The sequence below is a fragment of the Artemia sp. Qi Xiang Cuo genome, chromosome 9 (genome assembly GCF_049724085.1).
Source record: "Artemia sp. Qi Xiang Cuo chromosome 9, ASM4972408v1, whole genome shotgun sequence".
NCBI classification, from domain to species: Eukaryota; Metazoa; Arthropoda; class Branchiopoda; order Anostraca; family Artemiidae; genus Artemia; species Artemia sp. Qi Xiang Cuo.
This window is the reverse complement of record NC_142802.1, coordinates 24,504,390-24,648,568: the sequence shown is the minus strand read 5'-3', so window position 1 is coordinate 24,648,568 and position 144,179 is coordinate 24,504,390. Positions and strand designations below refer to the sequence as shown.

General features: G+C 35.8%; 2 protein-coding genes and 1 long non-coding RNA gene across 6 annotated transcripts; 1 reads left to right on the top strand and 2 right to left on the bottom strand.

Annotated features, from left to right (window-relative positions):
• Positions 1–29,245: 29,245 nt before the first annotated feature.
• LOC148948479 (uncharacterized) lies at positions 29,246–104,492 on the top strand. 3 transcript variants are annotated; one of them, XM_089093946.1, is made up of 2 exons: positions 29,246–29,557; positions 103,799–104,492. In XM_089093946.1, exon 2 carries the CDS (start codon positions 103,985–103,987, stop codon positions 104,372–104,374), a length of 390 nt encoding a protein of 129 aa, XP_088950072.1. In that variant the 5' UTR covers positions 29,246–29,557; positions 103,799–103,984; the 3' UTR covers positions 104,375–104,492. The 3 variants fall into 2 exon arrangements, with proteins under 3 accessions (XP_088950072.1, XP_088950074.1, XP_088950073.1); XM_089093947.1 differs by lacking the exon at positions 29,246–29,557 and adding an exon at positions 68,589–68,660.
• On the bottom strand, positions 63,802–112,905 carry LOC148948478 (uncharacterized). 2 transcript variants are annotated; one of them, XM_089093944.1, is made up of 11 exons: positions 112,878–112,905; positions 101,240–101,336; positions 99,586–99,698; positions 96,414–96,548; positions 92,993–93,121; positions 87,037–87,168; positions 85,102–85,289; positions 80,068–80,264; positions 76,467–76,742; positions 71,804–72,003; positions 63,802–64,057 (listed from the first exon to the last, which is right to left on the bottom strand). In XM_089093944.1, the coding sequence occupies exons 2-11, from the start codon at positions 101,317–101,319 to the stop codon at positions 63,966–63,968; spliced, it is 1,542 nt and encodes a 513-aa protein (XP_088950070.1). In that variant the 5' UTR covers positions 101,320–101,336; positions 112,878–112,905; the 3' UTR covers positions 63,802–63,965. The 2 variants fall into 2 exon arrangements, with proteins under 2 accessions (XP_088950070.1, XP_088950071.1); XM_089093945.1 differs by lacking the exon at positions 87,037–87,168.
• Positions 112,906–132,181: 19,276 nt separating this feature from the next.
• Positions 132,182–138,397, bottom strand: LOC148948477 (uncharacterized). Its single transcript, XR_016142191.1, has 3 exons — positions 138,270–138,397; positions 133,900–134,120; positions 132,182–132,288 (listed from the first exon to the last, which is right to left on the bottom strand). It is a non-coding gene; the product is annotated as an uncharacterized LOC148948477 (long non-coding RNA).
• Positions 138,398–144,179: the final 5,782 nt, after the last annotated feature.

Here is a 144,179-nt window from a genome sequence, read left to right as displayed (position 1 = left end):
ATATTTTAATGAACAAGGTTAAAAGCTGAAGTTGTGTGAGGTAAGCAGTGATTTATTATGATAGTAATATAGGGTGAAATGTGAGCTAAAACAACTAGGCCTAGTAATGTGCAGTAATTTACCATTATATAGAGGGTGAGGGGAGAAGAGTGGAGGTAGGTACTTTGAAGTACCTTCCCAGGACATACCTTAGCATGTAGATCCATCCCTGAAAGTTTCATTTTCCTAACCCAACCCCTTTCCAAGATAGCCAGAAGTAAGTAAAGTAGAATTTTACCATCATTTTTATTGGAAATGAATTTAACCCCCACCCCTATATACAGTTTCAGAGTAGGCTATATATTTGCACATTAGGGGGGGGTAAAGTTTAAACGTACCTCCCATTTACATCAGAAATAAAATTTGGACCCTCTAGAGAGAGAAGGAGTGGAGGTAGGTAATTCAAAATACCTTCCCAGTACATAGGCAGGCCTACTTTAGCCTGTAGACCCATTCCTAAGTTTCATTTTCCTAACCTAATTTCTTTCCAAGATAGTCAAACGTAGCAAAAGTGAAATTTCACCTTTTTTAAAATAATTATGAAATTTGGTTCATTCTGAGGTATCAGATTTTATCAAAGCTGAATCTGGCAAATTCTATGAAAAATCCAGACATTGGATAGCTCATCCGAAATAGGCCTACCAAACTCACAAAACAAAACTTTGATAAAACAAATTTATCCTCAATAATATAAATGCGTCTTATAAGTTCAAAATTACTTAGGAGTTTTGACTGTTTATCACAGACAAATTCAAATAAATTTCAAAAGTATTTTTTTTTGCCCAGAAAGAGGTTTTCGCCATTATCATCATAAAAATGTAATAACTATTTTAGAAATGCAACGATAGACAGAACCTGACACAGATGATGTGCATTCAAAGGTTCGAAAAAGCTCCTAAAACTACACTTTCTCTGGAAAATATCTAAAATATTCTCATCACCTTTTTGAATCAACCAAAGTTTAAGAATTACTATAGAACTAAATCTTGAAAAAAAATCCTTCACTGCAAACAAATACCGTCACCCTTTTTGCTCATTTTGAGTACAACTCGGCTATTTAATATTTATTGTAATTTTGTTCGTTTTGAGTTTTATTTATTTATTGATGGGGATTTATTGTATTTTTACGCTTGGATGGTTATTTGACTTTATTTCTGCTAAATTTTTGCTTAGTGGAGGTCTTTACTTTTCTTAGAAGAAATAGTTTTGTGGAAAAAGCTTTTTAAATTAATTTACGTTCGTTTTTTAAGGACATAGTCTTTTTGATGGAAAAAATGATATTTTATGTCTTTTCGAGTTTTTTTTTCTATAAGAATCCATAGTTTGGCTTTTTATTTGTTTTTTGGAGAAACTTTTTGAACAATTTTTAATTCTGACGCGAAATTTTATTTAGTTTTAAAGAATAATGCACCAATTGCATTGTTGGGGGGGGGGTGCCATATCCAATATCCCTAAGGAAAAACATTTTTCATGCAAAACAAAAAAAATATATATCTTTTGGATTTTTTCTATAAGAAACCGTAGTTTGGCTTGTTATTTGTATGTTGGAAAGGCTTTTTCAACAATTTTTAATTCTGATACAAGTTTTATTGTTTGATTTAAGTTTATACCTTCTCAAGTTGAAGTGAAAAATAAAAACTTAATATCATTGCCAAAGAATTCTATCTATGCTCTTTGACAACCTAGATATACTGACACCTTTTTTATTTATTTAAATTGTAAGAACAAAAGCAGTAATAGAAGTAGCCCCAAAAGTTTCAAAATAATGCATCTACTCGTTCTCGATATAAAGCTGAGGTTTCTTATGGGCAACCATACACACAGGGCCTAGTCATTTAGTTTTAATGCAACATTTAGTTTTAAAGCATAATGCACCGATTCTATAATTGTGGGGAGGGGGTTGACATATTCAATATTCCTAGAGACATAGCTGCTGGACTGTTCTACAACGCTGAAAAAAAAACAGCTGTCTCAAAATTTTGATTGGATGTGTTTTGAAAATGAATGGGCTTGGGAGGAGGGCTACGTGCCCTACAGCCTCTTTTTACTCTTAAAAAGGGCACTAGAATATTTAATCTTGAATCAAATTAGTTTTAATGATATTTGTATATAGAGCGACGCTGCCCATTATGTTGCTTTTATGCCCTTTTGAAAACATGCATGCATACATTTTCAGTTAATTGAAACTCCCCCTAAACGTTCTCTGAAAGTGTCACCTTAATACCCTTAGTGTCATTAGTTAAAGTAACTCATATGGCAATATTAATAGTATATGTATTGCCTTTTGATGATTAGAACATCATTCTCGTCAAAATCTTGAAAGTTTTAACTTAATACAATAAGCTGTTGCTATGATATTCCGGATATATCCTTTTGATGACCTGTATATTTAAATGCTTTAGTGATTTTCATCTTAACAGTTTTAGCCTTACAAGTAGTTAGAATAGGCATAGTAGTTGAAGTAGCAGTAGTAGTAGTAGTAGTAGTAGTAAATGTAGCAGTGGTAGTATCATTCACATACTGTTTTTTTTTGTCAATTGATCTTCCCCTTTAAGCATTTTCTGAAAGTTCCAACTTAATACTCAAATCCATTCTTGTGAAAGGCTCGTTTGACAATGTGAATGCGCATAGTGTCTTTTAATTTGGTTCAAATTTCTCCTCAATATTTTACATGTAGTACTGTGGTTGTAGTAGTAGTAATGGTAATATTAGTAGTAGCGTACACATATTACCTTTGAGTTCAACTGATCATCTCCCTTATTACCAATTATATTCTACTACTACTACAACAACACACTGCAGCACCAAGCCGCCTTAGGCCAACACAGCTACGCACGCTCCTCCTCCATCCCAATCTATTCAAACCCTCTCTTTTAAATCCTCCCCAGAAGTTCTCTTTTCCCCTAAATCTTTTCTTGCATCCTCCCACCGAATTTAGGGGCGACTTGTTGTTCACTTGGTCCTAGACTGTTGGCCGACAAGGACAATCTTTGGCAAGCTGCTACTAACACGAAACCAGCTACTAACCTCATTTCCTACCTCAAGGTAGGAAACAAAGACCTTTGCTAAACCTCTTCAATCAAAAGGATCAAACGCTTGCTCATAATTTATAAAAATGAGGACTAAGGAAGTTTAATGACTCAGGTACTTCTCAATTATTAATCTAAAAGTGAAAATTTAGTCGATACATCCTCTACCTTTCAATAACCACTCAGTTCTTCTCTTGAAACTTTATCTAAAGCATCCCTAAGTCAAAAAAGTATGACTATACTAAGTAATTTGCTTCCTACAGAAACCAGGCTAATAATAAAACTGTAACTAGATGATAAAAACAGGACTTGGATAATACTGTATTGCAAGTTTTGAGTTCTTTCACAAGATTAAGTAAAAAAAACTTTTTCCACAAAATAAGTTTTTCAAAGAAAGTAAAGAACTCCATTAAAGAAAAAATTAGCAAAAATAAAATCAAATAATCTACCAAGCGTGAAACTAACACACATCAGCATCGATAAATAAATGAAACCCAAAACGGACAGAAATTACATTAAATAACCGAGTCAAACTCAAAACGAGCAGAAATTAACATAAGTTGGGCTCAAAATCCCTATGCCGTCCCAAGGCCAGAACATAATTTGCACTTTACAGAAAAAAATATAAATGTTTTTACTTTTATAAATTCAATAAATCAAGCAATATTAACATTTTGATTACTAAATATCAGTATATGTATATCAAACTGACAATGCACATCCATTTGTATTTTTCAGTAAAGTGCAAATTTTTAATGGAGTTCTTTAATTTTCTTTGAAAAAATTATTTTGTGGGAAATGTTTTTTAATTAATTTCTGTTCGTTCTATATTGACATAGTCTTTTCAGGGAAAAAGAAAATAACACTTTAAATATTTTCGTTCTTTCTAAAGAATATATAGTTTGGCCTGCTATTTGTATGCTGGAGAAAAATTTTCAGCAATTTTTAACAACATGCGCCCTTTTAAAAATGTTGACACAAATAGTAGTGTTTAATTTAGTTTCATACCTCCTCTAGTTGACCTGAAATTGAAAACTTGATACCATTTGCAAAAAAATCTGTTTAATTTCTTTGATAGCTTGAATGCACTTACGCTATTTTCATTTGGTTAAATTTTATGAGCAGAAGTAGCCCCGAAATTTTTAACATAATACCCTCAGTAGTTCTTGGGATACTGCTGAGATGCCTTATTGGGAATTAGCATTAACACAGTGGATTTTGATTTAATCTTAAGGAAACATTTAGTTTTCAAACATAATAGACAAATGGGAGGGTGGGCGTGGAAGGGGGATTAGTTGCCCTCCAATCACTTTCAACTATTAAAAAAGGCATCAGCCCTTTCTATTTTCAATCGAGATTGAGCCCTTTTCGAAGTTCCCACGACAACTCCTTCGATACGAAGTGCCCTGGTCTAAACAACAACAAAATAATACATTATACCCACATTGATCTTTACTATAAAAATGTCAAGCCTTCCAATCACTTTCGACTATTTAAAAGGGCACTAGGCCTTTCGATTTCCAATCGAATGAACCCTTTTTGAAACGACAACGTTTTCTATAAATACCTCATATGCCCCCGGGGCATAAATTACAACCCTTACCCTAAGGGCTGTTAGGGTGGTTGTCATCCTCTTACACCCAATTTCCAGAACTTTCAAGTACGTTAAACAAAATAGCCATCTCAAAATTTTGATTGTATGTGTTTGGGGAAATAGTGGGTGTGAGAGGGGCGTTAGTCACTCTCCAATCACTTTCAACTATTAAAAATGGCACTAGCCCTCTCAATTTCCAATTGAATAAGCCTCTTTTGAAGTTTTACGACAACTCTATCTATAAAAACTTTATATGCCCCCGGGGCATAACTTACAACCTTTGCCCTGGGGGCTCTGGGGTTTTGTCATCCTTAAATGCATAATTTCCAGAACTGTCAATTACGTTGAACAAAATGGCTATCTCTAATCTTTGACTGAATATTTTTGGGGAAATGGTGGGCGTGAGATGGTGGGGGTTAATTACTCTCCACTCACTTTCGACTGTTAAAAAAGGGCAATTTCAATTTCCAATCAAATGAGCCCTTTTTGAAATTTCTACAACAGCTTTCTATATAAGCCTTGTATGCCCCCGGGGCATAACTTACAAACCTTGCACTGAGGGCTCTGAGGAGGTTATCATCCTGAAAGACCTAATGTCCAGAATTTTCGACTACGTTGAAAAAATGGACATCTCAAAATTTTTATTGGATGTGTTTGGGAAAATGGTGGGCGCGAAAGGGGCGTTAGTCGCTCTCCAATCACTTTTAACTATAAAAAAAGGCACTAGCCCTTTCAAATTCCAACTGAATGAGCCCTTTTGAAGTTTCTACGACAATGATTTAAAAAAAACCTAATATGCCCCCAGGGTATGGGCGTACGGAGGGGGGGGGCAGGGGGGCAGCTGCCCCTCGCCCCTAGACCTTCAAATTTACATTATATGTGGCTGAAAAAGCAGATGGTTTGGAAGAAGCAGTTGATAAAACTCCATCACACTATCGACTGCCCCCCCTAGACAATATGCTGCCTATGCCCATGCCCCAGGGCATAACTTACAACCCTTGCCAGGAGGGCTGTGGTGAGGAGGGATTGTCATCCTTAAAGACCTAATTTTCAAAACTTTCAACTACGTTGAATAAAATGGCTATCTAAAAATTTTGATTGGATGTGTTTAGGGAAAAGGTGGGCGTGAGAGGGGGGTTAGTTGCCTTCCAATCACTTTCGACTATTAAAAGGGTACTAGCCCTTTGAATTTCCAATATAATGAGACCTTTTTCAAGTTTATACGACAAAAGATTTCAATAAAAACTTTACATGCCCCCAGGGCTCAACTTATAACCCTTGCCCTGAAGACTGTGGGGAGGGTGTCCTGCTCAAACGTATAGCTTCCTCAACTTTGAACTGCGTGGAACAAAATGGCTATCTCAAAATTTTTATTGGATGTGTTAGGGGAAATAGTAGGCGTGGAAGGGGTGTTAGTTGCCTTCCAATTACTTTCGACTATTAAAAAGGGCACTATCCATTTCAATTTCCAATTGAATGAGCCAATTTAGAATCTTCTACGACGATGCTTTCTATAAGAACCTCATATACCCCCAGGGTATAACTTAAAATCCTGGCCCGGAGGGCTGTGGGGGGGGGGGTTGTAAACCTCAAAGACTAAAGTGCCAGAAATTAAAACTACGTTAAACAAAATGGTTATCTAAAAAATTTTGATTGGATGTGTGTGGGGAAAAGGTGGACGTGAGAGGGGGGTTAGTTGCCCTCCAATCGTTTTCAACTACTAAAAAGGACACTAGCCCTTTGGATTTCCAATCAAATGAGCCTCTTTTGAAGTTTATACGACAACGCTTTCTACAAAAACCTTGTATGCCCCCAGGGTATAACTTACAACCCTTTTCCTGAGGGTTGTGGGGGAGTGTCCTTCTCAAAAACATAATGTCTATGTGGAAATCAACTATGCTAAACAAAATGACTATCTCGAAAATTTGATTGGATGTGTTTCGGGAAATGGTGGGCATGGAAGGGGTGTTAGTCACTTTCCACTGAAAAACATATTATCTAAGTGAAAATCAACCACGCTGAACAAAATGGCTATCTCAAAATTTTGATTGGATGTGTTTGGAGGAATGATGGGCGTGGGGGGGGGGCTAGTTGCTCTCCAATCACTTTCGTCTATTAAAAAGGGCACTAGCCACACCAATTTCCAATCGAATGAGCCCTTTTCGAAGTTTCTACGACAATTCCTTCGATACGAAGTGCCCTGGTATAAGACCACGAAAAAAATACATTGTGCCAACATCGTTCTTTACTTAGGCAGCGGATTGCGCTACCTATGATACAAGGTTTCGAGGGGTTAAGAATTTCAGACTTAATGTATACACAGAGGGAAAGAAATCAGATTAAGAGTCTGAGAAAACTTTTGAACTTTTGAACTCTGAGAGTCTGAGAAAAATTTGAACATAATATTCGGCTGTTAGACGGTGATCATTTTTGTCAATGAGGGGTTTGCAAATGTTTCCAGTTGATATACCTCTTATTGGTTCCTGATATGCATTTTAGGCTAACACAAGTAATTTGTATATATTTTTTGGTTCCCCATATACTTGAGGGTAAGAAAACTTTTCACTATATAGTTACCAAGCAATTATAGATAAAAATGCATCACAATGGCATGGCCCCGCAATTATTATAGGAAAGAGTAGCTACATCAATATGATTCTAAAAATTTAGGGATGGATACAAATGTAGTACTAATTAGGCTCTATAAGATTATTATTTGAAAAAAACTACGTTTTCTAAAGAGTTAAAGAGGCTGAGTTACAAGGTCGAACCTTAAAACGTACAGGCATTAGGAGGCACAGTTGGGGGGCTGCCGCCCCCCAACCCCGCTTTCGCAGCCTTTAAATATAAAAAAAAATTTCTTTTAACTCAAAGTAAGGAGCGACATTAAAACTTAAAACGAACAGAAATTATTCCGTATATGAAAGGGGCTGTACCCTCCTCAACGCCTCGCTCTTTACGCTAAAGTTTGACTTTCTCACAACTCTTTTTTTAATCAATAAAAACTTTAGCGTAAAGAGCGAGGCGTTGAGGAGGGCACAGCCCCTTTCATATACGGAATAATTTCTGTTCGTTTTAAGATTTAATGTCGCTCCTTACTTTCAGTTTAAATTTTTTTTTTTAATTTAAAGGCTGCGAAAGCGGGGTGTTTGGGGGCGGCAGCCCCTAACTGTGCCTCCTATTCCCTGTACGTTTTAAGGTTCGACCTTGTAACTCAGCCTCTTTAACTCTTTAGAAAACGTAGTTTTTTTTCTAATAATTTTTGCACTTTTTTGTAAATTTTATTACTTTTTATTGCTTGACTAACTGTTCGCTGAGCGTGTCTGTATTTAATGTGGGGGAGCTGCTTCCCCCCAAAACCTCCTGCTATTGAACCTTCTTGTGTAAAGGCTTTTAATTCCTGCATACTCAAATCACGTCCTACAGGGTGCCTCCTAATCCCTATACGTTTTAAGGTTCGAACTTGTGACTCAGCCTCTTTAACAGCCCCCCAACTGTGCCTCCTAATCCCTGTACGTTTTAAGGGTCGACCTTGTAACTCAGCCTCTTTAACTCTTTAGAAAACGTAATTTTTTTCAAATAATTTAAAAAAGAAACTGAGTTTCTTTTTTAAAGTTTAAATTCAGTATATAAAAAATTTGCTCTGACAGTGAATCGAACTCGAGTTTTCCGCCTGACAGTCTGGAGTATCAACCGCTGGACTAAAGAGACACAATTGTAATTGTTTTTTAGTAAATGGAATCTATTTTCGACGCAAGCAAATTCCCACAAAATTTGATATTTGGTTTTTGGAAATTTCGAGGATAAGCTCCCAGATCCCAGGAAAGCTTATCCTCTAAATTTCAGCCTGATCAGATAGCGTTAAAGGGGGGTTGTGGTGGAAAAAATTAACATGGGCTATTATAGGAAATCGAGGTTTTTCGTACAGGTAAATTCGGGGGATAATTTTTTTGGTCTGAAAATACAAAAGGCCCTAACAGGTCAAATTCTGCTTCGAATGAGTCCTTACTCACCCGGATCAGTTGCCAACTGTGGCCTGTAGGCGTGGATAAGAAAAAAAAAGAAATGATGAAATTTAAGTGGCTATATTTGGTTTTTTTAAAACAGGGAAGGAGTGATCATATTGAGCTAAAATTTTTAAGATAAGCTCCCGGGCCCTAGAAAAGCTTAACCTCTAAATTTCAGCCCAATCGGACAAAGTTAAAGTGGGGCTGTGGTGGGAGGGTCGAAACTTCCGGCCCACTTTACCCCATGAAGATAAAGTCGGAGGAGGATGAAATTTTGCAAGTTTCTTTGTTTGAGCTTGGGCTACAAAATGCAATGACCGCCGTCTCTCTGCGACCTCTAGGATCTGAAATCACTTAACATTGTGGTGGGTCGCCTCTTTACAGAGGCACAAGTGTGCCTCCTTGATATTTTATGCTTTAATTATCAAAGATGCCAACGATTAAAAAGAGTAAGGTTCTTGTGGCAGCTAAGTCAATATATTTTTCTTTTCAATTCCTTTTTATGCCATGGACATCTTCAGCGACGAGGGGTAGGCATCTTTTGCTAGTGGGTGTACCTATCATTGGTTTCCGATGCGTTTGGCGATGCGAAAAGTCCGGTTCCATGTCTGCTATCAAGAGGGAGGTGCAAGTACGAATAGGCTGTTAGAGGAAGGTCATTCTCAAGGATGAAGGGCTAGAAACTTCTGTAAATTAGCTTACCTTTTATTTGATTAAAAAAATTGGGAAAACACAATTCAGAAATAAGTAGGGTAGTCCTAATTTAGAATTGGTAGTTAGACCATGGTTGCTTTCGGGGAAGAGGGGCTATGTACTTCCATTGAGTGGTATGGCTTTGTTTTATTTTTAAAAGGGTCTATCTATTATTGTACAGTCATCGAAAGCGACGGATAGCTCTATAGTGCCAACTAGGTTTGATAGCATTATATTACAAATTTGAGTTATTTCATGAGATACAAATTTTAAAAGTGCTTTGATTGGTGAAACTTCACTTTTATTGCACACATTTGAGAAAAAATTTGGATTAAAAGTCTGAGGAAGTTTAGAGAGTTGAAAATAACATTTGGCTGTTAGACCGTTGTCGTCCTTGTTGATCTTGTAACTTTTCCTAGTTAGTGTATCTACTATTAATTTATGATTTTTGGCCAAGATAATTTTTCTACATATCCTTTCTTTTCAATATTATTTCAGGGTAAGAAAATTTGTTTCCATGCGATTATAAATATGAAATATCAAATTTGATAAAGAAATGTGTTCGAACCTTAATAAAAATGTAAGAAAAGATAAGAAAATTTGTTTGCATGTGATTACAAATAAAAATGCGTCAGAATGACAGGGCGTTTTAATTATTACAGCAAAGAGTACATGCAGCAAGATGATCCTGAAATATTAGGGATAGATGCACGGTACTAATCAGACTCCATAAGATATATAACCTAAGTTTTGACCACTAACGCTTAATAAAGATACGGTTCAACTGGCAACAACTTCAAACTGTATTTTATTTAAAATCCCTTCTTATACTGTAGTCATCTTTGGCAATGAAGGGTTGGCATCTTTTGCAGGTGGGTGGATCTATTATTGCCTTCTGATAAATTTGAGGATTCGAAAAATTTTGGTTCCATATCCGCTAAGGAGAGGGACGTATAAGCAAGAATATATTGTTAGAGAACGGCCATCTTCAAGAATGAGGTGCTAGAATCTTGTTTAGATCAGCTTATCTTTTTTGGTGTTCCATTTGGATTTGGTCTCATTTGGGGAAGCTTGAGAGGGCATTACTGTACCCTCTCCAGTGAAACTGGAGAGTTGTATGAGCTGATACCCTGAATACCCTATTTAGGGGTAATCGATAGCGAAGAAACAAACCGAAGCAAGGGGTTAGATACTTGAGCCGATTTGTCAACATCTAATATGTTTGTGATATGTTTAAGGATACATTTAAGATCCTACCCGCTGTAAAGTTAGTTTATATTTTGAAATCCCTTCCTGATATTCCTGACCAAAGCGTTGCTCCTGCAACGTTGTCTTAGGTGCTTTAAATATTGAGCTTTTGCATTAAACTTTAGCATTTCATTCTGCAGAAATGAGAAGTTTTTCAAGGACATAGCTGAAATTTCGTTAAAACATTTTAAGTTGGGTATATGATTTTCCTATTTACAAGCTGGAGATTAAATATCGCTAAGGTTTCGATTCAGTCGACTATTTTCTTCTTCTTCTTATGTAAGTATACAAACCAAGCAGGGGTGTCATTTTGGGGTGGCAAGGGGGGGGGGGGGCAGTTGCCCCCCCAATAATGTGGATGAAAAAAATATTATACATACCAGTAGAGTAGTAGGTACCATTTTGCTTGCTGCCCAAGGAATTACTATGCTATTTGCTTGCAGCAAGTTCCTTAGTACCTCGCCATGCTATTTGCATGAAGCTCTACACCTTTTCAAAGAGATTGAGTATCCTCTCACACCTATGTTCCTTGGTACCTTTCACAGCAAAGTGATCAAACACGTTTTGAAACTATAATTGAGATTGTATAATGCAACCAGACTGGTTTTTGAGGCAACACCCATTTTTTAGAGCCAATCAGAGAGGGCTGAGGTTACTCCATCTACGATAACTTGATTAGTAATTGGATTCGAATAAAAGGAGTGATTTTCATTGCAATTCATATTAGTAAGAGAATTGAATTCAGAGAGAATAGTTTATTTGAGACGATATTAGTAGAGAAAATGAGTTGAGCATTTACACTATTGGAGGTTGGCGGTGGAGTCGGTAGCAGCAGCAGCAAAGATATACGAGTACCAAAAGTGAATGTGGAAATAACAGGAGGATGTAGACTAAGCCTTGAATGGGATGATATGTATGCTAGATATGTGATATCATTGAGCAAATTTAAAATGAAGGAGCAATTATGTTTTGCTGCGAAACTGAATATTGTGCATATAAATAGACTGCAGGCAGCATTAGATGCACTAGTGAGATATATTGATGAAAACAAATTGAATCAATGATTATTATTGTTGTACTTATGTTCAATATAACTGTTTCTAAATCAAAGATATTTTTCTTTCTATAGTAAGCTAGCGTGTATTTTTTTAGAGTAGAAAAAAATTCTGGTGAGTCTGAAGTTGGTTGTGTGAGTGTTAGGACTCTAAAAAATGGATAGATTTGAGAAAGAGCGAATAAAGGGGAATCTTGTGTTTATGGAAAAACGTTTGATTCTAGATATTGATTTTCTAGAGCTGTCTATTCAAAGGAAGATATTTTCTCAGGGAATGCTTGTCGATATAATGAAAACTGATTCTTCGTCATTAGACAATTGCATGAAGTTTTCCGTCGTGGACCAACGGCATTTACACAATTTATTGACATATTAATCACGACAAAGCAAAATGATATTGTGGATATGCTTTTAAACACTAGCTTAGAAATTTAGGACTTTTTTCTCATGAGAAAGATGGAGTTCAAGGATGATTTGCTCATCTGTCTCTTTCTCTCTATCCCACTCAATTTGTTGATAGTAGGTCAGTTTCATTGTGGTAGAGTGTCAACACATGAAAAAATGTTCCATATATGTCCGCTATGCATGTACACACTGGGCAGCTGGTCATCATGTGAGAACTGTACAATGATTGATGAGTATGATGAAAAGTGCAGATTATGGAACCCGTTTTAATTGCATAGAGGATATGCTGTACAAATTAAAGGTTGTAATTCCTGTCATGAAGAGGTGTGTGACTCTCATCCTAGTGGGCACCTATGCTCCAATTGCCACTATGATAAATGTAATCAGTGGGAGACTATATATCCTGGTATGATTGGAAAGAATCCTAAGCGTGATTTTAGTTTATTGCTAAGAGATTGGTATCGTCGTGGCTTTAGATTGTTCTGGGAGGAGGAATCAGGTCAGCGATTCAACTGTTGGAACAACAAAAGAATTTGGTTTCTACGTCATCGTTGTGAAAACAATGGCTACTATGATTATAAGCCCACTGATTTTTATTTCGCTGTGACAGAATATGATTTACCACTTGAGGACACTGTTTATGACATTGTTTCAAATAAGAAAATTGAAACATGTGAATTCTACAAAATGAATGAGAATAGTATAATTGATTATACAAAGAAATATGACAAGAGTGAAATTACACTGTACTGTAGAAAATGTGACCCTGACATTGCAGCACATCAGGATCAGTATACTGTGAATTCAAATAATCTACCTGCATTAGTTGTTAACGACAAGTACCTATACGTAGTAGAAGATGAAATCTAAAGAGTAGAAAAGTCGTTTTTATCATGTATATACATTTTTCATTTATTAATAATCAATTTCATATACATTTTTAGAACATTTTATTCGTAGGGCACTAAAATTGATATTAAACACGTTTGTAAGTATATTTTCCACTACAAAGTCGTTCAATCGAGGTAAGCCAACGTAAATGTTGAGAAACTGCTTGTAGGTATAGCCACGACATCTGAATATGAAAAACAGTAATGCATGAAAGCCACATGTCTTAGTCCTTAAATCCTGTACTCTCCTTTGATTTTGAATAATAGTTTTCCCACTGCTTTCAATAAAGTTGCTGATGTATGGAGTGTAGAATTTATACAATAAGCCGAGAGGATAAAAAATTCAATATTCTTCACTGTTTGAAAGATGCATAGCCAATGGCTTGTCTTCAAAATTGATGGACTGCTATTAACAATGATTAGGTTATTGTTAATACTTTGAATTATTTCAATGAAATCCAATAGTGTGCAATAGACTTGTGCTGGGATATAAATTGATCAATATTAAATACGCTGATTATTTGTCTTGTGTTCATGGTGCTAGGTCTAGTAGAACACTGCCGTCGGGTGTGATTTCCCAATAGGTTTCAAATTGACTCAATGATATTAGCGTGATACTCTCAGTCAAAGCATCGGGAAATGTGCACTGTAAACGTACATTCCCTGTTCGTACTAAGCTCATATCTTGGGTCCCCGACAAGTCCAAAACAATTACACCATGATTTTTTGAAATTATTGAATCAGTTATTCCATTTTCAAATAGTTGGGAGTCCTGATCTAGGGATTGCATGGTCAACTCATACAGAGTTCTATAGGATTTTTTTGTCAAATGATAGAGTGTACAGTGGAATACAATTCACTTTACACACAAGGCTAGATAGACCAAAAAAATTAAAATCATGGGGGGATACAGTCCAGGACCCAACGGCACTGCCACTTTTTACAAAGGTCAAAGCGAGTTTTGATGGGATTTGCACATTGATAAATGATGAATCGGTGTAACTACGAGAGCCGGTGGCAATGTGACGTTGATTGGTGATCGTATTGGGGACAAGAAGTTTAATGTTGTTGCCATTGGCTCTTAGCTTTTCCACTGCCAATGCAACAGAGCTCATAACCTGTTGTTTTCGGACATGAAGAATTGCCGATGTGACAATGACATTTGCATCAGGTGGTGCTGGAAGTGTTTTTCTCAAAATGAAATTTGACGGGGCTAGTTGCAACTTTATGTCAATGTTGACATTTGGGAGTAACCATTGGGATATATTGAATATCTCATGATTAAATTTTCCAACTAGATGATACTCCTGGGTCACTGCAGTAGTCAACTCACCGTCAGTACCAACACCTGATCGATATTCCCTTCCCAATCCCTTCCCATTTTGCTGAGATTTTAATTGCTTACCAACGGCTCTTGCTGAAGATCTAATATTTTCCTTAACACTCTCCTTGAAATTTTTCCCAAACCCCCAGTCCTGTTGTGTTGAGGCAGCAAAATTTGATGCAGTAGGTACAAAATATTTTCTGGCAAGGGGTAGTGCAGAACGAAATAGCCTAGCAAACCAGCTACCAAGACCATAGCCAGACATTGTAGTACGCCCCTTGTAGTAGTCCAATCCATTGCCTATTTGACGTGGACTCAGAGCACCAAAATAGCAATTGATATCGGGACAGACAAATGGAATTCTTCTATTGTTCATTTTAGGTGCTGTCACCGACGATGGGTCAAAAATTACATATAATCACGGCTAAATCTTTCGTTATTGCTAAAGGATGACCCAATTCACTTCTTAGTGTTAACTGACAGAGTTCCAAATATGAAGTTTTTACAGAAACATACTGAAGATGCTTTATATTATAGTGATGAACAAGTTCTTGGGTTGTTTTTTCGTTCAAGAACACGTAGGAGGGGGACATTTGAATTACCAACTCCTGACGTTTCCACAAAAGATGCATAGAGAAATATGCAAGAAGTCCGAGGCGAAACCAGGTGGATAATCAGCAAAAATAACTTGATCCATCCCGTAAACAGTGCCAGCGTTTTTCCCATTGATCATATTCTGTTTAAAGCCAAGAAGGTCTCTCAGATTATCATTGAGAATAATCATTTCAGTGTCAACAGGTGATGTCATGTAAATCCTATCCTGTTCCATTGAATAATTAAAATGGAATGTACCATTCCTACGATATAAAATTTTTCTATTCATTGTACGACACTAATCTGTCATAACATCATATTCTATATATTTCAATTTAATATGTGGATGTTCACTAGATTTAAGTGCTTCAACCCATTCATACTCGACAAACAGTGACCAATCGAATGGTATTACTTTTATATCATACACACGATCCTTTCTCAGTATTTCATAGATATTTTTGAGAATACAGTCGACAAGCGCCACTTCACACTGTCCTTAATCAAATTTAATGGCGGGACAGAGTTTCGTCCAAAAACCACTTGTTTTATTCGAACCGTTGTAGAGAGGATCGGAAACGTTGGACATGAGTGTTGCAGAAAAATCATTAGGCATTGGCAATACTATCAGCCGCGATCAAAGAATCGAAATGAGAGCTGTATCCTAGGTATCGAATACGCAACTATTTCTTACCCCTGTGAGTAAGATTCATTACTATCATTTCAATTTGATAGATTTGACTATTATTTTTATCTTTTTGTAGTTCATTGTCATAAGAGCGGCCGAAAATTTTTTATATTTCTTATCTCGCAGGCGATAAGTTATGGGTTTGGTGTCTAGGATTTTTACCACTTTAAAAAGTTTTGTGGACCACAAGTAATTACCTTTTTCAAAAACATTAGTCGTTTTATTAATTCGAACAATACCACCAACATTAAATTTTTTCTTGACAGTCGTTTCATTAGAATATTGTTTAAGAAAAGTATCAATTGTATCATGATCAGAATGATGAACTTCCGTTGGGGTTGAGTTGGACAATAATCGATGAGGTTGTTGAATATAAATCAACTTGACTTTATCTAAATCATGAATAAAAGCAGGTGTATTTTTCATTGTACCATATCTTGAAATTAAAAGTCGGATAGTTCTTATCAATCGTTCGGCCAATTCTGCCTTAATATGAATGGGATTATGATGGAGCATTTTATTATATTTCGCTAGTACGTTTGCAACATGGGGATTAACAAATCCACTACCACGATCCGTTTGAATTTTTTATACGAATCCTGTTCGAGAATACTTTCAACGGCCTGAGCAACTTCGACACCTCTCTTCGAGCGCAATGGAATGGCATATGCATAGCAACTAAAACACTGATTGCAAGTAGAATGTACTTGTACGGTGTATTGTGACGTCTTTGAATCTCATCTAGAGTTAAGAGATCTGCTTGCATTATATACAATGAGAAGAAGGCTTTTTTTTCGATAATGATTAGCACGAAGCCTATGATTTCTATGCAGAGTGTAGCTTGTTTCATTTTGTAGATCGTCTTGTACGTTTTTAGTGTGAACACCAGTGACTTTGAAAACAGTGATGGGGGAACTTAAACTTCCCACTTCACCAGTATTTTCATAAACATGTTTCAGAACTTCAACCATTTTGAACGTAAACGCGTAGTGTAACATCCACTACCCTTTTATTATTATTATTATTTATTGGAAAACCCGTCATACAAAAAAAGGAAAAGACGGAGCAATAAGCAAAAAAAAAAAAAAAGCAATACACATAAACTTAGGAGTTATACATTTGGTTTGTAGTGAAGAACGCTGGAGCTAAGATCTAAATCAGCACTTAAAACAAATTACACAAAACGAGAAAGAAAAACACAATTATACACTGCTCTGTAGGTACGCGACATGTTTTTTTTTTTTTTTTAGGCTCCTAAATACTGAACAAACATAAATAATGTGAACATCATTGCATCAAGCCGTAATTGGTAAAAAAAAACAATCAACAGTGAATTAAAAAAGATATACAGTAGATAATCATATTAACTAGTGTAAACATGACAAGACACGGTAAAAACAGTTAAACAAAACTTGCGCCCGCTGGTCTTGAACTCAGATTAGTCTCAACAAATGATTCATTTATTCTAATATACATAAATAACAGAAACTAGGAAATTATCCAATCACGGTTCAGTTTACAACTTTACCTTAAAGCAATATGCTTAAAAGAACCGATAATTAATAAACAATTAAATTATTAGTAATATACGCAATATATTATAAAAACAATTGACATCAAAATCAAGAATAACCAGCGTCATTTAAATTGGACTCATACGAAAAGAGACTAAATCATCAGTCAGTTTAAAACTGTAACAATTACACTAAGTGCGAAAATAAACACTTAAAAAAAACACACAACAAATACATCTTAACTAATGGGCCAATATTGACGACCAGGGATGATACTATCTCATTAAATGGGAATTATAAGCACGAATTTGCTTTTCCACAGCTATAATGGGATCAGCAATGCTGAATTTTCTAATCAGATAAGAATTGCGCGTCCAAGAGGGAAAACGTAAAAGATATTTTGCGAGCCGGAAGAAAACTGAACGAATTTTTGACTTGTCAGAATTTGTTAGTATTTTCTAAAACGGCGATATGTACAAAATAATGTGGTAGAGCGACAGAGTTAAAAAGTTTCGAGAGAAGATTGCGGTTGAACCGTAACTTATTAGTTACAAAAGAAGCATATGATAACCCATCTCTACGCTCAATGTGAGCAATTAATAGTTGTCGCGAGTGCATTACTGACGAACCAATGGGAAGACCGAGGTAGGTGATATGATCTACTGGCTTAATCCTACTATTTCCGAGAGGAGTATCCCTAGGCGACGCTTGCTTCCAATTGAAGAATAAAACTTCAGACTTTTCAGCATTGAACTGAAGTCCTAGTTTTGCATACTCAGATTGTAGCGTTGCGAAAATCTCGCTTATGCGCTGAACAGTGCGGCTCAAACTCAGAATGTCGTCTGCATAACATACGAGAGATAAATCCTGACCGGCAAAGATGAATGATGTGGGAAGAGCTGACTATGCAGCACGAACTCCATAATTGAAGAGTGAAGGGGAAGAAACAAAACCTTGAAGGGTACTTTTTTCAACATTGACAAAAATATTAGGGGTTGCTGCATAGACTTGAGAGCCGTCAACTTTAGCTAATAGGTGAAGTATTAGGCGAACTTTAAGACAATAATAGATGTCTTGAAGAGCTCTGATATATGAGGGGCTCACTCCACGTTCTGCTGCACGGAGTAGCATAGCGGCTTGAATGAGGGAGTCGAACGCTTTACGAACATCATGCCCAGCCAACACAAGAGTTTCACCTGATGCATCAGTATCGATCAATGCGTTCGCGACAACCGACAAAGCGTGAGCACAACCGAGACGTGGCTTGAATCCAAATTGGTTAGGTGGAACATAGCATTTTGCGTTCAGTTGGTCAATGAACAAAAGTTCAAAAAGCTTACAGAAGGTAGTAGCCACTGTTATAGGGCGGAGGGACGAGCACTGGGTTGCGAGTTTACCTTTCGTTGGAATTGGAGTGAGATCTCCGATTGAGAAAAAAGAAGGTACAACTCCTTGGGTAACAATCATTTGCATCAAAAGAGCAATATGGTTTACCAGCAGCTCGCTTCCATGCAGAATGTGAAAAGCGCTTATTTTATCGATGCCAGAAGATTTCTTACGCTTTAGGCGTTGGATTGCTCGCAGTACAGAATCAGCTGAAACAACAAAATTGTCGGTTGGACACCTAGACAGAAATTTATCAAGCTTATCTTCATATTCGGACTGTAGGGCGGCATCTGGTGGGAAAATTCAGCAGAGAAGTTTGAATTCCATTCGGAATCAGGAATAACTTGAGCAGATAGGTGGGCCCTAGGAGGATCTCTTGATACAATTCTCCAGAAGGAAGGTTGGGACAGAGAAGCTTGCTGGGATGTCTCTTCAAATATCTGGTTCATGTGGATACATGGTTCTCTTGCAAACTTTCTTTTGGTAGAAAGACGAATATCAGAAGCCCAGCAAGAGCGAGGACGGTCGCACTGGAGCCACAAATGGTACCAAAATTTGGATTTTCTCCAAGCTTCAACTAGGCTCGGATCACTGGACCAGTTCTTTGTGACACCCCGACGTATACGTTTGAGAGGTATACTGGCTTTTTTCTGCGCATCGCAGAGCATGGTAAATTTGTGCAAGATAGATATCTAGCAACACCCGTATTTCATTTGCATCAACTTGCGTATTTTCCATGAGCAGCTGGAACGGAACATGAATTTTATGTAGGACAGAATTAGTTACTGCAGCAAAAAGATCATCTTGGATATTTTCCCAATCCCTGTGAAATACGGCGTGGGGCTGATGTGGTTGCATAGTGGGAGTAGACTGAGCAGAGGTACAATAAATAGATGCAGATATTGGAAGGTGGTCTGATAGTTGGAAATCAGTAACGACGCAAACAGGTGACACTTGGAGATTTATAGAAGAAACTACATGGTCAAGGTTCGATACGTGACTTGAATGGTGTGTGTAAGTGTAATCAAGATCTTTCGGCAATATCCTAAGCCAATCGTCAAAAATACCAGACAAAATAGAAGTACGCAATAACGAGGCGTCAGTTAAATTACAGTTAAAATCTCCTATAATAATACAACACTTACATAACAAGCGAATCTTTGAATGGCAAGACCCAAGTTTCTCACACGCAGAAGTAAATAAGAATTCCGATCGGTCATTGCGATAATCTGTTGGGAGATAGACGTTTACAATAACATACTCTTTAACACGGACAGCAAGGAAAGAATCACATGAATCAAAAATACTCGACCGGCACGAGGTCCTAACAAGCATCGCAATATCACCCGAGGAACGGCCACTAGAAGCAGATCGTTTAGCAGGCACCGAGTAGCTAGCAAAATTATTGTCAATTTTCAAAAGGCCTAAACTATGACTCGTCAAAAAATATTCTTGCAAGCACAATACGTCACAGTTCGAAAATAAACATTTTATCAAAGGAATTTTGAGTAAAAGTCCACCATGAATATTCCACGAAAGTACAGCTTGCGTAGTAGTAGACACATCCATGTCATACCATGGGCTTTGCTAGTTGACTGTTGTTATTAGGACACTTTACACTTTAACATGCATTGCCAGTAACTTTACATTCTAGACAGAACATTTTTTCCGAATGCGGAGAGGCACTGCTTGAGGTGTGATGGCATGATCCGCAGCGAAAGCAGAGGGCCAGATTGGAGCATTGCGAGGCCAGATGCCCAGTCTTTTGACACGAGAAACAACGCTTTGGGAGATATACAAATGCTTGTGCAGAAAGCTTTTCGTAGCCAACTTTCACAGACACTTTCAAGAACTGATCCAGGTTTTGTTTCGACTCAAAGTAGACCTTGAACACTCGGGACTTTCCGCACTGTGAAACTTTCACACAATTTGGTACAAGAAATTTTACTTGATTCTCATCGTATTCGATCGGTACACCTTTCAGGATCCTTATAAACAGTGGGGATTTCATACTTACCGAGATACCTGAGGTACTGTTTTTAGCATTCTCGGCAATTTTATTCGCTGCACGCTTTGACTTAACAGCAAGTTTCCATTCCGAAGCCAATTTTGTAAGTTCACTTATTTCACCTGAGGCCTCAGGGCAAAATTTATCGACGAAGTCCTTACGAGCATTAGGTGAGGTCAGGTTTGCAGGACAGTTTTTTAGTATAACGGCAAACGTAAGATCTGGGGCGGGGTTAATTGTTACGTTGGTATCAATTCTAACTGGCCAAACAGGGCCTGAATGCGTCGCATTCTCTAAAAAGCGAATAAACTTTAAAGTTGATTGGACAAACAAAATATATGTTTCCCCTCCCCCCTTCCTCCTATTTTTCCAGCATATAAGTAAACTAATTTTAAATTGCAAATATTGCAACTAGAAGTCATATTTTCTAGTTATTCAATCAATCAGTGCAAATTTTTAATTATCGGTCTATTTTCAGATAATGGCTCCCAGCTTTCATGTGTGAGCCGAAATGAAGAAGAATCTGACCAATTTGGCCCCTTGGGATCTGATTGGTTCTCGATTTACCTTTTTATTTAATCATGAGTATATTTATTTCCCAAATGGGAGTATAGCGAATAAACTTTAAAGTTGATTGGACAAACAAAACATATGCCCCCAGTCCCCTTTTTTTCCAGTATATAAGTAAACTAATTTTAAATTGCAAATATTGCAACTAGAAGTCATATTTTTCTAGTTATTCAATCAATCAGTGAAAATTTTTAATTATTGGTCTATTTTCAGATAATGGCTCACAGCTGTCACGTGTTAGCCGAAATGAAGAAGAATCTGATCAATTTGGCCCCTTGGGATCTGATTGGATCTCGATTTACCTTTTTATTTAATCATGAGTATATTTATTTCCCAAATGGGAGTATAGCGAATAAACTTTAAAGTTGATTGGACAAACAAAACATAAGCCCCCAGTCCCCTTTTTTCCAGTATATAAGTAAACTAATTTTAAATTGCAAATATTGCAACTAGAAGTCATATTTTTATAGTTATTCAATCAATCAGTGCAAATTTTTAATTATTGGTCTATTTTCAGATAATGGCTCCCAGCTTTCACGTGTTAGCCGAAATGAAGAAGAATCTGATCAATTTGGCCCCTTGGGATCTGATTGGATCTCGATTTACCTTTTTATTTAATCATGAGTATATTTATTTCCCAAATGGGAGTATAGCGAATAAACTTTAAAGTTGATTGGACAAACAAAACATATGCCCCCAGTCCCCTTTTTTTCCAGTATATAAGTAAACTAATTTTAAATTGCAAATATTGCAACTAGAAGTCATATTTTCTAGTTATTCAATCAATCAGTGCAAATTTTTAATTATTGGTCTATTTTCAGATAATGGCTCCCAGCTTTCACGTGTTAGCCGAAATGAAGAAGAATCTGATCAATTTGGCCCCTTGGGATCTGATTGGTTCTCGATTTACCTTTTTATTTAATCATGAGTATATTTATTTCCCAAATGGGAGTATAGCGAATAAACTTTAAAGTTGATTGGACAAACAAAACCTATGCCCCCAGTCCCCTTTTTTTCCAGCATATAAGTAAACTAATTTTAAATTGCAAATATTGCAACTAGAAGTCATATTTTCTAGTTATTCAATCAATCAGTGCAAATTTTTAATTATCGGTCTATTTTCAGATAATGACTCCCAGCTTTCATGTGTTAGCCGAAATGAAGAAGAATCTGACCAATTTGGCCCCTTGGGATCTGATTGGATCTCGATTTACCTTTTTATTTAATCATGAGTATATTTATTTCCCAAATGGGAGTATAGCGAATAAACTTTAAAGTTGATTGGACAAACAAAACATATGCCCCCAGTCCCCTTTTTTCCAGCATATAAGTAAACTAATTTTAAATTGCAAATATTGCAACTAGAAGTCATATTTTTCTAGTTATTCAATCAATCAGTGCAAATTTTTAATTATTGGTCTATTTTCAGATAATGGCTCCCAGCTTTCATGTGTTAGCCGAAATGAAGAAGAATCTGATCAATTTGGCCCCTTGGGATCTGATTGGATCTCGATTTACCTTTTTATTTAATCATGAGTATATTTATTTCCCAAATGGGAGTATAGCGAATAAACTTTAAAGTTGATTGGACAAACAAAACATATGCCCCCAGTCCCCTTTTTTTCCAGTATATAAGTAAACTAATTTTAAATTGCAAATATTGCAACTAGAAGTCATATTTTTCTAGTTATTCAATCAATCAGTGCAAATTTTTAATTATTGGTCTATTTTCAGATAATGGCTCCCAGCTTTCATGTGTTAGCCGAAATGAAGAAGAATCTGATCAATTTGGCCCCTTGGGATCTGATTGGATCTCGATTTACCTTTTTATTTAATCATGAGTATATTTATTTCCCAAATGGGAGTATAGCGAATAAACTTTAAAGTTGATTGGACAAACAAAACATATGCCCCCCGTCCCCTTTTTTTCCAGTATATAAGTAAACTAATTTTAAATTGCAAATATTGCAACTAGAAGTCATATTTTTCTAGTTATTCAATCAATCAGTGCAAATTTTTAATTATTGGTCTATTTTCAGATAATGGCTCCCAGCTTTCATGTGTTAGCCGAAATGAAGAATAATCTGATCAATTTGGCCCCTTGGGATCTGATTGGATCTCGATTTACCTTTTTATTTAATCATGAGTATATTTATTTCCCAAATGGGAGTATAGCGAATAAACTTTAAAGTTGATTGGACAAACAAAACATATGCCCCCAGTCCCCTTTTTTTCCAGCATATAAGTAAACTAATTTTAAATTGCAAATATTGCAACTAGAAGTCATATTTTCTAGTTATTCAATCAATCAGTGCAAATTTTTAATTATCGGTCTATTTTCAGATAATGACTCCCAGCTTTCATGTGTTAGCCGAAATGAAGAAGAATCTGACCAATTTGGCCCCTTGGGATCTGATTGGATCTCGATTTACCTTTTTATTTAATCATGAGTATATTTATTTCCCAAATGGGAGTATAGCGAATAAACTTTAAAGTTGATTGGACAAACAAAACATATGCCCCCCGTCCCCTTTTTTTCCAGTATATAAGTAAACTAATTTTAAATTGCAAATATTGCAACTAGAAGTCATATTTTTCTAGTTATTCAATCAATCAGTGCAAATTTTTAATTATTGGTCTATTTTCAGATAATGGCTCCCAGCTTTCATGTGTTAGCCGAAATGAAGAAGAATCTGATCAATTTGGCCCCTTGGGATCTGATTGGATCTCGATTTACCTTTTTATTTAATCATGAGTATATTTATTTCCCAAATGGGAGTATAGCGAATAAACTTTAAAGTTGATTGGACAAACAAAAAATATGCCCCCAGTCCCCTTTTTTTCCAGTATATAAGTAAACTAATTTTAAATTGCAAATATTTCAACTAGAAGTCATATTTTTCTAGTTATTCAATCAATCAGTGCAAATTTTTAATTATTGGTCTATTTTCAGATAATGGCTCCCAGCTTTCATGTGTCAGCTGAAATGAAGAAGAATCTGAATTGTTTGGCCCCTTGGGATCTGATTGGTTCTTGCAAATTTAACTTAGATGCCCCCTAGTCTCATAGGGAGTCTCATATCAAAGTTGCCAGGTGGTGCGCATTTGCGCCATTTGGGCGCTTTTTTGAGTTGATTGCGCATTGAATTTTTCCAATTGGCGCACTGCGCCGATTTTGCGCATGCCAAAAAAATTCGGCGCAAAGTGGGCGCATTTTGCCTTCACAATAATAGTGAAAAAACTCAAAAGTTTAAAGTCTAGTGTTTACTGACAACTTCTACTGACAGGTTCAGGAATCTGTCTATATAGACAGGTGGGAGAGTTTTCAGAAACCCGTAGGGATTCTCATATCGCATTCCAGGCTCCATGATTACCTAAATTTTAAATCATTAAAGCGTGCATTATCCTTAACGTGAAAAACCAAATTGGAAAGTGGTCAAATTTCTATAAAAAAAAAAATACAGAAAAGAGTGGGAAAAGCTGACCTTTGTTCGACATAGCTCAAGCAGCTCTTTTTGCTTACCCATCAGCAACCCTTTCGTCGAGAGACTGTTTTCTGTTGTGAATCTTGTCAAGTACCAAATTCGAAACAGGATGCAACTTAACTCTACTGTGACCATCCGACTTAGGCTAAATTGCCAGGGAAAGTGCTGCAGGGACTTTGATCCTACACCCGCTATGGTGAATAGATATACTATTGAAATGTGTACGGTCAAAAAAACATCCGATGACTCTGAAAATCAAACTCTTGAAACAAATTTGGGTAATATAGAAGGAGGGCGTGTTGTTTAACCTCGGAAATGATGTAGAATACTAATCGACGGTAGATATAATATTTGATTAAAAAATGTACGAAACTATTCTACTTCGTAGTTAATTAAAAGGGAAGCACAAATAAAATAACAATCAGCACTTTTGGAGGACCTTGCCAAGTATAATTGTGTTTATGTATGTCTTTGGAATCTGTTTCAGCACAAAATCTCAGAACATTGTCTTTAGCCTGCAATTTTATAGATAGTCGTATTGATAACGACCGGTCTAATTTCTTATCTTTGACTTGGTAGTTCTTGTCGTTCCAATTTATATTTTGAAATCCACGAAACATTTTGTTCTCATAACTAAGTTTGAGAATTTATATTTTTTTGAAGCTTAGAATTACAATGTCATAAAAACATTGTATAAAGAAGTAAACTTTGCTGTCACTTACATAAATGACATTTTGGAGAGATGTGACCATCAAGGATCATGCTTTTTTTTAGTTCTACATTAGAAAATCCTATCTATTAGTTATCTTTATCAAATGCGCCTTTAAATTCACGCTTTTGCAAAACTTATCTATATTGCAAGACCAGTATACTGAGTACCTATTTCTTTTTTTAGTTCTTTAATCACAATTTCTATTGTTGATTGGGAATAATTCAGCATATTGGCAAGAAATTAATGTAAAATACCACCTTAGATGTTGGCAAGTTTTTTTTTTTTTGTTTAGATATTCTTTAATTCTCTTTTTATTTAATTCTCTGACATACCAGAGAATTAAGGAAAATATCTTTCTTGTCAAGCCAAAGACTGAGAACAGAAAACTTCGTCCACAAAAGCGCATGTAATAAGTCAACAAATACTTCCCTGCTCCAGATTTCAGAATATGGTGCAGAAATCTGTCAATGAACACTGAATCCTACCAATTTTGAGTTCTAGTATTCTGAAAAGCAAAATTCACATTATCTGGTAACATTGTCTTTTTTTTTTTTTTTTTTTTTTTTTTTTTTTTTTGTGATACTCGTCCCTGAAAGATCTAATTTACCCTGAATTTCGAATTTCACCCAAAAAAATATAGCAAAAATACGCCTCACATATTTTATTCATATCTTGAAGCGGTAGTTTTCCCTCCACGCGTGGCAAAATCCGTGCCAAATATAGAAGGGCTTTCGAAGCGAATATCTATTAGAGAAAATATCTCTTCACCGGAAACAGTTAAGATACATACGAATCTAAACGCTTCTATAGAAGCAGAGTTGCCAGCTGTTGAGAAAAAAATCACTAGATTTTAGTGATTTTCTTAAATAATATAGTGATTTATGTGCTGATTTAGTGATTTCCTTGTTTAGGTAATAAAAAGAAACACTAGAAATAGTGATAAATCACTAGGGGTGGGAACCCTGTATAGAGGCAATGAATAATAAAATGATAGTGTGCGCATGATTTGGAAGGTAGGAAGCTGTAGAGGAAATGTGGTTATGGTCAAAAAGTAAAGGGGTTGCACCCTTTTTGTTGGAGGTGTAAACATTATGCATCTCTTCCATCTCGTGCTTCAGAATATTGATAAACTAAATATAAACAACCTGGACTTTAGTTTGAGACTTACAGAAAATTCTTAAACTTTTAAATCATTTGATTAGTTGGGTACCGTGGAGTAAACCCAGTGGCTGTTTCATGATGAATGAAAAAATCTGTTTGACATACACACTCTTCAAGCATTAGAATCTAGAGGTGGTGCAGGGAAGATGGGGGTCGGAGGGCCCGGGCTGGCACCCCTCAATCCATAAATTAAATTGTCCCGAATTTCTCAACTCTTCTTATTCCAATTATCAAAAAATATTTTGCATTACACCCCAGGGGGGAAAACCCAACATACGTACCTTGTCCCGATTTAAGGCCATCCAATCATTATCAGGCACAAAATTTTTAACAGGAAAGATATAATCCATCCCGTAGGCCGATGTGTTTAATTTTGTCAATGTTCAGAGCTTATTTGGTGTTTTATGGTGTGCCATAGCGAATTCGGTTGTCGTGTAACAGATTGACTCGAGCCTAGGGTTAGCCGACTTTGAAACATCGGCTACACCCCATGGCACATGCCAGGGAGGGAGGGCGAAAATTATGATATGTGTGGTAAAAAAAAAGGTCCGCTTCGAAAGCCCTTCTATATTTGGCACGGATTTTGCCACGCGTGGAGGGAAAACTACCGCTTCAAGATATGAATAAATAAGATATGAATAAAATGCTATATTAATATAGCAAATTAATAAAATTCATACTAGCTTGTAAATGTTTTTAACCCGAAATATTTGTTCAGACAGTTTATGTTGATTTTACTCAATTAAAGGCTTTTTTATCCTTTGTTTTTTTTTCGCTGCAATCGATTTGGAGTTACGGAACCCTTAAGTTGAACAAGGGTTGTTTAATTTCTGGATCAGTGTTTCAATTAACAGGCGCCGTGTCTTGTGCATGATACCACTAAACTTGGATAAACACAGTGCTTCCACTATGGCGGATTTTTACAACTTTATCGGATTTTTGGCCCTCTTGTCAAACAAAAAAAAATTGTGTCAGACGTCGGAATTTTGTCGGATTTTTAGTAAAAACTGGATATTTGTCGGATTTTTAATTGTTCCAGATATTCTTTTTTTTTACTGGAGAAGGATTTTCAAACTAGCGAAATAGGTGAACCGTTCTCTTAGTTTTAAAAAAGCAAAACAAAAAAGCCTATCACTAATTTAAGCAAGGCGAAACTTTTGGAAATTTGTGGTAATTTTGTTTCGCAATAAGGAGTTTGAAATACAAGTAGACCTCCTTGATACGATTGAGCGTTGTGATAGAAAAGCGGAAATCATTTTCAACCTTATTTGCGATGTTCTTTAAGATAAAAATATATCTGCAGAAAACTGGGTTGAATTCTGTGTGGACACGTGTAATAATATGTTTGGGCGTAATAACTCGGTTGTCAGCAGAATTAAAGACACGTCTCCATATGTGATATGTGTCAAGTACAGCAGTAAATTTATTCATTTAGTTTCTTCTTATGCTTGCAACCAATTGCCAAAGTAATCGGAAGATCTGTATCGCACAGCATATAATCCCTTCATCATGAGTGCCAAATGACGCTCTGAGTTCCAATTGCAACTGAAGTTTACAGACACCCAAGTCCTGAATGTGCTTGCCTTAGGTAAAACACGTTGGCTGTCTTTTCGGATGTGCGTTTAGCGACTATTGCACAATTGGGATGTGCTTAGTAGCTACTTTCAGGGAGTAGCAGCTGAGCATCCAACTTACACAAATGACAAGGCATCGCAAGCCCTAAAAAATCCAAGTTTTCAGATTCTACTTGAGTGCCAACTTTATGTGCTGGAGTTGTTTACAGGTTTTAATTTTCTTTTCGAATCTGAAAAACCTTCCAATGCACAAAATTAAAGGTGAAGATACTTCTAAGAAATCTGCCCATAAATTTCATGAAAACTAGCTACATTAGATCAACCTCGCCATTGAATCTCGACCCTCACAAAGCAACTGAATACCTTCCAGATGAAGATGTGTACTTGGGGATGTCACCTCATAAGTCTCTTCAACCTTGCAGTCAAATCCGAGTACAAATGCAGATGAACGTGAAGTGAAAGTCATCTATAAATTTGCTCGTAAGTTATATGTGGAGGAGGTGAAGCAAATCAAGCAGCAATTCTCGTTTGAGGATGAACTTTTAAGTTTGAGAACGAACTGTTTACGTTATGAGATCCGTGTGATATCCTTAACCCTACGAAAGCTTTAGACATAGGTACAATTGGTCTTCTGCAAAAGGTTCTACAGAGATATAGTGCACTGTCATGGGATGGAAGAAAGATAGTAGAGGGATGACAGAGTTTACTGCTTTTCGATCTTGCAAATGAGACAGATGTCTGTGATTTCTAGCATCACTTGACTTCTATGAAAACATCAAATGTTCCTAAGAGGTTCTTTAACATAATCAGCATTGTCCGATACCTCCTGGCCTTGCCATTTTCGAACGTTATTGTAGAGTGGTTCTTTTCAACTTTAAAAGATTTTAAAACGGTTTCATAGAAACTCGTTCATAAGTGTGACCCTTACCTCAATTATGCAGGGCAAGTTTGGCATGAAACCATTGAGGGAGGAGAAGCTGTAGGACAGACGGTGTTAAATCTTGTCCTGTGAAAAGAAAAAGATTCCAATGCGACAGAATATATTGTCAGATTTTTTGGTTGGAGTCGGAAATTTGTTGGATTTTAGACCAGTGTGGTGTCGGAAAAAATGTCGGATTTCTGTGGTCGGGTGTCGGAATTTTCAGACTTTTTAAACTGACCGATTGGAAATCTGGTAGGAACAAAGTGGAAGCACTGGATAAACATGCCATATCCGCTGTATGCCGTTGTTCAAAACCAATCGGAATTTATCAAGGATGGAGCAAGTTCTATTCAAGAGATTGAAAGACTTTTTGAGTTATGAGAAAAAAGCGCAATAAAAGAGGACTTAATTTAATTAACGTGCAAAAGGGCAGGGAAAAGTTAAAACAAATATACGTGAAACGTGGAAGACCAAGACTTCCAAAGTATTTTCTTGACTTGGAGGAAGTATCTATGCAAGAGGAAACCATTATAGAACCACCGAGACTAAAAACAATAACAGCTAGCCGCAATTTAACATCTGAAATATTTAAGACTGTTCGTTGGATAGTCAATGTGCCTTATTTTCTGAAGAGCTACGAAGATCTTGTAATCAAACATATGTAAGTACGAATTTTTAATTTTATAGAAAAATAATATGGTTTCCCAGCCTGATCCCAAAGATGCTTACGTTAACCCCCCCCCCCTCCAAAAAAAACAAAACAAAGAACTGTAGAGGTTCAGAATAATTTAACGGTACTTATTAAGAAAGCGGTAAGTACAAGAGAATTGTATAGCGAGAACAGATATGCATTTTATCGGGTAATGCCTGGATACTGTATAAACATAGGGTACGTATTTAATATATGCTATGCTTTACCACCCCCAACCCCTTATGTACAAACACATAGCCCAAATTTGTTCCTGAACTTTTATATTTTCATCCTATTTTGTATTATTCCATAAAAAGTAATGAAACTTCACTTCTCTTGTACTTTCCGCTTTCTAATCAAATACCAATTTAACACTTGTGCTGGAGTGCCATTTTAGGGATATTTTCTGTACTATATTTGAAACTACTGTTTTTTAGTATTTTTTCTGAGAAAAAAAAATTCTGTACTTGTACAATATAAATCTGACAGTGGCGGATCCAGGGGGAGGGGGTGTGTGCCCCCCCCCCTAGCGTAGTCTAAAGTAGTGTAATTTCCTTAATTAACTCAAATTTGCGTTAATTAAACTTGTTCATAACGCAAGTTTATCGGATCAACCTATTTTGCGCCCCCCCTAAAATATATTTTTTGGATCAACCTATTTTGCCCCCCCCCCCCTAAAAAATCCTGGATCCGCCCCTGAACCCTGACCTAATATTCTTCATCTAAGTAGAACTTGTTTCTCTGACGCTCAATCCAGATGAAATATATCAAATTATGATAAAAACATAGTACTTTAGAAACAAATTTGGGCTATATATTTGCTTATTAGGGAGGGGGGGGCGGGAAAAGCATACCAGATCTGCAAGCAAAATGTGTTAGGCACAATTATTTCAATATTATAATCTGAAAATTGTTTTCTAACCTAACACTGTCCAAATAATTTACCGACACCCCTCCACCCTTAGGTGCAAATATATTGCCAAAATTATATATTTCCCATATATTCTGTCACTTCTCTTTGTCTTGTCTCATGCTAAGCTGAAAGAAACGAGCGAAAAACAAAACGGTTCTACAATGTGTCAATGAGATGAGATATGAGATATGAGATATACATTTATTAAAAAAGAAAACAAACACTATTTGCCTTTCGCCTGCCAAGAAAGACAATAAGCTTGAAAGGGCAAGCGAGGTTATCACTCTAAGCTAATTAAAATAACATTCATACCTTGCTACTCAACACACAAGAAACTTATCGGATGACGGAATAAAGGGACAAAAGAGATAAAGAGGAAAAGACAAGAAGTAGATAGAAAAAAAGAAAGAAAAAAAGCAAAGTGAATCGGGGAAATACCTTAAAGAGAATGACAACCATGAGTGGTCTTAACACAAAATTCACTCACGAGATAAAAGAAACTTCTTTGCCCGTGACTTGAAAGCTGGAAGACTAGGCGCATTTTTCACACACTCGGGCAATATATTCCAAACATGGGGACCATAATGGCGAATCACAAAAGATACCCGAGTGGTGCTCCTAAACTCATGAGTTAAGTCATCAGCTTTTCTTGTATTATGATCATGAAGGTGTCTATTAAAAGTAAAAATATTTTCAGAAGCAGGAGTGAGCAGCTGATTCAAATATTTATACGAGAAAATCGTGACTTGGTAATCTCGAATTTGGGATACATCCATTAACTTATTCTTTTTAAAATGCTCATAAGCAGGAACCTCATCAGAATCATCAAATTCAGATAATAATTTTACAGCTCTATTCTGAAGTTTTTGTACTCTTTTGAAACATGTTACAAAATTACTTGCCCATATAGAGCATCCGTAGCTAATATATGGGTAAAATATTGAAAAATAAATCATTTTCAGGATCTTTTTTGGGACTAGATTTTTAATTCTTCGCATCACCCCAAGGCCTCTGCTTAATTTTTCAGCTATTGCACTTGAATAGTTTTTCCATGACAGTTTTTTATCAATTAAAAACCCCAAATACTTCGTTGTTGCTACTCTCTTTATCACATTTTCTTGAACCGTGATATTAGCATTTCCAGCACTAGACGAAAGTCTAAAAATATCATGAAAAAGGTTTTATAAAAGTTTAGGGTTAACATATTTTGATGAGAAAAATTTAGAAATTCAGAAACTGCATTATGAATTTTATTATATAAAACATCAAGTGAAGGCGCTGCCAGAAAGAGCAAAGTGTCATCTGCAAACAGGATGACACCAGCCTCTGAAAGGTAGTGTTTCACTCGATCAATGAAAATAATGAAAAGTAGAGGTCCCAAGATTGACCCTTGTGGGACCCCACATTCTACTTTCTTTTTTGAAGATAAAAATGACCCATTCTGAACTATCTGATACCGATTGTGTAGATACGATGAAAACCACTCCAGACTTGAACCCTTCACCCCAATCGAGTCAAGAGCTTGAATAAGCTCTGAGTGGTCCACCGTATCGAACGCTTTTTTCATATCCAAAAACACAGCTGCAGGTATGAGACCAGCTTCAAATGCATCACTAATCCAATCAACCAATTTCAGAACTACTATATCCGTAGATAGCCCTTCTCTGAACCCAAATTGATTTTCCATTATAATTTTATTCTTGTCAATATAATAACTTAACTGGGTATGTACCACTTTCTCATATAACTTAAAGAAAAATGGAAGAATAGATATAGGTCTTCGATTCGATGTGTCATCTTTTTCCCTCCTTTATGAAGAGAAACCACTCTTGCAATCTTTAGTGCTTCCGGGAAGACTCCAAGATCTAAAGAAAGGTTGATGAGGTGCGTCAACACAGGTAAGACACTCGTTTTTGCGGCCTTTATGAGTTTCAAGGAAAACTCGTCCATCCCGCTAGAGCTTGACTTCATCGTAGCCAAGAATCGTGCCACTTCCCGTTCCGAATATCTTGCAAACTCAAAGGAATTCTGACTTACAGGCTGTCTTTTAATGACAGATCCAAAACTCGCAGATGTGTGTAGTTTAGCCCGCGATTGATCGCAAAGTCTTTTTCCTTCATTTGCAAAATAACCACACAGAAATTCAAATATGTCTTGAGAATCAGTAAGACGACCTCCTGTTATCTCCATGACTCTCACCTCCTCCTTACTCTGAAATTTACCCAAAAGTTTATTTATTGTTTTACATGTATTTTTCATATTCCCTTGATTTTCATGAAATTCATTTTGTAAACAAAGTTTCTGAGCATTCCGTTTTACTGAATTTAAAATATTCCGAAATCTATTGAATTTTATAAAACTATCATCTGAATGATCCTTTAAATAATTCACATAAAGTTCGTTTTTCTGCTTTATTGAAACTAGAATAGCTTTTGATATCCATGGTTTCTTAGGAAAATTTCTATTAGGGTTTATTCTTCGCAAAGGACTTGTTTCATTCATTACATTCGTCACTATCTCACTGAATAGGTCATATGCAGTATTTGGACACTTTTCCTTTATTACACTCGAGAAATTTGTTTCATCCATTATATTTGCAAAACTCTTTAGGTTTTTATTATTCATTTCACGGTAAAACGAAGTCCTTTCATTTCGTTTATTTTCCTTTGACTGATTTAGCTTTATTTTACTTATTAAAAGAAGGTGATCCGAGCCGTCGGACACGACCACATCTGCTTGGGATCTTTCAAGCAATCCACCATTAACGAAAAAATTATCAATTAAAGATGCCGAGAGATGCGAAATCCGAGTTGGAATAGTCACAAGAGGAAAACTATCATGTGACACCATCATATTAACAAAATCTAAGCTATTCGCTCTTTTTAGTAAATCTATATTAAAATCTCCCATCATCAATTTGTTTTTATTTTCATTATTAATTTTACCTAACAATGGTTCAAATTAATCAAGAAAAAAACTAATATCACATGACGGATTTTTGTAAATTAATCCCAAAATCAAGTTCCTTTCCCCTTCATTTTTCATTTCAATGAAAAGTGTTTCGATCCTACCTTCAAGCCACAGGGAAAGGTCATCCCTAACCCAATATTGGGTACCTTCACTAATCAAAAGGCCTAGACCGCCCCGCTCCATGGTTGTCCGTTCTTTTCGCTCGCAAATATATCCTGGGAAAAAAAAATCCCATGGCAGTGACTTGCTAGAAACAAATGTCTCACAAAGGCCTACAATGCACGGTTTCTTATCTAACGAACTTAAAATCTCACATAAAGAAGAATATGCCGTTCTTAGACCTTGACAATTCCAGAAAACGATCGCTCTTTCTGCACTCGCAGGATTTGAATACTCATAAAGATTATTTGGATTCACATAATTACTAGGGCAACAATTCGACGAAAAATTATCTATGCATTCATCATCCCCCGCAAGTGTGTCACGAGCTTGGCTTCCAAGAATAAACCGGTTTTTTTCAAATTCATTCAAAGGGTCATAATATATATTCGCACTCATTGAAGAGGGTGATTACCTTTACGACAAAAAAACATACTGATAGGCAGAAAGAAGAAGAGAAAAGAAAGGAAAAAAAAAAACAAAAAAAAAACGAAAGGAACGGAAAATTTGCCTATAAAATAAAAAAGGGAAAACAAGCATACAAGTAATTCAACAACACAATTTACACAACACAAAATTATGTGGTCAGATTCGGCAGACGAACCACTTCAGCCATAGCTCGAATTTTACGGATCTCTCCCACTGAGTTTTTTCCAAAAAGTGTCCCGTTATTCGACCAAACATTTCTGTTTCCAAGCTTACTCTTAGCCAAGTCAAGAATCTGTTTCTTTTTTGATGTTAGGTACTCGGTGACAAAAATTCCCGACTGAGCAAGCTTTGACTTACATGCAAACACTTTTCTTGCAATTTCAGCAGATTTGAACGTAACCAACACAGGCAAAGGACGCTTTTTTGCGTTTACAATGGTGTCCGAATCAGTATAATTTGCTCAAAATTTAAATACAGAAACTATTGCGGTCGAAGAAAAATCAGAAATTTGTATTTTATCTGTAATCACATTCAATACACACTTAGAGATGGGAAGACCCCCACTGTGGTCAACACCTTGAAATACGAGCTGATTCAGTCGTTTTTACTGCTCTATATCATAAATACGGGTTTCAAGCTGTTCAACACTATTTTCCAGGGCTAGGTTTGCGTTTTGAAGAGCCCGCAGTTTGTTTTCAATCTCATCAAACTTAGCCGAATACTGAACGAGTATAGAGTCGTGAATCTGAGAAACGATAGAGTTAACCATATTCGCACTATTATCCGTACGAAACCAAAGGATCCATGTAATACTTCTTGCTTCCGTAAATAAAATACAATATCGACTATGTACCGCAGTTCCTATCATTTGACGCCAGGGATGATTGCAAGGACCCAAAAATCAAATGAAAAAGTGCAGTGCCAATTTTGAAACCAAGAGCTCAAGCTATAGAGCTTAAAATTTAGGAACAAGACTTTCTGCTACCCAGGAGGTTCTTGATCTGGTCGTTACCCATAATCTTATCCATTGTTCCTTTTACTTGCCTAATAAATTGAAGTTTATTTTTTTTATCAGTCCCTGCTCCCTTTAATCCAAGTTTGAACCTTTTCTAATCGCAGGTGGAACAAAATTATCCTGAATATGTGGGGAACTACCAACCTTTTAAAGTACTGCTTTTTACGCTAGGGTTTATTAAGACTTGGGATGTTTTGGCATTAAAATCATCCGTCCCTCCGTAACTACAAAATAAATAGAGAACCCCATTTTAGAGGTTCAAAGAAAATTTTAGTCCTTTTTTATAAGTCGAAATGTATAGAGAACCAAACAACAAGAAGTGGGGGTAATAATTTTTGGGGGGTGTCTCATGGGGGGAGGGGTATTTTTCGGGAGGGGGACGCCTATACTAATTTCTGTTTTTACTGCTGTGACAAATTTAATCTCATCTCATGAATACACCCCCCCCAAATGTCAAATTCTTAGCCAATATCTTGTTTCAGGTGCCAAGACATACAACTTATCGTAAATATGATGTTTGACAGAGAGTTCAGGGCTGGATTACGTTCACGTTTCATTTTCAAATGAGTAGTAATCTATCTAGTACTTTCAAACTTACATGAAAACTTACATTGAATTTCGCAAAAAAGTAGTCTAACCTGTTCATTGACTTACCAAGGACAGTTATCTATAAATATGAACGATACATGAGTTACTAGACGGGTTTCTAAGGCAACACCCATATTTTGGAACTAGGAGTGAGATTGTGTAATGCAATCAGACTGATTTCGTTGCACAGGTTCATTAATAGAATAGATAATGTTTTTGAAAAGGGTAATTACTTCTAAGTTCAATAACCAAATTGAACTTTCGATGGTTAAGAAAGCGTAACGGGTAATTAAAGTATGAGGAATGGGATGCTATAGTTAGAATGGTTTTTAGTTGAAAATTGTGACGTAAAAATAACTCTATTTGCGATTTTTTTGCGAAAAGGTATTTGCGTAAAGGTATTGCGTTGGTTAAGAATGCCTCACGGGTAATTAAAGAATGAGGAATGGGATGCTTGCATCAACAATACAAAGAATATGCTCATATACTTAATAGATTTGACGCCTACAAGAGACATTGGTAAAAGGTATTCAATAGCTTAATTGGTGTTAAATCATTTTGCATTAAAATAGGGTCTAACGAGGGTTTGTTAACTCAGGCAATTTGTTATAAATTTGGGGAAACATAAATATATGAAAATGGTTAATGATGATAGAATGACATTGCGAGTTGACCTAGCTCTACCTCTCCGGATTTTATATTCCTGGATACGGCCTTGCTATCTAATTTAGTTTTTAAGTATTGTAATGTTTTTAAATGCTGGCTATTTAATACTTACTTACTTACCTACTTACTCACTTACTTACTTACAATTTTTTCATAATGACATAATGACATATCCAACAACGGTTGTTGATAAAGAATTTATTCATTCTGATACCTAGATTTTGTCAATGGTATTCCCATGCACCTGAAAAATGGATGTTGATATAGAATTTAATCAATCTGATACTTAGATTTTGTCAATTTTATCCGATATTTTATCCTATGTATCCGAGAAAAGGATGCTGATATAGAATTTAGTCACTCTGATACTTAGTTTTTGTCAATTTTATCCGACATACCCGATATAGGATGTTTTTTAAGTATTTATTCATTCTGACATTTAGATTTCGTCATTTTTATTTGATGTATCTGAAAAAGGATTTTGATAAAAGAAAAAATTATTCACTCTGACACTTAGACTCTGTCAATTTTATATGATGTATCTGACAAAAGATGTTGATAAATAAAATTTATTCACTCTATCCCATGTGTCTGACAATAGATGTATGCGAATTCCTTTTCTTACATCTCCAATGAGTTAATAGACATTCTAAACGTTTGATATGCTAGCTTACTCTAAAAATAATGAACACATAACAAGGTAATGCATAATATATTTTTAATGAAATAATACCATGTAGAATATTAATACAAAAATATATTATGATACATTATTAATATCAATGATCAACTTTGGACATTTTGAATCTGTTCCATAAAATAGTTCACCATGTTCTCTCTTGATATTGTAGCTATTGTCTTCTCCTAACTCGTAATCGGTAGAATAATCATTGTTCCATCTTGAGTCATACACAATATTTACTGGTGTGTCACCGACAGGTTCAATATACGTTTCATCTTTGGGATTATTTGATTCATCGACTGTTTGATTAATGGTAGTAACGTTTGCTGGCACTTTGTTTTTCATAAATTCATCTTGATATTACATAGTGATATTTTCTGACAATGCCCTTTTTATTTTTCTGGCAATTTCATTGTCTATTATCACAGTATTTTTACACAGGTAACAGTTTCGGCACGTAGCCAAGATATGGTTCACGATATTAGTAGAAGAGTAGGCCTTTCTTTTATTGACCTTCCGTTGAATGCTAATACCTAAAAGATGACGATTGGATGTATCAGTAGGTAATGTGCTACCTGAAACAGTAGCAAGGAGTTGTCCTCTATCATCAACGATTATCTTAATGTTGGCATTCTCTTTGAGTGCAATCCTCTCCGGAGATCTCAATCTTACATATCCACCATTTGTACAACGGAATCTTTTCGGTATTCCAAAGAAATTTAATTCCTTACTGTCATGACAATGCATGCATACATTTCCAATAGTGCTATCACTTATACTTGTCTCATAGTTTAAATACTTCTCCTTGTCGGCATTCAATGTTACAATAACATTGTCATGTGATCACACTTTATTAAAATTTTCCATCTTCACTTTTTTTTAAAGATATGGCTTATGTGTTTATCGTTCCACTGCGTAAAAAATACTGATTTAATACATGCATTAAACTAGGTAGTGTCGATAACCGGCCATAGAGTACCAGTGGAAAAGCCGCATTGTGTCTCTGAGAAATTATAGAGTACAATTGTTAGAGCCGTAACCATATTTTGTCATTTTAAGATACGTACAAGAAAAAATAAATAAAAAAGTAAAGTTGAATGATTTCGAATTTTAAAAAAAATAGTATGTCTTTATGAAAAAAAATATTGAATTAGAATCATCAGTCCTCATCATTATGAGTATCCAAAACTGGACTTAAGTTTCACATTTGAACTAGAGAATTGTATTTTCCATAATTTTCTTACATGAAAGTTGAATGAAATTTCGGTATTGTGTATTCAAGAGGTGAAGAAACTTTTTTATAATTTAATTTCTGATCGCTGGGGACAACAGTCTCTCAAACCCCGTAAAGCTATTTAAAAAGGTACAAGAATTATTTATTTAACAAAAATCCTCGCTTTTTGAATGACCAGCAAGTAAAGAAAAAAAACACAAAGAATAAGACAACAGAGTCTCTCAAACCCCGTAAAACTATTTAAAAAGGTAGAAGAATTAGTTATTTAACAAAAATCCTCGCTTTTTGAATGACCACCAAGTAAAGAAAAAATCAAACGGAATAAGACAACAGAGTCTCCTCACTTTTTGAATGACCATCAAGTAAAGAAAAAAAAACACAGAATAAAACAACAGAGTCTCTAAAACCCCTTAAAGCTATTTTAAAAGGTACAAGAATTATTTATTTAACACAAATCATCGCTTTTTGAATGACCATCAAAGTAAAGAAAAAATCACACAGAATAAAACAACAGAGTCTCTCAAACCCCTTAAAGCTATTTTAAAAGGTACAAGAATTATTTATTTAGGAGAAATCCTCTGTTTTTGAATGACCACCAAGTAAAGAAAAAAAACACACATAATAAAACAACAGAGTCTCTCAAACCCCGTAAAGCTATTTTAAAAGGTAGAAGAATTATTTATTTAGTAGAAATCCTCGCTTTTTGAATGACCACCAAGTAAATGTAAAATCACACGGAATAAGACAACAGAGTCTCTCAAACCCCGTAAAGCTATTTTAAATGGTACGAGGATTATTTATTTAACAGAAATCCTCGCTTTTTGAATACCCACCAATTAAAGAAAAAATCACACAGAATAGGACAGCAGAGTCTCTCAAACCCCGTAAAGCTATTTTAAAAGCTACAAGAATTATTTATTTAACAGAAATCCTCGCTATTTGAATGACCATCAAGTAAAGAAAAAATCACACGGAATAAGACAACAGAGTCTCTCAAACCCCGTAAAGCTATTTTGAAAGGTACAAGATTTATTTATTTAACAGAAATCCTCGCTATTTGAATGATCACCAAGTAAAGAAAAAATCACACGGAATAAGACAACAGAGTCTCTCAAACCCCGTAAAGCTATTTTAAAAGGTAAGAGAATTATTTATTTAACATAAATCCTCGCTTTTGAATAACCATCAAGTAAAGAAAAAATCACACGGAATAAAACAGCAGAGTCTCTCACACCCCTTAAAGCTATTTTAAAAGCTACGAGAATTATTTATTTAACAGAAATCCTCGCTATTTGAATTATCACCAAGTAAAGAAAAAATCACACGGAATAAGACAACAGAGTCTCTCAAACCCCGTAAAGCTATTTTAAAAAGTACAAGAATTATTTATTTAACAGAAATCCTCGCTATTTGAATTATCACCAAGTAAAGAAAAAATCACACGAAATAAGACAACAGAGTCTCTCAAACCCCGTAAAGCTATTTTAAAAGGTACAAGAATTATTTATTTAACAAAAATCCTCGCTTTTTGAATGACAATCAAGTAAAGAAAAAATCACACGGAATAAGACAACAGAGTCTCTCAACCCCCGTAAAGCTATTTTGAAAGGTACAAGATTTATTTATTTAACAGAAATCCACGCTATTTGAATGAACACCAATTAAGAAAAAATCACACGTAATAAGACAACAGAGTCTCTCAAACCCCGTAAGTATATTTTTAAAGGTACAAGAATTATTTATTCAACAGAAATCCTCACTATTTGAATGAACACCAAGTAAAGAAAAAAACACACAGAATAAAACAACAGAGTCTCTCAAACCCCGTAAAGCTATTTTAAAAGGTACAAGAATTATTTATTTAACAGAAATCCTCGCTTTTTGAATGACCATCAAGTAAAGAAAAAATCACACGGAATAAGACAACAGAGTCTCTCAAACCCCGTAAATCTATTTTAAAAGGTACAAGAATTATTTATTTAACAGAAATCCTCGCTATTTGAATGATCACCAAATAAAGAAAAAATCACACGAAATAAGACAACAGAGTCCCTCAAACCCCGTAAGGCTATTTTAAAAGGTACAAGAATTATTTATTTAACAGAAATCCTCGCTTTTTGAATGATCACCAAGTAAAGAAAAAAAAACACACAGAATAAAACAACAGAGTCTCTCAAACCCCGTTAAGCTATTTTAAAAGGTACAAGAATTATTTATTTAACAGAAATCCTCGCTTTTTGAATGACCACCAAGTAAAGAAAAAATCAAACTGAATAATACAACAGAGTCTCTCAAACCCCGTAAAGCTATTTTAAAAAGGATAAGAATATTTTATTTAACAGAAATCCTCGCTTTTTGAATGACCACCAAGTAAAGAAAAAAAACACACAGAATAAAACAACAGAGTCTCTCAAAACCCGTAAAGCTATTTTAAAAGGTAGAAGAATTATTTATTTAACAGAAAGCCTCGCTTTTTGAATGACCACCAAGTAAAGAAAAAATCACACGGAATAAGACAAGAGAGTCTTTCAAACCCCGTAAAGCTATTTTAAAAGGTACAAGAATTAATTATTTAAAATAAAGCCTCGCTTTTTGAATGACAATCAAGTAAAGACAAAATCACACGGAATAAGACAACAGAGTCTCTCAAACCCCGTAAAGCTATTTTAAAAAGTACAAGAATTATTTATTTAACAGAAATCCTCGCTATTTGAATGATCACCAAGTAAAGAAAAAATCACACGAAATAAGCCAACAGAGTCTTTCAAACCCCGTAAAGCTATTTTAAAAGGAACAAATATTATTTATTTAACAAAAATCCTCTCTTTTTGAATGGCCATCAAGTATAGAAAAAATTAAACGGAATAAGACAACAGAGTCTCTCAAACCTCGTAAAGCAATTTTAAAAGGTATGAAATTTATTTATTTAACAGAAATCATCGCTTTTTGAATTAACACCAAGTAAAGAAAAAATCACACGGAATAAGACAACAGAGTCTCTCAAACCCTGTAAAGCTATTTTAAAAGGTACAAGAATTATTTATTTAACAGAAATCCTCGCTTTTTGAATTATCACCATTTAAAGAAAAAAAACGCACAGAATAAAACAACAGAGTCTCTCAAACCCCGTAAAGCTATTTCAAAAGGTACAAGAATTATTTATTTAACAGAAATCCTCGCTTTTTGAATTACCATCAAGTAAAGAAAAAATCACACGGAATAAGACAACAGAGTCTCTCAAACCCCGTAAATCTATTTTAAAAGGTTCAAGAATTATTTATTTAACAGAAATCCTCGCTATTTGAATGATCACCAAATAAAGAAAAAATCACACGGAATAAGACAACAGAGTCTCTCAAACCCCGTGAAGCTATTTTAAAAGGTACAAGAATTATTTATTTAACAGAAATCCTCGCTTTTTGAATGACCATCAATTAAATAAAAAATCACACAGAATAAAACAACAGAGTCTCTCAAACCCCTTAATGCTATTTTAAAATGTACAAGAATTATTTATTTAACAGAAATCCTCGCTTTTTGAATGACCACCAAGTAAAGAAAAAATCACACAGAATAAAACAACAGAGTCTCTCAAACCCCGTAAAGCTATTTTAAAAGGTACAAGAATTATTTATTTAGGAGAAATCCTCGCTTTTTGAATGACCACCAAGTAAAGAAAAAAAACACACAGAATAAAACAACAGAGTCTCTAAAACCCCGTAAAGCTATTTTAAAAGGTACAAGAATTATTTATTTAACAGAAAGCCTCGCTTTTTGAATGACCAACAAGTAAAGGAAAAATCACACGGAATAAGACAAAAGAGTCTCTCAAACCCCGTAAAGCTATTTTAAATGGTACATGAATTATTTATTTAACATAAATCCTCGCTTTTTGAATGACCATCAAGTAAAGAAAAAATCACACGGAATAAGACAACAGAGTCTCTCAAACCCCGTAAAGCTATATTAAAAGGTAAAAGAATTATTTATTTAACAGAAATCCTCGCTATTTGAATGACCATCAAGTAAAGAAAAAATCACACGGAATAAGACAACAGAGTCTCTCAAACCCCGTAAAGCTATTTTGAAAAGTACAAGAATTATTTATTTAACAGAAATCCACGCTATTTGAATGATCACCAAGTAAAGAAAAAATCACACGGAATAAGACAACAGAGTCTCTCAAACCCCATAAAGCTATTTTAAAAGGTACAAGAATTATTTATTTAACAAAAATCCTCACTATTTGAATGCTAATCAAGTAAAGAAAAAATCACACGGAATTAGACAGCAGAGTCTTTCACACCTCGTAAAGCTATTTTTAAAGGTACGAGAATTACTTATTTAACCTAAATCAACTCTTTTTGAATTATCATCAAGTAAAGAAAAAAACACACGGAATAGTCCAACAGAGTCTCTCAAACCCTGTAAAGATATTTTAAAAGGTACAAGAATTATTTATTTAACAGAAATCCTCTCTATTTGAATGATCACCAAGTAAAGAAAAAATCACACGGAATAAGACAACAGAGTCTTTCAAACCCCGTAAAGCTATTTTAAAAGGTACAAGCATTATTTATTTACTAAAAATCCTCGCTTTTTGAATAACCATCAAGTAAAGAAAAAATCACACGGAATAAGACAACAGAGTCTCTCAAACCCCGTAAAGCTATTTTAAAAGGTACAAGAATTATTTATTTAACATAAATCCTCGCTATTTGAATGATCAACAAGTAAAGAAAAAATCACACGGAATAAGACAACAGAGTCTCTCAAACCCTGTAAAGCTATTTTAAAAGGTACAAGAATTATTTATTTAACAGAAATCCTAGCTTTTTGAATGCCCATCAAGTAAAGAAAAAATCACACGGAATAAGACAACAGAGTCTCTCAAACCCCGTAAAGCTATTTTAAAAGGTACAAGAATTATTTATTTAACAGAAATCCACGCTATTTGAATGATCACCAAGTAAAGAAAAAATCACACTCAATAAAACAACAGAGTCTCTTAAACCCCGTAAATCTATTTTAAAAGGTACAAGAATTATTTATTTAACAAAAATCCTCGCTTTTTGAATGATCACCAAGTAGAGAAAAAATCACACGGAATAAGACAACAGAGTCTCTCAAACCCCTTAATGTTATTTTAAAAGGTACAAGAATTATTTATTTAACAGAAATCCTCGCTTTTTGAATGACCATCAAGTAAAGAAAAAATCACACGAAATGAAACAACAGAGTCTCTCAAACCCCGTGAAGCTATTTTAAAAGGTACAAGAATTATTTATTTAACAGAAATCCTCGCTTTTTGAATGATCACCAAGTAAAGAAAAATCAAACGGAATAAGACAACAGAGTCTCTCAAACCCCGTAAAGCTATTTTAAAAGGTACAATAATTATTTATTTAACATAAATCCTCGCTTTTTGAATGACCATCAAGTAAAGACAAAATCACACGGAATAATACAACAGAGTCTCTCAAACCTCGTAAAGCTATTTTAAAAGGTACAAGAATTATTTATTTAACTGAAATCCTCGCTTTTTGAATGATCACCAAGTAAAGAAAAAATCACACAGAATAATACAAGAGAGTCACTCAAACCCCGTACAGATATTTTAAAACGTACAAGAATTATTTATTTAACAGAATTCCTCTCTTTTTTTATTACCACCAATAAAATTAAAAATAAAACTGAATAAGACAACAGAGTCTCTCAAACCTCATAAAGCTATTTTAAAATGTACAAGAATAATTTATTTAACAGAAATCATCACTCTTTGAATGACCACCAAGTAAAGAAAAAAAACACACAGAATAAAACAACCCCTCCAAAAATATTTTATTCAGAGATTTCTTGTTAAAAAATTATCCAATCACTAATTAGAATCAATCACACTCCTATTATTCAAACATTAATTAATATCGTTCATAGAGTCCAATTTGCGAATTCCTTATCCCTTTTTCAAATGTCAATCAAACAATTCCGATTGTAAAAGCGTGTTTAATCACGTTGGCTGGAAAGGTATCCATAAGTACATGCTCTGAAAAGGTGCCAAGGAACATAATCTCCCCAAATAACACCATTATAAGTACTCTAAGACACCTCGCTCCCATCATCCCATCCCTCCAAAAATATTTTATTCAGAGATTTCATGTTAAAAAACTATCCAATCACTAATTAGAATCAATCACACTCCTATTATTCAAACATTAATTAATATCGTTCATAGAGTTCAATTTGCGAATTCCTTACCCCTTTTTTTTGCAAATGTCAATCAAACAATTCCGGTTGTAAAAGCGTGCTTAATCACGTTGCTTGGAAATGTATCCACGAGTACATGCTCTGAAAAGGTACCAAGGAAGTATAGGTGTGAGAGGATAATCACTCTCTTTGAACGTAATCTCCCCAATTGTTTCATAATATGCTTTTCTTGTAGGCGTGAATGTAGGTGTGAAAGTACTAGATGCATGGTCTTGTAGGCGTGAATGTACGGTTGAATGTACGGTTCAAAGTACTAGATGCATGGTCTTGTAGGTGTGAATGTAAGTGTGAAAGTACTAGATAGATTACTACACATATCCAATTCTCTGTACGCTTTTTTGCTATATCCTTTTGCTTAAGCCATGAAATCGCCACCTCTGAAGTTAGGACAGGACTTGGGTAGCCACATCTGGTATTTGTCCTTTTTGGCGGATTTGTTAAAGGAACACTTAAAAGTCGTTTTGTGGGTGTAAGTACTAATCTCTTTGGCTGATTTATAACTGGCACACTTAAAATAGGTTTAGTGGGGGTAAGTGTTAATCTCTTGTAAGGGGTACTCTGTCTAGCTACTCTGTTTTTAAGTCTATTCACATAGACATACAAAAAAATATCAGAAGAACACAAAGGTAATGTGTTTCCTGTAAGGGATTTATTGAAAATGTAAGAGGCTTCACATGAATCTAAGGGTCTTGCAATGAGGTTTTTATTTTTGGTGAGGTTGGAGGACTCTCTTGAAATACCTCATTCGTTTTTGAAGGAGAACTCCCTCTGTTAAACATCGCATTGGATAACGCAGAAGTTTCGTCAATATCAATCACTGATTCAGCTTGTGGGGCTAGCGGCCCTTTCAGCAAATTAGGCAGGTTATAATCGGTGAGCGTTCTCGACGACAGAGGTGTAGAAGTACAGAGGTTCACGGAGGTAGCCCGTACTTCTGACTGATACTCCTCTTCAATGGACCTCCACTATGCATACAGACCACGTATATCTGAACGACCGGTCCAAATTGGACCGTCATTGAAGACAAATTCCTCTAGTGTAAATGGGTCGAGATATTTTGCTAAATGTTCCTTTATTATTTGGATTCTGGTTTTATCAAGTGGTTGGCCTATGATAGAACGATTTATTTGACCCTGGATGCTATTTATTAGGTTTTCATCACACTCTGGTAGAATCACACTGTGTGTAGGCCAAACTACATCCTGATTAGGCCTAAGTTCAGTTAACCTACTAAAATCAATGTTTTGGGCATTCCACGGGAAAATTCCACTTTTCCTAAATGCATTTGTACATATCTCTGGAGTCATTGTCTTCCTAAAGATATATGGAAAATGTTGACAAAAGGTCGTCTTCTTGACCAGTTTCGGAGGACCACAATGGATGATTTCAATCCTATTGCCATTTTCATCCACGTGTCCTTTTGTCCAGAGGTCCGCGTGCTTCTTCCAATTGTCTTTTAGCGGCTTAAATACACCTACATCTAAAGGCTGCAAAATGTGAGAAGCATTAGATAAGATGCAAAATAGCCTAATATTAATTTTCCTAGCAAATTCTGATGTCTTCATGGATATGTGACTACTGTGGTTATCCATTTTCAAAACAACCTTTAAATTACCCGTTTGAACTAACCATGAATGAAATATCTCTTCCATCAATTTGAAAAACACATCATGTGTCATCCTGTGTCATCTTGACTTGCTATGGAAAGCTTTCACATCTCCTGGACTTGTTTCAAGGAAATTTTTGTTAGGCCTAGTACCCTTGTACACTACTAGAGGGGGGGGATACTCACCTTTAGCATTAATGCATGCCAACACGGTTAACCCATCCTTTTCATTAACAGACCTATTAAAAACATTTTTAGATCCTTTTTCTGCTAAAACCTTCAAAGGGTTTTCGTACCTGATCATCGTCTCGTCGCAATTAAACCATAAAGCAGCATTTTTAAAATCTTCATCAGTCATTCCTTCATCTGTCTGAAGTCGCTCTTTTTGAACAGTGAAGTAATTTAAAATTTTGTCTTCTGTCAATGCTGTCCTACCACAATTTGTAGGTTCCGCTTTACGTACTACCACGTCATGATGACGTTTAAAAAAATTTGTCATGAATTTATCACCTGGTATGCCATCACTTGAAAATTATCAGCTACGCCCTGCACCTTTGCTACCTGTGCCAATTGGCTTCGTTATTGTTCCTTAGTTACGGAAAACCCAACTTTCTGCATGTTCTTAATCCGAGTTACAGAAAGTGCCTTAATTTCTTCACCCAGAATTGGAGGAGGTCCTCGTTTTGGCTTTATCCCACCGTCCTCCAAGCCTTGCCCTTGACTTGTAATTTTTTTAATCCGATCATGCAGTGCACTTTTAGGAACACCATTGTCCATAGCTGCCTTCCTCATTGACTTACCCTCCAAATGATCCGTTATTGCTTGCTTGATATTCGTTTCACTATACCTTACCACTGACTTACCTCCACGTTTGTGTCCCTCCTTGTAGTTGGTCCTACAGACTGGTCCTGCTGTTCCACCATTGGCTATATCCCTTGGGTCCAAAATGTCTTCTCTTTCAATGGCTTCAATTACTTCGGTCGTAGGCCTATCGAAAGCATTATCGATAAAGAAAGAAAAGATTTTAAAATTCTAAATAATAATTTTCTTCCAAATCAGGCCCGGCCCTAGAGAGTCCAATAAGAGAGTCATTCATACTCCTGCCATTTACCCGTGCCCCAGCCATTTAAACATTTGCCTCTCAATTACTTGGACTATCTGTCTTGGCTTTTTTCTGTCTACAATTAAACAGCCCAGTCTTGATGCAACCTATTGCCCAAAATACTTGATAAATTCAAGTATTAAAATAATGTAAATAAAAAAATTAGGCTAGACACCCCATGCCCTTTGACTATCCGGAGCTGGACCGATCTTGCCCCCCCCCCTCAATAAAATGTTGGAGATTCACCCCTGGCCTAGCCGAATTTTAAAATACCCGAGACCCAAGGGCCGAGGCACTAGCCTAACTTACTTTGGGTGGGGGTAAAGCATAGCATAGGCCTATATTATTACATAACCGAACCTAATCTAACGTTGGTACCTTCCCCCCTAAACCCCAAAAAACAACAGTTTAAATATCGTATAGCCTAGGCCTATGCAATGAAAACCACGCCATAGCCTACATTCTATTACCCTATAGGCTAGCGGTGTCTTAAATTAACCCGTCAAAAATAGTTTTTTGATGACCTAGCCTAAGTTTTTCAAAGAAAAGTAAAGAACCCCATTAAACCAAAAATAAGCAGGAATAAAATCGAATAGGCATAGCCTAAACTACCAAGAACACATGAAACCAAATCGGGCAAATCCTATGCCCGATTTTCCCACCCTTTCCTTAATTTTTTATAGCCTAGGTTTTTTCACCTGTTTAAGTTCAGTTAACGCGTTTAAGTTAAGGTCTTATTTTTGTTAGTTCTGAGCGTGTTTGGTTTTGATTAGGCTGGGCCTATGTGAAGTTCGTAACATGCAATTCCAGAAATCAAGTGGCAGATATTATCTGAAGTTGACAATTGGAACCCTCCCCCCCCGAAATGTTTGTTTGACTCATAAAACGTAATAAAAATGGGTATAAACAAATTTTATATGAGTTTTTAAAGTTTTTCTTGTGTAACCCCACCCCCTCCCCCATCAAAAAAATCTTTGTAAAACTCCCTCCGAAAAAAAAATCCTGGGTACGGCCTTGTATGTTAGTAAATTTTATTTATGCTAGCCTAACCCAGGGGCGTCGTTTGGAGGTGGCAAGGGGGGCAGCTCCCCCCCCCCCAATAATGTGAAGAAAACAATTAGGCCTATTAGGCCTATACACCTAGCCTACTACAGGTACCTAGCCTACTACAGGCACCAATGGTAGGCTAGGCCTAGCCCAGACTAGCCTAGCCCCGGGGCGTCGTTTGGGGGTGGCAAGGGGGGGGGGGCAGGTGCCCCCCCTAATAATGTGAATAAAACAATTAGGCTATACACCCCATGCCCTTTGACTATCCGGATATGGACCCATCTGGCCCCCCCTCAATAAAATGCTGGAGATTCGCCCCCTGGCCTAGCCGACTGTTAAAATACCCGATAGCCAAGGGCCGAGGGCCTAGCCTAACTTACTTTGGGTGGGGGTAAAGCATAGCATAGGCCTATATTATTACATAACCGAACCTAATCTAACGTTGGTACCTTCCCCCCTAAACCCCAAATAACAACAGTTTAAATATCGTATAGCCTAGGCCTATGCACTGGAAACGACGCCATAGCCTACATTGTATTAACCTATAGGCTAGCGGTGTCTTAAATTAACCCATCAAAAACAGGTTTTTGATGACCTAGCCTAAGTTTTTCAAAGAAAAGTAAAGAACCCCATTAAACCAAAAATAAGCAGGAATAAAATCGAATAGCCTACTCTGCCAAGCACACATGAAACCAAAAAATAACAGAAATGAAACAGTTCGTGGTAACGAACTGTAAGTAAGGAGCGACCTGGCTCAATGGTAACCGAAACTCTAAAAAACGGAATTTTGATACCAATAGATACATAAAAAGAATCAGATTTTAATTTTGATTTCAAATATATAAGTTTCATCCAGCTTAATCTTACCCATCAAAAGTTACGTGCCTGAGAAAATTTGGCTGATTTTCGAAAAAAGGGGGAAAACCCCCTAAAAATTATACAATCTAAATGAAAATCACACCATCATATTCAGCGTATCAGAGAACCCTACTGTAGAGCTCCTATCTACAAAAATGTGGAATTTTGCATTTTTTGCCAGAAGAAAGATCACGGATGCGTGTTTATTTATTTTTTATTTTTTTTCCAGGGGTGATCGTAACGACCCAGTGGTCCTAGAATATCGTGGAAGGGCTCATTCAAACGGAAATTAAAAGTTATAGTGCCCTTTTTAAGTGACCGAAAAAATGGAGGGCAACTAGGCCCCCTCCCACGCTCATTTTTTTCCCAAAGTCACCCGATCAAAATTTTGCTCAGCATGGTCGAAAATATGATAACTATGTCTTTTAGGATGATTTAATCCCCCCCCCCCCCCAAGTCCCTGGGGGGAGGGCTGAAAGTTATGAACTTTACCCAATGTTAACATATAGTATTGGTTATTGGGAAGTATACAGCCGTTTTCAGGGGGGATTTTTTCTGGTAGTGGGGGTGGGGGGTGGGTGGGTCGGGGGTTATATGGGAGGATCTTTCCATGAAGGAAGTTTTCATGGGGGAAGGGACATTACTATGAAGGGGCGCCGGATTTCCCAGCATTATTTAAAAAAAGATCAGAAATTATATATAAGAAAAAAACAAGTTTTCAACTGAAAGTAAGGAGCAACATCAAAACTTAAAACGACAGAAAACATTACGTATATGATTGGGTTCATCCCCTAGTCAATACCTCGCTCTTTAAGCCAAAGATTATTTAGTACTTTCATAAGAGCTATTTATTCTAATTAACGGCATTTGTGATTAAGGGGTCATTTTTAAAAAATTGGAACAAAATTCGAACTTTAGCTTAAAGAGCAAGGTATTGACTAGGGGGCGAGTCCTCTAATAACCGTATTAAAAAAATATGAATATAGAAGTTCGTTACGTAAGTTAATTCTTAAGTTACGTATATTTATTGCTAATAAAAACGTTCGTAAATAAAATTAAACATGTTTCGAGAAAGCCATTTAACCAGATAAAAGTAAAATTAATATTCAAATTTTGTTTTAATTATTCATGTACGATGAGCCAAAATCAAAACCTGCATTAGGCTAATTCAAAAACGTTCAAAAATTAAATAAAAAAAAACAAGTTTTTTTTTAAATGAAAGTAAGGAACGATGTTAAAACTTAAAACAAAAAGAAATTCTTCCGTATCTGAAAAGGACTGCCCCCTCCTCAACCCCTCGCACTTTAAGCTAAAGTTTTTTATTTTTTTAAAAAAAAGAGCTTTTATAAAGAGTTTAACTTTATCCTTAATAGCGAAGCGTTTAGGAGGGGACGTTCCCTTTCATATACGGAATAGTTTCTGTTCGTTTTAAGTTTTAATGTCGCTCCTTACTTTCAGTTTAAAAAACTTGTTTTTTTTTTATTTAATTAGGCCTACATTTAAGAACAGAGTCACCCTCAAAATGAGCAGAAAATAACATGAGCAGGGGCGTCATTTGGGGGGCGTTTGCTACTGCGGGCACCTACCCTACTCCAGGCACCAATGGGAGGCTAGGCCTAGCCCAGCCTAGCCGAGCCCAGGGGCGTCGTTTGGGGGTGGAAAGGAGGGGGGGCAGTTGCCCCCCTAATAATGTGAAGAAAACAATTCTCCCAGGCGATACCCTACACCCCATGCCCTTTGACTATCCGGATATGGTCCCCTCTTGCCCCCCCACCAATAAAAATGCTGGAGATTCACCCTTGGCCTAGCCTAATGTTAAAAAACCCGATACCCTAGGGCCGAGGGCCTAGCCTAACTTACCGGGAAGATCCCTCTTCATTTGTTCTGCTGCTATGGTTGAGAGTCGCTATGTCTTCTGAGTCCATCAAAATTGCCTAGCCTAGGCTAATTGCAAAAGATTTGTTTGATATAACTATGCAAAAGATTATAATAAACGCAATATTTTATAGATATCGAAAATTTTTTAATTCAGATCAATATAGTTGTTTAATATGTGACTATTAATTTTGAATTGAGAGAGTTCCAAATTGCTATCCCAGACCTATCCAGAAAAAACTGCTGACTTACTTATAAAATCATATTTCAGTAAGGCAATTGTCTGGGCAAGTGAAAACAATTTTTATCATCATAGCGTGTGAAGTTCTTGAACGATAAATGACAGTTGGCCAAATTATAAAACCAACGGTTAAACAATCTATTTTACTCAGATAGAAACTGGAAACAATTTTTATAGCCTAATTTCATCATGAATGGACTAGGAATAAATTAAGGGGAAAAGGTGAGGTTCACCTATAATAGGCAAATAGGGGGGGGGGGGATTACTGATACTGATTACTGATACACCTGTATCAGTAATCTCTATTTTGTTTTATGTTACCAATTGTTAAAATTTAAGTTTTTTTCAAATAGTTCGTGGCAACGAACTGTAAGTAAGGAGCGACCCGGCTCAATAGTAACCGAAACTCTAAAAACCGGAATTTTGATACCCATAGATACATCAATAGAATCAGATTTTTATGCTGAATTCAAATATATAAGTTTCATTAAGTTTAGTCCTACCCATCAAAAGCTACGTGCCTGAGAAAATTTTCCTTATATTCGAAAAAAGGAGGAAACACCCCCAAAAAGTCATAGAACTTTAATGAAAATCACACCATCGGATTCAGCGTATCAGAAAAACCTGCTGTGGACGTTTCAAGCTCCTCTCTGCAAAAATGTGGAATCTTGTATTTTTTGTCCGAAGAAAAATCACAGAAGTGTGTTTAATTTTTTTTTTTGATTTCTCCTGTGGTAATCGTATCAATCCAGCAGTCCAAGAATATCATAAGAGGGCTCATTCGAACGGAAATTAAAAGTTCTAATGCCCTTTTTAAGGGACCACAAACATTGGAGGGCAAGTTTGCCCCCTGCCACGCTAATTTTTTTCCCAAATTAACCAAATCAAAACTTTGAGATAGCCATTTTGTTCAGCATATTCAAAAATCTAATAAATATGTATTTGAGGATGACTTAATCCCCCACAGTTCTCAAGGGAAGGGCTGGAAGTTATTAACTTTGCCCATTGTTCAAATATAGTTTTGTTTATTGGTAAGTATAAATAGTTTACTGGTGGTTTTCTTTTTGTTGGGGGGGGTGGGGGGTGGAGGGGGTGGCGGGGGAGGATCGGTCCATGGAGGATGTTTCCTTTGGGGAAGGGACATTTCTATGAAGTGAGCCCCAGATTTCCAAGCATTATTTAACAAACGATCAGAAATTAAATAAAAAAACTAGTTTTTTCAACTGAAAGTAAGGAGCAACGTCAAAACTCAAAACGCACAAAAATGATTACGTTTATGAGGGGGCTCCTCCCCTAGTTAACACCGCGCCCTGTTCACTAGAGTATTTTTTTTAGTAGTTTCAAAAGAGCTATCTATTCTTATTAACCGGCTATTTGTGATTCAGGGGTTTGTGATTCAAAGAAAACCCAAACTCGAGCGTAAAGAGCAAAGTATCAAATAGGTACCAACCTCACTAATAAACGTTGTAAATCATACGAAAATAGAAGTTCGTTACGTAAGTAAACTCTTTAGTTATGTCAGAACAAAATTTTGCGAAAGCTATTTAGCCGAAAAAGTAAAATTAATGCGGAAATTTTATTTTAATTATTCATGTACGGTGAGCCAAAATCTAAGCTGCATTAATTCAAAAACGTTCAGAAATTAAATAAAAAAAAATTTAACTGAGAGTAAGGAGCAACATTAAAACTTAAAACGAACAAAAATTATTCTGTATATGAAAGGGGCTGTCCCCTCCTCAATGCCTCGCTCTTTACGCTAAAGTTTGAATCTGTCACACAACTTTATTTTTTAAAACAATAAAAAACTCAGGTTAAATACATAACCTAACCTAGGTACCTTTCTCCCCCTTAAACACCAAAAAACAATCGTTTAAATATTGTAACTCCATGAGAAACCACAGCTTTGCAATGTTTTATCAATAGCGGTCTCTTGCAAATAGCCTATTTGACAGGTTTTTCGTTACTGGTTTCCTTGTACAATAGCAAATTTTTTTCCTTGGACAAGGCTGTACTCAGGGGGGGGGTTGAACACCCCCCCCCCCCCTCCCAAAAACGAAATGTTTGTCTGACTTGTAAAAATGTAACAAAAATGTAGGTAAACAAATTTTGGTGTTTATGTATCATGCGGGTATACTGTACAGGGCTTCCACTCTCGAAAATTAAAAATCGGGGACAAGTCTCAAGAATTTGGGGAGTTTTTGGGGACAAGTCTTCAAGATTCGGGGAGTTTTCGGGGAAAAACAAAATGAAATTTCATTGCGAAAATTTGGGAGCCAAAATTGGTTTTAGCTTTGTTCTAAGGCTCAAGTAGGGCTTGTATCTGCGTAGTAAATCAAGCCTTTTACAAAATAGGTTTTATATCCAGAGCTAGGTCCCAGGATTGGAGCCCGTAGCCGAAAACATTCATTGCTGAGATTGCGGCAAAAACTTCGAAATTGCTTTCAAAAAAAAGAAGAGAAATAGTGAATGTATGTGAACTATAAATACCAGTAGCAATTTTTAATAAGTCATTAATCTCATAGATTCATTATGATATTTAAAAACAAAAACAAATATAGTCTGCGGTTTCTATATAATTAAATTAAATAGAAGAAGTAAAACTATTGGGATGGGGTTATGTCGAAACTTAAAAAAAACAAGAACTAAACTAATCGTGTGAATTTAAATTGAAATTAAAAAGGGACTGTTGACAGAAATTGAGACATTGCTGGTTTTTCATGCTGCTTCTAAGGACTTAGGTGTTTACCCCCCCCCCCATAAAAAATCCTCCCACAGAAAAAAACGGAAATCCCCCCCACCCACACAAAAATTTACCCCGCAGAAAATGCTCCTCAGCCGAAAATACTCCCCTCGGAATGTACCCCCGCGGAAAATATCCCCTGCGAAAAATACCTTCGGAGAATACCCACCTCCAGGCGTGAAACACCCCCTCCGAAGATACATCTTTTTAATTGTGTGTTTCTACTATGCTTTTCTTTCTTTTGGGTACCTCATAATTACTATATAGTAATCGATCAACCCCCAACCCTCCCACCAACCCTGTGACCATCCACATTCCAAATATAACACTTATCGCAGTCTCATTTTTATATCAGCCCATCACCTGGACATGATAGCTGTATGCTACAAATCATAATGAAATTTACTAGGCTAATTCTTTTACTTTGCACTAACATTATTTGGCCTTCTTAACAAACTGTTTGTGATAAATAAGTCCAAAAATATTTAAATCTTGACAAGAAAACAAAATGAGCCTAATACCCAAATTTTTACTTTAAGCAGTATTGTAAATTTTCTTATGGATAATATTTTTGGGGTTACTTCCGTTTGAATCCTTTATTCCCAGACCTTTTACATAGTCTGTAGCTAAATTTTGCCTCATTAGGAGGGGGAGAGAGTTGTGCATTTTTTATGGTAAGAAGATCGTAGTTAAGGATAGTTCTTAGGAAGAAATAAATTATACCACATTTTCTTATAAAAAAAATTATCTCCGAATTAGCCTTCAAACAGGGCTATTATTTGTTTATGCATTAGAAGGTGTAACTTTACTTGGCTATCCTAAATTTGAGCAGAAAATATTGTCCATAAAATCGCCTTTGCCTCACTAATTGGTTTGCAAAACCGTAAAAAGCATATTTTTATGCTATTTTGTTTTATTTCATTAGCCTCAACCAAACTTCACTTATCGCGTGTTACCTAGATTTTAGAACAGTACCGCCAATTTAATCTCAGAAATTATAAACACCCCGTGCTCCTCAAACTGATTTAAAACCAAGTTTTGTCAGAGACGAGACGCACATAGAAACGACAAACACATAGAGACGGCACAAGAAAGATGTTTTTTTTAGATTCTCAACTACATTGACTAAAATTTTATTCAAGATTTTGTAATTAACTAAGCGGGTTAAAGCAGTAGACAGCATTTGTCTATTTTGGAAGTAGCAAATTAAAAGTTGACACAACAATGTGATAGGAATATTGCTTTAAGAAATTGTTGGCACCAAACATTATCTTGGTCAAAACTAGCTATAAAACGGGGAGGGGGTATATATTAAAGTTTTTGAGAATCTTCAATACATTTCTTGTTTCTTTGATATATTTTTTTTTGTAGAATCAGAATTTAGTTCTTGTGAGCGGTTTTGATACTTCTGAAAAATATTTATTATTGAATAATATATCAATGTACCCTGTACACAGAGGCGTCCCGAGACTCATTTGGTTGGGGGGGGATGCAATCTTTGTAAATTTTACCAAATCTCTACTTGATTTATGCCGTTAATTAAACTTAAGTTTGCGTTAATTAAACTTAGGCTACTCCTGATGCAAGTTTATCAGATCAACCTATTTTACACCCCTAAAATTTTTTATTCGATCAACCTATTTTGACCCCCCCCCCCCCACCAAAAAAAATCATTGATCCGCACCTGCCCTCATTGAATAAAAGGAAAATCACTTTCCTCAATAATCCAATCTGAATAATTATCTTTTCTGAAAATCAAATTTAAATAACAAATTCGTTATAAACCTCTAAAAATTTAATTTTTCATTTGCAAAATGGTGATTTTACAAACTATAGCTATTTTGAAATTACCTTGGCCGAGATTACAGCGTATAGAAAAAAAAACTGGGAAAACCAGTTTCATTGCTACTGGCCGAAAATAGGGAACTTGCTGGACGGAAATAAGAAATATTACGTCATAACTATTTACAATGAGCCGTTCCTATGTCCGACTTTTAGCAGATTTGTCACTTTTTAGTAAATTCAAAAATAGGAGGCGCTTAGTAAATTCAAAAATAGGAGGATTTGTTAAGAAATCCTCGAGGAATTTAATGGTACAAAAATTAAGTTTCTAGGTGGTATAATACAGTAATTAGAGTAGTTTAAATGTCAAAAAGTGATTAAAGTGTCCGACTACTGGGTGTTTTACCCTATAGGAGGTTTTACAGTTTTAGAAGTTTCTTGCTCAAGAGGTGAGCCACTTCTCTTACCATTTCTTTTCAGTAAATCACTGATCCCTTCAGCCTCCATAGGGTCTACAACATTTGTGATTTCTTCCTCTTCTTCGATGGGGAGAGGAGGATAATCAACTAACAACCCTGAAAATCTATTATGGACACTTACTGAGGGTACAAATTGTAAATTTTGGGTTTGGGGTACATGGTATAAATAACCTTGATGACTTGAATATGGCAGAGGTGCATAGTAAACTGTAGGGGGCCCTTGAGTATCTTGATATGTTGAGTGAGGAAATTGTATAGGTGTTTGATGGGGCTGTCCAGAGTTTACTGGAAATGGCTGGGGTGAGTGAGATGGTGAGAATGATGTTTGTTGAGGAGACAGTCCTACTAGTGCTGATGTTGATCATGTTTGTATATGGTTCGTCGGTTGAGGATGACTAGTTCCCACAGTGACACTTCCGCCAGGATGAACCCCCATTAAAGGGTGGGAATTCATTAATCAATCCTATTACAAATATTGTAAATGTTCTTAGCCGAAATAAAACTTCAGAATACGAAATAGTCTCCATGTAAAGTTGTATTTTCAAATTTTTGAGGGGAAATTAGTTGGTCAGCCAAACCTTAAGAAGAATTTCTTAGATTTCGATCCGAAACCCATTTGGCGTTTTTGCAAGTCGGATTTTTTATGGATTGTTTTTTTTAGACTGGTTAATAAATAAATTATAAGTCATAAATGAATTTTCTTTTCTGGGAACGGAGAGGGCAATTCTAAAAAAAAAAAATGCTATAAAATTTCATTTAGAAAAGGCCAAAAACTTCAGAAAGTTTGAATTGTAGGGTGTTTAGTCAGAATTAGCCTCTAATTAAAGAAATTAAAATATTTTTTTATTTAATTGAAGAAAGAGAAAAAACAAGACAATAAATAGAAATATAATCAAGCTTAAATAATGAAACACAATAATGTAGAGTTTGCAAGGTTCTCATATTCATACTAGTTTTAACAGTAGCAATTTCTACGTTAGATCAGTAGGAGATAATTCGAAGCCCACTCTCCTTTGCTGGAGTGCCTTGTATTAAGGGGATTCGATAATTTAACATGATTCTCCGAGCTTCAACGTCGGCTGACCTTTTCAAAGACAAAAGGCCCATTTGTGAGTTTCATCAGGGGATTAACGCCAACGAGAGCTATTGAGAATTTGTGGTTTGACTATGAAATTTGATTAGAAAGTCAATGAAATTTTACTTCCCCTGTGTCGGTAATAGTTTCAATTAATGTCAGTTGTACCACAGGAAACTCCCAAAAGTACCACATTGCTTGAATAATATTTCCTTTGAACTAATTTTTAATGTTTTTCTAGTAGGTATACTTGAAAATTTATTGGAAAAATTATTGGAAAGGGCAGTAGGTATACTGCCCTTTCCTGAACTTGAAAAGAAAAATTCTGCCTTATTACATCGAAAACACAAGTCACACATTCTGATGGTGTAAGTTTCGTTAAAGCTGAAAGTTTCTATTCTGGGCACAGTAGAAATAAAATATTATTTTTTAAGATTCCTGGGAAATTAGATGCCGGCAGTTATTTTTCTGTCGTTTATTCAGATCTGTCAATAAGCTCTGTAAGATTCGCAAGACCACCCAATAAATTCTAAATGCTTTGGCCATACAAACTAAAAAAGTTTATAATGGATGAGATAGGTTTTTCCTTTAAAGCATGGGTCTACAACCTCTTGTTGTAATAGGGTAGAAAGTTTACGTTGGATAGTACGCGGGCCGCACTTAGGTCACAGATCATTACACTGTAGTCTAGTATTGTAGGTATATTTCAAAAAGTAGAGTACATTTGCAATATTGATATGCAAATACTTTAGGTTTAAAAAATAGCCACTTAGTGTTATTTTTAACTACATTTATACTAATTAATACCATCGATAACGTTTTTCTTGTTACATTTGAATTGCAAGTTTTTTTTACATAAGTTTGTATTTTTGTAGTAGAGACGTGAATTATTTTGTAGCCGAGAACAGTGTCTGGTTTTTTCGATAATTCAGAATTGAAAAAGTTTGTTCACAAATATATGTGCTACCAAACATAGTAATTAGTTGCTCAGCAAACCTTTTTAATTCCTTGTAGTTTTCAGAAGGCAAACTTCCATAGGAATCAACCAAGCTGATTTTTTTCTTAAAAGCTATTTTAAGTGTGATATCACTTTGCAAATATATCGCATTGATTCGCAAATCATTTGGTACATTACTGGTATCCACTGCAAAGGGGGTTTCGAAAACATTCATCTTACGTGAGATCTTTGTGAAATCAGGAACCCAGTTTTCAAACTCAGTTTGAGCTTGTATTAATGCACTTTTCATTTTAGTATTTTGCCAAAGAAAATTTATACCAGCTTCTTCTACTGCTTTCTTGCAATTTGGAAAATAATCGATGTGAATATATCCTTGAGGTGATGAATATATTTCAAAATAGATCTTGACTGATCCAACTGGATGGTGAGACTCCATCTGCTGAGTTTTCTGGAGCACCAATTAGCATGTGAGGCTGAAAACTTTTCTTTTGAAATATAAATTAAAGTGGTAAATACTGACTGCTTGCAGAAATAGTCCCAATCATGATCACAAGGACAGCTCTCTCTGTTGATGTTGCCTTGCACAACATCATCTGATCCCTCTCTCTAAACACTTTAGGAGGAATATGAACTGTTATCACAGAATATTCCTTACAGTTATATATGTCACTTGCATTAAAAGGAACCTTTTCAAGAACTGACTCCGGCTTTGAGAAGAATAGTTTACTGTTGACTCTGTTAATGCTCGTTGCATGACCCAAGATGGTGGGTTCAGGCTTGCGTAGTAACAGTTGTGGATTTAAGCTCGAAAACCTACCAGCCAGTCTATCCCTGTCTTTTTGGTATTGCTGCAGTTTTGAGGAGTTGTCTTGTTGTTTGCTATAGCAAAGTACTTGATGCAGTCAAAGTCATATGCACTGGCAATTGTAGTTACAATTAACTGGGGTCGCAGTCGCAATCAGTCATTTCACAAGTATTTTCAGTTGCAAATAGTCACAATTCAAACATGTAAAAGCAGTCACAGTTTGAAAGTCACAATAGCAGTAGTAATAATTGCATAACTAGTAGTAGTAACAGCCCTCAACTGTTCAATTTGTTGCTTTTAGCTGTTTTTCAGATATTGTTCAAATGCCATTTTGAAAAACTGCATGCATAGAGTACATATTGATTTTGTTCAATATACTTGCAATATCCCTTGATGGTTTCGCCTTAATGTCCTTAGCCATCGTATATATATTGCATTTCAACATCCATATTTAGTTATAAATTCCCCTCAAAAGGTCTTTAAGTTTCAACTTAATAGCTTTATCCGTTCCTAAGATGGCGGAATTCTGGCCTTCCCAAGACCAGAATATAATTTGCACTTTGCTGAAAAAATACAAATGAATGTGCATTGTCAGTTTAATATACATATACTGATATTTAGTAATCAAAATGTTAATATTATGTGATTTACTGAAGTTATAAAAGTAAAAACATTTATATTTTTTCAGTAAATTGCAAATTATGTTCTGGTCTTGGGATGGCATAGGGGTTTTGAGCCAAACTTATGTTAATTTCTGCTCGTTTTGAGTTTGACTCGGTTATTATTGTAATTTCTGTTCGTTTTGGGTTTCATTTATTTATCGGTGCTGATTTGTGGTAGTTTCACGCTCGGTAGATTATTTGATTTTATTTTTGCTCAGTTTTTCTTTAATGGAGTTCTTTACTTCTTTAAAAAACTTATTTTGTGGAAAAAGTTTTTTTAATTAATGTCTTTAAAAGTATAAATTATATTGCAACTTCATTCCTGATTGGTTCCAGCTCTTCCCGATTACCTTCTCTATTTTAAACAACCTCCTTGTTCTCTCTTTCAACCTTCTTTTTTTGGCAATGTTTCTTCAACCTAGAAAAATGTCAAAGAAAATCACTTTTTCACACGACCCCTTTTCCTTACCACTCAGGAGATAGAGGCCAAGGCGCGTTTTTTTAATCAGGAAAACACATATAAGGAAAGCCCTACTTTCAGCTTTCAGAACTGCCTCAAGTGAGGTCATAGCCGCCATTTACGGTGTACTTCCAATTGACTATCGAGCTATTGAAATATCATTGCTACGTTACCTTAATAAAAATCGTCCTTATGTCGGGCCAAATTTCTCCCCCCCCCCCCCAGTATTTTCTATTATTCCACCATTCTGTTGATCACAGTATATTTACTGATTAATTAGCTGCTCAATTTTTGGGCACAGATATTATAATACAAAAAAATACCCCTCCCTTTCTTTCTGTCCCCCGTACCGTTTTGACTAATGCAATTTATCATAAATGGTATCAGAGGTTTGAGAATTCCGTCAGTACCTGGACGATGAACTTTTTTCGTAATAAGGATGATCTTTTGTCTTTTAAAAATTTTAGCCCGTCTCCTTACTTAACCCAATTTATAACTGGACATAGCCACCGAAATTATTTCCTAAACCAAACAGAATTGGGAAAAGTGACACTCCACTCTGCTCGTGTGGTGGTGTTGAAAATTGTTATCACGTCCTCTTTGAATGTGCCAATTATTTTTTTTCTCGCTCGCATTTGATAAATTGTTTAAATGAATTGTTAATCTTTTTTCCTGTCGATTTGTATTTGCAAGCTTACTTGTTCTCTAGTGATTCAATTTTTTATTGATACGGCCCGATTTGATCAATGTTCATAGTTGGTTTCTAAAGTGATATGCTTATTTTTAGTTCCTAGTCATTTTTTTTCTCCTTTCTGGTTTTTATTGTGTTTATTTCTCTCTATTTAGTGTTTTACAGTTTTTGTAGTTGAAAAATACCGGCTTTCCGGTTCAGTCACTATTAAATTATCTATCTATCTAATGCAACGATAGACAGAACCTGACACAGACGATGTGCATTCAAAGGTTCGAAAAAGCTCCTAAAACTGCATTTTCTCTGGAAAATATCTAAAATATTCTACTCATCTTTTCGAATCAACCAAAGATTAAGAATTACTATATAACTAAATCTTGAAAGAAAATCCTTCATTGCAAACAGATACCGTCACCCTTTTTGCTTCTTTTGACTTTAACTCGGTTATTTATTTTAATTTCTGTTCGTTTCGAGTTTTATTTATTTATTGATTATAGTAGCTCTACGCTTGGAAGGTTATTTGACTTTATTTCTGCTCAATTTTTGGTCAGTGGAGCTCTTTATTTTTTTTTAAGAACTTTTTTTGTGGAAAAAGCTATGGAAATTAATTTATGTTCATTTTTTATTGACATAGTCTTTTTGATGGAAAAAATAATATTTTATGTCTTCGGTTTTTTTTTCTTTAAGCATCCATGGTTTGGCTTGTTATTTGCATGTTGGAGAAACTTTTTGAACAATTTTTAGTTCTGATGCAGAACTTTATTTAGTTTTAAAGCATAATACACCAATTGCTTAATTGTGGGGGGGGGGGGTTGAAATATCCAATAACCCTAAGGAAAAAGTTTTTTTATGCAAAAAAAAATATATATCTTTTTGTTTTTTTTTCTATAAGAAACCATAGTTTGGCTTGTTATTTGTATTTTGGAAAAAATTGTTCAACAATTTTTAATTCTGATAACAAGTAGTATTGTTTAATTTAAGTTTATACCTCCTCAAGTTGAAGTGAAAAATAAAAATTAATATCATTGCCAAAAAAATTCTATCTATGCTCTTTGACAACCTAGATACACTTACACTTTTTGATTTATTTAAGTTGTAAGAGCAAAAGTAGTAACAGTAGTAGCCCCAAAAGTTTCTAAATAATACATCTACTCGTTCTCGATATAAAGCTGAGGTTTTTTATTGGCAACCATACACAGAGTGCCCATTGATTTTAGTTTTAAAGCAACATTTAGTTTTAAAGCATAATCCACCAATTCTATAATTGTAAGGTGAGGGATTGACATATCCAATATTCCTAGAGACATAGATGCTGGACTGTTCTAGCCAGGGGTGGATCCAGTTGAGGGGGGGGCAAAATAGGTTGATCCGATAAAAAAATTTTTAGGGGGGGGGGGGCTCAAAATAGGTTGATCCGATAAACTTGCGTTAGGAGCAAGTTCAATTAATGCAAATTTGCGTGTATTAAGTATATTACACTACTTTAGACTACGCTAGGGGGGGGGCGCCCCCTCGCCCCCCTGGATCCGCCACTGGTTCTACCACGCTGAAAAAAAATAGCTGTCTCAAAATTTTGATTGGATGTGTATTGAAAATGATAGTGAATGGGGGGGGGGTGTTTGACCTCCCCCCCCCCCAAAAAAAAATGCCCTCCCCCACAAAAATACCCCTCCCCACAAAAATATCCTCTGGACAATTCAATCCTGGCGAAGATTTACCACGGAAAATTACCCTTAACATCCCCACGCGTAAAATTAAATCGGCAAAGAGAAAGCAAGACACAAAGAAATTACGTATATAAATTCTTGCAAATTCACTCAGCGTAAAATTTCTTCTTAAAATTTCATCTCCTGGAAACTATTTAAAATTCTCCCAACCACTATATTCATTTATGTTATTTTACTGTGTTCATGGCCGTACATTTGGCTTTAAAATACACTTATTTGTCTATCTATCTAATATGCAGAATAATTGTACCAAACACATATTGCATACAGACCTGTTATGTTTAACCCCCCCCCCCCTAATGTGCAAATCTAAAGCCCAAATTTATTTCTAAAGTAACGAAGAAACTAACAAAAAAAAACGGTGTGTTCTCGAATTTTACATAGCGTAAACTTGAGTGAGTGGCGCATAATACACAAGTACTAAAAGTCCCCCCCCCCCTACGGAAATTATAAAAATAATACTCAAATAAAATTCTCAAACTTGGAAAGCCTTATTTTCCACGGGGGGTATTTTTTTTTTTGGGGGGGGGGGAGGGTTATTTTCCGGGGGGGTATTTTCCGGGGGGGGGGGGGTAAACACAGGCCACCAAAGCATAGCATATATTAAATACGTAACCTAACCTAATCTAGGTACCTTCCCCCCCCCCTAAACCCCAAAAAACAACAGTTTAAGTATCGTAAACGCAATAAAAACCACGCTTTGCATTGCATTTCTCTATAGCGGTCTCTTGCAATTAACCCGTCTGGTGGTTTTTTCGTGACTGGTTTCCTTGTACAATATATAAAAGTGTCCATATAACGCACCAGTACCGATTTTTCTATTTACAAGCTGGAGATTAAATATTTCTAAAGTTTCGATTCAGTCGACTATTTTCTTCTTCTTCTTATGTGAGTATACAAACCAAGCTAAGACCTCTTTGGGCTGGCCAGTAGAATATCTATAACGTTCAACAGGTTCCACCGTAAGTCTCCTTTTCAGGCTCAGCGGGTTTTAGAGCCGAAAAATATGGTTAAAACTCTCTCTGCTGAAAACGCTTTATGCTAGGAAGGCTGCGAACAGAGCAGGGTTTTAAAAAATTGCTTGTCATGAACTAGTGCTCAACAATTAAAGATTTCCGTTTGATTTCAAAGGAGTAAAAGGCTGTAAAATAGTCCACACGCCATCATATAATTATAAAAAAAAAAATTGTTTTTATAATCGTTCGCTGATTTTCTATTATAATTACCACATGTCAAGAATCTAACTCTTGGCACTTAACTTCGGGAGTTTGTATCTAAAAAGATACTTTCTGGACTTGATCTGCTTTAATACTAATATGAGACTCCACATGAGACTAGGGGACATCTAAGTTAAATTTGCGAGAACCAATCAGATCCCAAGGGGCCAAACAGTTCACATTCTTCTTCATTTCGGCTAACACATGAAAGCTGGGAGCCATTATCTGAAAATAAACCAATAATTACAAATTTACACTGTTTGATTGAATAACTAGAAAACATGACTTCTAGTTGCAATATTTGTAATTTAAAATTATTTTACTTATATACTGGAAAAATAGGGAGGGGGGACATATATTTTGTTTGTCCAATCAACTTTAAAGTTTATTCGCTATACGCCCATTTTGGATATAAATAAATTCATGATTAAATAAAAAGGTAAATCGAACGACACTTTGTGTATCCAGGTTAGTAAAATAGCGTATCTGCAATATCTTGAGGGATTAAGTTCAAATTTAAGAGCGTATCGGTGAGGCCAAGTAGACCAAAAAATTTGATTCAAATTTAAGAGACAGAAGGGAATGGGACGGTAATTTTTTTTTTACTTTGTTTACGACCCTTTTATGTATTATGGGCTATGAGCCTCAGTGAAAATTGCCTGATTAATCGAAAGACACTATGTGATCCTTATTTATCAGATAACGAATTTCGAATATCTTGGGAACAGCTTGTGGGGTGCACCCCAATTTTTTTTTTCAATCCAACATCTTAATTCTTAAGCAAAAAAACTTAAAAAACTTTACAAATATTCATGAAATTAACCCATACTAAACCCAAAGTTAATTAAAAACTTCAAACGAACAAAAATTAAAATGTATGAATAAATAAAAAAAGGAACAGAAATTAAAATAAATAACCACATTAAGCTTAAAAGTACCTGATACTATTTTAAATGAATAGATGAAATTCAAAATGGACAAAATGAGCAGGGCTACCGCCCCCTTAGGTCCTCTAAGGACCCGAGCGTCATTTGCGCTTTACTGAAAAAAATAGTATCAAAAATTGTCCTAACAGAAAATGATATCTTTATATTTTAAACGGCCAATCTTAATTCAACCTGATATCTATATTTTATGCTTCTTAAATCAATTTCCTTTAAATGTACTGAAAACCAATCGTTAAGTCATTTACTGATTCGCCAATTCAAAATGCTGCTTGACCAAACTAAACAGATTACTTAAAAAAATACCAATGTCCATTTAAAAACATTTACTTATGGATCCAATCTCTATGTGGTTGAATGAAATAGAATCTAAAAGAAAAGTTTTGAAAAAAAGTGTCCTATTAAAATAGTAAAATTAGACTGAAAATCACAAATTTAAGTATCCTCCGAAACATTTTGTTTCTTTCTTGTAATGTTGTAAGGAGCGACTGTGCCCAATAGTAACTGAAACTCTAAAAAACAGAACTCTGATAACAATACATACGTCAAAGAATTGGCGTTCAATGCTGATTCCTCAAAAGTTTAATGTCACCCATCAAAAGCTAAGATCCTGAGAAAATTTGTGTTGTTTTCGGAAAAGGAAAGACCCCCCCCCCCCACCCAGAGAAGTCAAGGAATCTTAATGAAAATCGCACCGTCAGATTCAGAGGAAGAGAGAACCCTACTGAAGAGGTTTTAAGCTCCCATCTAAAAAATTGGGCAAGGGTTCATTCCAACGGTTATTCAAAGTTCTAGTGCCCTTTTTAAGTGACCAAAAAGATTTGAGCGACTAGCCCTCCTCCACATCCTTTTTTTCCTCAAAGTTATCCGATCAAAATTTAGGGATGGTGATGGGACAACCCCTCACAGCCTCTGGGGATAGGGCAGTAAGTTATGAAATTTGTCCATTGTTTATATGCATGTTTGTTATTGCGATGCATACATATAACTTTCGGGGGAGGTGAACATTCCACGGGGAGAAATTTCCATGGGGAGGGAAGTTTCCGGGGGTAAACTTTCCAGGGGAAATTTTACACTAGGGATATTTGCCAAAACTCCCATTCGAAATTCTTTTTTTTTTGTCTTGCTTTCTTTTTGGCGACTCAATTTTACATGTGGAGATGTTTCGGGAGAATTGTTCAGGGGAAATTTTCAGAGGAGTTGGATTCTTCTGGAGTACTTTTCCGTGGGAGAAGGATTTTCCGCGTAAAATTCTCCATGGGGAATTTTTCTATGGGAGAAACTTTCCAATGGTGGGGTGGGGGGGGAAGGGGATTACTCGGAAAAAATTTCTACGGAGGGGGGGGGGGGTATTTTCGGCATGATTTGAAAACTACCAGAAATTAAATAAAAACAAGTCTGAATTAGATAAAAATGAGTAAAAACAAATTAAAGTAGGCTACGAAGAATTTTCCAGGTGAATTTATCCGCAAGAATTTTTTTTTTGGGGGGGGGGATTTTTAGCGAGGATGAAATTGTCCTGGGGATTTCCCGGAGAGGGAATTTTACTCTAGAGGAAATTTTCATGGAGGAATTTGTCGTGGTGGAAGTTATCCATGGAGGGGGAGGCGGATTTCCTGGCATTATCATAGTCAGCGCAATAGCGCTGCCTAAGTAAAGAACGATGTTGGCACAATGTATTTAAATTTTTTGGTTTTTGGTACAGACCAGGGCACTTCGTATCGAAGGAGTTATCGTAGAAACTTCAAAAGGGGCTCATTCGATTGGAAATTGAGAGGGCTAGAGCCCTTTTTAATAGTCGAAAATGACTGGAGGGCCGATTCCCCTCCAACACCCATCATTTCCCCAAACACATCCTCTCAAAATTTTGAGATAGTCATTTTGTTCAGCGTAATTAAAACGTCCTGGCATTATGTCTTTGAGGATGATAACCCCCCCCCCCCCCCCAACCCTTTGGACGAGGGTTGTAAGTTATGCCCTAGGGGCATATAAGGTTTTTTTTATAGAAAGGGTTATCGTATAAACTTCAGAGGGGGCTCTTTAGATTAATAATCAGAAGTTTTAGTGTGTTTTTTTTTAAGAATCAAAGTGATCGGAGGGCAGCCTCTCCCCCTCCCCCACGCACGTCGTATTTTCCCAAAATGCAACCAATAGAAATTTTGAGTGCCATTTTATTCAAAATAGCCCAAAAGCTAATAAAAAAGGCTTTTGGGCTTGAAACAAACCCCCAGAGCGCGAGGGCAAGATAAGTAAGTTATGCCCCGGGGCAATTAAGGTTTATGTGGAACAGATGGTTGTATAAACTATAGAGGAGGCTCACTTGGTTGAAAATAAAAATGTATAGTTCCCTTTTAAGAGTCAAAAGTGACGGAGAGGAACTAGCCACCCCTACCCCCCACCCCAAATACCCCTCTTAGGAATATATCTCATACTTGACCTGAAGTGGTAAAAACAGACAAAGGAGATGATCAAACGGGCAAACCTGGGTATCTTTTCCTTAAAACTCCTTGCTTGTCATGGTGTCCCAACCCCCCACCTATTGCGTATATTTCTTACATTTGTCAGACTGCTGGTAGAATATGCTTGTCCCATTTTGCATTGCAGCCTGGCTTCAGACCAGAAGAGCTGCCTGGAAAGGATCCAATACTGAGCTCTTCTGGTAGTGTCTAAATCCCCCAAAGTCCCCTATTGTTCCTTTTAAAACAATCTCCCTTACAACTCTTTTGACACGCCCTGATGAATTGTGTTTCAAATTTGGTTTTGGTATTTTAGTAAATCCGCGGCTTCGTAAAATCCTCCCCCCTGAGCATCTCCCTTCGCACCAACAGTTTCCGCGACAAGTAGCTAAACCGGTACCAAAAGTTCAGACGTTACCAGCACGGCATATGCGTTACGCAAGTAGTTTTGTTCCCTCATTCGTCAATATATTTAATGCTGCACTCACTCGTCAATAATTGTACATATTTATTTGCTTTAGTTCATTATTCTTTTTATTCGTTTTGTTTTTCAAAGTTTTTTTTTTTTAATTTGAACTTTTTTTCTCTTTTTACATATAGTTAAATATTTCAATGTCTTAGGTTTTACTTTTACTCTATGATATTTCGAATCAACGTATAAATTGGTATGACGATGGATATGGCTATGATTTCTACATGTATAGTGCTTTATACTTTATTATGACAAGAGCTGCTGCTTATCGACATGACCGTGTAAGGTGTTTGATAATAAAATCGTTCGTTCACATCAAATCAAAATTTTGAGATAGAAATTTTGTTCAGCGCAGTTGAAAGGTCCAGAAATTATATCTTTGAGGATGACACCCCCCTTTAAAAGCCCTCAGGGCGAGGGTTATAAATTATACCCCAAGGGTATTTAAGGTTTTATTGAAAGGATGGTTGTATAAACTTTAGAGCTGGCTTATTCGGTTGAAAATTGGAATTTCTAGTTTCCTTTTTAGAGTCAAAGTGATGGAGGGCAACTAGCCCCCCCAAATAGTCCTCTTCACCAAACTCATCTGATTGAAATTGTGACAGCCATTTTGTTCAAAATAGTCCAAAAAACATATAACAATGCCTTCAGATTTGACAAAAACCCCTAAGGCTGTAATTTATGCCCTGGGAGCCTATGAGGTTCTTAAGGAACGGGTGGTGGTATAAACTTCAGATGGGGTTCATTTTATTTGAAACTGGAAGTTAGTTTCCTTTTTAAGAGTCAAAAGTGATTTGAGAGTAACCACCTCCCCCCCCCCCCACGCCCATCATTTCCCAAAACAAACAACTAAACAAAGTTTTGAGACATCTATATTTTTTCAGAATCGTTGAAAGGTTAAGTAATTATTCATTTGGGGATGTCACCCCCCTCCCCTAGGCCTGAGGGCAAGAGCTGTAAGTAAGGCAATTTGTTCATTATTTACATATAGTATATATAATAGAGGAAAGGTATATATGTTTGAATTCTACTTTCCCAAAATATGAAGGGCATTAAGGCGAGTCTTTCAAGGAATATTGAGGGGATTGTTGAAATAAATCAATACATGTTACGTGTATATGGGTTGTCAAAAGGGCGTAACTCAGGAATGACAGAGTATATTAATTTGTAATTTTCAGGAAATGATCAGGGAGATGATCAATTGACCAAAAAGGCAATATTTGCATGCAACTACTACTACCACTGCTATCACTAAAACTACTACTAAGGCTACTAAGGATAAAAGTACTACTAAGGCTGAGGATATCGAAATTAACATCTAAGGAAACTTCGAGGGGAAAGTTGAACTAATTCAAAACATAATATGTGCATACAGATTGCTGATATGGGTGTATCAGCAATATTTTTGAAACGGCCTATTGTATCAAGATGAAACTCCAGGGACATCATGAGTGGGATGTTCAATTGACCGAAAGGTAAAATGTACCTGCTACTACTACTGTTACTACTACTACTAATAATAATACATTATTACTGCTACTACTGTTCCTACTACTTATAATACCACTATGATACTAGTACAATTAAGGCTACGCGTGTGAAGGTGAAAATTTGACAGAATATTGAGGGGGAATTTTAACTAAATCAAAACACACTATGTGCATGCAGATTGTCAAAAGGGCGTATCTCAAGAATGAATTTGGGTATTAACTTGCAACTTTCAGAGAAAACTTAAAGATCAATTGAAAAAAAGGTAATATATGTATGTCACTGCCACCGCTACTTTTACTAATACTACTACTGCTACTAAACTACTACTTCAATTGCAACAACTTGTAAGGTTTATAGCATTAAAATGAAAGGGGGGTCAAAAGCACACATCACCAATATTTTTGGAACAGTTTAGCGTGAAAGCAATGTTCAACTGACCAAAAGGCAACATGCACATGCTACTATAGCTATTAATACTGCTGCTACTACTGTTACTACTATTACTACTAATACAACACTAAAACTGCAACTACTTCTTCTACTATCACCCCAACTACTATGATACTACTACTATTAAGGCTAAGTCTATGAAGGTAAAGTTTTAAGGGAATATTGATGGCAAATTTGAACTAACTAAAGATACTATGTGCATTTAGATTGTCAAAAGAGTGTATCTTAAGAATTGATTTGTGTATACTACTACTTTACTACTACTCTACTAATTGCATACTACTACTAATAGTATGTGATAGTAATAGTAAAAGTGCAAATTACTTTCTGGCGTTGAGAAGATATAGGGGTTGTGAGCCATACTTATTGTAATTTTTGCTTGTTTTGAGTTTGACTCGGTTATTTATTGTTATTTCTGTTCTTTCTGGGTTTTATTTATTTATTAATGCTGATATGTGGTAGCCTTTTGCTTGGTAGATTATTTGATTCGATCTTTGCTCATTTTTGGTTCAATAGAGTTCTTTACTTTTCTTTGAAAAACTTATTTTGTGGAAAAAGTTTTTCATAATTAATTGGAAAAATGATCAGAGATTAAATTAAAACAACAAGTTTTTCCAACCGAAAGTAAGAAGCAACACCGAAGCTTAAAACGAACAGAACTTATTCCAAAAATGAGGGGGGGGGGCTTCCCCCTCCTCAATACCTCGCTCTTTACGCTACAGTTTGACTTTAGTCCTGATTCTTCAGAACGACTACTGAAACACAAGAACCGTTTAATTAGAATAAGAAGCTTTTTTAAAGTACTAAAAAACTTTAGCGTGAAGGGCGGGAGACGGAGGTTGCGACAGCCCCTTCCTCAGTCTATATATGGAATAATTTCGGTTCATTTTAAGGTTTAACGTTGCTCCTTACTTTCAGTTGAAGAAACTTGCCAAAAACAATGCATAAAGTAACTGTTAACCACATGCTATTTTTTCACAGGAAGCCTTATCATTAGAGCGAATTTTTTGTGTGTTTCGAATAGAAGTTTTGTAGAATTAAATTTGTCAAAAAACTAAACTTTTGTAGTTTCTTGGGAGTAAATCAGTCTATTAATCATTTTTCCTTCTAAATTCAAAAATTAGATGGCCATAAAGCTTATATTGAAGTTGTAAATGTTTAAAATGTGCAGTATTCGCACTTGGTACATACTAATGGTTTTAATGCCTTTTGATGAGCACTTCTGGAATTTTAGTCGACTGTAATTCAAACCATACTCATTGAAATTCAAAATAATGTTGTTACAGCGGTAGTTACTACACTGTCTTAATGTTAAAGAGGTGATATTAATGTTTGAGCCATATCCTATTGTAGTCCCCCCCCACCAATCCGTCTCTTCCAAATCGAATTATTCTCTTTATCATTTTATTACACTTATACGTTGTAACGTTCGATCCTTTATTACATTTTTTCGTTCCTTGTCCGTTCATGGTGACATTTGGTTCTTAACAATATTAGCGAATAAATCACTTTCATCACTGTTGTTCAAATTCAGGATATGTTCTGTTTTTGCAATTTAACCTGTTATACTGCTATAATTAATAAGACAAGTTTGTTAGTTGTTCAGAACAACAAATTTACAATTTCTTGATTGGATTTCAAGATATGACAAAAGTGACAAAATAAATTCCCATCTTATTTATGGATTTCTTATCTTTGTGCACTAGCAGTTCATTTTGGATTTGAATGGATTTTAACAAGGAAAATTATGTGGTAAATTGAGCCCATTTAAAGCAGAAGAGGATAAGGAGGAAGGGGATGAGCCCGAGGGAGTATAGAGTCTTCTGAACTCCCATAGCCTACATTCTTATAAATAAATTTCAAGTCTTTTTTATGTCACAAGCAAGAAATCCCTTTTACGATTTTTCTCTGAAATAATATTTTGTTATTTATCATAGATTATAACAGTCAAGGGTAATTTATTAATTTAAATATAAAAACAAAATTTGCAAATAGATCACTTCGTTTTAATTCATCCCTACCAAATGCATAAGAATCCAATTAACTAAATGTAAATTTTTGGCTGGCAAGATGGTTTGGCTGGCCATCAGATGGCTGGTAAAGATAGACCAGCCATTAAAACGAAAAATAAAGTGATAAGTTTCTTTTTGTACAGTACCTTTTAAGACATCAGTGAAGACAAGTTCAGCATTATCATCTGAATTTTCTTCCCAGTCTTTATGAGATTCTTCATCACAGCTTGAATAAACAGTAGTAATAATTGGAAGGGAAGCTTTTCTGGAGAATTTGATTTCGGGTGGTCTATCCATAAAATATGGTAAAATGAAATCTCGACCATTAAAATTCATGGTCGCAGAGCTAAAAAAGAAAATTCTGATGAGCTAAAAGAGCTAAAAAAGCTAAAAAAGAAAAATCATTAAAGCAATTCTATAGCTTTCTTACAAGCTATGTAAGCAAGTTCCTTTCCTCTACGGAATACATTCTACTCTTTTTGGGGTCTAATGTTACTTTTTATTTTTATAATAACAGCATAGAGCAGAAACATTCCCAGAAATCAAGAAGAATTAAATATCAATTTCACATTTTGATGTGTTAAGAAATGCCCCCCCTTCCTGCAAAATACCTAGTTCTAAAAGAGAGGCAAGGAGAGGGTGGAGGTAGAAATTGATATATAATCCCAAGGGCCGTATCCAGGACTTTTGTTTGGGGGTGGGGGCATTTTTTTTGGAGGGGGGAGGTAAAAAAAATCATTAAAAAAGGTGAAGTTGATATCTAATCCTCTTGATTTCTGGGAATATTTCTGGTCGGATGAGGGGGCAGTCTCCCTCCTATATGAAATAAATTCTGCTCCTTTTATGGTTTCTATTCAAAATCTCTATTCGTCCCATTTGTTAGTTTGTCAGTCAAATAGACGAAAATAGCAATGAAATAACAAAAAATATTCAATTGCAAACATTCGTTTCCAATCGACAAACACTCGTTTTTAAGAAGACAGGACATTGTGGGAGGGGGTACTTCTTTTTTCAATCCTCTCTGAACTTGTGAAAATTGCTATTTTCAAGCTATTTTCAGAACTGTTTGAGCAGAAAAGATTTTTTCCTCTACTAATACTTTCCTGTTTGCAAACCACAACTACCTGTTTGCATAGTACCAAAAACTACCACAAATCAGCATTGATAAATAAATGAAACCCAAAACGAACAGAAATTACAATAAATTACCGAAAAACGAGCAGAAATTAACATGAGTTGGGCTCAAAACCCCTATCCCTTCCCAAGGCCAGAACATAATTTGCACTTTACTGAAAAAATATAAATGTTTTTACTTTTATAACTTTAATAAATAAAATAAAATTAACAATCTGATTAATAAATATCAGTATATGCATATTAAACTGACAATGCACATTCATTTATATTTTTTTAGTAAAGTGCAAATTATGTTCTGGCCTTGGGAAGGCATAGGGGTTTTAAGCCCAACTCGTATTAATTTCTGCTTGTTTTGAGTTTGACTCGGTTATTTATTTTAATTTATGTTCGTTTTGGGTTTCATTTATTTATTGATGCTGATTTGTGATAGTTTCACACTTGGTAGATTATTTTTCTTTATTTTTGCTCATTTTTTGTTTAATGGAGTTCTTTACTTTTCTTTGAAAAACTTATTTTGTGGAAAAAGTTTTTTTAATTAATACCTACGTAAAGAAAAACAAGTTCATACCAGTCCTGGTACTTGGCGTTTCTCCACACTATATCTCCTTTTCTCGAGTGCAGAACGTTGGCATTGGGAAAGCTAGGATCGAAACTCAGACCCTGTATTACCAAGCAGGGATTAATCCATTAAAGTAGCAACATGTGCAATATACAGAAAAAATAAGCTTAAACAGCTGTACTACAGAAACCCAAGGATACCTTTGCTAACTGCGTGAAAGAAAAAGCACGGAGCTCGCAAAAATTCAGGCTGTTTGCGGTCTATTACTAAGCAATATGTCTATGGGTGCAACATGCTGCCTTTTGAATCATTACGATAGAGCTAACCGTTTTTTACACCTTAGGAGATGCTTTAATCTAAATAAGTCCCCGTTAGTTACGACATATACAAGATTATACTTATTACAATGGTGAAATAAAGAACCCGCTAGTGGAGGGGAGCAAAATAGTGCTCCCAGTCTCTTTATCTAAAAAGATGATTCCTAACTGTATGAGCAGGTTAAAGTCCCCAGATGAGAAAACAATTAAAGTTGGTATGTACCTTTTATCGGAAGATCTAGCTCTAAAGAAGGAGAAAAAACCTGTAAAGGTGTTGAGTTGTATTCTCAAGAAGATAACGAGGATCAACTAGAACATTTTTTCTAGTGAATATTCATAGATTTAAACATATATTGAAATTCACGATTGTGAATATCCCAATAAACTTTTGAGATTAGAATGCTGGAAAGTTACAGAGAAATAATAATAATAAAAAAATGGGAGCAATCAATGAGCATTTTCTCATTAAAATTTTAGCAAGTTTATGAAATTATACCTGATTCCTGCAAGGTATATCTACCAGGGAGGGGGGTGGGAAGAATAATTGAATAGGTTGTAGAGACCTACTCTGTGACAGTCATTTTTTTAGGATTCCTTGGAAGGCTATTTTTGCGTAAGATTCAAGAATAAATTATTCAACTCTGCTTCAAAGATAGCCACGGCACATTTGAAGGACTGTGTTATTTAAAATCTTATGAGAAAAGAAAAGATGAGATAGATATACTAGTGTATTTCAAAAGTTCAGGGGCCATCAACAGCGGCAATTCCCTAGATATTCCCTAGCGATTTTGAACCATTTAGATTCGGATCATGAGCAACCAGCTAGATCCACCTGACCAAAAAGACACGTTTCTGCTGATGGAATTTTTTTTTTACTGAGTGCATACTACAGGTGAAGTTATTTTAACAGAAGAAAAAGAGCAAATGGAAAAAGTATTTGGCTAAAAATTTTTTACCAAATGCTAAGCAATGCGAACTAGAAAAATCCCGGCGAAGCAAAGTCCATATACATTACAATTCCAAGACTGAAAACTATATTTTTTGTTTAATTTACAAACAATGTATTTGTCAACGTCAAGCCCTAGCGTCAGCTTCAAAATTTTATTAAGGAACACTAGCTGATCCTTGTAATTATTCCTTTTTTTAGACTGACCCAAGTCCCTAACCTTATTAATTTTCCATAGTCTTTCCTATTTAGCAAAAACTCAATTCACCTCAATATGGTTTTGAAATAGGCTACCAACTAAAAACTGGTTCAACTTAAGCGGAAACATATATTATTTTGGTAAATAAAAGAAAGTTGTGCCTGATAACTATCAAGTTATTTATGACTTATAATACAAGTTATATCTCCTCCTTTGCTAAAGAGGGGCCCCGGTCTTGCATTTATAAATTTATCTGTATCACTTCTTTTCAGTCAAACCCCCCACAGCGTAATATTAAGCACGTTAGACTAATTGGTTTCATATGTTTCCAGATTTTTGTTTGGATTCTGGCCATTGACTGTTTTTGTCTTCACAAAGGTGACCATATCTCCTTTTCTTGCTTGCAATAACAATTGAACTGTAGAACTTTTGATATGAAATCCGTTTTGTCTTATCTTAGAGGCCTAGAAAAAACCTTTCTAGCAGTAACAACTGATCTTTAACGGCAGAAAAAAACGCCTTAGTCACCTGTGACTAAATTCTAACCTTCTTGGTTTACCACAAGCACCTCTAAAGCTGTTTCTTCTAAAACAGTTGTTAGAAAAGTGCAATAACAAATTCTGCAAATTCAAGAATCTGGGGCAGAATACCTCCTCTTTACAGGATTATGCCATGTCCTGCCCCTTAAAAAAATATAATAGAAATGGCTCAAAGAAACATTAATTTCGCGCTTTGAAACACTAAGGAAAAAAAACCGTAACACCCCCCCTCCCTCTCACCCACAAGAGTCGGATTTCTGTGTAGCTATACATAGTTGATCAAACACAAAATATTAAAAAAAAAATCACATAGAAAAATGTTTGACAAAGGATCAATCAGAAAAAGATAAGAAGAAAAAGCTACTTGATACAGAAATAAGTCACTTGGATATTTATCGATTTTTTTTTAAACCTGATTAGAAATTCAAATCTGCTTTGAAATTCAAGTATTGCATAGCAAATGGCATCGTGTAGATCAAATGAAACAAAAAAAATTCCCACTTCTAATGTTAATGATAATAAAACTTATAACTCTGTGGATACGTAAATTCTGCAGGTTCTTTCTGCAGGTTCTCTGCAAAGGCAAATGGAGAAATTTGCCTTTGGATTCTGGGACAACATAATAAAAACTCTACAAATTCAAGGAGCTGGGGCGGAATTCCCCCTTTTTACAGGATTGTTTTTCGTTACTATGAGTCATGGCTCGTCCTTTACTAGGTTACAGCTACCGCTGCAACCACGATCATTCCCTGTCCCGCCCTTTCAAAAAATCTAATAGCAGCGGCTTAAAGATATTTTTGTTTCGTGCCTTGAATCACTAAGAAAAAAACTAGTGACCCATCCCCCCAATGGTCAAATCTCTGTGTACCCATACATAGTTAATTAAATTCAACAATATTAATAAGAAACATCGAATAGAAAAATGTCAGATACAGGATCAATCAGAAAAAAGAAGAAGAAAAGGCTACTTGATACTAAAGTATGTCAGTCGGATACTTAACGATTTTTTTTTATTAGACCTGGTTATAAATAAAAATACATTTTGAAATTAAAATATTGCCCAGCAAAAAGTGAACAACAAATTTGCGCGAAAAAAATGAAATAAAACTTACAACTCCATGGATATGTAAATTAAATCTCCTTCTGTGGGCTCCCTGCAGAGCCTCCATAAATTAATATTGTAAGCAAACCATTTTTCAGTGCAAGAATTATCTGTTACTGCCTCATCTTTTTCTTCATTCCAAGGCTTTGCCGAGAGTAATACCAGTGGGGGTGCCATCTTCAAACTGAATATCTTATAGCAATAGTATTTACCAGATGCAATAGCAGCTTTAAACCAGAAATTTGAATCCTTTAAACGATTGAGAACACACGCTTCTTTGCCATTTCTAAAAAAGAAGGCTTAAATACAACACTAATTACACATAATTGTCACCGTAAGAAAAATAAAGTTGACGAACGATATAAGATTTTTCAAAATTCAAGATTTTCATTTCATGCAGAATAAACAAATAATTGAACAAAGCGAAATTTCAAGAGAATTTCAAATCCACCAAAATAAAGGTAAAAAAAGTATAAAGGAGAAAAAAACAATAAACCAAACATTGAAAATTAGAGCAGGAGAGGGACAAAGGAGGCTTTAAAGCTTCCTATAATTTACTTCGAAAACTTTTGCATGTTCCATTGTTAATGATAATGATGCTAATGCTGTGCAAAACTCATCATGTGTTTCAGCATTTTCAATAAGCTTCAGCTCTTTTTCCGCTGAACTAAATATATCAAGAGATAATAACTGCCAATATTCAAGTGGTGACAACTGAAAATCGGCTTCCGCACCAGCTACATAATTATTAATAGTTTCTTTAACGTTGCCATACTGTCCAAGCTTCCAGGCTAGCCGAAGAAGCGAAAAATTACAAAAATATTTGACGAAATATTTGGTCACCTCTTCTGGCAACACGTATTAATTATTATTAAATACACGTATTAATTATACGTGTACCAGGTAAGACTCAACGGTCAACACTAAAAGAGGGAAGCTAAATATAACAAAGGAGTTAATAAAATAAAAGTACCATATGGGTTGCAAAACATGCAGATAATTTCTTAAACCACATTGGCCTGACATAACATAAAGAAAGAAACGAGCAAAAATGGGGTTTTTAAAGGCCAAATGCAAATACTGTAAAATCACAACAAAGCGAATATTTCAAGGGGAAAAACGCCTCTCTTCTTCAGCGCGAAATGAAAAATTTTCATTCGTTATTCGTTTTTATTGTTCGGTATATAATAGTATTTTCATTTGGCCTTTAAAAACCCCATTTTTGCTCGTTTTTCTTTCTTTATGTCATGTAGATATTAGAAGAAATTATCACTACAACAAATATTAATTAAGAACAAAATCTTAAAAATAGCCTATTTTTTATTTAAAAAGGCGTTCTGTATGTTCTCTACTATGAGAATATACACTATCAATTCTATACTATGCAAGAAAAAAGAAGTAAATTCCGTACAAGGTTTTTTGGTCAAAACCTGACTTATAGTATACACAAATTTATAAACATTTAATGGTTGAAATAAAAGCATTTAGGATGTACCGCAAAAACCAAACAGATTTAAAAAGTTTTTTTTTCCAACTAACGTACAAACTCCCTTAAAGCAAAATCTCTCTGGCGAACAAAATTGAATATATTTTTAGAATAAATCCAGCCTCTCGTCTCAGCCTCCAGAATTGGTCTCCCCCTCTAAAATGCTTTTTCGAACATTCTGAACCTCTTCCTGAGTCTCAATCTCTGAAATTGAATTGATTTAAAACTATTCCCTTTTTGGAAAGCGAACATAGTACTGGTAATAGATTAAAATCACCATTAAAATAAGTATATCACAATAACGAATCAAAATAAAAACGGAAATTTTTTTTCGACGGAAACTCAAAACTAACTATCCCCTAGACCAAGGGGTGGTCAACCCAAATTATCTTGCGGGCCACTTTGAAAATGCATCATAACTCCGCGGGCCGCATATAAAATTACATATATCCATATTAGATTCAGACCTATTATAGATATTTTTTGGAGAAAAATAATGAATTTGCATTAATTCTGTTTACTATTATTTTTATATATAAAGATAGATAATATAATAATAGTTATGATACTAAATGCACATTGTTAAAAATATATGACGCCCACAATAAAAGAAAAGCGAAATAAAAAAATAAATAATAAAAACATGTTTATTTCATTAATGCAATATATATTTCTCCACTTTTTCACTTAGCTTTTGCAAGTCGATCTCAATTTGGGTATTTGCACATCGTAATTGGTGTTGCAGGTTAGCGTCCGTTATGTTTGAGCGTCTTCTGTGTTTGGTCAATTTCATTTTCGAAAAAAAAAACGTGTTCTGCCTGTTTTTGACCCTAAGAGTAATGATGCTATTTCGTTTGAGATCAAGTGCAGTGACCAGGTGATTTTTTTCTTCCAAATCAACGACTTCCTTTTGGCTCCTTATTGGTCTTAATGTGACCGATAGGAACTCAAGATGGCCTCATCGTAAATTTCGCTGAAAAGGCATATGGTACTTTAAAATTTGTAAAGGACGTTATAATCGTAATATTTGTTCGCATTTATATATCCCCCCATGTGCTAGCGCTATTGCCTTTTTTGGATTATTTTTACTGGTAGTGATCAGAAGCGTATTATATCTCTTTTCTATAAGTATGCCAAGTATATTTGGGGTATAGCTCTTGGACACGTAATATTAGAATCTCAATTAAATACAATCTGTGTGCCCTCTTGTGATGGTTATGGAAGGAGAGCACCGATTCCCTACCTCATTAGATTGCAAATGGAGCCAACGCATTTCAATGAATTATTTACTCACAGTTCCTTTTCTTTGTTTTCCCTAAAATTTTTATGTCAGTTATGTAGGCCTTCCTTTATACTCTTTTCTTTGTAAATACCCCATTATGTGACAATTTATTTCTATTTATAAAGGGCAATTAAATTATCCATTCATTCATTCAATCCTAGGGCCAGAGAGAACTGACACATTCAAAACAAAGCCCTATGCATAAATCAGGTACTTACCTTTCCATTTTTGCTTATTTTGAGTTAAAAGGGATAGGTAACACTTTTGGCGAGCTTGACTATTCAAGATTTTTTTTTTCAAATTAGTCAATGAAAATTTCTCTTCGAGGCACCCTAATATACAGGCATTTTCACACAACTGCACTGAAACTGATACTGCTGTGAAGTACTTTAGTTTTGATTTCATCACCATAATATGTTATCAAAAAGCTAATTCATTTGCTGGTGGCTCATTTCAATGTGGGTGAACTGGTATTATTGTAATTTGTGTTAATGTTAATAGGAATGGCCTGAATAAGTACGAGTGAATTCTTTCAATAGTTAAGTCATGTTTATGCTTTATTCGCCATTGCCAATAAGCAGGCTCCTTTAAATTAATGTTCAGTTATTTGTGGTGTTCAAGCTAGAGCTTTATCATGATATACATTTGGTATTCAGTCTTGAGAGAATCCTGCTCTAAACAGGGACGTGCTCAGGGGTAGGGAGACTTACCCCCTAAATCCTAAATTTTCCTGAATTTCTTGGCACTTCTCATTCAATTCAACCAAAGCATTTTTATTCTCCCTCCAAAAAATCCTACGTACGCGCCTGTCTGCAAATCATAAAAAGAACTTTTGGGGCTCACTTTTTTGGTTGCCTAATTTTGACAACTTCTTTGGAATGTGATTTGAACTCAGAGTACTCTCCTTTAACATCCTTTTTATTCGACATTTCTTGAAATTGAATATGATCCTCCTCAATGCATATAGAGATTTCATTTTCTGACAAGTGCCTTGGTGCAGAACTGGTTGGTGGTTCTTCTACAATTTCTAGGTCTGAATCCTAAAATTCAATAATTTCTTAGTTCTTAAAACAGAATAACTATATAAAAAACAACATATTGGGTTTCCTGAAACTCCTAAAATGTCTCTTTGTTGAACATCAAAATATGAACCCTAAACAAAACACCTTTCATCCAACATTACGGTCAGACAATGCAAAAGTAGCAAGAAAAAGGGCTAGAGCATTCAAATTCACTGATTTTGAATTTAGCTTTGTGAACAGATTGGTTTCTTCTATTTCGTATTGTCCATGGCACATCAGAAAAAAAATTCGAACAATTGCTTAGCACAAAAATGAGTCAAGTCCTGATTCCGTGCAAAAATGAGCCGAAAAAGGCTTGATTTGTTTCAAAAATAAGCTGGGGATAAAAAGTGGGGATGTGGCTCCTAAATTATCCCTAATTTTCAGTGAATTTGGCATGTTGTTTGAAGCAGAATGGGGCAAGTATTTTCAATCGGTATTATTAAAGACACAAAGTAGGCTTGAAAGCTCTCCACTCTGCTCCAAACTCCTTCTGCTTCCAAAATTTTATCAGAAAGATAGGCATATTTCGCCTTGTTTGAGCCGGAATCGTGCGATGATTTTGAATCTGTCTGATTGCATATCCAATGTTAACTAGTAGCCCCCCCCCGCCCCCGCGCTATTCCTTCCCAAGGTTTTAGCAGAAGAAAAAGCTCGTTTCACCTTTGTTGAAAAGGAGTTATGCCAGGATTTTAACTCTTTACGACAGGAAGACTAAATTAGACTCAGTGACCTCAATACCCCCTCCCAAACTTAAGAATGCCTTAAAGAGTAGAACATGTGGTACCTTATTTGAACCGCAGTCATACGAGAATTTTTGATCAGTTTTACAGAAGGCAAAAAAGTGGAACTATGACCCCTCCAGTCCTAACCCCACCAATTTTCTGAAGGGTAGGAGTGTTGCACGTTTGAAGCAGAATCTTGAAAGGATTTCCGATTTATGTTATTGGAGGCATGAAGCGAACCCTTGGCCCCTCCAGCACACATCTGCTTATTTCTCAATAGAGCGGCTGGTATGTTACGCCTTGTTTGAACAGGAATCACGCAAAGATCTTCGATTAGTAGGATGAAGAATAAAAGGGCCCAAGGCCCTCCCGCCCTTCCCACCACAAGCTCTTTTAGCAAGGGTAGGCATGTTATGCTTTTTTTGAACCTAAGTTATGCAAAAGTTTTCATTTCATATCATTGGAGGACAGGCCTGAGAAGAGCCTTGTCCCCCTTTCCCCTTACAGGCTGGATTTTTGTCGAAGGCAGTCGTTGCACCTTGTTTGAACTAAAGTTATGCAAGAATTTTCAATTTTCCAGGTATGGAAAACCAAAGCAGACAGGAGGCCTATTCAACACCCCTTTCCATATTCAACTTTTTAGTAGAAAGGTTTTTGTTTCCCTTTTCCATATTCAACTTTCATCCCTACCCCTTTAAAGGTAGGGATATTCATCCCTACCCCTTTCCATATTCAACTTTTTAGTAGAAAGGTAGCCACGTTCAACCTCGATTAAATCGAAAACGGACAATTATGTTAAATCCATATGAATGGACGCCCCCCCACCGATCAATTTTTGTAGAAAGATTAAAACTGGGTTAGGTTTTGCGTTTTGGGGCAGAGTAATACAGCATTAGCTATAGTACACTTCAAGAGCGGATCTAGGATTTTTTTTCGGGGGGGAGGGGTTTACTAATTTTGACTCAGTTTTCGACTAATTATACTGATTTTTACCTAGGTTTTACTAATTTTCGACTTATTTTCGACTCGGTCAAAAATTTCGGGAGGGGGAGAGGGGTTCAAACCGGGTAACCCCCTCCCCCCTGGATACGGCCTTGGTACACTTTTAAAGTAACAATATTGACTAAGCGTAAGGAAATAGTGAATGAAGGTGAAAAACAAAAAACAAAAAACCAGCGTATATTGAGAGCATCTTTAAGAAAATTTTCATAATTTTGTTTAGGATAAAAGATTTTTAACGAGAAATATCCCTTTAAAAAAGTTGAAGGGTTAACAGATACAGCGTATAAAAAAAACTGAGTGTTTCTCCCCATACTAATTAAAGTTTGGTTTAAACCAAACTAACTAAGACAACAAGCTGGTGCAACACAATACGTTTTAAAATCACAATATGATTTGAATTTAAACAAGAGCAAATAAGGAGTAATTATCCAACCAAATCCAGTCAAACTAGCAACAGTGGCACGATAAGTCCTCACAGATTTAAACTTATCAAAGCAGAAGTGGCACCATGATCTTTTGTCGATGACGGGTTACGCAGCCTTTTCTCTGTTCTAAGACCATTTAACCTAAACCTGTTTGTGATTTTCTGAGAAATCAAAATACCAAAAGCTTAAATACAGTTCAGATACTTTCACATCCCTGTTTTCACAAATCATTAATCAAAATTATAACTACCTGCGCAGTAACATAACAAACCAAAAACATTAAGAAGAAACATTTCCTCAAAAGATGAGGAACAGTCAATAACATTGTGCTAATCTAAAGCGAAGGAGATAGCAGTCACTGAAAGAGCCAATACTTCGCAGTATTGGCCCTGTCACAGTCAAGCTTTACAGGTTGGGTTGTTGACCTTATGTACCTAGCATTTTATCAGCAAAAGAAAAATATTAAATAGGTGTCACCGAAGAGAAGAAACAAATTAATAAAAACTGCAATTTTTGAGAAAATTTTGATTGATTTTTAAATTCTATTCCCAATGTCTTTTAAAGAATTTGCAGTTGAGAAATCCAGAAAGCTATTTTTGTGGAATAGGAGTGCCAAGACCATCAATTTACATTTTTATTTGCGTATAGAATAAGAATGCTCTTTTCTACTTTTGCTTGCCTATTTTTTTCTTCCTTTTCCTTACGACAAGATCCCTTTTTAATGACCCTGTCGGTAATTCATTATCAGCAGTCATTGCTTCATTACCTTGGTACAGTCGACACCACTGAACTAGTCCAAAGCAAAAGAGGTAATGGCCAGTAAAAAAGCATAAGGCTGATACTTTGCAGCATTCAAAAAAGTTAAGCTATGTAGACTGGACTACTGAAATAGAGTAAAGCTGTCCAACCACAGTAGCTCCTTGAAATCCCCTTGTTAAATCTAGAAGGTTCAAAACTCTACCCAACATTCAAGTTTTGACACAGAAGGTCATTAAGATTAAGCAAGTAGAAAAGAAAACTTGACGTACTTTCTTTTCCCTTATATAGTTCTCGTATTCTCTTTTTAAGCAAGATATTTTTCAATTAACTCCTAATTACAGCTCTTAACTGCACTTTGGATTAAGGTTCTGTAAAGAGCACTTTGCAACGTCCCAAACACATAAAGAGAGGACAAAACAAACAATCTCAATCTCAAGTCGACAAATAGAGTGTTAATTACTACCTAATATTTCTTTAGTTCATTTTTGTTCGTGTCTGCTTACCATCAGATCTAGTTGCCATTTATCTAATATAACTTAAAATTGTTGGTAAAAGACAATCTTACGACATGCCAGTGGTTGATGCTAGAGCTACTTGGGGGTTTAGAGGTCCTTGAGTGTCTAAAACATGAGTTTAGAGGTACTTAGGTACTATAATCTGACGTTAACATATTTCACAACTCAAAACAACAGCTAGAATTCAATACTTAAGTTTTGATACTCACATGTCAAAATCTACTACTACTACTACTAATAACAGCTCACAGCAGCACCAAGCCACCTGAGGCCAACACAGCTACGTACAATCCTCATCCATCCCAATCTATTCAAAGCCTCTCACTTTACAGCCTCCCAGGAAGTTCCGCTTCCTTTAAATCTGTCTTTGACATCCTCCCACCCTAACCGCGGACGACCTGCTTTTTGTTTGGACCTAGATGGTTGGCCGACAAGGACAATCTTCGGCAATCTGTCATCCTTCATCTGCATAACGTGCCCTAGCCATCTCAACCTTTCTCTCATTATAGCCGTAGGAAGCAGGATTAAACCACACTTTTTGTACAGCCTACTGTTCGAAATATAGTCAGTCAGCCGGGTATCCAGAACAATAATCATAAGTGATACCACTGTATTCCTTAATTAGTTTTGTTTAACTAAGTAGTTTTCACGTTTAGCAAGGCTATTGATAGTTTGATTGTCTTTAGGATAAAGGGAATTTCTACGATATCCAGAGGAAAATTAAAGGGTTCAAACACCAGTACCTTGCAGAAAAGAAGCTTTTCCAAAGAGCTCATAAAAAAAAAAAAAAAAAAAAATCCATAATTAATTTACCTTGCAAAGTAACGTGATCTTGCAAGTAATTTTAGACTACATTTCAAAATTAGCCCCAAAAGTTCTCAGAGTTTCATATATCGTTTCTTATATGTGGCAAAGGCTGAGTGGTTATTGTCAGATTCAAGAATCGGGAGGGGCAGCAGTATTGAAGTCAACTTATTTAGCGGCGTGCCAGCGTATAACCTTTTTAAATACACAGTAGGCTACATATGCTGGCTTTGTTCTGGTTTGTTGTACAGGTTTACTCCTATCGACATCCATGGTCGTTGTTGTGTCACTCTTTTTTCAATTTTTCTTTTATAAAAAGGTGATCCAACTCTTACATTATACATTATGATTGTACTGTCTACTCTCTTATGTAACCATGTATTTTTCTAATCCTACAATCACACTAGAAATTTAAACCATTAACAATTTTATCTTACTCAGAAGTATGACTACTGAGAGATACTAAACTTTAAACAAATTTTCTTTTCACATGATTGCTTGTACCTACGACCAACAAGAAGATTAATTCTCTCTTGATACCGTTTCTAGAATTCAATGTAAAATTGGTTATAAAGTAGTTCTTTACCTCTATTAATGATTTTCCAACTAATTTTGTAAATGCTAATTCGCTTCTTTTTTTCTGAGTCGCTTTCACTTTCTTATAAGTTACGACGCTTTTCTTCTTCAATTCTAAAGAGAAATCTTCAAAATTAGGGAATTCCAAAGGACTTCTAACGTCAGAATTCACGTCGATCTTTTTTGGGGTTGAAGTGCCTACAATGAAATATCACAAATACAGGTATAATTACATGGTAAATCATTGTGAATAGACTGTAATAAGAAGACAAAGAGGTAGGCACGTCGATCAAACTAATTACCTGAGGGAGGGAATATTTTATATCCATATAAAAATATAGAACAATCTCCCCGAGGATGCTATTACCTCAACATCATCTATCGATTACTTTAAGCAAAATTCCGATAAACATATAAAACAAGCGTTTTATCAGGGCAAACTACTAGCAGCTTGCTAGGCACTTCTGATATTCCTAGCAACGTGAAGCATACTGAAAAAACCGCGAATGTAAATCGCTAATGTTTTCTCAAAATTACGAACGTATTTGGGGATTTTTTTTTGCAGTAACCTGGTGCTAGTATCTCCACTGAAACCCCAAATATACCACGTGATCCTTCAACATCTGGGACATAACAATAAATTTCCTAATGCTATCGAAATTTCATAAAGGTGCCATAATCCTTATCAATATGAGACTCGGGACAGTCTCTGGCTCATCTGTTTCTGATTTTATGAATTACTATATATTGATGACTCCCGAGAGTTTTCTTTAAAGCAGTTGCAAAGATTAAAGGCCGTTCTTGAAATAATCGCAGTTTCTATTCTAAGCAGAAAAAGAGAAAGCCAAACCTAGTTCTCAAGGATACACAGGCACACTGAATTTGTCTCACATTAATAACGATTTATCTTACACTTTACAAAATTATCGCAACGGTAAGAAGATTAGTGATTAAATCACCCGTATTAGTGGAACCAACGAAAATTAGTATGAGCATTATTACGAGTATTTAAGAAAATAGTGAAAATGTATACGACATGTATCCTTACCCTTCTCTGTATCTGACATGTATCCTTATTTCGCATTTGACACAAGCACTGGCACAGTATCACGGCTCTGTCCATCACGCAGTCTCATAATTTTTATGCTCATTATCATATTTTGCGCGTCTTTTTCGAACTTCCACACCATCTCCAAGATTTAACCTCCAAAATGAGTTTCTACGTACGTGCATGGTTAATTATAATGAAAAATCAGTAATTCCAGTAAGCAGTGCCAATGCACGTACCTCCGAATGAAACCTCCGAAATGAGTTCCTACGTACGTGCATGGTTAATTATAATGAAAAATCAGTAATTCCAGTAAGCAGTATCAATGGACGTACCTCCAAATGAAACCTCAGAAATGAGTTCCTACGTACGTGCATGGTTAAATGCATGTCATAGATCACTGTTGTATCTGGGCCCGCTACAGTTCAGTAGTTACGTTTTATTTACTAAACATCAAAACTTAGTTTACACATTGGAAAAGTTGAAATTTTAAAATGAAAATAACGTTATAACGAAAACAAGTTAACTTAGAAAAGTAAATTAATCATTCAGAGATAAGTGGATCCCAAGACTTTAAGGTGGATCACAATTGGCAATATTCCACCAACACAATTGGTAGTCTAATTCAAAATGCTGCGTTGTGGCAACACACTCGTTGGAACATGAGAACATTTATGTTTTAAATATTTACAAATTGATATAATTTTCTGGCATTATTCATAGGACTTTTCTTACCTTATCATAATTTTTTAACACATTTTGGCACCAGGAGTAGTTTGTCTTCTAATTTAGTACTTAGAAACGGAAAAGAAAAGTAGTTTATTTATTCCCTTCGCTCTTCAGTCCATTGTCAGTTATTTTCAATTCTATTTTCTCTTTCACCTTCTTATTGCTTACCTATTAAACATTCTTTTAAACCCGCATATTCTTCTTCATCACTTGAGAAGTTGACATATTTACACGGGCCACGATCCCCAGCTATCCCTACATTCTTCCTAAAGGTTTTCAACGAGGAGCATGGCTGTGTGCCTAGAAATAATTTTTGTTATTGCATCAAATGGATCTTATGTAACTCACAGAATATGTATCAAATTTTAGATTTCCAACAGATATTCAATACAAGTCGAGAAATAATAATGAGGTTAAAAGCGGCTTGTTTCTACTTTCTTCTTGATCAATTTTTCAATGCAGTGTCCAATGTATCTTGACAATACTAACATTTAAAAAAAGTAAATGAAGGATGCAGAGGAATTTTTTAGGGATGTTCTATGCACTTCAGGGGGAGGGGGGTAAAATACACATTCTGGAGTGCAGGTTGCAACTTCAAATAATAGTGGTAAGACTTATCTATCTATACTTATTTGAAATGTACACTAAAAACCACGCAGTTTTTATTAAAAAACTTCTTTGAAAACGCTATAATTTAAAGTTAATAAAAGCAAAACTAAGTCTTATGTAGTGATTTTTGAACAATCAAACCCGATTAAAATCATAAACGTCAGAAATTTGTTGTTTGATCATCAATTAAATGCATTTGAAACACAGACTATACTTCGGTTTTCTTGTAGAATAAACATACACAGAGATTGTGAGGGATAACCATTTAAAATTCTAAAGGCACCGTCTATACTACCTAAAGTGGACGTCAGCTGATCATTTATTTTTCATGCTTCCCGATGCTAAGAAATAAGTGTAAAAAAAACTCATTAAATCCTCGTTTCCCCCCCCCCCTCAGATATTTAGCACATAACTATGTATGTAAGCCAAAGCCTACGTAGCATAGTCTACTTTTGCTGTGAGAGCACACTTTAATTTTACTCTTTTTTTCTCTGTCGTTAATTTCAATTAATTGCGTGAAAATGAAAAGGTCCAACTTTCGCAGTTTTTAAGGAAAGTGTGGACCTCCAGTAGCATTGATGAGCATAATATTACTTTTTGGAAAGCCATTTATAATTCTTGCCTAGCTTAAAAAAGAATCATTTTCGTTTTTCCTCAAGAGCTAAAAGTGTGGGAACTGATGCGGAGTTATATGTTCTATTTAACAGAGGACTATTTGAAGCCGTTTCGTCAAGCTTTCGTTTCTTTGAGTCATCTTTCGGCTTTCAAGTAGAAAACTTCTTTCGAGCCAGCAAGCAGTAGGCAGTTTCAAATTGAAGTCAGGTTCTCATATAAAAACAAAAATCTTAAAAATGGGCGATGGTTCCCTGACCCCATTTTCAATATGCTGCAAAATAAGGGAGCATTTCTCAAAGGTCCGAAAGAGCTGCCATCTATTTTACAGGCTGTTTCTTTGAGCTCGCGACTTCATTTTCTATTTTTGAAGCTGAGCTGAAAGAATGATATCAGATGTACTACCTCCTAAATTTTGACAGTTGTCTCATTGATGAAAAAAATAGGGTTTTGTTTTTGCTCCTTTTTTCTAACGCTCATCCTTACCCCTCGAAAAGCTGATGAATGTGTATAGCACTATTTTTTTGTACAAAGGTTCTTTGACAAGATCAACAAGTTTGAGAATTTTGAGGCGCTGATAGCTTCTCCGTTGTGGTACACACCAAAAAAGTAGAAAATAACTCCACTCAAAAACAGCTAAAGGCAGTCATATTGCGTCTTTTTGAGCAAGGATCAAACAAGAATTTTCAATTTGTAAGTTCAAAGAAGAAAAATGGGTTATTTGCATTTTACTGTATCCCCCTCCCCCCCAACATCCAGCCATCTCATCACTAATTTCTACGAAAAAGACAAGCATGCTGCATGTTTCTTGAACAAGAATAATGCAGGGAATTCCTATCTGGATTATTTCAAGCACGAAATTGGCCCATGACCCTTCTAGTACATCTTCCTGCCTTATCCCAATCATTTTCTTTCCTTTGTAGAAAAACAGGCATATTGCACAATGTTCGAAGCGGAATCATGCAAGGATGCTCAATCTATACTATTCGAGGCATTAAGTTAGTTCTTGGTCCCTCCAACATCCCTCTGTCTCTTTCATTGCCAACTTCTCAGCAGAACGTTTAGCATATTGCGCCTTGTAGGAACCGGAATTGGGTAAGTATTTTCAAATTACATGATTGGAGGCACAAAGTGGGACAACGGTTCCTCCCCCCAACCCAAAACTGGTTGAACTTTATCCACCCTGTCCAAGCTGCTCGGACAGGGGTGGGAGTTTGAAGGACCTGAGGATTTCCGAATTTCGTACCCTGTCGGACCATCGGGAGCGTTCGATTTTTCGGAGGTGTTTCATCTGGATGGCATCCACCTTCAGCGTCTTTGTCTGAGTCAGCGACCACGTCTCGGCAGAATAGAGCATAACGCTGGCAACCGAAGCAGAATATATTTGTGCTTTGGGGAGGCGGCTGATCTGGGGTTTATGGAAGATTGTTTTTAGAAGGTGACCGAAGACAGATTTTGCTTTTGCCGCTCTTGCTGATATTTCGGCGTCTAGGCTTCCGTTTGAGCAGACAATTGAACCAAGGTAGGTAAACTGCTTGACTACCTCTACAGTTTGGCCACAAATATCCACAGATGACAGGGGGTTGGACGGCGTTTTCTCAACGGGCATTATCTTGGTCTTCGACCAATTGATTTTCAGACCGAGTTTCTCAGCGGCAGAGGCCAGTGTAGTTTTGAGGTCACTAATGTTTTCGCATATTAGCGCCACGTCGTCGGCAAAGTCGACGTCTGAAAGAGCTCTTCCAGCAAAGCCTATGCCAAACGGCTGCACCTGCTGTGTTTTATTCAGGATGTGGTCTATTACACAGTTAAAGAGCTCAGGTGCAGCGGCACATCCTTGCCGGACACCGTTTTTAATTTTGAAATATCCGGAAGGTCATCCATTTACGATCACCGCACTTTCAGTGTTATTATACAGCTCTTTGAGGAGACGGACGATTTTCGTGGGTACGCCAGCAGACTGGAGGATTAGCCATAGTGACTGCCTATCGACAGTGTCGAAGGCAGATCGAAAATCGACAAAGGCAATGTACGCCTTCCTTTTATATTCAAGAGTTTTCTCTACTAACTGTCTAATCGTATGGATTTGCTCGGTGGTGGACCTGCCTGGCATGAAGCCAGCTTGCTGGGGGCGACGGAGGGCATGGAGGTAGCTTGTTGCCCGTTTGAGAAGCAGCATAGCGAAGAGCTTCCCAGGAACTGAGAGGAAAGTTATGCCACGATAATTGCTACATTCTGCTTTGCTCCCCTTCCTCTTGTAGATTGGTACAAGTAGGCCCTTCTTCCAGTCTGAGGGGATTTTTCTCAGAGTGCCACACAAGGTTAAACAGCATTTGTAGCCAGAGGATCATGGCTGGACCCCCATTTTTAAGGAATTCCGATGTTAGGTCACATATTCCTGGCGCGTTGTTATTCTTTAGCTTGCGGGTGGCAGCTTTTATCTCCTCAGCTGTAAATTCAGGACTATCAGGAGCAGGTATGGTAGTGGCCGCAGCAGCCGCTAGCTCTTTGTCCGTCTGGTCTGGTGGATCTGAGTTGAGCAGTTTCTCAAAGTGGTCCTCCCACTGGCGGAGGCATTGTGATTGGTCGTAGATATTCTCACCGCTAGCGCTTCGAAGGTATGACGTAGTTTGAGTGTGCTGACCTGACAGCTCACGTAGAATCTTGTAGGTGGCTCCACTGTCCTTTTTCTTGGCGGCCCCTTGCAGTTCGGATGCCTTGCTGTCAATAAAAGCCTTGCGGTCTTTATGCAGCATGGAATTGCGCTCTTTGTTTAGCGGTCTGTATGTAGCCATGTCCCCGCCAAGACGTGCTTCTCGCCTGAGCTCTATGATGGCAAGGTAGTGATTACTGATCCAGTCCTTTTTCTCCCGTTGCCTCATTCCAACAACGTCAGTTGCTGCCGCAAGAGTGTTCTCTTTGAAGGACTTCCATGCAACTTCAATATCATCGCATCGGCCGAGGACCTCAAATCTGTTGGATATCTCCACATGGTACCGCTCAGCCAGAGCGGGGTCCAGTTGGATGCGACCGGCATCAATTTTCCGAGAAGACTGGCTGTTCTTCATAGCTTTGAGGCGGAGCTTAATTTTGGCTGCTACCAGACGGTGGTCAGTGCTCGCGAGCTCAACGCCACAGTAGGTGCGGCGATTTTGAACAGGCGACAGCCATCGTCTACGTACGATGATATAGTCGAGTATCTTCTTTGTTGATCCATCATTGCTATACCAGGTGTACTTGGCTATATTTGGTCTCTGGAACCATGTGTTCGCAATCGGTAGATTGTGGGCCAGACAACAATTCAGCAGCCTCTCTTCATTATCGTTTAGGCTATCCACTGTGACAGGTCCAACAGCGAGATCCCACAGGCCTGATTCGTTTGAAACACTTGCATTCAAGTCTCCTAGGAGGAGGAGGTAGTCATGGGGAGGTAAAGAAGATAGTTCAGAACTAAGCAGGTTATAGAAATCGTCTTTGTCTTCTTCATCAGCGTCGTTTGTGGGGGCATAGCACGTAATGACAGTTATTTTGCCGTGCTTCCCATACAGTCTTGCGGTCAGGAGTCTAGGCGATACTGGTGCGAATGACAGGAGGGCCATCAAATCAACTTTATACCGGCGAAATATCCGCGTCGTTTTTCGTTTTTATCTTTTCTCAACTGGTCATAGGCTCGTTTGTTTGTTTCTTCATCGAGTTTTCTCTCTTTGTCCATCGATCAAAACTTGCTATACCATCTGAACCCTACATCCACTTGATTGCAGGCTTTCAATTTTCATCGTTCGAGGAGTTCTCCTCTATCACAAAGAGTGACTTGAAAGCAAGAACTGTAATTTTTTTTCCTCTTTAGGGAGTAGGCATTAAATACTTAGACTAATTGGTCTATATTTTAATTGGTTGTCTATAGACTTTAGGGTTGGAAAATTTAACTTCATGAAAATGGCGATACAATGACTGTGAGTAATTGAATCCACAATAATGCAATCACGTTGAACTTACAATTATGCAATGCAATTACTTAGTTTAGAAATTATTAGCAAAGTGTTTATGTGGCAATCAGTTGGTGAAAGACATATAACCAAATAGTTTTCACGTTCATATGCATGAGGGTTGTCAGCCCTACTCATGTTAATTTTTGCTTGTTTTGAGTTTGACTCGGTTGTTTATTGTAATTTCTGTTCATTTTGCGTATCAATTATTTATTGATGGTGTTTTGTGGTAGTTTTACGTTTGGAAGATTATTTGACTTTATTTCTGCTCATTTTCAGTTTAGTGGAGCAGTTTACGTTTCTTTGAAAAACTTGTTTTGTGGAAAAGTTTTTAAAATTAATTATAAGTAAATGCCAGTTTCTGTTACAAATTTAATGTGTGAAAATTGTGGTCTACCAGCCCCCCCCCCTCCCAATCGCTTCTAAAATATGGGATCTTATTCATATTCTATGTGCCAAATCCTTTCACTTTCCTAGTGCAGTGGTAAAAGCAACAAAATCTCCCCTAAAACAATTCGAGAAAGTTTTAGACTTTTAGTCATAGTAGCCTACTTATACAGTTATAAAAATACAAACTCTTATGACACTTGTCTTAAAAATGTATAGCCATAAACAGTTATTTAGTTATGATCAAATTTCTGAACATTGTGCCGAAAGCTACTTTCCTATAATTGGTTATTTCTAAAAATACGAGGTGTATTGGCCCCTCTAAAAGTCTTATGTCAACTTTATTTACCCAAAAAAACAGTTTCACTCTAAAAAAAAATCTAAAAAACTATTAAGTGTTATATAGTAAACGAAAAAAGAATTGAAAAGGTATAGTAGATATGACACGAATCCTATAGATTTTACGAGCCTACATCAAGAATCATTTAAGTACTGAAAATCAACGGTGATTACAATTTAAAAATTTTTACCTAAAATTGGGCTACTGGAGGGTTCATCTTCTTCATAGTCAGATGATATGGCTGATTGGTCTTCTGTTAAACCAGTGTTAGCTATAGGAGACTGAAGCTTGTCTTTTCTATTGTATGTTTCATTACTGCCTTTAATACCAAAAATGAATAAAAGAAAATGAATATCTACGCTAATTACAAGGTGATTTTCAATAACAGATATTGCAAAGTCAGGCTTTTCTTCAACTGAAGAAGCAATTTCCACATCATTAGAAACATAATCCCACTTTTTTCTCCGATCATCTCCCTTGAATATGACTATATTCAAGGTGCTTCTGATTATTTTCCCCATTCTTTTACTCCCATCATCCATATTTATTACATTTGCCTTATTTACCCATTTTCATTACTCACCCATTGTAAGAGCAAGAATGGGCACGATGGGTATGTATTTATTTCTCACTCATTTTCATACATTATGTTTGTTTCGATTTTATCTGCTTCTGACTGAATAAATAAACGTTAGCAAGAACTGAAAGATCGTGATTCTCGATTGAACATCCTATTCTATTTGTTGCCAATGAACTAACTTTAAAATATATTAAAGACTTGACGAGTTACTCTTAGAGGAAAATATATTTAAAGAAAACCATTTTATGCCCTAATTAACAATTAATATTTTTGCGACATCAGGGTTGCCTCCCAAATATCTAAATAATCTTGCTAAACTTCTGAATATTACAAGATAGCTAAAAGCCAGATAGTTTTGTGCTGCATATTATTTATGAATAAAAAGAAGTATTGCAGCAAAAAAAAACCTTACTTTAGAATATAATCAAAAAGGTTTCAATTGATTTACTACATAACATAGACTTTCAAAAATAGAAAATAGTCAATTACAAAATCAGTTTATGTGACGCTGTAGAAAAAGACAGCAACTCTAAGAAGAGGCACAAACTTCTGGAAATATTTTTTTTTCAGGCTTGTTCAAGAGAGTATAGGAAACTGTCAAGATAAATCTTTGGCACTTGCCATGGGTTCAATAACAATAAAAAAAATATACTAACTCCACTGTCAGGGCCACATTACCCAGCTCTACTAGACAAATTAAACAAAGAAGCTTATTTTTAATTTATTAAAATCTGGATCTCACCCACTGTATATATAATAGGCAGTATGATCTTTCCCTATTTCACCCATTATAAAAACCCGAACCGAGGTGCGAGTGCTCCAGAGAACGTAGAAACATAAGCGACATTAGATCTTTTCACGGGTAGACAAGTCAGATTTCTCTTGAACGCAAAACTTGGCTTCAACGTTGGAACACTAACTTTTAAAGAATCTAATTTTAAATTAATTTATTCCAATACATATATGAAAATCGGTAATTAGTAGTGCAATGTTATTATTAGATGTTTTTAGGAATTAAAAGTAGGTTTCGAAGTCGCAAGTTGGTTTCAAAGGCATTTTGAGAAAGTTTCTGCCAAAATACGGGTTCCAGGGTAATTGGACCGCTGATGGCAGATCAAATGAGAGGAACTGTTTGTACGTGCCGATATAATTATATATATATATATATATATATATATATATATATATATATATATATATATATATATATATTATATATATATATATATATATATATATATATACTACGAAAACTTTACGAAAAAGAAAGTTTTTTTTTAAGAAAAGTAAAGGCCATATTAAACTTAAGATCAGTAGAAATAGAAGCCTACAATGACTCAAACTCAACACGACCAGAAATTATTATTAAAGAATAAAAAAGGGAAGGAGAATAATTGGTATGGCTGTAACACTGCATATAAATTTATATAAATCTATATACATTGGGCTGTAATAATACAAAAGGTAAATATAATATTGGTTTAAGAATGAAAAGAAAGACAAAGAATGAATTTACAACGATAATCAAGTTAAAAATAAGTTCTATTTGAGTAATGCCATAATGCGATGACATTTGATTATGATATTTGAACTACAATCTGAGAAAATAAATACCACGACGTGAAAAAAAAAAAGATAAACCATCCAGTGGCGAAGCCAGTGAGGGGGGGGGGCGAGGGGCGCCCCCCTAAAGTAGTGTAATTTACCTAATTAACGCAAGTTTGCATTAATTAAACTTATTCATAACGCAATTTTATCATATCGGCTCTTTTTGCGCCCCCCCCCCCCTAAAAAAGTTCGAGATCCGCCTCTAAAACCATCACTTCTATTCCACCAGTTATTAGAAGAAGAAAAATCCATATTTTAGAACATTTAGTCAACCCCGCCCCCTTTTCAGAATTCATGGAAAGACTAAACAAAGAATTTCACAGTATATAGATAAAAGATTAATTCATAATTTGTATATAAATTAAGTCATACTTGTGAGATAAGGCAATTACAAACCACACGGCCATCTCACCAAGTTTTTTTCTGCTTTCGCAATTACGAATAATACAATTTTGAACCATTTCTCATTGAATGACGCATACACACTAACCCGCTAATGCATGAAGAAGTGGAGGAGCTTTTTGTTCGCACCGAGAATGAAGAGCCAGAAACCATCTGCGGTAAACTTACTGCTAATTATATATACAGAGATCTCACCTATAGGTCTGGTTAAAAGCGAAAGGGTTAAGAATAATGAGGACTGGATTAGTATGAAAAACCTAGACTATTTTACGAAAAGGGACCATAAGACTTATTTTGCAACATTGGCCGAAGTAGTTCTTTCACCTTTAGAATATAAGATAAAAGCGAAAATAAAAGAGAGGAAAAAAACACGACAAAAATAGAAAGATTTATTTAGGTTTATATGACCAACTTTATGAATTTGCTGAATAGCGCCAGGTAATGTCGTTGGTTTCTTTTTTCTCACAGAAAAATTTGAGTTTTTTTCACTATTATTATTCCTTCATACTCTTTGTAAAAGAAATAAGTAATCTAGCGATTTCTCTACATTGCTGGGAATTCACATAACGAATTATTGGAATATGCTTAGATGGAGAAAAGTAAAAAGAAATGCAGGCAACCATTAGAATAGAGCAAAAGAATATATATTTGATTAAGTCAAATTAAGAGAATAGAAATAAAGAAAAATAAAAGTATTAAAATTCAGTGGAGCTAAAGGTAAATTATAATAGTGACCGATTTCCTATAAAAAGAAAAGCTTCACTATAAATTTAACTTAGCAAACTTAACATACTGTAAAAAGCCTAAAAGACGTTCAGAGAAATAATTCCAGAAAAAAGAGGTTTTAAACGGAAGATATGTAAAATTTTGATTGCTGCTGTTACAAGAAAGGCTTCCAAAACTGTCCAATAACACTCTCCTACTTTTTACAATCAAAACTTAATGTTTTTTGTTTTGTTTTTTAAATAATAACAGCATCCATAGTCAATAGATCAAAAGTTCTTTTTTGAAAAAAACTAACCTGATAAGATGGGACTTAAAGATCTTTCTTCCTCACTTTTGCTGTTTTCAACTAATACTGTCGACTTGAACAACAACTTCTCATCATCAGTCTCTCTACTTCCGTACAACTTTTCATTAGGTAAAGGATCTGGACCTAAAATCAAAGATTGGTACCTGTGTAATGTAACTTTTAGTATGCATAAAAAGTAGCAAAAGTCAAAAGAATTAAAATCAGTGTCATTTAAAGTGATAAAAACATACTAAACCCTTACAAGTTTGTCTCTATTCTTTTATGTTAATTTATGTACACTGGTACAAGGTTCTCCCAGTAAAACGATTGAAAATTCTAAAAACAATATAATATATATAGTATCACTATGTCAAAGGCCAAAGAGGGCGCTGACTTTTCCAAAAACCAACAAAGAGAAAAATCAAAAAAAAACAAACAAAGGAGACTGTGGCCAGTGGAGTGTGGCCAGTTTTCTCTCCACTGGCCACGGTCTCGTTTGTTTTTTTGTTTTTTTTAGATTTTTCTCTTTTTTGGGTTTTGTCTTTGCTGACCAGTTCGGCTTAAGATCTTTCAATCTGACTTTTCCAAAAATAGTAGGGATATACAAATTACCAGGGTTAGTTACTAGGGGCGTCCCTAAATAGAGCGTGATGATCTCGTAAGGAAAGATTAAAGGGAAATGGGAACTTCGTGAGAGGGTGTAAAGAGAGAGGCTTTGAATAAATTGGAATAGAGAAGGAGCGCGGGTAGCTGTGTTGGCCTTAGGCGGCTTATTGCTTTAGTGAGTTGTTAGTAATAGTAGTGATAATTCTTAGGGATATTAGATTGTGACCATGCCAAGCTTTTTCAATCTAGCTGTTTAGCTTTTCTATAGCCTAAGATGAGCTTTCTAACTCTAATCGAGTTTGTTTGTTTCGTTTACAATAAATGTACCTTAAACTTCAGCCTGCTCCAAGTACGTGTCAGAGCAATATAATTAATTTAGAATGTATTTCTAGTACATATCATTTATGTTATATATAATTTATAGGAAAGCATCTATAAAAAAAACTGCAAGAATCAAAAAACTGGGAAAGCAAGGTCCCTGAACCGCTTTAACTGGTTTTTCGGAATCTGCTGAATTTTATAATCTGAGTGAGTTTTTGTACTATACTGCAACAGTAGAGTAGTTGTACTGTACTGTCATGTTGGAGTCTGAGTTGTTGAATCGGGCTGAGTATAATGTATCTATATGCTCCTTTAATAGAGAAATATTTTTTAGTTCAGCTTTAAGTTTGCAGATATAAAATAAAAAGAAAATCATCTTTTTCTTAGTTTCTCAGATTTGTAATGGCTTATTTTTCAGTTAACAACTTGCCAGTGAACTGTTTTGCATGACAAGCATCAAAAGGAATCCCAAATGAAAATAATGGACAAAGAAATTTGCAGTTAGAAAAAAAGCGACAGGGATGATCGAATCGTAAATTAAACCAGCGGTTAGAAGAGAGGCAACACTGAGAACAACAACGAGTTCCAGGAGATAAGAAATCCTATAAAATGGATAATTTTTTATGCAATAACAGGATGCAGGAATTGAATTCACGCCAGAAATTCTTAATTCATTTGAATTTGCTGATTTGAAACCTCATGACTTAAACCAAAGAATAATGTAATGATTATGCGAATGCATAATTAGAGAATCAAATATATACAAGCCTGGTACGTGCCGAGTGTCGAGCTCGGGTATAGCCCAGGTTCCCGGTGCTTGCATATATGCTAACAGCGTAGCCTGTCAAACGAGAGGTTTACAAAACTGTTACGTAGACTATGCTGTAAGGATTAGAGAAATATGTCTGCCCATCCTCCCAGCACAAAGTTTGAAGTCACATTGGCACACCCCTTTCCCCATGAAATTGTCCCTCTCAGTTTCAATTTAATCCCTGAGCTGCGAGAAAAAATAAGAAAGACTTTTCAAAATAACTGTGAGAATTCTTACCCCCTCCCCCCTTAAACGAATTCTTTATCCATCTTAACGCATAAGATAGTCTAATATTGACTATCAAATTTTGCTCAATAAGGAATATTTCTCCAATATTTTATTTTGTTACCGACGAAAAAAAGCCCAAACGTCAACCTCAAACCTCCAGCCCTTAGATTGGGTGTCAGATACTCTATCTACTGAGTTAGTAAAGCAGTTTAGTTTTTTAAAACCTGATGAAAGGGGGGAGGACATAGAATATTGGCACTTGGGACAAACAGCTAACAGTTTCCCTCGAAAGGGAAGAGCATGGAAGAATAAAGATTTCTTAAATTTTCATACATTTTCTGGAATTCCCTTATATTGGCACATGGTTTGCAGATTTTGAACCCACGAAGTGCATACACTGCCTCCCTCCCATTCTAAATTGAATTACTCCTTACAAAATAAAAGTATTTTTGCCATTCAGGTAGGAAGTTTTCGGTTGCAAAGTTCATATACATTTTATATTTTACATTAGTTTCTCTCTTATCAAATGTTTCTAGTCTTATTTGACTAAGACTATGTCTTAGTCATGTTTCTAGTTTCTAGTTCATAATTTGTGTTGTGTCTAGACAAAACACAAATTACATATATAAGTTGGACAATATAACAAAAGCGTATCAGACTTAAGGCGTAACTGTGTCATGATGCTAAAAGCAGCTACTGGTTGACAAAGAAACCTAAGGACCGCGATCATATTGTCAAGAATTATTTGAAACCTTCACAGACTATTTTGAATAAAAATAGCACTTTTATAGAATAATCTGGAAAAAATTATCATATTTATATTGCCCCACAAAATATCAACGAAAAGAACAACAATCTGAACACCTAATTCTGTGATAAACCACGATGAGGGATAAGCTGAGTAGCGGTACACATCTTTTGCTTAGCTTTGGGGACATTCATTTCCCTGTTGAGTATTGTTATTTTGATGTGGTTGAAGCATAGCCGGAAATGCCCAAGCTAATGGGCTGATGGGTATCTTATTGCTTAGGATTTTCTTTTATAAAACAGAGCTCCGTATTCATCCATTTACTTCCAGAATTTACGCTAGGTTCCCCTATTCTTTATAACTAGCTATGCCAATTTGAATCAGTTCAAACACTATTATGTATTTTCATCCTTATTACTGTCTGGAATTATAAAATCCAACTAAGACAAGTTTAGATATATACTTACATCTCGAATTAATTTCATCGCTGGAATAGTTTTCAATATTGCAAGATGAGTCATTAGGGCACCTAACAGTTCTTCCTGTAAAAAATATCGATTTGTCTATCCAATAATCCTTCCTGCAATATTTGAGAATTCGGAATGAAAATTAATGATAATAAAGTTTAAAATTGTCATCTTCTTTCATATTTTTATAGCCATAGTTATACATTATTTATAAACCCACCATCATCATTAGTTACACAACTTTCCTAGTTAATTCGTATGACCAAAGAAAAATCTTTGCTTATTGACCGAGGCGCATTATCGAGCCATGTTATAGTCAGAGCCTCTGGAAAATTACGTACATTATTTGCATACTTTACGTCACATTCTACCCTTGCATCGCTGGTTAACGCTACGTTGACAAAGTTGATGCATAGGTAATCTAACTGCCAATTGGCAATTAGCTCACGCAACGAAAGCGCAGTTATTTCGCTTCAAGTCCGTTATTAGATGAGTTTTACGATGAGACATTTCGCTTTAAATTGGAAGTGTTGGGCGATATTTTGATTAAACGATATATCCATGTTTTCACTTTCTATATTTATTATGTCGATTTTGATATCTCCGATCATTTTTTTTTTGCTCAAATTCTCTTCGCTTTGTCAATGTTCAATAGCAAAAATTGTAATTGTAAAATGTAAAAAATGACATAAATGCTTACCACAAAAATCTAGATTTGAAATTACACGGACTCAGGCTCCGGATAAAGAAAAATAAACTACTGGTTATATTTGGCTATTCAAAATCAGCGGCATTTCAAAATTTTTCACTGACAATTGTTTGTGCCTTTAAATGATTTAACAAAAAAAGCAGGGTTTTTCAACTGAAAGTAAGGATCAAAATTAAAACTTAAACGAACAGGCATTATTAAGTATATGAAGAGGATACTCCCTCCACAATACCTCGCTCTTCATGCTAGCGTTTGTTCAAAAAGCTATCTTATTCGAATTTAACGAACCTTGTGTTTCACTCTTTGTCAAACAGTTCGTGGTAACGAACTGTTGAAATTTGGCTGATTTTCAAAAAGGGGGAAAGACCCCCTAAAAGCTATAGAACCTTAATGAAAATCACACCATCAGATTCAGCGTATCAGAGATTCAGCGTAACTGTAGAGGTTTCAAGCTCCTATCTGCAAAACTGTGGAATTTTGTATTTTTTGCCAGAAGAAAGATCACGGATGCGTGGTATTTGTTTTTTTGTTGTTTTTTTTCCAGGGGTGATCGTATCGACCCAGTGGTCCTAGAATATCATGGGGGGCCTCATTCAAACGGAAATTAAAAGTTCTAGTGCCCTTTTTAAGTGACAAAAAAAATGGATGGCAACTAGGCCCCCTCCCACGCTCATATTTTTTCAGTAACAGAAACGAGAAAAGTCTGAAAAAAATCACAGCAGGTATACACAGACTAAAAATGTAAGAAAAGCAGGAGGAAATAGCCGATCCTCAAAAACTTTTTAAGGCATTTCAGACTTATCATCCTCCAATAGCTCATAGAACTATGGCTAGGTGCTCCTATGTTAATTATACATGCATATAACTAGAGAAATTAACAAAATGTAGAGAAAGAGGAATAAAAACAAAAAGAAACGTAAGGCAAAACAAGGGATTCTGGCTAACCTTGGCTTTGACTTTAATCTCTGTCTGGCACAGCCCAGGTACTTGAAATAAGATCTCCTCTTCCTTTTAATTTGAAACATACTGACGCAAAAGACTCCTAAAAAAATTTAACTAGACTTACTCCACATGGATAACATTAAGTGTTGCTGCAAACTTCAGTCAGCTTTTCTGACTGGAACTTTGGCTTCAGGTGCAAACAAGATGCAACATGCATATCTTTCTGCTAGGATGTTGATGACAGGAAGGTTGGAGAGTGTGATGTTGAATCCATAGGCCCATTTATGGCTCCAATAATATAGACTAAACACCTGTAATTTGCTTCTATTTTCACCGAACTAGAAAACACATTGGAATTGTTGGGAAAGGAAATTTCGAGTTCCCTCTTTAAACAGGGTGTGCTGTGCCCTTATTTATGCAAAAAACAAAACAAAAAATGGTTGAGTGAGAGCAAGGGTGGTGCTAGAGGGGCCATATGCCTAGTTTGTGTGCCCTAACAATCCTCACATTATTGAGGTTCAGACAGGATACAGCATGACTAGACTTTTACCAACATGTTGGTGGTGGGGTGTGGGGATGTTAGTGGGTTAACAAACGAAGGTCTTTTGTTTTCCTTGTCGACAAAGAAATTATAAATTCAAGCACCAAATTCAAAATGAATGGTGAATTGATGGCACTTGTAAAAAAATTGTTTGTTTGCGTTCAAGAATAGTAAGGAGCATCTCAATCAACTAATTAACCAAGCAAAATGTGACAGTTGATGTAACTAGCGTTAAATGATATTACACTTGAAACTACTACCAAAAAATGTGTTTGAAATGCTATTCAAAGTCAACCTAAAAGGCACAACAAAGAGTAAACTGTTAATATGATGTCCACAGTCCATTGACTTTATATTGCTAACTCAAATATGGCTTAGGTTACATACAACAGAAGAATTTTAGGTCAAACTTTGCTCTTGAGCATAGTCACATATCTAACATGGTAGATTTTGAAACGAAGGCTGAAGTTTTCTAATCTGACTTCATCAATTTTTCTGTTATGTCTTTCTGGAGAATGTAAGTTGATAATCTCAATTCAAACCATGCATTATCTATTATGTTGTTATATTAATTAAAGACCATGACGAATTGTACACAGTGAAAAATGAGGCAGCCTAAGAGTACTTTACTTTAATTTTGACAGTCCAATTAACAAAGAGCAAAAATGTTTAAAACATTATTCATTTTATGTAGTCCTGATGCTATTAATGTCAGTCTAGCTTGCCCCAGTGCTCTATAATTAAGCTCAGGGACGCACTTTTTTATTAAATGGATCTACACTAATTACAAACTTAGAAGTTCCCTTGATTCACAGAAAAGTTGTAATTTGGACAATAGATCACTTCAAGTTGATACCTCAACTTCAGGTACAAAAGGCTTGCAAGTCTAAATATACCTAAATCCAGAGGACCTAACAGGATTCATCCTAGGCTCTATAATTAGTTAGCTCATGAGTTATTACGTTTCTGATCCATTTGCAAGGCGCTTTGGACTCCATCTTAAACTTGGTGAGATCCCACATGAATACAAAAAGGTCGACATTACTCCTATTTACAAAAAGGGAACAAAGGGCAAAAACATTAATTATATGCATATTAATTTGAGAAGTGTAGTTGTAAATCATATGAAGGGCATAATAAATGACTGTACCCTTGAATGCAACAAACTATTTAATCCTGTCCAGCATGACTTTAAGGAGGCAAGATGCACTGACACCAATTGAATGTATATTTATGACTAAATACAAAGATGATGGACCTAAATCTTCCAGCTAACATAACATCACTTGATCCCTAAGGTATTTGATAATATTGCCCACAATCTCTGTATTTACAAGCTGCATTCAGATGTTGTTCTATGGATAGAAGATCTACTCTCCAAAAGGTCCCAATGTAAGGATATGAGGACTTGTTGTGCTCATTTCTATTTGTCATTTTACACAAACAATGGACAAATAACAACCAATGAAATATGCAAGAGAACTGCTTTCCAAAATGGCAGAGAGAAATTCAGAATTCAATTAGCTGGGTCATTTGGTAACTTGTCCATAAAATACAAAATTTCAATCGGGATTTGTGCAAAAATTTTACAAAGCAGTGAAAAAATTATCCTGAATTGCTGATTTTCTGCAGTATAGTTTTTGATTTGACTCTTTAGACTTTACTCTTTTTTAGAAACTACCCTTATAAATATATTAAAAGCTGAAACGCTTCCTATTGTCACAAAACATGGTCATAATAAATTTTGTTTGATAAAAAGCTTTAAAATTTATTTATCTATAGGCCAAAAATTGAAAACCCATTTTAGACATCAATGATCAATGGTTCATGGTTTATAAAAAATTGTTGCAGGTTCCAGTGATTTTCAGATTGAATTTCACTAGTTTCATTAGCTGTGCTGTAATACAGCACAATTGTGGACACAACTTTCTAAAGTCCCCCCCCCCATTTCATAATACCTGAAATGATTCGATTGTTTTGTTATGTAAGAAGTTTTTGTTGATTTGTGTTTTTGTTTTCAGGTGTTTGGGTCTAATACACTTACCTACTAATTGAATGGATCTGAGCCTAGCGACGAGTCCATTGCATGTTGTCAGAAGCAGAAGTTTTAAGAGTTCAACATGGATAGCACACCAACTCCAGCAATCAATTGATCAAGCCACAACCTCAAATCCGAATGAAGAAAGCCCAGAACACATTGTGAGCTCATGTTCTCAAGTCCACTAAGTGGGAAAGCAGATACAGTCAAATGCTCGTACTTACTCATCTGGACTGGAGAAAAATGGCAAGATATATTCTCCACTTGGACTTTAACTGACACAGAGCAAAAAAAGCCAAAAGTTTATCTGGATAAGTTTGAAAACTATATTCAACCAAGTGCAAACCCCACCTTTGCCAGATACATTTTCCACCAGAGACACCAAAAGGATGGAGAGACCATTGAATCGTATGTTACTCAGTCGAAAGTGCTAGCAAAGGACTGTGAATTTAGCCCTCTAGAAGACCAGCGCGTTCGAGATCGATTGATCTTTGGAGTCAAGAATGCAAGAATTCTAGAGCAGCTGCTCAGTGAGGGAGCCACACTTTCTTTGGCTTGAGCAATTGAGTGCAGTCAAGCTAAAGAAACTGTACAAGAGACCCAAGCACTAATGCTCAGCAAAAAGTCTCAGATTCCAATAAAACAGGAGGCGGAAGCAGTTCAAGAGAGAAAAATTCCTCTCCAATCTATTTCTGTGGTGGCCCATACTCAAGGAGCCACAAGTGCCCAGCAAAAGGGGAGCAGTGCAGCAAGTGCAGGAAGATAAACCACTTCGTCAGAATGAACAAGAGCAAGGCGGTGCACAAACTTGAAATGAGAAGCGAAGCTGAAGAAGGGATAGAATTCATGATTGAGTCCATCTCCAGTGAAGAAAAGGCGGAAAAGCCTTATGCGCTAATAAAGCTGGTAGAGCCTGATATTAAACTTGAGTTGAAGATCGACACCAGTGGAGAAGCCGACATTATGCCACTCAAAGACTTTGATAAATTGGCAATAAAGCCAGCAATGCTGCCAACTGCGGATGTGTTGACCAGTTATACCAGAGAACAGCTGAAGGTACTGGGGACAGTAAACCTAAAAGTTCAGTACAAGAGCCAAAACTCCCAGACTTGTACTTTCCATGTGGTCTGCATGGATAGAGCACTCATCCTCAGCCACCATTCAAATGAATGGCTTCAGCTGATCAAGTTTGTCATCAGCATCAACAGACCTGCCCCTATTAGACCAGGAGTACAAAACCTTATAGATGAATTCAGTGAGGTTTTTGACGGCATAGAAACACTGCCTGGAACCTGCAATATATATCTGAAAAAGGTGCAATCCCAACAGTACAGCAACCAAAGCGAATTCCGTTTCCTCTGCAATTTAAGTTCAAAGAGGAACTAGAAAGGCTGGAGTCACTTGGGGTCGTAGAAAATGTTACCAAGCCAACACAGTGGGTGAATTCTTTGGTCCTGTTAAAAAGGACAGATGGGTCACTCAGGATCTGTTTGGATCCTGTTGACCTAAACAGATGAATTGAGAGACTGCATTACCCTATACCCTTATTTGATGAAGTAGCAGCAAAGTGCAAAAGGCACCAACAAATTCTTTAAGATGCATGCCTGAAATGGATACTGGTTGATGGTGTTGAAAAAACCATCCGGCCCTCTTGGAGTACCAAAATACACCCATTGATGGTTTCGCCCCTGCTCAAATAATGATGGGATGCCAATGGAGATCTCTTCTGCCCAGTATCACATAGATCTTGCAGCCAAGGGTTATCCATTTTGACAGATTCAGACAACAGAGGAAGAAGGCCCAAGAGGCCCAAAGCAAGTACTACAATCGAGATGCTAGGAACATGACACCACTAAAAACAGGGCAGAAAGTGTGGGTCCATTTGACTGATCAGGGACCCTGGAAGAAGGGAACGATTTGTAAAACCAATGACCCCCTTGTTCATACTATGTTTGTCTTGAAGAAGAAGGGACATTCCACTGCAACAGAATTCATATTAAACCAAGACAAGACCCAACCGTGATGTACCCACATGATGGTGAAATTTGCCAAGCACAAACCCAACCTGCCAAAGATCACCAGGTATCAATGAGCACCTGGCCTTCCATAAACGTGCCCGATTCTATAAACAATTCCCATGAGACTGCAGGCCCCGTTGCAGCAAAGCCTCCGACACCGAGGGTAGGCGTTAAAGAGAAAGAAGCAGAGGTCACAGACCTGGTTCAAGCAGAACAGAATAATTACAGAAGAAGTGCAACAGTCACTTGTTCTGGTTGTCAGGTCAAACCCTAGGCCAGGTTGAATCTGAGCATTGACAAAAGCCATTGTTGAATTAAACAAAGAAAAGAAGGAAGATGAAATGATTTGACTGTTTTGTTACATAAGAATTTGTTGTTTATTTGTGTTTTTGTTTTCAGGTGGTTGGGTATAATATACTTACCTACTAATTGAATTGACGTGAGCCTAGCGACGAGTCCATTGCAATGCCAAAAAGCCAATCTTAAAAAAATCGTTTTTTTTATAGCCTAGGGCTAACTATATCTAGCCCTACTAAGGGGGGAGGGCATGGACAACTTTGCAAGAGGAGTAATTAGTATGCTTATGATCAGTGTTTCAACTGGCAAATTAATAGAGAAAGCCAAAAAATTCCCCAAGGTTGTAGTCAGTTAATCCCTATTAGCCTTGTCCTAAGTTTTAATAATAAAAAAAACTTATCCCAGAGCAAAAGTTTTCAAAGAAAAAGTAAAGAGCTATAGATAAATCAAAGACTAACAAAAATAAAGTTCTATAATAATTCAAACTTAAAGCAGCTAGAAAGTAGTATCATATAACGAAAATAACGAAAAAACACTATAACAAAAAAGTGGACATTCTTGCTGCAGAGACTGCAAAATTGATCAACCCACAGTTTGCTCAAAATTATTCAATCGCACTTAGAGATGCAATTAGAAACCACCATCCTTATAGAAAGCCTCCTCCTGCTTTGGCTCCAATTTTCAAAGAGCCTGAAATAAATATGGCATGCTTTAAAATAAACAACTTAGCAGTAATACTGAGACGAGAAGAACTCAGATGGAAGCAGCATAGAGACCCAGATTGTTGACTCTTCAAATTGGCTGAGGAAACTTTGCAATACCTTCTCTTCGAATGCACAGCAAGTACTCCCGGGATTCATAAACTGAATGCCCTATCCCAAAATTTTACACTTCCACTAGATATTAACCTGATTGTGGATGCTCCCTTGAAAAGAAGTTTTACAGAGAGGCAATTGATGTGTTAATGAATTTAGATGTTCTTTGAGTGAGTAACTTCTTCCAAAGTATAATGAAGAAGAAGAAAAGTGCAGTTAGAAGCCAAAAGGAGTTCATTTAGGATTCCAGGTGATTTTTTTAAGAAGAAGAAGAAGGAGTATCAATCAATAAGTGGAACCAAAAACAAAAATTACTTCAAATATATAACTACATAAAGCATGTATAAACTGATATAAATGAATAAAGAGACTATATAACAAGTAAAAATCAAAATGAACTGTAAAATTGTAAACTGACAGATACTACTAGACACAGGAGTTGATATCCTGTTCCATTGAAACCATCCAAAAGTTATTGCATCATTTAGATTTCATCAAAAACTATATGTATTTTTACATTACATAAAATACTCTCAACATTTAACAGCTATCACTGTTAACATTATCTGTAACAGTGTTTCTTAATTTCTTAAAACATGAACAGCAACAAAATAGAATAAATAAAAATTCACTATAATGATCAAGATGACTGGAAAGAACTAATGAGAATTAGCTGAATGTATAATATATAATAATAAAAGTTTTGAAAAATGTCAGCAATTCAAGATTTTATTTAACAGTATTTTCAATTTTTGTGTTATAAAAGTGAAATCTTAAAAAATAGATCTTCTGCTGAAACAGGGCAAAACAAAAATGTTTTGAATGGGCAAAACAAAAATGTTCTGCAAAATATCTATTGCACCACCAAGAAAGCAGATTGTTTCACTATTTGTCTAGATTTTCCTTACAAGCATATGATTAGCTTGAATATTTTACCACTAGCTTATACAGCACCAAAACTTTTAAGTGAAGTGACAGTGAATAGTGGAGCCTAATCTCAGACACATACTTTAAGCTTGAGCCTAAAGTTAGAAAATGCTGCCTAATCTTGAACATAGGATCTTAATGTAAAAAAGAAAAACAAAAAAAGAACACATCAGTGCTACCCCTGCAAAAAAGTGGCTTTCCCTGCTGGTCAAGGGGAGGGGCTTCAAGTTTCTTATATAAGATTTTTGGCAATGATGATTCTAATAGCACACTTTTCATTTGATCCACCCAGATTTTAACTATATTATGGTCAATCCAGCTGTAAACAACATACAAGAACTGCAAAGTGTGGATAAAGAAAGGAACCTTGGAATTAATTATTGTTGGCAACCAGCAAAAATTCTATTTAAAAGACCAACTGCAAGAAGACCATGTCTCATGCAAATGCTGTCCTTGGACTCATGAACAAAAACTATTTCCAGTAGATCTCCTTATGTTTTTGTGAATTTATACAAGGTCCTTTTCAGGCCAGTGCTGGATTTTGGAATGTGCATGGCATCACCAGGGTAAAACAGTGATGTACAGCTTCTGCATGGGGTGCAAGCTTAACAAAGAGCTTAACTTATCTACACTGGTGTACTGATGATAAAGAGCTGATATGCTTATGACATATAAGTGTACCATACTTCACAAGCCCCCCCCTTCATTAATTTGCCAACTTCCCAAAATATTGGCACTGACAGTAGGGGACACTCAAAGAAGCTATTTTGAACCATCAGTTAAAACTTAATACCAACAACAGTTTTTCTCTTGCCATGTAGTCAACCACTGGAATAATCTCTCAGATACAACAGTCTCAGGACCCAATGATTAAGCTTTCAAGAAGTTACTAGATGCTGAATGGTATACTGTACCTTGGAAGTACCAGTAGGATGCATTACGTTTGATCAATCACATCAACAACTATGGAGCAATTCATTGATCAAGAAGGATCTTAATTTGCTCCAAAGTGTGAATAAGATAACTGCACTCTTCATGTTTTCAAAAGAATTTCAAGCCATATTTGGAAATTCCCATAAAATTGTATTCAAGATAACATTTTACTATCAAGACTAATCAAAATAATAGTTACAATTCTAGATCCATGGTAATTTTTTCCACTAGATAGTTTTTTTTTCATGGAGTCTTTAAATTTTTTGTTACTATGGGCTGTGGATTGTTCTTGATTAGGTTACCCCTTACTGGGGCAGTTCTAGGCCTGGGCAGGGGGGGGGGCAGCTGCCCTCACAATTTTTTAACATCTGACTTTAAATTCCTTTATTTTATATTTTTATACTTCTATTATGGTACTTAATTGACTAACTCTATCCATAACACAATTTTTTAGAAAGTTGTCAGCCCATTCTAGCTGACCCATTTCTAACCATCAGCCAATCCTGGCTATATGCACTATATACCAGATTAGGAACCTTTTGTCCATGTTTATGACAGACACATTTAATCAAATCATTCACCTAAAGATTAGGCCCTGCCAAAGTAACCTATTGGGGGTACACCCTACCCTAAATTGTATAATTAATTTAATGGCAAACAAGCAAGATAAACAGCATGAAAAAACAGGAAAATTCATGGAAAATATATAATTTTGGCAGCCTGTATTTGAGCATTAGGGGGGAGGATGTAAAATAAAGTTATATGCTTTTAGGAATAATATAAGTAAGTAATTTAGAAGGTTTTAGTGTACAATCACTTGAAAGAAAGGTCCTTGTATAATCACTTGAAAGAAAGGTTATAGCACCTATGTATATAGAAGCTAAGTAGAAAGTAGAAGTTGTTTCTCTGAGATAAATTTTAATGAAATACCATATCACAAAATATGATGAAAATAGGTACTTGTTTAGCAGCCAATAAACTCACAAGAAGTGAAGTTTCGTTAATGCTAGTGAAATAAAACAAAATAGGATGAAAATATAATAGTTTATGACCAAAGTTGGGCTATATATTTGCACATTTGGGGGGTGGGGGTAAAGCATAGCATATATTAAATACATAACCAAACATAACCTAAGTACCTTTTTTTGCCCCTTTTACCCCCAAAAACTAAAGTTTAAATCTTTTTCAGAGTGAGCAATAGCTCACTTGACAACAGAAACCAGTTTTTCAATGGTATCTTTGACTTTCTGTATGCTGTTCTTTCTGCATGTTTATTGGCTACTAAACAAGTACCTGAAAATATAATACTTTATTACCAAATTTGGGCTATATATTTGCAAACTAGGAGCAGGGGGAAAGGGGTTAAACTAAAGTGGGTCTGCATGCAAAATGTGTTAAATTATTTTGCATATTATGAAACAAGAATTGTTTTCTAACTTTACATTGTCCAAACACTCTATCCCCACCCCCATTAATGTGCAAACATATAACCTAAATTATTTATTTTATATCTATTCTCTCACTTGTCTTTGTTTGTCTCATGCTAAGCTGAAAAAAACTAACAAAGAAACTGGTTCTACTTAGCTTCTATATACATGGGTGCTATAACAGACAAGTACCAAAAGAAATACTATAAAATTTGGAAAACAACTTTAAAAGTTCTAAAATAGGCTATTGTTTACATCATTTTTAAAAGCACTTCACCTTACTTTATCTGTTCCTATCCCATAATTTGCAAATACATCTCCTAAATTATAGACTATAGCCTATATTTTCTGTCCATTTTTCTCTTTTCTTCAAATAGATTTAATAGCAAAGAAGCAACACTTACAAAATAAAAAAAACAGAAAATCCATGGTAAAATTCTACTTTAGCTACTTTTGGCTATCTTGGATAGGGGTTAGGTCAGGAAAATATAGAAGCTAAGTAGAAAGTAGAACTTGTTTCTCTGACACAAATTTTAATGAAATACCATATCACAAAATATGATGAAAATAGGTACTTGTTTAGCAGCCAATAAACTTACAAGAAGTGAAGTTTTGTTAATGCTAGTGAAATAAAACAAAATAGGATGAAAATATAATAGTTTATGAACAAAGTTGGGCTATATATTTGCACATTTGGAGGGGGGGTGGGGGTAAAGCATAGCATATATTAAATACATAACCTAAGTACCTTTTTTTGCCCCTTTTACCCTCAAAACTAAAGTTTAAATCTTTTTCACAGAGTGAGCAATAGCTCACTTGACAACAGAAACCAGTTTTTCAATGGTATCTTTGACTTTCTATATGCTGTTCTTTTTGCATGTTTATTGGCTACTAAACAAGTACCTGAAAATATAATACTTTATTACCAAATTTGGGCTACATATTTGCAAACTAGGAGCAGGGGGAGGGGGGTTAAACTAAAGTGGGTCTGCATGCAAAATGTGTTAAATAGAATTATTTTGCATATTATGAAATAAGAATTGTTCTCTAACTTTACACTGTCCAAACACTCTATCCCCACCCCCATTAATGTGCAAACATATAACCTAAATTATATATTTTCTATCTATTCTCTCACTTGTATTTGTTTGTCTCATGCTAAGCTGAAAGAAACTAACAAAGAAACTGGTTCTACTTAGCTTCTATATACATGGGTGCTATAAGAGACAAGTACCAAAAGAAATACTATAAAATTTGGAAAACAACTTTAAAAGTTCTAAAATAGGCTATTGTTTACATCATTTTTAAAAGCACTTTACCTTACTTTATCTGTTCCTATCCCATAATTTACAAATACATAGCCTAAATTATAGACTATAGCCTATATTTTCTGTCCATTTTTCTCTTTTCTTCAAATAGATTTAACAGCAAAGAAGCAACATTTACAAAATAAAAAACAGAAAATCCATGGTAAAATTCTACTTTAGCTACTTTTGGCTATCTTGGATAGGGGCTAGGTCAGGAAAATGAAACTTTCAGGGATGGGTCTACAGGCTAAAGTATGTCATAGGAAGGTAATTTGAAGTACCTACCTCCACTCTTTCTCCCTCTAGAGGGTCCTGACCTAAGATGACCTTTAGAAACCTGTGTGTTATAAAAGTGAAACCTTGCAAAATAGACCTTCTGCTTAAATGAAGTAAAACAAAATTGTTTTCAGCTTTATAACTTTGCTCAATCCCAATTTATAAGGTTTTAAAGATATGTAAATACATTTCCTAAGTTTTGAAAAAAAAAACATTGATTTGGCTTAAAATTACACTCAAATAACAGGAATTGCATTTTCAGAACTAAAGCCAGAAAAAAAGAAACTGATAGCTGAAAATCCAGGTAAAATATTGTTTTGTCAAAATTTTAATAGGTAATAGACCTGTCATGTAGGCAAATTTCAGGACCCTCTAGAGAGAGAAGGAGGGGAGGAAAGTACTTCAAAATACCTTTCTAGGACACACTTTAGCCCGAAGACCCATCCCTGAAAGTTTCATTTTCCTAACCTAACCCCTTTCCAAGATAGCCAAAAGTAGCTAAAGTGGAATTTTATCAAATCTATCAAGGATATATAACTTGGGCTATAGCTTTATACATTAGAGGGGGGAGGGTGAGTAGAGTGAAATGCTTTTAGGAATGACATAGCCTATGTATTTTATAGTTTTTTAAGTTTTAAATAAATTCTCAGAAGAAATGACTGTACATTAGTAATTTTAATTTTTTTTTTTAAGCTGCTTTCAGAATCTAATAATGTTTTCTTCTGGGAGGCCAATAATACAATTTTGACTTCATATTAATTTCAAAGTCAGCAGTAAACAAATAAAAGGAATTTGCAGCAGTAAAAAAAAAGAATTATGCCATTAAAACATTTTTAATTAAATAAAATATATTCAATCTGTGCTATATATTTGTCAGTAAGGAGGGGGGTGGGAGGAGAGAAGGGAAATTTTTAATGGTCTGCACTTAGGAATGATAAAAATAATTTGACGAATTTAATATAGCTTCGTGAATTTTAAAGGATCTCTCCTGGAGAGTGGGGATTCTAAAATACACCAAGAGCGTTACCTTAAGAGTAAATGAGCTAGTTTTAATAATATTACCTCAGAAAACACGTTTTTACATTTAAACTTTATTGCTGAACACTGAGCAGTGTTTGTACAATTTTTAGTTGGTGTTTTGAAAATGCTGCGAAACCTTGAGCTTTTGGCCGTGGTATTTTTGTAAACCTGTTGTCTATGACAAGTTGACAACAGGTTCAAGGTTCACAATTGCACCAAAAAGTTCAATTTTCGCATCTTCTTACAACTTGGTGTTTAAGTAGTAAAGAATTTTTTTTCCTTTCTGTTGTCAGTGTCTTGTCAATGCCAAAGACAAATAAGAAAACATTTAATTCTATCTACTTCGTTTTTCAAATATTTTACTACCATCTTAAACCGCCCTATTGTATTAATGATAAAAAAGAACATTACTATTAAATCTCTTGAATCAAAATTTTACTGGCGGATAATAGAGCATGTCGCCCAATGTATTATCAGATAAATATCTTCTACTACTATTGTTATTACTAACTCTTCACAGCACCAAGTTCTTTGGGGCCAACACAGCTACACACGCTCCTCATCCACCTCAGTGTATTAAAATTCTCCTTCTGTTCATTCTCCCATGAAGTTCACATTTCTCTTAAATGTTTCTTTACGATATCCTCTGCCCCATTCGGGGATGACCTGCTTTTGTTTGGCCCTAGACGTCGGCCGATAAGGACAATCTTGAATAATCTATCATTCTTCATCCATTGAATGTGTCCTAGTCATTAGATCAGTTCTCATATTATAGCCTTAGTAAGCGGGATTGAGCCACAATTTTTGTGTAGGTTGCTGTTTGAGATACGGTCAGTTAGTCGGGCGCCCAAAACAGTTCGTAGGAAATTTTTCTGGAAAGCATCTAGCAAATTCTTCTCCGTTTTCTAGATCGCCGACTCTTCAGAACCATACTAGACAGCTGTCATCACTGTAGCTTCAAATATTATAATCCCGGTTTGCAGACTTATCTTTATATGATTCCAAACTTTTTCAACTGTGAAAAAAACCCCGAGCCTTTGCTACTATACTTTTAATATCTTCATTTCACCCACCGTCTTTAGTAATAATACTAACTAGGTAAGTGAAGCTGTGAAGCTGTCTACTTGATCGATCTTTTCATCACCCAACGTCACCTCTTCACCGTCACTAAATCCTAGTTTTAGCGACTTAGTCTTCTTGACATTAATTTTCAAATCTGTTCCTGGACTTAAAACTTACAAAATCTCTAAAAGTCCATTTATTTTGCTAACACTTTCATCTAGAATGCTTAAGTCACCAGCATAATCTAAATCCAGGATTTTTTTTCCCCCCATTTGATTCCGTGCTCTCCCATTGCCTTTTGTGCTCCTTAGGACACAGGTCCATCAAAGTGATCTATTCTAGCACCCTGAACTCCCAAAACCTCTAAGAGTTTATTCATTTTGCTCACACTTTCATCTAGGATGCTTAAATCATCAGCCTAATCTAAGTCCAGGAGTTTTTTTCCTCCTATATGATTTCGTGCTCTCCCATTGCCTTTTGTGCTCCTTAGGACAAAAATCCGTGAAAATGATCTATTCTAGCACCCTGAACTCCCAAAACCTCCAAAAGTTTATTCATTTTGCTCACACTTTCATTTAGGATGCTTAAATCATCAGCAATCAGCATAATCTAAGTCCAGTAAATATTTTCCTCCCATTTGATTCCGTGCTCTTCCATTGTCTTTTGTGCTCCTTAGGACGAAAATCCGTCAAAATGATTTGTTGTGGCACGCTGAACAGCCAAAACCTCTAAAAGTTTATCCATTTTGCTCACACTTTTATTTAGGATGCTTAAATCATCAGCTTAATCTAAGTCCAGGAATTTTTTTCCTCCCATTTGATTCTGTGTTCTCCCAAAACACAGAAAAAAAAAGAATCCCGTTTTGATTCTGTGCCTTCTGTGTTCATTAGGACATAAATCCGTCAAAATGATCCATATAAATGGGGATAGAACGCAACCCTGCTTAGCTCCCGATTTAATCCAAAACCAGCTAGCCCCGTTTCCCACTTTAGTCGCAGCAATGTTATTCTCGTACATAGCAATAATCACTTTAATTTATCTGGTATACCATACAAGTATAGGAACTTCGCTATAGCTTTTCTAGCTGTTGAAAGAAACCTTGCTTATAATTTATAAAACTGAGGAGATATATAAGATAAGATATTTATTTAAAAAAATGACTATTGCAAGCCCCGAAGGGCCGAATTTGCATTTCGGAGTCATAAAAAAAATGATATAAATAGCACAGCAACTAAAAAAATGGCTAAACAATGCCAAAAACAACAATATCAGAAAGGCAAAGCCATTCATTAGTAAAAAAAAGCGTCAAATGTAAGAAAGTTAAAAAGGTAAAAACTAAAACAAAACCAAAAAAGAATGAGATAAAAAAAAGCGTTATAAAGGTTTAAAAGAGAACATATAAACAAGGGAAAGGGAACAAAAGAACCAAGCGGACGCAAACTTGGGCATCACCAGTACCCCCCAAAAAAAACAAAACAAAAACTAATGGTTTATTTGATCAGTAATGACAGAGACAAAGGTTTTTTCATACCTGGAGGTTAAGCAACGGATGAGGGACAAGATAGGGATGGGTTCAGAAAGAGTACGTGGCAGGCGGTGTCTGGATGGGGAGTGTCTTCTGGTGAAAATGTCTTCCGTGCGAGCGATTAATATTGCATTTTTTGCAAAACCGAGGCACAGCGTTCCTCTCTTGTGCTCAAGAATTTCCAGCTTGGCCTTTTTTTAGAAGGAGTGAATATGGTTCCATAGCTTCTTTAAAAATTAGTCTTAGGGCTCTTTTTTGAATAGATTCAACTGTTTCTGATTTATCACGGGAGACGCCAGAATGCCAAACAGGACAAGCATATTCAAGATGCGGACGGATAAAGGAAGTATAGATCCTTAAAGAATTGGATGGGGGGACGCTAAATTTATTCAAGAGCTTAAGGAGAGACATGGACGCTTTTGCTCTATGGAAAATATCTTTCATTTGGATATCCCACTTCAAATTGGAAGAAATTGTAACCCCAAGTAATTTAAAGGAAGACAAGAAATATATGGGGGGATAAGTTCGAGGAAAAGGGTTGAGGTTTTAAGGAAACAAATTGGCTTTATCATAGATTTAGATGGTTTTTACTCCCATGTCTAACTCCGCAGCGTCATCTGCCATATCACTGAGAATACTCATAGGGTTACTTACTAAATTTCGGTAGCAGCTTCCAACAACCGTTAGGTCATCCATAAACTTCCATCTGTCGGGAAATTCCTTAGTGATGCTATCTATCATGACAGAAAAAAGGAGGGGACCTAAGAGAGTACCATGGGGTACTCCATTGTGTACAGGGAGGGGGCTGGAATAATGATTCTGATATTTGACTACCTGTGATCTATTTGATAAAAAAGGAGAAAACCAATTTAACCAGGAGAGAATAAATATTGAAATCAGTTACAAGTCTCTCAACTAAAATATTGTGGTTACCAAGGTCAAATTTTTTTTGAAGGTCAATGGAAATTAAATTTAGCCAGCAATTAGGTTTTTTAAGAATTCTCCCAATTGAGTCAATAAGAAGAACAATGTAATGGGAAGTAGAGGTGGACTTGATATTCTCGAATTGTCTCGGGTCAGTAAGAGGTAGGATTTTCTCCTTTATTAGCCAATCTGCGAGGAATCCTTCATATAATTTAGAGAAAATAGGAGTGAGTGAAACAGGACGAACACCTTCAAAACCAGGTTTTCCGTCTTTCTTTTTCAGGGGGGTTATGAAACCCTGTTTCCAAATTTGTGGATATTGGCCAGACTCAGTAATCTCATTGAAAATAACAGTTAAGGGCTTTGAGAGAAAGTCACTGAAAGCGCTAATAAGAGGAAACGGGATATCTAAAGGGCAGACACTTGTTTTGCGTAATTTCCCAATTCTTCTTTCGATCTCAGACGGAGATATGGAGGGGAAAACAGGTGGGAGAACATCAGTAGGTAATTCATAAGACAATGCTGGAGGGCTCTGGAAGGCGATGGAAGCAAGGAACTTGTTAAGATTATTAGAAGTAACTTCTGGGGATTTAGGTAGGTTGGAGTCAAGCTGGGCTAGACCAGATGATTAAAGGTGTTTGATGACTCTGTTCTTCTAACTACACTGTTCTTCTCCTTAGAACTTTATCTGGCACTTACCAAGTCTGAAAATTAACAGTATACTAAGTAATTTGCTTCCATATAAACGAGGCTAACGGATCTGTAATTATCACACTCATTATTTTTGCCTTTTTAATGTAGGGGCTTAATTAGAGCGTTCCTAAAATCACTAAGTACTTCCCCCTTTTAAAAAATCATATTCATAATCTTCAGTAACTTATCTCTAACCTCACAACCACCATGTTTAAAAAATCATTTACCATACTATCAGCACTTGGGGCCTTATTATTTTTTTTAATTCTGTTAGAATTGTCACTAGTGTTTCTTCACAAAATAAATCTTCCTTCACATCCAAAGTGTCACCAACATTTTAGTTGTTTTCATATCTTTTCCTGTAACTCTATCCCGGTTTTGCACATTCTTAAATTATTCTGCCCATCTCTGTTTAACTCTTCCCTTATCACTAATTTTGACCCCGTTTCCATCTTTAACAGGGAAAGTCCAGATTGACTACTACTTCTCAATGTATTAACATGCAAACACAATATTTTCCTATTATGCCGTCTAGCTGCATTTTCCGGATCCTTCGAAATTTTATTCATGACTTCAATTTCACACCTCCTTTTTTCATATGTTAATGCTTTCTCAACTTTCTTTGTATTCCTCTTATTTTATATGATCTATCACTTAAATATTTATTGTACAGGCCCCTCTTCCTCTTTATTAAACATAAAGCTTTTTTACTAATATTTCTAGCTGCGTTTCTAAATTTTCTCCCTATGACAGCATCAGCGACTTCACAAACTATTTTTTAAGATTATTCCATCCATCTTTTACATTTCAACATTTTAAACTTTCAAGTTTAGTATCCAACTGTTCCTGGAAATTTTCTCTCAAATTCTCATCCTGGAGTTTACCAACGGCAGGAATTCCTCCAAGGTAGTTAGTTACCCTTCCTAAATTTCAGCTTTAATTTAATCCTAGACACTACTAGATGGTGATCTTTTCTTTTAACATCACTAACATTACTCTTATATACCCTATATCTTGTATCAATCCAACCAGTCTTCGGTTTACTATAAAATAATCAACAAGGTTAGCTGTCTTACCATAAAGTGAATACCATGATAACTTATGGGCATTTTATGATCAAATACTGCATTGGTAATAGCTAAATTGTTATACCTACAAAATAGCAGCAGTCTGAAAAACCATTACAGTTTTCTCTTCCTACATCAAACTTACCTAGGCTAGTATACCCTCTATCCTTATTTTCACCAAGCTGAGCATTAAAAGCCATGCATAATAAATATAATGTATTTCTCCCTGACTTTCTATTTGTTCCTATTGCTGTAAGTAAAATTTATCTGAGTCACTACTATCTTCATCAGTCACTTCTGCAGGGGGATTTACTACTATAACTGGTACCCTACACTTTTTAGTCACAAAATGAGCAACTTGCATTCTGTTATTAATAAATACCCTACCTTAATGAGACTTGGCAGCTGGCTTATTCATCATGACCCCTCCCCCCTGCCTATGCACCCCATCCTTCATGGCTGAGTAAATATATTTTATATAATCTAATTTCATTCCTATCCCTTGGATATGAATTTCTAAAACTTCTAGTAAGTTAAGTTCGAAGTGTTTGAATTCGTCAATCAAAATGTCGATAGTATAGTTGCTTTTTTTTGTCATAACATTCCATATTTCAATATGTTACAATATTCATATTTCTTTTATATCATTGAAATTATTATGGCCTCAAGAAAAGAAATGGCCCCAGGACCAGTGTAGGACAGGGACTAGCACATCTTTTCAAATCTACGCAAAGCGCTTAAACCGGCTTAGAACGGGACAACAAGAAGGCCCTGGGACCTCCATTTGATGGAGGCTTTGTACAATCATGGGCCTATCTTAGTCACAACATGGTTTTCCACACTTGGTGATGCTCTTCTATCAACATGAGTTGAAATCTTGCAAAGACAGTCTCTGACTAATTATATACCACCGACTAAATATATATTCATGCATGCAAATATTATGATAGTATGGGGGGGCAGCCCATAATAGATAACTTAGCTAGGAAAAGGCTGTTCATGCCACCAAAATAAACCAAACACTGAAGATTTATCCATTGATCAAATCCAGTGCAAATGCTCTGTCGTTTACTAGGCTATAACTTCCTAGAGAGATGCCACTCTTCTTGGTACTCCCCAGGTCTGGTAACAGTCACAGTTTTGGTTAAGAAAACTAGCAAAAGGTCTATCCTGAGGCCACTATGAGGCCACGGAAAGAGGTTTTTCCTGACTGAAGTATGGACGGAGAAAGGAATTTATGACGGACATTTCACAGCACCGGAACAGCTCTAGACTTTTATACCCAGCCCAGGGCTAGTAAAGCTCATCTGGGAATTTCTGAGAGTAATGTTTCATCACAGGAGACTTGTACATCAGAATTTGCTTACGCTGTTGCCCAAAAAAAAACTCAAGATATTTGCAGGGATCATAAGCCGTCAGATCGCCAGGGCATATTTTCCTAGGGGTTCGTTTTCAGATTAGGAGATATATTAGACCACAATTCATAAAAAAAAACTTTGGAGGCAATGGGGGTTAGTGCAGCAACCCGTAGGAAAGATCATAAAACGGGAATGAAGAAGCCACCTTGTCTTAAAAATAAACAATCAATATTTTCGTTCCGAATGAAAATGCTTCTGAAATTTGTGGTTTTCCACTTCATCTATGAGGGAAGGAAATATTTCAATACTCTTATTGTCAAAATTATGCACCAATAAGGAGGCACCAAGAATAGGTACTTAGTATGCCAGAGAATATCGAAATGAAAACAAGTTTAGAATATATGCGTGCCCATGAAAAGCTTGAGAAATCAGCGTTTAATATGAAAAACATAATGTGGAAACTCAGTTCAGATTTAATTACGATTTATTTATTTGTATACGAAGTAAATAAGTCCACAAGAGGGAAAAAAACGAAAATTTTTTTTGAAAATTAAGGGCAAAAATATAAACACATTGGCTCAATTCCTGTTTGAAAAATATTTTGTTCGTTCCAAACTACAAAAGTAAGGAAAAGCCAAAGAGAAAAAAGAAATAAAAAAACATGGTCTGAAAATTTAGTCTGATAATAATATCTGGTACTTTCGCATTATATGGGCCTTTCTAAAAACTCGTTTGGTTAATGCTAATGAAATGAAATAAAATCGGATGACTATATAATAGTTTAGAAGAAAATTTGGGCTATATATTTGCACATTGAGGGGAATGGGGGTAAAGCATTGCATATATTAAATACGTAACCTAACCTAGCTACCTTTTCCTCCATCTAAACTCCAAAAAACCACAGTTTAATATCGTATACGCAACTAAAACAACGCTAGACAAAGTATTTCTCTCAGCGGTGTCTTGAATCATCTTGTAAAAACGGGTTTTTCAAAGCATCTCTGCCGTTTGACTGTAGCATCCCTTGTTGGACTTCTTTAGAGGGGCCCATATAATGGGAAAGTACCTAATATCTTATGGACGTTATGTTCGCCAGGTCAGCCAACAACTGACTTTAGCCTTGTATGACCAGTGGTGATTATATTACTAACACCTAGTCATCCCAAACTATGGTCCCTGGGGACCAGGCCATTACCCTAGGGCAACTCTTGCCCTAGGTTAGCACCGATACTGGCTCCTAACTTGAGTGTTCCAGTGTTCCTCCTAACACGAGTGTTCATTCTCTCAGGTATATACACCATAGCCCTTAGCCCCAATTATTCCTGAGACACTTGGTACTTGTTATAAATGTTTATTTTGAACAATGTAAAGGTGCAAGTTTTGTTTTGATTCAGAAGTGAATTTGCCTCCACCGATTGAGGCTCAGAGGATAGTGAAGCCTGTCCATACTGACATCTGGTATCGTCTCATATACCAAAACACATTCTTCGTTTCTCTCAAACGTATATTTCAATGGGCGAGAAAATTTTCTTCCTTAATCCTGCAAAAGTCCCTTTTAATTGGGACTAATCCCTCAAAACCCATAGATTTTGTCACATTTCGGCTGTTCCGTTTAAATTGGTGGGTAATTTGGTTTGTAAATTTTCCTACAAGCTACAAGCCAAATCCAATTGCCTCCATAATGTATATTAGCAGGATTATCAGCTATTTCGCAGATTCTCTTCTTCAAACAAAATCTTTTTGCGATGGTTATGTGGCTCATTATCCCAATGGTTCAGTACTGAAGATACGTGAATGGAAGCGGATCTTTAGATAAGCTGACCCAAGCCAATTTGGTATCCTGTGAATTTGGACACAGACAATATAGGAAAACAGAAGCTACACAATTAGAGATTTTTGAAGTATGGCTTTTTTGTTTTCACTTTCGACCAGGAGGGATACGACAGCAGTCTTTACCTTAGTGGAGGCGTGCTGGATGTCATAGAATGTCATCTATTTTATTACCAGAAATATGTCCTATTCTTCTTTCGTCTAAATTTGCTTTTCCTTACTCTTAAAAGGCATTGATTTTTTAAAGCTTTAAATCAGTTGAAAATACGTTGGCTTATTGCGGTAATATTCTCTGTAAACGTTTTTTTAAGTGTGAGTCACCATGCTAGCTGTCTTAATTGTATTCCATTGATTTTATTCCCTTGATTTTGGTAAATTGAATTACATAATTCTGAAGATTATGAATATAATTTTTGAAAAAGGGGAAGTACCTAGCAATTTTAGTAAAACCCTAATTAAGCCACTGCAAAAGAAAGATGATAAGAGTGAGTGTGGTAATTATCGAGGTAATAGTCTGGTCTCTGTAGGTATCAAATTACTTAGTAATTTGATATTTTTTTTAGACAGAGAGATGTTGTAGACAAATTTATAAGAGAAGAACAGTGCACTTTTAGGAAGGGTAGAGGACGTGTAGACCAAATTTTTACTCTTAGGTTAATAATTCAATAATTAGGATAGTCATAATTCTCAGATTGGTTTGCATCCCCTTAGTCTGGGAAAGCGGCGCGCTTACTTCGTTTTCATTTGTGTGTTTTTTAGTTACTTCATGTTGAGTTCATGCTCAGTTTTTTTGCCTTTTTTATTGGCCCAATAATACAAATGAGTTCCCCCATATAATACGAGCACCTATTCCATGAGCCAAGTTAGTTTGGGGAATGGTGGTCGGAGCCGAGGGTGCCAGCCTGGTTAAATATATTTTCCTACAAGGAGGGGGGGGGAATCATAGCAGTGGTTTTCTTGTGCTAATGTATGACCGGGCAATTATAGGCTAAATACGATAGCCTATGAGAATAAAGTAGTTTTTTAGGCGAGTTCTTATTCTTCACGGAACCCTAACAACTTCGTGTGGTAGTAAATTTTAGCGTTTGTTTCCTGCATTACCAAAATTGGGGAGCATATTCATTTTGTTCAGCGTAGTTGATTTCCAGATATAAAATATGTTTTTGAGGAGGACACTCCCCCACAACCTTCAGAGCAAGGGTTTTAAGTTATACCCTGGGGGTATATATGGTTTTTATAGAAGGTGTTGTCGTAGAAACTTCAAAAAGGACTCATTCGATTGGAAATTCAAAGGGCTAGTGACCTTTTTAATAGTCGAAAGTGATTGGAGGGCAACTAGCCCCCCCCATGCCAATCATTTCCCCAAACGCTTCCCAATCAAAATTTTGAGATAGCCATTTTGTTCAGCGTAGTTGATTTCCAGATATAAAACAAGTTTTTGAGGAGAACAATGCCCCACAAGCTTCGGGGCATGGGTTTTAAGTTGTTCTCTGGGGGCATAGAAGGTTTTTATAGAAGGTGTTGTCGTAGAAACTTCAAAAAAGGCTCATTCGATTGGAAATTAAAAGGGCTAGTGCCCTTTTTAATAGTTGAAAGTGATTAGAGGGTAATTAACCCCCCTCTCACGCCCACCTTTCCCCCCAACACATCCAATCAAAATTTTGAGATAGCCATTTTATTAAACGTAGTTTGAAAATCGGGAAATTAGGTCTTTGAGGATGACAACTCCCCCATAGCCCTCAGGGCAAGGGTTGTAAGTTATGCCCTGGGGGATTATAAGGTTTTGTATAGACAACGTTGTCGTAGAAACTTCAGAAAGGGCTCATTCGATTGGAAATTTAAATGGCTAGTTTCTTTTTTAATAGTCGAAAGTGATTCTAAGGCAACTAACACCCTTCCACGCTCACCATTTCCCCAAACACATCCAATCAAAATTTTGATATAGCCATTTTGTTCAACGTAGTTGAAAGTTCTGGAAATTATATGTTTGAGCAGGACACTCCCTCCACATTCTCCAGGGGCAAGGGTTATAAGTTATGACCTGGGGGCATTTATGGTTCTTATGGAAGGAATACTCGTATAAACTTCAGAGAGGGCTCATTTGATTGGAAATTGAAAGTTCTAGTTCGCTTTTTAAGTGTCAAAAGTTGTTGTAGGGTAGCCAGCTCCCCCCCCAAACCCTTTTTTCCCAAATTCATCCCATCGAAATTTTAAGATAGCTATTTTGTTAAAAAATTTCAAAGATCAACTAACAAAAAATTCCATTGTCAAAAAAACCCACCCGGGCCTGGGGGCACGCGTTATAAGGTATGCCCGAGGGGAATATATGGGTCTTATGGAAGGGATGCTCGTATAAACTTCAAAGAGGGCTGATTTGATTGGAAGTTGAAAGTTCTAGTTCACATTTTAAGAGTAAAAAGAGATTAGAGGGCACCTAGCCCCCCCACGCCCTTTTTTCCTCAGACCCATCCAATAAAAACTTTGCGATAGTTTTTTTAATAGTTCAAAGATCATATAACGAAAACTCAGGGGTCAACACAGCCCCCCTGGGCCCGAGGGCAGGTGTTGTAAGTTATGCCCTGGGGGAATATATGGTTCTTATTGAAGGGATACTCATAAGAAATTCAGAGATGGCTCATTTGATTGGAAATTGAAAGTTCTAGTTAATTTTTTTAGAGTCAAAAGAGATTAGAGGGCAACTAGCCCCCCCCCCACCCCGATTTCCCCTAATGTATCCAATAAAAACTTTGAGATAGCCATTAAGTTAAAAATTGCTCAAAAGTCAGATAACAGAAACTCAGGTGTCGTCACAACCCCCCAGGGCCCGGGGGCAGGCGTTATAAGTTATACCCTGGGGCATATATTGTTTGTATGAAAGTGATGCTCGTATAAACTTCGGAGAGGGCTCATTTGATTGGATATTGAAAGTTCGAGCTCACTTTTTAATAGTCAAAAGAGATCCGAGGGCAGCTAGCCCCCCCATCCCTTCTTTTTCAAAACCCATCTGATAGAAATTTTGAGATAGACATTTTGTTAAAAATAGTTCAAAGGTCGGATAAGAAAAATCCGGTGTCAATAGAACCCCCCAGGGCACAGGGGAAGGCGTTCTAAGTTATGCCCTAAGGGCATGTATGGTTCTTATGAAAGGGATGCTCGTATAAACTTCATAGAGAGCTCATTTGATTAGAAATTGAAAGTTCTAGTTCACTTTTTAAGAGTCAAGAGAGTTAAGCGAGCCCCCCCACGCTCTGTTTTCCCCAAACCCGTCCGCTACAAAGTTTGAGATAGCCAGTGTTTTAGAAATTGTTAAAAAATTATATAACGAAAACTCCCTCAGAGCCCGGGGGATAGGCGTTGTAAATACTATCCTGGTAGTGCGCATGGGTTTTAGGAAACATGCGGTCATGCTGACATTTAAGAAGTCGTACGTGAATACAAAGCGAGAGCTACATCTTCCATTGTAATAGTCTAAATATGCCCGAAGGAAACTAGCCCCCCCCCCACACCAATTTTTCCCCAAGACCATCCGATAAAATTTTTATAATAGCCATTTCATTAAAAATAGTTCAAAGCTAAGATAAGAAAAATTCCTGTGTCGACGGAACCCGCCAGGGCCCGGAGGCAGGCGTTATGAGTAATGCTCTAGGGGCATATATAGTTCTTATGGAAGGGATGCTCGTATAAACTTCGGAGAGGGCTCATTTGATTGGAAATTGAAAGTTCTTGTTCACTTTTTAAGAGTAAAAATAGATCGGAGGGCAACTAGCCCCCCCTCGTCCACACCCTAAATGCATCAGATAAAAATTTTGAGATAGACATTTGTTAAAATAGTTCAAAGTTCTGATAACAAAAAACTCCGGTGTCGACACAGCCCTCCAGGGCCTGGGGATAGGCGTTGTAAGTTAAGCCCTGGGGGCATATAAACAATTAAATAATCATTAAATAAACAAGCAATGCAAACAAACATACAATGGATATTAATGTAAATTAATAAAAAAATTTAGTTTATATATATATATATATATATATATATATATATATATATATATATATATATATATATATATATATATATATATATATATATATATATATATATATATATATATATATATACATATATATATATATATATATATATATTTCTATTGTGTAAAGTTATTTTAGTTTTTTAGATTAATTTTCTTATGTTACTAATTTTTAGACAATAGAAAACTAAAGGTTATAAGGGCAATAAGGTTTCGACGTGTGATTGTTTTTAAGTTGTGCACTAAGATTAGTGAAAACAGTGCCACCAACGGGAAGGTTGTGCACAGCCAGCCCCGTCCGCCCACCCCTTAGCATTAAATCCAACCCCTCCTCCCATTTGTAGCGCAAATTAGAGGATAGCTCTATATACTGCATTGATTATATAATTCTCTCTAGATACTAGAATAATTTTTCTGTTTGTAGATTTTGCCTCCGTATAAAAGGATTTCCTGTGAGGAGAGGACATCCTTTTAACAGCAGAAGCACAAGTAAAAACTTATTTTATGTGTTCATTTAGTCCTATTCTTTTAAATACTCTTTCTCTGGTTCTTTCAAATATGGCTGTAACTTTAAAGAGTTAAAAGAGACCGACGCTTAATATAGTCCCCCCACGCCCTTTTTCCCCAAACCCATCCGTTAAAAATTTTGAGATAGTAGTTTTGTTAAAAATAGTTCAAACATCAGATAATAAAAAGTCCGAGGTTGACACAAACCCATTTTTTCACTTTGATATTGTTACTTTGAAAGTCTAAAACCTTCTGCGTCATTGGCGCTTTACTGAAAACTATATACGTCTTGAGCAGTCTTGGAAAGTATAAACAACATAAAATTGAATATTTGATGTATAATGATATTAATTGTTGAAAGATCCATCAGTTCAAGAATTTATTTCACTCTAATTGTACTTTAATTATCAATGCTGTAAGAACTGGAAAAGAAAATATTTGTTATATAATCAGTTTTCAGTTAAGTGCCAATGACGCAGTATGCTTTTGGTTTTTATTTACAGCTAGGAAAGGAGGCAGTATCCAAACACTTGTTTGTAGGGAAACTATATTCGTCTTTAACAACTTTAAAAAGAGCTAATAAATTAAACTGAATATTTGATGTACAATGATATTAATTACTGAAAGCTCAACAGTTCAGAATGTAACTATAATTTTAATGTTTATCATCAATATTAAGTACAAAAGAAAATACTTGTCATAAAATTGGTTTTCAGTATAGCGCCAATGACGCAGTAGGTTTTAGACTTTTACAGTGAGAGATGGAGGTCATACCCAAACTCTTGTTTGTGGTGATTTTTGTTCGATTCAAGCATGATTTGCATATTCAATTTAAGTTTCACTCGTTTTAAGATTTATTTATTCATTTACATTATTATTATCTATTGTATGTTTGTTTGCATTGATTGCTTATTTAATTTCTGTTCGTTTTAAGTTTCACTTGTACTTCAATAGGAAAATATTTTTTTTCGTCTCAAGCTTGATTTTCATATTCAATCTAAGCATTACTCGCTTTAAGATCTATTTATTCAGTTATATTATTACTTGTTGTATGTTTTTTGCTATGATTGTTTATTTAATTTCTGTTCGTTTTGGGTTTCATTTATTATTTAATAGTAATTTCTGGTCGTTTTGAGTTTGAATTTTAAAAGGTATTTTTTTCTACTGAGCTTAAGTTTAAAATGGCCTTAACGTTTCTTCGAAAAACTTCTTTTTCGGGAAGTTTTTTTTTAAATTAATTATCTTTCAATCACACAAGCCCGGAACAAAAATAGAATTTAACTTCAAAGCTTACTTATTTTGAAAGAATCTAGCTTAGCAACGAGAGTTTAACTTATGATTGAAAATTATCTTATAGGCAAATAAATACAGAAAAGAAAACGGGTCATTTATCTGAAAAGAAAAGAAACAGAGGTGAAACCCCAACATCCTCGATAAAAGTTGATGAGATTGAGCTTGAATCTTGGCACAAAAAGCTCAATCGAAAAGAAAATAAAAACTAAAGAGGATGTGTTGGACCAGGCTATGCACTTCTTGAAGGGAAGACAATAGCAGGTCAGAGCTTCTATGAGGGTAGTGTAGCCTACTCCTCGAAAATAATAGAGGTTTGAGATTGGTTGGCTCTTTTTATTTCCCATGACTATTATTAATGGCAGATCCAAGAGACCCTCTACAGGCCTTGTAAAATTTTAAGTCTCCTATCTCTCTAGGGTTTGAAAGGCTAATGTTGTTTTCTATGATAAAAATGAATTCTACGTTCGAATGCAAAAAGGGACTGAAACATTCGAACAGCCTTTCAGATACTTATGCTTGTTTCTCACAAAATGTAACGTAAAATCATAAGATAATAATTTAAAGTTTGCCCTAATGGCTTTGGTTTTAGCATTACATATTAGGGAACACTTACTATTTTGTATGGTAAGTCATCAATTGCAATCAAGATTTGAAGAAAATTGTAAAAATGCAAGCTTTTTACACATAATTTTCGAAAATGAATACTATTTTCGAAAATGACATTCTTATTCTATAATGAATAAACCATCTTTTCTTCTTTCTTTTTCTTTTATTAATGCTACTCAAGAAAGCATTCAGGCTAATCATTCAAGAAAACAAGACTTCAGTTTCGTAGATAATGTTTTGACCCTTTCAGTCCAGACAAAAAGGGACTCTTTGACTGAAAAGAGTGTGTTGATGATAAAAGAAATAATCTGAAAGCAGAGTCTCTCCTGCATTATAATTTCCTTTTCAAGTTCATTTTGGACCCTATGATAATAAGAGGCGTATTGTTTCAACTACTTAACTGTTTATTTGAATTTAGTCTTGCATTTCAGACTAGAACATAAATATTTAGATCTCCTTTTGTCTCTTGAAGTATGAGCCTTTTTCTCTAAAAGATAATTCAGTTGGTTTTTGCCAAAGAATGAAAGAAAAACATTCAAAGAGAGACCATACCCATCCTACATAGTCCACAACCCATTTTGATAATTAAATGTGCTATGTTCTGTTTTTAGATGGTGATTTCATAGAGTTTTTAGTCCCGCTAAATGTTGTAATTTTAGGGGCACCTATCCTTAAAGTACCAAAGAATTTAAAAAAATCACATATTTTCTTTTCCCTGATCCCTTTTGGTTGTTTCACTATGATGAAGTTTCTAAGACAGTACCAAATTTTCATTTATTATTGCCATGTTTAGGCGTGAATATAAATAAGCAACAGTAATTACTTTTTTACTGTAATTATTTTTTAAAATCACTTTTTGTCCGTAGGAATTCAAATGTTAAAGGTCTTAAAGACGGACACACTATAAATGAAACCTAGACTTTCTTAAGATGTTTGGTTCAATGTGCTTTTAGCTTGTAACTTTTTACATGACCGATTCAAAAAATTAGATTTAATTTTCACTGCCCTTGGTACTTCAAAGCCTTATTGAATAAATTTAAAGATTTATCATAATAAATTGCAATTTCCCGCTACCTTAATATGCAGTCTCAAACTTTTGACATTATGAAGCACTCCCAGTATTGGACACTAGGCAAAGAGTGAGATGGCTTCCATTCAGATGGACAATCAGAGTTGATTGCTGACTCGTTTTCTGACTTGATTGGGTGTGGGGGTCTGAGTTCTTGGTCTGGTATGGGGAAGCGGGTTAGTATTTCAGGACTCACAGCTACTGAGGGATTCAATTTATCGTTAAAGTATTCTTCCATCTTTTAAGTTTCATCTTTGAATCGCTAAGCTCATTTCCGTATTTGTCTGAGATCACTGATGCTTGTGGCTCTTTTTTCCGACTTAACTCGTGTACCATCCCAAAAACTACTCCGTTGTTCTCCTTCTTGACCAGTACTTCGCAGTCTTCACATTTCTTCCGCAGGTTGTTATGTAGTGCCTTTCTGATATCTCGCTCTATTCTTCTCTTGAGGAGCTTGTAAGTATCCCCGTTGTGCCGGTCGGATTTATTGCAAAAAGTCTCTTTTCCTCGCATATCGCAATGATCTCATCTGTGATCCATGATTTTTCATTGTGATTTTTCGGTCCGAGGACGTCATTCTCTGTCTCTATTATTACTGATGTGGCCTGCTCGGACAGGGAGTCTATCTCATTAGCGGTGGTCAAGGGAGAATGATATTCCAGGATCTCATGGAATTTTTCAGATAGAGTGGAAGCGTAGGACTGCCTTTCTTTGCGATTCCGCTGCAGATCTACCGGAATCTAGATATTTTTATTACTTTTTGCAATTTTCTCATCCTTGGCTTGAACATTGACATCAGGAGAGTGTGGTCAGAGTCAAAGTTTGCTCCAGGTAATGCTACTGTGTCTAGTACGGAGGACTTTCAGCGTTTCGATATCAGCATATAATCAATCATGTTCTCGGTTTATCGTCTGGGGATCTCCAGGTCACTTTACGTCGATGGTGGTGTTTAAAAATTGTGTCCGTTACGAATAACTCGTTTTCTCGACAGAATTCGACAGCCTCTCGCATTGAGTTTTCCGTGGCCAAAAGTCCCCTTTATATCGGAGAGACTGGTATTCTCCGTACCTACTATAGTGTTAAAGTCCCCCATGACAATCAGTGCGTCTTTTCTATGGATTTGGTCGATGACGCTTTGCAGTGTGAAATAGAAATTCATCGCATTCTTCCTCACTTCTGGTGGACTCTGGGACATAGATTTAGACGACCGAGATATTCTTGGCAACCCCCTTCAGTCGTAAGACGGCTATTCTTTCTGAGACTGGGGTGAAAGAGATTAGAGATTTTTTGATAGCTGGTGATACGAAGAATCCTTGCGGTCGGACAACAAGAGGGAAGGCTCCAGAGAAGTTTTCCTTACTCGTTCCAAGGAGGTGAGTCTCAGAGAGGCTGATAACATCCCAGTTGTACCTCTGTACTTCTCTAGGGGCAAGATCTATTTTTCCCAGTTTGGCAAGTGTTTGGATGTTTGCGTGCCAAAGTGTAGGGTGGTTTTGTCAGAACAGAACAACCATGTGGATTTTCACCCCAGGTGGGGATCGTCCTAGGCCTAGGATTGTCGGCTGCCCCGGATGCGGTAGGTTCATCGGTTACCCCAGACGCAGTAGCTTGTAAAATCAAATTAGCATCGTTCAAAATTGGTTGTTCGTCAGTTACCCCGAACCTAGTAGCAGATGTTCGTATAATATTGAGCCCTTTTTAAAATATTTCAAGAGAGATGGTTTTTTGGCTAAATTGGTGGTGGCGGCAAGCCATTCCTCTCCACCACCTTGCAGATGCCACTGTTTGTAATCTGGATCCTCGGCCCTTCCGCAGTTGTCCTCCTATAGGGGATACTTCTACGATGGCGTTCTGCTTCACCATACAATTTAACCCATTGTCGGGAGAAGGTTTGCAACTGACGTGACGTGTCCACACGCCGTTGGGCCCTGCTGAGTGTACATCCGAGGGGTTTTCTTCCTATTCCACCTGTATTTGCAGCCCCCCCCCCGGGTGAGGGTGCCCTAGTTTTAATTAAGGACCCCCAGGGACTGGGTACCCCCTTGGCCTCCGACTACTATTCAATGGAGGTACCCTACATATCTGTAGGGCGTTCCCCTATCTGCCACCCGGGAATACGCTGAGTGCCCTGGGGGAGGCCTCTGCTGAGAAGATGAATAAATTCAAAGCCTTATTGAATAAATTTAAAGATTTATCATAATGAATTGCAATTTCCCACTACCTTAATATGCAGTCTGAAACTTTTGACATTATAAAGCACCCCCAGTATTGGACACTAAGCAAAAAGTGAGGTGGCTTCCATGAATTACTTTTTCCCCTGGTTACTTTGTAGAGATGGGGTGGTCGATAAGACATTGGTTGGGGATAACTCAGTCCGGAACTGAAATTTCTATTGCTTTGTTTAAGATTCAAAAGAGATTGAATTGAAATAATTTTGCAATTTTTCACAAAAAAAAAAAAATTATTTTCGTGCTTTTTTTCAAATTATTACCTATATGGAGCTATGATATCATGCTAAAATCCCAATAAGAAGTGACAGCTTTAAATAGAGATTTACCCTTTACTAATTCCCAGCTAAGAAAAGGTCTAAGGCTTTTTCCTGTGTGGTATATAAATTTGGAGATACTCCTAAATATGAAAGGTCCCGTCCCGTCACAGCCTTTTATGAATTAGCGCGAATTTTTAATAAGATGCTATTGCACGGATTAAGATGCGGCATAAGAAGTTTGGAAATTTCCCTTATGCATTTTCATAAAAATTACAGCTTAGGATTACCTACAGCGCGAAAGTCCCCTAAGGCAGGCTAAGTCCCAAATTGATGTTTAACCTACATTATTTGAGTATGCCCATGGACACTTTGTTATCAAAGTTGCGGGAAAAGACGTCAGCCCTGTGTTGGAATTTAGTCAAGTCCCAAAATTTCAGTCCAAATATTTTTTAACTTAAAATTAAGTAAAAACAAATAAGAATTCGTGTAAATTTTTTAAAACTGAAGGTAACCCAGCTTAGTATGAACAAGGAGCAAAAGCAATCACATATTCAAGTTCATTTGTTTTCTGGTAGCACCGAGAGTTTGACCTCAGTTAGGTAATACAGGACAGAGTTCGAAGTTCGAACTCAGCTGCAGCAGCACACTGCAGGCAAGGCAGTACCCAGGATTTTTTTTCGAAGGGAGTTTTACTCAAAGATTCTTTTTCGGGGGCGGGGGGTTTACACAAAAAAACTCAAAAACGCAAAAAAAATTTGTTTATATCCATATTTTTTACGTTTTTACGAGTCAAACAAACATTTCGGGGATGGTTGAAACCCCCCTAACCCCCCCGCTGGGTACAGCCTTGACTGCAGGGTTGACACAAGAATCTTAGCTATCAAAAAACGTCGTTCATCCAATACATACATACAAATTTATTTAAAAAAATTATAATCTAAGAACCGATCACTAGTTCATTTGTCAGGCTTCATTTTCAAATAACTCTTCTACGTCTCGTGGCCTGAAAAGAAACAAGGCAGTGAACTATCAGGAAAGTGATCTGTGGCTTAAACTAAGTCAGGGTGGCAAACTTGATACACAAGTCTCATTTTCGTAACACCCGAGTGCCAGTATTTTGGACCATAATGCTGACGCACTGTCAATGCACAGGCGCATTGCGAATTGATTGTCGGCATCGTAAACTGTAACACAAGTGCTAAATTAGAACCAGAAGATTCGTAAATTTCTGGTTTTACTCGAAAAAGAGTGATTTACGCTGTGATCAAAGACATAAAATACAACTTTCTCTTTCAATAATTTTACATCAGTGGAAAAGGCCTCGAATTAGTTAAAACTGATGTCATACGATCACTATCATCCAATTGCGGGCTATTTTACAATTCGTATGAATTTGGCACTTCTGATACAGCTTCTAATACTCGCAACATATGCGCATGCGTATTGACAGTATGCAACACCCTGGTCTAAATTAGCGATACATGTGTGTTTCATTTTAAAAATGACCGTAATACTTGCGGACCCCTTTCACCACCGATAATTTTAAGCCCATTGAGAATTGCAAGTTTATAATTAACAATTCCGAACATCTCGGGCTGGAATTTTGTTGGTTACGACTAAATGGACTCTTTCCATTATAGATGTAGTCGGATGGAAAAGGAAAGCATTCTATTACTTTGGTCTTGTAGCTGAAAATTTGCTCTTAAAGCACTGAAATAAGTAAAAGATCAAAATTAAGCGTCAATTAATGTAACGTTCGGAAGGACAACACCCCTTTTACTAGAAAGTACAATTCAGGTGTTTCGATAATATCATTTACTTTGATTTGAAAAACTGTAAATAGTATTTATTTAATTTTTGGGTATCTTTACTTTTGACATTGCATTCAGGTTTATTCTAAATTCAAATCAAATTCTTTATCCTAAAATTTTACATGTCATGGTTTGAAGGTCCTAACTTTGAGTGTATTTACTTTATACAAGAAAAAAAGGGCCCGAATAACATTATCATTCCCAAAATAAAAGGGGAGTTGGACTCCCTTGCTGGCCATACTGAACAATATTCCAAACATACTGTTTCAAATAAGGAAATGATAGGGGGTAATTTTCTCCACTATGCAGATGTGAAGAGCTTCTCATAGCAACCTCAAGTATATTCAACTATACATGCAATTACTAAAGCTTTATGCACCCCTTCCCTCCCCAGAAAAATAGTACACCAACCTTTCCGATATGTAAGCATAATTTATTTTTATGTACAATGCATGACTAATCAAAACAATATTAAGAGATTTATTTCACTTTGTAACCCTTTTGATTGCTTTAATTATGTTTATTTGTGTTTGTTTAGCATTATTATACTCTATGAGAAAACTCGAAAAATTAATTATTCTTTCAAATGAAAGTGAAAATGTTGAAACTTAAAACTAAAAATATTATCATAGCTGTTAGGGGTCTACCACACCCATAAAATGAGCCCCACCAAAATAAATTAAAGTGTGCGTATCTGTTGTACCATGTCCCCCCCCCCCATGAAGATATACTGATATTTTTTTTTAAATCGCTAGAGTTGCACAGTAACAAATACATAAAATAGATTTAAATAAGCAGGATACCTTTTGAAGAAATCAAAAACAAATGTTTGTTGGTCAGACACAACTTTTCGGGGACTCTTCAACTTCCTTGGTTTTGCTGTTTTTTCAATTCTATTAATTGCAGTTCGTAGAGCATTACTAGCTTCTAAGCTCTGGGATGAACTTCTTGCTTGTATTTGGGACTTGCAAGTTGCAACCAACATCATGCATAATAAAGCGAAAGCGAAGAATAGCTGCATATCCTAAAATACAGATTATCAATCATTCTTTGGAATAGAGAATCCGATGAGCAGTTTCAGATAACAAGCCTGTTGACATCTACTACTACTGCCAGGGGCGTCCCAAGCCTATTTTCATAGGGAGGGGGGGAACTTCGTAGATTTTACCGAATCCCTACCTGATTTTTACCGAATTAAAAAAAAGTAGATCGACCTTTAAATATACTTTAATGCGTAGAGATCGCGTAATATGTACAAGATCATAATTAGAGAGGAATTCGCCTAGTTTTTATTCCTTTCCATTTTTGAACTATCTGAGACAAGTGGCACTGGTCCAAAAATCAAAATCAAATAAGAAAATCCAAAAAAATGGTAAAAAAAAAATCCGAAACCAGAATTTTTGTTGAAGGGAGGGTTTGGGGGCTTACAAAAGGAACTTTAAAAATTGATTTTCCGTGTGGGGAGGTACTTTCTGCAAGATTTTTTTTTGCGGTGAGGTATTTTCCGGGGGGGGGGGAGGGTAAACACCAGCCAATGGGTTATTGGCGGTAGCTTAAACTTTCAATGATGCACTGATGATCTAATAATTTAGACCATACTTAGACAAGAGTGTTCTCCGAATTGATTACTAAAATCATAAATATAAGTAAGTATAAGCATAAGAATAAGTAAGCCGCAGTAAATATCTGCGGATAAAGTATGACATATTACCAAAGATTGTCCGTTTTCGGCCAACCGTCTAAGGCTAAACGGAAAGCAGGTAGTCCGCGATTGGGGTGGGAGGATGTTATAAAGAAAGATTTAAGAAAAATGGGGACTTCCTGAGAGGGTGTAAAGAGGGAGGCTTTGAATAGATTGGGATGGAGGAGGATTGAAACTCAGTGACGAAACACAAATGATGAAACTTGAATATATATCCCCACAATATCCCGAATGCCTTTTAAATGATTTGTTGGGTTCTAACTTTATTACTATTTGGAATTTTATTTCTATTTCTTAGTTCCAATATGCTGCAATTTGAGGAAGAACTCAATTTGAACTCATCATTTAATTTGCAGAAAAAGAGCAAAAATGCTTTGAAAATTGCAGTTTTTATGTAAAAAAAAATCGCAACTTACCTTACCTTATCTCATTGAAAATGAGTTTTAATCCATTTATGGAATGACTTCTATTATTGGACCTTTTTATGATCTACCTATTACTATAGATATAGCCTCTATTTCTCCTGTACGGAACGATCAGCAAAATATAGCAGATTGCTATATAATACATATAGAAATATACAGGTATATATTACAAACATATGGCAGAGAAAAAATAGAAAACTAGGCTGTGTTTGTAGAGGTAAAGAAAACAAAAATTTATAATTTATAAGATTCACAGTCCAGTTTCTGAAACTAGTTGTTCTGGTGCGTTTTGTTCGGACTACTGCATTGGGGCTACAGAAATAATCGATTTTCCAAGAGTCCTTTTTTAGCGCTTAGTTATTCATCTTTTGTCGCAGGCTTTGGAAAATTTTAAATCGTAAAGATTTACCTTTTTTTTGCAAAAAGGCGGGAAAAATCGCCCAAAAGCGCTGTGGTCTTCTGTAGAATGAAATATGTGGGAACAAAGGGTATTTCTCAACTCTCTTTCACATCAATTTACGATTTTCGGGAAATTAACGACCAAAGCAAGAATTTATCGGAAGACATTTTAGAAGAGACCCAGTCTTTTAAGACTTGGACTAACAAGACTTGATGGGTAACTTCAAGCGCTTTAAGCCTTGTCTAAGTAAAGATACAGGATAAGTCAAAGTATTGCCACAGATTACGTACCATTATATTTTAACATATTCCCCATATTTCAATAGCGACCGTATTTCAAATCTGAAAATATTCGAGAGTAGTTAGAATTATTAACTGTTCCGTTGGGCATTGTTTTACAAAGAATATCCAGGAAATCTGAACAATTCTTCGGATCATTGCGACAGAAGCCTTAAATTAATTAAAAATTCTCAGGAATGCCCATTGGAAGGGAAAATTGATTCCTAGAGTTTGAAAATTACGTTACCCTTTTTATCTTTGTTTTAAAAAACGAATTCTATAAAAAATTCGCAGTTTTTCGCAAGTTTTTCTTGTGTAAATCAGGGTATACATTTTCCGGAGGGGGTTATAATGAATATCGTTTTTATGTCTACAATTCCCTTCACAAACAAAGTTCAGTCTCCTAGTGCTGTACGATAAACTGATAACAATAGAAAAAGAGAATGTGTCGGTACCGCTTATACGTGCACACAACATTTTTAAATTTTGAGAAAAATATAGACATTTTGTTTAAATTCACTTTATTCTATTCTCAGCAGACATTTCGTACATCATGCTGATGCAGAGATAAATGTCCAACAAGTAGCGGTAGCGTTGCGTGAAATGGGACTGATTTCAGTCATAGTTCTTAGCACATTTATGTCAATTGTTTTTTTTTTGGAGCTGGTTGAAAGAAATATTTGGAAAAATGAAAATAGCAAGAAGTATGGTATTATACATAAAGGCAGTTCTGCATTTACGAGTTACTATGTGAATCCAAAACGCAAGGAATAGGACGCTATCAGCGCTTGTTAGGCATTCCAATGACAAATAAGAGAATCAGAATTTCAATTAAATGCTAGAAATAAGACTTAAAACAATTAAATTTTTCCTGGGGCAGATTTCCCTCTACCAAATTCCATGACCAAACCACAACCGATTTGACCTATCTAGCTACAGTACGAATATCACTATAAAATGTGCTAAATCTTATTATCTTTTTTATTCAGGAAGTTATATTCACTGTATGTCTACCGTCTTATTCTTCAATGATTCCATTTCTGTCCTATTTTAAGATAGAAAGGGTTTATTTGTACCCACTTTTGAAATTTCTAAAATGAGGGAACCACGTGTTGCTTTTGCGGATCTTAGGAGTTGAAATCATCCAAAATAGCAGGGGAGAAAACTTAAATGAGCAAATGTGCCGAAACAGCGAGCACAGAGTATTTTTCAATATTTCTATTAACTAGGCTCAGATTTGTACTTGATGATAAGGTTTCAAAGGCTTCATATATTTGGAACAATATTAATTTGGACCTTATTATGAAGTGTAATGGACCCTTATTTTTCTCGTTTTCCTTATGTTAAAAACGAGCATGGATGAATTAAAAAAATTATCTGCTCAAAGTAAAGAGCAAATTTGACACTTAAAATGAGCAACAGTTTTAAAGCTACTTAATATATTATAGTTTGTTACAAGTTATTGTGGGGGAAGGGAATTTCCTCCCCTGTTGCCTCCCCCCCTCCTCAACGACGTCACTGCAAATTATGTCCTGTTTTATTCATCCTGATTCACTGTAATTCAAATTTGGCGTTCTCCATATTTAGATAACTCACAAAAAAACGATTTAAGCATAACTCTGGCGCAAATAACCTTGATTTAGACAATCAGGTGAGTTTATCAAGTGTCCCGAAAAAAGCCTAAATTACCGACCATATTTGAGAATCCAGGACTATTGGATCCCCTTACTATTCCGTACTGCTGAATATGAATGTTCGATCAACGAAGCATGTTATGATAAATTACTACCTTTATGAAAGGAAGGGGATATTCATCCCCCTCTCAAACTTTGGGCTTTATGATTTGTCTTTTAGTTTAATATTTTTGTTATATACATTGAAGTATTTTAAACTTGGGCCTCTTATTTGTGTTCCCTCCACGCCGAAATTAATTTTCTTTCTATTTGCCTGCTAAATTATTCGAGTATAATTCAACGGTGCAAATATTTACGTATACCAAAGTACAATACATAGCGGTTGTAGTGGTAGCTGCAACATAATAAAGGACTATATACGTAAAAGTCCAAATAGAGCAGTCCCTATATTAAAATCCACTACGTATACGAAAAGCATGCATGTATTGTACAATTTTCCTTTCCATTTTAGAAGTTGGGGTAAACTCTGACCCCCTATTTTCTTTCCTTTGAATAACAGCAATTATAAGAGTTACTGAACAGAAATAAAGAAACGAGAAACTAAGTAATTATTGTCCGTTCTTATTGTAAGAATTTAAAAAAGTCAAACTACAATGCAGTCAATCTTTCCCAAGAGGAATTGTAAGGGCAATTTTGATAAAGTATAGGACAGGTAATGCAAAAAATAAGCTCACCTAATTTGAGCAGAAAAATCTGTTTGAACTTGGTAGATCTCCTTCTCGCTACTACTAAATGAGCTTCATCAATATTAGTGGATAAGTTGTCCGGACTTGAAAGTCTCCTATTTGCAAATTGTTCCTGGAACTGTTAAAGTGGAAAGGATGGGATATACTACTGAAGTATGTAAAACTTTCATTGCGTTTAGGGGTTTGATGAAGTTCCAAGAATAATTCTTACAAACGAAGATTCAACTAAGCTGAGAGGCATATAAAGAAATTTACATTATTCTTCTTAGTTCTCGAGCCTTTTGAAAGTGAATTGGGTCATATGTTGTCTAGAACTTAAAATTAATTTCATTTTGTTTACGGTAATGAAAAGTAAGAAAAGAGTGACACCTGTCTTGTGGGAGATAAAATTAGAATCGCAAGTATCTACAATTTGTGGATCCAAAATAATAAAATTTTTGTTAGATTAATTAAAAAAACTTTTTCCGCAAAATAAGTTTTTCAAAGAAAAGTAAAGAACTCCATTAAACAAAAAATGAGCAAAAATAAAATCAAATAATCTACCAAGCGTGAAACTACAACAAATCAGCATCAATAAATAAATGAAACCCAAAACAAGCAGAAATTAACATAAGTTGGGCTCAAAACCCCTATGCCTTTCCAAGGCCAGATTATAATTTGCACTTTACCAAAAAATATAAATGTTTTTACTTTTATAACTTTAATAAATCAAATAATATTTACATTTTGATTCCTAAATATCAGCATATGTATATTAAACTGACAATGCACATTCATTTGTATTTTTTTCAGTAAAGATACAATTTTTGTTCTGGCCTTGGGAAGGCATAGGGGTTTTGACCCCAACTTATGTTAATTTCTGCTCGTTTGGAGTTTGACTCGGTTATTTATTGTAATTTCTGCTCGTTTTGGGTTTCATTTATCTATTGATGCTGATTTCTGGTAGTTGCACACTTGGTAGATTATTTGATTTGATTTTGCTCATTTTTGGTTTAATGGAGCTCTTTACTTTTCTTTGAAAAACTTATTTTGTGGAAAAAGTTTTTTAAATTAATTTCTGTTCGTTTTATATTGACATAGTCTTTTTCGGGGAAAAAGAAGATAATACTTTAAATCTTGTCGTTTTTTTAACAATGTATATTTTGGCCTGCTATTTGTATGCTAGAGAAAAATTTTCAGCAATTTTTAACAGCACACACCCTTTTAAAAGTCTGGACACGAATAGTAGTTTTTAATTTAGTTTCATACCTCCTCTAGTTGACCTGAAATGGAAAACTTGATACCATTCGCAAAAAATCTGTTTACTTTCTTTGATAGCTTGGATACACTTTCTTTATTTTGATTTGGTTAAATTTTAAGAGCAGAAGTCGCCCCGAAAGTTTGAACATAATACTTTCAGTCGCTCTTGGGATGCTGCTGAGATGCCTTGTTGAGAATTAGCATTAGCACAGTGCATTTTGATTTAATCTTATGGCAACATTTAGTTTTTAAACATAAAGGCAAATGGGAGGGTGGGAGTGGGAGGGGGATTAGTTTCCCTACAATAACTTTCGACTATTAAAAAGGGCATCAGCCCTTTCTATTTTCAATCGAATGAGTCGTTTTTGAAGTTCGTACGACAACTCCTTCGATACAAAGTGCCCTGGTCTAAACAACAACAAAAAAATAATACATTGTACCCACATCAATCTTTATTATAAAAATTTCAATCCTTTCAATTATTGTTAGCTATTGAAAAGGGCACTAGGTACTTCGAGTTATAAGCATATTAGTCCTTTTGGGGTTTCTAAGAAAGTGCTTCGTAGAAACACCTCATATGCCCCCCGGGCAAAAAAAAAAAACCGAACCCTGCAGTCTGTCTTGATGGTTGTCATACTCTAAGACCTAATTTCCAGAACTTTCAATTACGTTAAACAAAATGGGCATCACAAAACTTTGATTGGATGTGTCTGGGAAAATGGTGGGTGTGAGAGAGGCGTTATTCGCTCTCCAATCACTTTCAACTATTAAAAAAGGCGCTAGCCCTTTCACTTTCCAATCAAATGAACCCTTTTGAAGTTTCTACGACAACGCTTTCAATAAAAACCTTATATGCCCCCAGGGCATAACTTACAACCCTTGCCCTGAGAGCTGGGGGGGGTCATCCTCAAAGACGTAATTTCCAGAACTTTTTGCAAAGTTGAACAAAATGGCTATCTGAAACTTTTGATTAGATGTTTTTGGGGGAATGGTGGGTATGAGAGGGGGGTTAGTTATCCTCCAGTCACTTTCAACTACTAAAAAGGGCACTAGCCCTCTCAATTTCCAGTTGAATGAGCCCCTTTTGAAGTTTTTACGACAACTCTATCTATAAAAACCTCATATTCCCCAGAATATAACTTACAACCTTTGCCCTGGGGGCTCTGGGGGGTTTTTCATCCTTAAATACATAATTTCCAGAACTTTCAACTATGTTGAACAAAATTGCGATCTATAAACTTTGATTGAATGTGTTTGGGAAATAATGGGCATGAGAGGGGGGTTAATTACTCTCCACTCACTTTCGACTATTATAAAGGGCAATTTCAATTTCCAGTCAAATGAGCTCCTTTTGAAATTTCTACAGCAACTTTCTATATAAACCTTATATGCCCTCAGGGCATAACTTAAAACCCTTGAACTGTGGGTTCTGATGGGGTTATCATCCTAAAAGACCTAATTTCCAGAACTTTCGACTCCGTTGAAGAAAATAGCTGTCTCAAAATTTTGATTGGATGTGTTTGGGGAAATGGTGGGCATGAGAGGGGGGTTAGTTGCTCTTCATTAATTTTCAACTATTAAAAGGGCACTAGCCCTTTCAATTTCCAATCGAATGAGCCCATTTTGAAGTTTCTACAACATCGCAGTAGAAAGGCCTTATTGACTCGTGACCCTACACCATATATGGGCATAGAGTCCCTAGGGAGAACACCTGTGCTGTCAGTCCTGACCCTACACCAAATATGGGCATGGAATCCCCAGGGAGAATGATTTACATAATCGAGGGGAATTATTGTTTCACGAAAGGGGAATGAAGAAACAATTATGGCTTCTTTGGTCTTTAAGTCTGAGGGATAAATCGTTGTCCAGGTGTAACTACACTGGGGGTGATTTACATAATCGCTAGGGGGAATGTATTGATCTAGGCCAAGAGGGGGAAAGTAGATTTCCGAGAACTTGATTTACATAATCGAGGGGAATTATTGATTCACGAAAGGGGAATTAAGAAACAATTATGGCTTCTTTGGTCTTTAAGTCTGAGGGATAAATCGTCTTTAGGTCACAGAGGTCGATTTATTTGTTGTTGTTGTTGTTTTGGCCAAGTGCACGCTAGGGGCGAATGTTAAGATCCAGGAATATGCATAATCGAAGTGGGTCAATGACCTCAATTCCCCTTTCGTGAATCAATAATTCCCCTTAGAAACAACAAATTAATTCCCCTTTCTTGACAAATCAATCAACCATGACATCATCTGTCAGACATTAAAAAGCTTCGCCCAGAAACAATTCTCCAGGAATAGACCCAAGACATTAATAAACTTCGCCCGGGAAACAATTCTACTGGTCGAAATCCAAAGGTATTAATAAACTTCGCCCTGGAAACAATTCTCCAAGAAACATCTTAGAGATGAATAGATTAACTCGGGAAAGGGTTTCTTAGTAATTTAAATTGTGACAGCGAAGGGATGCCAAAAACAAAATGAACACGCTGAAATTACGTTTAGGGGCTGTTTGAGTGAAACCGTTTTAGACATTTTAGGGAATTTTTTCGGTGAAACAGTTAGAAACATTTTAAAAGATGATTTTAGAAGATGTTTTAGAAGAGGATTTGAGGGTGAAACTCTGTGGTCGTTATAATACACAAGTTGTATTTGAACAGTGTTGTGAGGTCCTCTACCCCCGCCCCCAAGGGCTCTGATCCCCCTACCCAATCCCAAAGGGTTCCGATCGCCCGACCCCCACCCAACACGCAACCCCTCGGGCCCAAAGGTCCCCCGGGCGCCAAAAGGACCCCCGGTGCCCCCAAGACCCCTGATTCCCCATTTTAATACTTTTTTAATGCGTTATTATATATTTTCAGAACAAGTTATTTTCTTAATGTCCATCCTAAACCCATTTTACAAGTTAAAGTACCCATCCTTTTCACCCACAACTTTACTATACTGCTTTTTGAATGCTCCAGCACCAAGCAATACTTTTAAAAGGCATTTCAGAACCAGTTATTTTCTTACTATCCCTCCTAAACCCATTTTACAAATTAAACGACCCATTCTTTTCACACACAACTTTACTTTGCAGCTTTTTGAATGTCCCAACACCAAGCAATACTTTTCAAAGGGTATTTCAGACCAAGTTATTTTCATAAGGTTCACCCTAAACCCATTTTACAAGTTTAAGTTCCCATCTTTTTCACCCACAACTTTACTTTACAGCTTTTTGAATGCCCAACGCCAAGCAATACTTTTCAAAGGGCATTTCAGAATAAGTTCTTTTCTTAGTGACCGTCCTAAACCCATTTTACAATTGAAGTACCCATCCTTTTCACCCACAACTTAATTATAGGTAAGAGTTTGAAGTTTTACCTTAGAGACTTAGCTTAGAGTTTTAGTTTAGTTTAGTTTTAGTTAAGAGTTTAGAGTTTGTAGCTTATAGTCTTAGCTTGGAATTTTTGTTAGAGTTCAAGTTTGTTTTATTTTTAGTTAAGAGTTTAGATTTTTTAGCTTAGAGTCTTAGCTTAGAGTTTTATTTATAGTTATAGTTTAGTTTAGTTTAGTTAAATTTCAGAATTTAGAGTTTTAGCTTAGAGTCTTAGCTTAGAATTTTACTTAAAGTTGTAGTTTGGTTAAGTTTTAGTTAAGAGTTTCAGGTTTTAACTTAGAGTCTTAGCTTAGAGGTTTTGTTAGAGTTCTAGTTTAGTTTAGTTTTAGTTAAGAGTCTGGAGTTTTACCTTAGAGTCTTAGCTTAGAGTTTTAGTTAGAGTTAAAGTTTAGTTTAGTTACAGTTAAGAATTCAGAGTTTTAGCTTAGAGTCATAGCTTAGAGTTTTACTTAAAGTTTTAGTTTGGCTAAGTTTTAGTTAAGAGTTTCGAGTTTTAGCCTAGAGTCTTAGCTTAGAGTTTTTTTTGTTAGAGTTCTAGTTTAGTTTAATTTTAGTTAAGAGTTTGAGGTTTTACCTTTGAGTTTCAGTTAGAGTTCTAGTTTAGTTTAGTTTTAGTTAAGAGTTTGGTGTTTTACCTTAGAGTCTTAGCTTAGAGTTTTAGTTAGAGTTCAAGTTTAGTTTAGTTTTAGTTAAGAGTTTAGAATTTTAGCTTAAAGTCTTAGCTTAGAGTTTTTGTTAGAGTTCTAGTTTATTTTAGTTTTATTTAAGAGTTTAGAGCTTTTAGATTAGAGTCATAGCTTAGAATTTATGCTGAAGTTCTAGTTTAGTTTAATTTTATTTAATAGATTAGAGTTTTAGCTTAGAGTCTTAGCTTAGACGTTTTGTTAGAGTTGAAGTTTAGTTTAGTAATAGTTAAGAGTTTAGAAATTTAGCTTAGAGTCTTAGCTTAGAGTTTTTGTTAGAGTTGAAGTTTAGCTAAGTAATAGTTAAGATTTTAGAGTTTTATCTTTGAGTGTTAGCTTAGAGTTTTTGTCTAGTTTAGTTTTTAGTTAAGAGTTTAGAGTTTTTTAGCTTAGAGTCTTAGCTTAGAGTTTTTGTTAGAGTTCTAGTTTATTTTAGTTTTAGTAGGGAGTTTAGAATTTTATCTTAGAGTCTTAGCTTAGAGTTTTTTTTAGAGCTTTAGTTTAGTTTATTTTGATTTCGAGTTTCGTTCAGTTTTAGTAAAGCGCTCGGATATTGAACTCCGGATCCTAGAATAATTTTATTTTTCAGTTTTATTTA

What these genes read in the sequence shown, in the direction of transcription:
- LOC148948478 (XM_089093944.1), bottom strand. Translation starts at nt 101,319, where the DNA reads ATGTTTCAAATTAAAAGGAAGAGGAGATCTTATTTCAAGTACCTGGGC. An exon ending in CTCCAGTAGCCCAATTTTAG is followed by an intron (nt 87,169 to 92,992) that starts GTAAAAATTTTT and finishes AATTATTTCTAG; the next exon opens with GCACACAGCCATGCTCCTCG. An exon ending in TTGGAAAATCATTAATAGAG is followed by an intron (nt 80,265 to 85,101) that starts GTAAAGAACTAC and finishes ATTGAATTTTAG; the next exon opens with GATTCAGACCTAGAAATTGT.
- LOC148948479 (XM_089093946.1), top strand. Translation starts at nt 103,985, where the DNA reads ATGTTCTCAAGTCCACTAAGTGGGAAAGCAGATACAGTCAAATGCTCG.